Here is a 129,855-nt window from a genome sequence, read left to right as displayed (position 1 = left end):
GTGATAAGTGTAAAGTGCAGAGAATTATAACATTATTTCCATGTTGTACCTCGAGGATCGAGTTTTGGGTGGCGGAGGATAATGCAGGAACAGTAACATTTTGATAATATGCAAAAAGGAAATCTAATTGCATATTACATTGTTTACTAATTTACGTAAGAAAATATTGAAACATCTCTAAGGCGGACACCTCTCTATAGCGGATAATTTTTGTTTCCCCACGGTTGTTCGCTTTAGAGAGGTTTCACTGTAATTTATATTATTATTATTATTATTATTATTATTATTATTATTATTATTATTATTATTATTATTATTATTATTATGAATAATAATATTAATAATAATAATAAAATATAAAATAAGTGTGTCGCGATGTCCTGGGCTTTCATTAAAGTGTGCCGTCAGTTAAAAAAGGTTGAGAACCACTGGATTAGATAATACAATTTGCTGATGATATGGCTTTTGTTGCGGAATCTGAAGAAAATATTAACAGAATGTTAAGGATGACAATGAGTAAATAATCTACCAATGAAGAGATATCTGTTTACATTTACAATTTACTGACTATCCCTGAATGAGACTAGCAAACTGAAGAAAAAAAGTAGTGTGAAACTCTTGAGTTTCTATTAAAAAATAAAATAAACAAATGTTAAAGAAATACATTTTTTTAAAAAAATATATAAATTGCCAAAAATGTGTAATCACTATTGCAGATACAAACCTTTTTTATTAAGTACACAAGATATAAAAAAGAAAATTTCAAAAGTACGAATAAAATATAAGCAAAAGAAAGTTCCAACCGGGATCCGAACTCTAGGTCCTTAGAGCTGTGAAGCTGCTCTAATTAGGGATGCGCACGAGACGAGTCGAGGCAGGATTTTCCTGACAAAATTCGAGTCGAGACACGGCTCTTCCAATAGAAAAATGTACATTTTTCGAGTCGAGACATCACTTTTACAGCACATTTTCGAGACGAGACAGTCACAAATCTTGTCTCTTGCGCATCCCTAGTTCTAATCCTAAACACTAACAGTACACAAAACGTAGATATTGCATTTACTTTAAGATACAAAAAAAGGCATACAACACACACAGTAATTTCTTTGCTTTCAAATGACTCGCCTGGTTGAAAACATGGAACGTTAACCCAATAATAAAAAAATAAATAAATAAATATCGAAATAATAACGAAATATTAATATTTCCTTCATTGTTTGAATATCTATCTAAAGAATTTTACATTTCGGTTAACACAAGGTTTCTCAATTGATTTATTTTTTTTTAAAAAGGTGAGGACAAAAGGAAATAATCTTGTCACGATTTTACCAACTATAATAAAACGATCGGTTGTTTAGTTCGCAGCGAACTGTCTCACCTTGTCAGAACAATAAGGTCTATTTTATACTTCAGTTCGTTCATAATTTAATTGAACCTTATGAAACTTTACTTCTTTTCTTCTGTAACCAAGAGTCGTATTTCACAAGAAATTTATTTTAATGAACGTTGTTATAACCACCTTGCCATAAAGGTCTTTGAATCTTTGCATAAACATTTTAAATAAATAAAAATACAGGAAACAAAATATATCCCAGTTTCCCAAACACCAACTCGCTGTACCATAAAGGTACTGGGATGCCGAAACTAATTATCTTCCAAGATACCATTTAAGGATGAAGAATATTCAGTGTATTATTTCTGTTCGTTACATTTACATAACAAATTACACATGAAACAAAATACACTTTAAATCAAAGCAAATTAATCATAGTCTCCTTTAGCGACAATAACTCTTACACAAGCATAAAGCTCTAGCATTACAAATATAAAATCACACAACATGGATCTGGAGTACTCAAAGATGCTATATAATACACTAAACTATGACACTAAAAGATGCACCGAAAATGAAATATTTTATACGGACAACAAAATATGCTCAAATACATTTAGCATACTAAACAAAATTAAACATATGAGACAGGTAATCATTCAACTTGCTTATAGACCATCACTATAGGAATTTAGTAAATGAGTTTAAACTTAAGATCATTGCAAAATTCCATAAAATGAGGATTTTATCATATATATGCAAATAGATAGTGTTATTATAAGAGTTACAACAAAATGGAAGAGGAAAAGCCGTATCCAAATATGATGTTTCCAGTCTAAAATGAAGGAATTTTGTAAATCGGACAAGCCGTTTGAGCTGTACACTCTTAAATGCGCTCAATGTTAAATGAATATGCGACGTTGCCATTTACCTGGGCCCACAACATGAGTTAATGACGTTACTGTCTTTTACACTAACATGTAGATGGCCAGCCGCCATTTCAAACATGCCTCCATTCACCATACTCTTACAAAATTTCGCGGTGGCTCAGTGGTAGAGCGTTCACCTCTGGTGTATGGGGTCCCGGTTCAAACCCTGCTTCCGTCAAGCGAACTTTATAGTGGACAAACACCGCGTGCGTGGGTTTCCTTGGGGTTCTCCCGTTTCCTCCCACTTTCTTCATTCCATCATTTCATTCATTTCTTATAATCACCGTCTCCTTTAGCCTAACCGGCATTAACGTGGGATGTAAAACTCAAAAATTTCATTTCATTTTTTCTTACAAAATGTATCCACCTCCCTCCACACCCTCCCCTCTTCCTCTCCCTCTACTAATGGTAACGTTGCATTTTCATTTAACATTGGGCGCATAAAGAGTGTACAGCCCAAACGGATCGTCCGATTTCAAAAAATTCCTTCACTTTAAATTGAAAACATCATATTCGGAGACGGTTTGAGACTTTTTAGACACCTTGTATTATATATATATATATATATATATATATATATATATATATATATATATATATACACTACAGGGTGTCTCAAAAGTCTCTAACCATCTCCGAATATGATGTTTTCAATTTAAAGTGAAGGAATTTTTTATATATTAAATATATAAATATATTTAATATATAAATATATTAATTAAATATATATTAAATCATGGTAACTGGTATTCTTTAGAGTAATCACATAATATCTAACGGTTATGGGGAAATGTATGTGTGCCTAGGTTTTGCGTAGTCATACGCGGTGGGAAGAATTGTGGGTAATGCAAAGCCAATCCGTGCCCGCCACACGACCGTAAGCAGGAACAACCGCCAGGATCAGCGTATGGTCCGAAGGCTACATCCGTCGCAGTACCGCGTTCGCGGATACCCTGACAAAACTGTCATCGGTCCGCCAGTGGTTGCAGTTACTCAACCGACTCGATGTCCCGCCTCGTTCCCGCTCGAAAAATCCGCTTATATACCGGCATAGTAGCGACCGGCCCGACGATGTGCGGCGGACAATTGCTTATGGGGGACCTAACACACCACCACCAGCGGTCCGGCGCTGCGTTCGCCACGACACCACTGCCAACCCATACATCTGATGTGTTGCCAACTACAGGTGTTTCCATTTTTCTGATCACCATATGTATATGTCGATTACTGGAAATCGCTTCTCGCTATTTATTACCATATTTACTATATAATGATTAACGTTAAAACCGGAAATGGTTGATTTGTACCGCTTCCGGTTTGAATATTACATTCATCAGGGAACTCGATTCTTAACTATTGACTCTGTACATCATGGCCAAAATTGATGGTAATCCATCAGATAGTTCTTGAGACTGTTTCTTTCACTGACGGACAGAATGAATATATGGCTGTAGAGTTTTGATAAACTAAATTCGTTAATGAGTGATGATGGAACAAATATAAGAAAGGGAACCAAGAATACCACCGGGAAAATTTTCGAACATAAAATTAGCCATCGAAAACCCACATGTCCTGGGTTAGAATACCATAGATGAAAACTCTACCACTGAGTCATCAATCACCCGTTTATTAGTTTTATTATTATATTAATATAAATTAATGAATGCCTGCTTATGTTAATTATTGAACAATTACATTGTATACTTCGTAAAGTTAAAAATTATAAATTTGTATTTACTGTACATAGGTGAGATTTCTTTTCCTTCACTGCCTTTCGCCTGGTTAAGAAGTAGTTTGCAGTGCTTTGGAGCAGCTGCAGGTGGGAACGCGATAATGTTTGAGACATACCGACGACTTTTTTGTGTGTGAAAATAAGACCTTCCTCATAAAGCAGTAAATAACTGCAGTAGCAATTGTCTACGTAAGTGATAAAGACATATCAAACTACAAGAAACATACAGTATATATATTCATTATTGTGTTTTTCTTTTAACAGCTACTAGCTAGGGATGGCCAATTCCAGAATTTATACTTTCCAGAATCCGGAAAGTAAAATCGGAAAAATTCCGGATTTCGGAAAAATCCCGAATTTTTTCTAAATTCCGGATTTTTCCGGGTCGGAATTTTTCCGAATTCCGGATTTTTTCTGAATTCCGGATTTTTTCTGAATTCCGGAATTTTTCCGAAATCTGGAATTTTTCCGAATTCCGGAATTTTTCGAAATCCGGAATTTTTTCGAAATCCGGATTTGTCCGAATTCCGGAAAGTAAATTTTCCGATTCTGGAAAACAAAATTTCCGGAATCCGGATTCCGGAAAATTTTGGTCATCCCTAATATATATATATATCGACCTGATGTACAGATGTAAAATGCTTATTATGACAATATCTTGAACTTGTTTTCTTGGCACTCAAGAACAGATTACTTTAGCCTGCTAGACCTCTTGGTGGGTCTTCTAAGTTAAATGTCAGGAAAATAAAGTAGCATTACTCCGTCTTCCCAAGTGACCAAAACTTCTTCGAAGAAAGAGGAGCAGATACACTCTTCGTTAAAAATATGCAATGCTCTCTCTCTCTCTTTCTCTCTCAATCTCTGAGTTGCTTATATGAAATCCCTACAAACACGTGACTTGGGTCAAGTGCACAATTGAAAATAAATATTTGAATTCAGCGGGCGGATTCCTCTATAAATCGAACAAAGGCGTTGTTTGTGTCTTCCCAGGAGAGCAAGAACATGCACGCAAAACGGAACATATTTAAAAATAAAGGGGAGACATGAGTTCGCTGGCTTGGGGATGGCTCGCTCTCTTTTTTTCTTTGTTGAAACAAGGAAAGAGACGGTATTTATTGCCTTCGTCTCTCCTCCCCCTTAACCGTATTCAAAACCAACACCCATAAAGCTATGTCCTGCTACTTGTCACCAGTAATGACTATTCGCTAATCAATATTTCAAGGTTGGGTAAATGACCTGCCTACCAAACTTCCTTTGTATGGAATGTTATTTTCGGCTAATAAAGAAGGGATGCTAATAAAATACACCATATGTTGCCAGTTAGGCGTTATAAATTTCTATTTGTGGTAGCTAGTCAATGTTTCAAGTAAAAGAGGTCAAACTAGAATATAAGTTGCTTTAGGATCTTGCAGGGCATGATCCCTTTGTCTGATGAAGGCAATGATACCTTGCTGAATCTGTAACAAGAGAGCACAGTATGTCAGGGGCAGAGCGCTTGTCTCTGTTGTGTAGAGTCCCTGATTCGATCCTGGCTAAGTAAATTTTTGGTGAATAACATCGTGTCTGTGGGTTTTCTCGGAATACTCCCGTTTTGTTCTACATTTTCGTTCTCCAACTCTTCCATCATCATTCACTTGCCTTCGTCTCTATTAGCCTAAAGGGCATAATCGTGGAACATTTAACTGAAATATTTCATTTCTCAATCTGTAACACTGTTATTTACCAAGAGTGAATTGATTCTGTCATATTTTATTCACTATGTTATAGGGGAAAAGGTTTATTGTATCTCTCATGATGATGTGAAGGATTTTGTTGATATGTTCTCTGAACACCGTTCAAACTGCTTTCCCTTCATTAAAATATAAAACCTGACAGAAGCAATTTTCTTTTCATAAAAACGTTTTCGAATTATTTCAACAAGGAGTTTATATACCTTGAACTTAAACGCATACTCACATTGTTTGTGTGTGTGTGTGTGTGTAAAATCGGAAATTTGAATATTCTAAATATGACATATCCCTTTCCCGTACTAGAGACAGAATTGTCAGAAAGACCGAAACATGTATTCTCTTATATTTTTAATTAAGAGTTTAAATACTGAATTCCACACATCTTACCTAAGTGAATCAATATATTTGGCAGTTTCACAATAAAGAGTCGAAATTTTTAATATAAGAATTTCCCCATTAAATGATGGAATTTTCGAAAAGTCCTGAAACAAATATTCAGTATTTTTTTTTTTAAATCGGAAACTCTTATCGTCCTGACCGAGTTTCATCTTCCTAATGAAATACTTTATTCTTGAAAAAAAAAAAAAAAAACTTGACACCTTAAGCTCCCTCATGGTACATATTTCAAGAAATCTTTTCTTACCTCTTGGTTTGATGCAAAAGGAATTTCTTATTAAAATTTTATATCTCTAGCTATAGTTGTATGACCTTGATGAGTAAGTCACTTTTACCCTTTTAAATAATAGTGTAGATATGCAATAAAAAATCTAAACCACGTTAAAATATTATAATAATTACAAACTTTCGAAATGCAATACTGTAGCATAGTCAGAAACACATCGTGGAGAACGCTAATTATCATTACGAAGAAGCGCGCTTGCACACGTACATATACGTATACCAATCATTGTGTGGCGTCAAATATAGTCCATATGTTCGGCCAGAATACTTCATGGGCTCTTGCGACACAAAGTTTAGTACTTTCTTTTCAGTACAGACAGGTGATGTGAATTCCAGGAAAGATAGATAAGAAAGAGATTAGTTTTAATTTTCTTTAGTGACACAGCATTGAAATACTGACGAATTCTGCTAAGTAGTACGAAATTAAACTTCCTGACCCTACAGCTCTTGAAAGTCTATGGCCCGATCACGTTCAACTGGGTGATATATGGCCATCGCATTCGCTTCCAGGTGCCATTATTTCTTGCTTTCTGGATTTGAGCTCTCTCCCTCTTAATTCAGGGAGATCTTCAATTGCCTCATAATGCTGAGTCAATACCGGAAAATAGAACCAGTAATCATGCACACTGAGGTCGTGCACGCTAACAGTTAGGCTAAGCCTTAGTTAAATAATAATGAGAATAAGAAAATTTAAATGTCCACCTTCTTAATGATCTTTATTAACATCCGCAGATGGTAAATGTTAATGCATCTGGTAAAAAAAAAAAAAAAAAAAAAAAAAAAAGTTGAAAAGGTACAACTTAATCTTTCCCTAAACTTTTTCACAATTAACTGGGTTTGAGTTTTTGCTGAAATCTTGTGTATTATTGAAGGTAAAGCTTACAGAAAATATATATATATTTTAAAACGTGTCAGTATAATGCATGTTTGTCGTGGTAAATTATATACAAGTTGTAACATCGGGAATCACAAATGATAACATACTACCTGAAAGCAGAATCCATTTCGGTATCACTGTACCAACGTGCAGAGAGCTTATTGCCGGATCAGCTGTCTGCCTATACCACTTGTTGATTAATCAATCAACTTATTTAGACTCTAACATTTATTTAACTGGATGCACACACTATTGCATAACAGTGTCCGACTGTAATCTTATTTTTTCTTCATTTTTTCATTTTTAAACTAACATAAAGGCGAAATCAAGCAAATGAACTCCCTAAAATAATTTTTCTTTTCTTATGAATACTTTATTAGCACATTTCCTACAATCTATGGTCATTTGGGGCAATACTGACACCATAAGGACATTAACGCTACTACAAGATTGTAATGAATTATTAAAGAAACGAATTATAGCTCATGATTAAGTATATTATTTCAGCTAATTGACAGATATAATACATGTTACACAAAAGCAATGTGTGGAGGCACAATTGAAACGAACGATGAAGAAGTGTCGGTCTTCACCAACTCTGTGGGAAAGACGGACAGGTTGTTGGGGTAATACCGACATCAACATTAAAACCTTAGGTATTATGATAGTTTCATTGATAATTCCACAACGCACATTACTGTTCGTAAAGTAGTTCATGGACTTTAAACAAACACGGGAATCTATAAGTTTAGGAATGTAGAATACCTTTATTTATAGGTCCGGAAAATATTTTAAAATGTCACTGAGTTACAAATGAGGGAAAGAATAATCACAAAATTTGTTCAGTAATAAGAAATATATGAAACAAGAATTTCTTTTAAAAAATAATGTACTAAATGTGAGCTAGTGTAGAAAGCAGAAAAATTCTGTACTTAATGATAAAGTATTTGTTAATTTATGTTAATCATATGATACCAAAAGTATGGTTATAGATTAAAATATTAGTGTTAGCTTCATATACAGGAAAGAGCAAACATTGTACTCATATTTCAGATTTCACATTGTTGACACACAAAGAAGGGATCGTCTGGATGAAGAACACAGTCCTTGTTAAACCGATGAAAATATTTTGTACATTGAACTCAATTAGCAGAATTGTTTCTGCTGTAAACTAACATCGGCAGATAGCACAATAATTTTCTTTCTGAGTTTTCTCATTTTTGTTACTGTATTTTGCAACATTTTTATGTCTGTACATTCATTTATATGTCAGGACTTTTTGAATTTTCCATCTTACTATTTTTCTGTGCAGATGTTACAGTTTGGCACTATCGTCTTTCGTTTTACCGTACCACATCTCATTTTCTTGGAAGAACCCATACCCGTCTAATACAATTCACTTTTCTTCTAGTGCGTGTTCATCTTCTTCAGTAAATGTATGTTCACCAAAAATTTCTTGCAGTTAACTTTCAATAACTTGTCACGTAATGTATCTGGGAGACTTGAAAAGTTCTTGAAGCAGTAGCAAGTAGCATTGCATTCTTAACGGCCTCTATGGCTACTGACATTTTGTTCAAATTTCAGGAGCATCTCATGCAATGGAAAAAGGATGCAGATATTTTATTTTCTACATGTTAATACTAATGTAGTATTTTTGATATATAGTTATTAAAAATCACAACGAAAGGAAGGAAAAAAAGCATCTGTCGAAAGTGCTCCAAATGAGAGTGTCGAAAGTACCCCGAATGTAGTTGCACTTAACTATATTTTTTTGCAAGTTAGAAACACTGCACACTGATGAACCAACTACCTGTGATTGCACAACTTTCAGCTGTATGTTGTCCACCATGAATGCTGAACAATACAACTTTTACTTCTAAACAAGAGCTTAACAAAACATACGCAAATTTTACAGTGACCCTCCACTCCTCACACATCTCTCATACTTTACCTCATAACCTTAGACCTTCCTCGTCAAATTATTCTATTCATTTTTAAACTTTTACAGATATACATTCCACACACCCCACAGTTTCACTTAGTACTGATTACGCCAACTCCTTCACTTCCGTATAGAATTGAGAGCGTTTTAAGCTTAGAAGTGTCGGTATTTCCCAACTGTCGGTCATCCGCTGAATAACTATATGGTTCTACGTTTTCTTTTTTTCTTTCACAATGTTAAAACCCATTATCAACTGCATATAATAATAATAATAATAATATGAATGCAATCTATCTACGGCTATTTATAAAAACCTTTTACACCCTGAAACAAGACTTTCGGTTCGCTTTTAGTATGTTAGTGATGAGCTACATGGATATGGCCTTGGCTCCTTTGCCTTCCAGCATCCGTTAGAAATTTTTAATGTGAGCTCAAAAATTAATATCGAAATAACAATTTCATGATATTGACAAAAACTTAGTGTATGTGACCGCAAGTTTGATTTCATGGGCGGGTGCTTGTCCGTTGAATAACTGTGTATCAATATAACTTTTAGCCTCCTCAGGTATATGGCACCCGAGGATTGAGCGATATAACATACAACAATAAAATAAATAATCCATATTCACAAGTGAGCGTGATTTTGTACCGATATTTCAAATAACTTCGAGTTTGATACTGTGTTTTTGTATTTCTAATTTAGGTAAAAAGTATTTGTATAAATTGAGTTTACACAAAAGGCATGGGCAGTTGAGTCGTTTTCAATTTTCATTCATATTATTCTAAAATATTAAGAGGTTTGATTATAATCGTTATTATTTTGATTTTTCTCTCTCTTTTTTGGCCAATATTGCTAACATATCATCATCATCATAGCTGGTCTGTCATTATTGGCAGGTGACTTGTCGCAACTCAGAAGCTTCAATATACGGTGGTCCTCGCGGTAGTAGCAATTTTCTGTTTTAATACCTGCCTTCAACTACAGTCTCCTTTGCCTCTCATTTTCTTTCCTTCCACCATACCCTATAGGACGTCCCACATAATAAAGTTCCTCCTCAGCCAATGTCCCAATCAGTTTCTTTTCATCCTCTTAGTTACATCTAAAAGTCTTCTTTTTCCCCTACTGCTACTAACACCTTGTCATTCGTTTTCCGTTCAACACAGCTAATTCTCTCTTTTTCTTTTTTCCGAAAGCCTCCAATATATTTTTCATTGCTTTTGCGTAATGTCCATGTTTGTGTTCCATAGAGTGCTTACTGCAATCAGTAAAACAAAATCTGAATATTTAAATGGAAGATAGTTCAATATAAAGATTAACTAATTTTGGTTGGAAATAAAAAATAACTGACGCCTTTAGCGTGTAAAAATAATTTAGCAATTCATGATATTCCAGTAATCTGTACCTCTTGATTTTTTTCATGCGTCTCAGGGGTAGCCTCCCCAATGTTTGGGAACCAGGGGAGTAACGGATCTGTTAAAAGATATAAAAATATATTTCGAAACGTTGTAATTTATCTTATTAGTGAAGCGCGGGCACCCATTGAAAAAGATTATCGCCTATGTTGTACACTTTCATCATACTTAAACGAAGGTAAACTATCAGTGGTCGAAGTGGGACGGTATGCGGTGGTATGCCATACCACCTCCGGTTTTTTCAGTAATGAAGACATGCCGTCTCTAGTTTTTCAGTGATCAAGACAATATTTAAATAGCCCGTATGTTGAGTCAAAATCATAATAAAATATACTGCCTCTGCTTTTTTCCACTTCGAACACTGTATACTATATTACATTTAGAAACATACATTGTATTTCCGTTACTATTGGAGTATTGTAGAATTTATCCAGAGAAAATTTACCCAAGAATAGCATAAGATTTTGTTAAAAGCAAGACTTGCAAGACTCTTGGTCTTGCGTTTGCTCATCACTAAGTATGTAAAAGAGTCCGCCCCAATGAAAACCAGGGCCCGCCAAGGAGAGCAACCACAAGGGGTCCACTTTGTACGGAGCCCCCAAAACTTCTAACTCAACATATATTTGTACACTTTCTTAATAAAACTATACCGGTATTTGTTTAATATGGAAATAGTTGATGCAGCATGAACATTTGATTTTACACTTCATCTGTAGCCCACTCTTTCTCTTATAAAAACAATCTAGTTCTATCACTTTTTTCTGAAAATATATGTGGAAGTATTTTAAAATTACTTATCGTCTTTCGGGTGCAGAATAATACCCGTTCAATATTACATAGACATAGTGTCTTGTAGTATTTGATCCCCCAACAAAAATTTCTGGATGCGCGCCTATGCCCATCTAAAAAATAATTGCTGGCTGTATATATATATATTTATATATATATATATATATATATATATATATATATATATATATATATATATATATATATGTATATATATATATATATATATATATATATATATATATATATATATATATATATATATATATATATATATATATATATACCGTAAATTGGTTATACTTTGGCCCAAAGGCAGAGAAAGATTCGATTTCTTTCTACATAGTTATTATGGTTTCTATCAGTAAGAAAAGTTGTGGATCGAAGTAGTGCAACATTGAGAACACATGGATATTAGAGGTAGTGATTTGTTTCCAGAACGTAGGAAGCAAAATGCTAGCAGTTGTTAGCAAGTAAACATTTATCATATTTGAAGTTCCACAACTTTTGTTCATTGCATTAAAGTGACGTATCCTGAATGCATAAGTAAGTAGAATATAAAAGCATGCTCATTATCGAATATTGTTAAGCTAAATCCTTAAATGTTTGTTCAATTACGCAGTGGTGCCCACCCCCTCATGTCCATGACGCACCCCCCTCAATTGTCTATCCGTAGGTGTTCTTCCATGAAAAAAAATCTTTTCGATTAATTTTTGCACCCCCTCAAACATATTTATATAGATTTTTAACCCCCTAAATATTTTAATGACGCAGTCTGCGTCATAACCCCCTTGTGGGCACCCCTGAATTACGCACAAACTATTAAGCGTTTAATTGCGTGGGGTAACATTGGCCCATATTTTCTGCGTTGGTAATGGCCCAGTATTGAAGATGAAATGGTGTACAAATGGTATGATGTAAGGAAGATTAACCCCCACTAGCTTCTAAAAGAGGATATTATACAGTGCCTGACTTGCAAGAATTTTCTTCCTAAAACTGAGCAGTAATGTACCGGTAAAGTACTCTACCGCGATGAAGAATATGGTTCCTGGCTCTTATTTTCGGATGTTAAGTATTCATCCACTTAAGGAGATTTTCATTGATCGATATTTTTGTTTGCCTCTAAATTGAACAAAGTGATTTATCCTCTATGTTTGTAATGTAGGTAGGCCTATAAGTTAACTATTCACAAATTTGTAGCGTTCTTTTGTACATGTACAAATATTTTCGGCATTTATTCCAAAGTTGGGCGTCCTCTTTCGCCACGTTTTTTTTTTCTGTTATCTCCTTTGCACACTTTCTGCAATTTGTTATTAGATTCATTAATCCGTGCTCTTCACAAACTTTTAAAAGATTTTGCTCGTTATCAACGTATTGCTTCACAAATGTTAAAATTGTTAGTTCATTGCCCTTGTACATTCGCCATGTTGATGACATAAATGCTCGTTTCTTTCCCACAATGCAACTGTTCGGTTACCGTGCGCCAAGTAGTTCCCTCCGCTCGTCGCATAGTCCCATGTTTATAACCGCTTATATATAACAAATACACATATTTTTCGATACTCTTATAGGGATATATTATCGAGCACACAAACGATCAAATTATCCATATCTTTCCTGTAAATTTTAAAAATTTTGCTGGAAACGGATGCCCAACTTTGGAACTTAACCCATATTTTCATGAGGCGATATTTCTCGTTCGATTGAAATTAAGTAAAAGCATTGATAATTTCACCAATGTGTTTATAATATCCTGTTCTTCTCTTCTGCTTCTTCAATACAGTGCTACAATAATACTTTCGTGTATTAATTAGTGATTTTGACAAATGGGCTAAATTTACCCCAATCATGAAAAGTCTTGCATGGCATCAAAAAAATTGGAACTATGTATAATCATCATTCTTGGTCACAATGAGTGTTCACTGCTTTCAAAAGAAAGTCAAAGGATTGCATTTTAACAACGAGAAATGTCATTAAATTACCTCCTTAATCTTAGGAGATATCAGAACGGGAATTTTGAAAATTAAAAAATGGGCCAAAGTATACCCAGTTTACGATATATATATAAAATATTAAGTAGAGTCAGACTGAGTTTACTGCCTTGAAGAAAACCAATTGAAGTTGTTAGCAAAATATTATGTGCTTTTAATTTTGATGAACACTTATCTGTTAATTTATACATTGTGATTACTCGAATCATTTTACTGGAATGTTGAGCTTGAATCATAATTTTATAACTCTATGGTTTGAATATTTTTTGCATCATCAATTTTAAGTTAACATTAACAGAGTCGTATGCTCTTTTAAGTTTTAATATCAATGTTGGTTCCTCTATGTAAATGAAAGTTTTGGCACTAAAAAAAATATAATCAATACAGTGTTGCCAGTTATAAAAGAAAGACAAATGAAGTGCGGCCGAATTATAGGTGAGTAGTTATCATACAAAATCAATTCTTAGGTTTACAAAAAAAAGTTTTTCCTCGATTTTCTGGAAACTTTCGTATGAGGATTGGCTTAGACCATTTTGTTTACATCAATGAGATCTACCCATTCGTACATACCTCATTCTTGGACATTTTTTTCCACTTAAACACAAATAATGTCGTTGATTTTTTATTTTCTTCTGGGAAATCATTAACAATTTGTGATGCAGCCATGACAGGAAATCCCTGCTCTAAAATATTAAATTATTGGATTATCTGTTATAGAAAACAGTAATACTTTCCTGCACTGATGGTCAAATTACTTTTTAAAAAGGTTGGAGTAATTTACATTTTCATCATTCTTATCTTGCATTTTCCGGAAACTGATCCTGAAGATATCAAAATTTCCCTACTGCTCCACAATTTTGAAAATGAAGTATGAAGGAAGAAAAGGTGATTGTGTGCTATGAAATAAATAAGAGACTATTAGATGTCTGCTAACTAAATAATTTTCAACTTCCAATTTTTCACCAAACTGTAATTTTTCTCACCAAAAACATTGCCTCGACACTTTATACAAATAATATATATCAGACCAATAGTCCTAAGGGCTATATGGGTACTCTCACCTGTAACTGTTTAGTAATGGGGGGCCAACAGTAACGAAGACAGAAAATATCGTGCCCTACGGGACTTTAACCCGCCTTCACTCTCTAACGCTCGCTCAGCAATGCTGTCTGTATTAAATGTTACTAAATTAACCTAACCGAATGTGAACATAATATCTAAAAAAAAAGTCGATCAAAAAACCTGCCCTCCCCCCAAAGCTAAATAATAGCCCTCTCTCCTTACGACTAAAAATTTTCGAGGCACATCATGTCCAAAATAAATGTCTTACTATTAAACTTCCATAATTTTCTCGTTCAATGAATTAATGGGTTAAATGGTTATATTATGGGTTCATCGAATTCTTTCCATTTTGGATGTTTGTCAGTGGTTATAAAATGTGTTTAAAATTATTAAATAGAACATTCAGTTCAGATGTGGTGATACCAGACACATTTTCATTCTATATCAGTACGTTTTTAATATTATTGTCTACAATCTTTTAACTGGATATGTCCTGTATTGCAGGGCCTACAAAATGGTTCGGAACAGATTTAAGGGAAGCGGGAAAACTTTTTTCTTTCTTTTGGATGGGGGTTAGGGGGTACAGACAACTGCTTTAATTTTAAGATTCGTAATATTACATGTATTTATACATAATTGTTAATTTTAATATTATCGTCATGTACAGTAGTGTCATTTTAGTTTTTGTTAGGGAGGCTAAGAAGCCCATTGTCATAAGAGTTTAACCTTTTTATTACTATATTAGCATACAATCAATTACTTCTCAAGCTCAGGGGGGAATTGCCTCTGCCCTCCCCAAACGACGCTTCTGCAAATATATCCAGGTATAAGCTTGAAGGAAAGAAAGAAAATATTTCATAACCAATATTGTAGAAGTTTAGTTATTAAATTAAATGACATATTCTCGTTGTGTTAGTAAAGACTTGTTGAGTAGTAAAAATATTTTGTGAAATAATAATAAAAAAAGAACCCCTTTTAAAGACAGTCATATTGTAACTCTAGGCTTGGTATACATACACTCAGAAAAACTACACATAAAAAGTTGCAACTTTATTTCGCATGTAACAGAAAGTAAACATTTATTGTCTTCATAATTCTTTCATAGTTATGTGTATAGTAATAACAAGAATGAACTAATCAAAAAAATAGTAAACGATACAATGCAACAATTAGTTTCATGGCAGAATATAAAATATATTGTATTTTACATAAGCAAATACCTGAGATGTCCTTCTTCCCCTCGTGTTTTCATTTTCAAATGATGTAACCAGGGGTAAAAGTGGATCTGAAAATGACGTCAAATCGTCCCCTGTGCCTATCTTTGCCCATTGAAATCTTTTAGGAAATGGGGGACACCATAGATATTTTTTGGAAGTGGGGTAACGGCGTCATCCCACGTTCCCCTCACTTTCTCCCCTGGATATCATTATTTCTCGTTAAAGTAAATGTAAAGTCTCAACTATTATTAATACATGGCACCATGTGCCCAGTAATTGTCCAATGTATTTTGTAAGGAACAACAATATTCAAAATAAATCAAATTCAAGAGGTGAATATTCAAACTTTGTACAAAGAGAAGTTGAAGAAATAATTTATGCAATTTGTTTTCTTTAATACTTAGGTTCTTTCATTGTTGAAACTAATTAATTTTACTCATCCGAACCACTCCCAATAAAGAAACTGTCAGGTTTTAGCTTTTAGCTGTTGGAAGTTTCATTATTGGAAGTGGTTCGGATGAATAAAATTAATTGATTTCAACAATGAAAGAAGCAAAGTATTAAAAAAAATCACACAGATTTTTTCTTTATCTTCTCTTTGTACAAAGTTTGAATTGAGTTGATTTTGAGTTTTACGTCCCGTTCAGCAGCGAGGCTATATGAGACGTGGACCTACTGATTAACGTGGAATCCGAACCACATGAGCTCCCGCCGGGAATCGAACCCGTGTACAAAGTTTGAATATTCACCTCTTGAATTTGATTGATTTATTTTGAATGTTGTTGCTCCTTACAAGATACATTAGAAAGGCATGTGGTGCCATCTGTTGATTATGAGCGATCCTTTAAAGTCACCTTACAATTAAAATGAAAGATACACATACATGTTACACAGGAGCACATATGATTCATATATTGAGGTATTTTTCAACTAAAAGTTAAAAATATGGGTAATAATACATTTTATCAGCATATATTGTAGGTATGATATATATATATATATATTACATATCAGCAATTCTTCTAGTTTAAGGCATCTCGAGTAATATAAGAAAATGAAAGGACCAAACTATTTAGTTACTTTACGGTTCAGTATGTCTAAACCAGGAGTCGGAAACACTTGAAATAGCCTATTTGACGTGATAGCCCTTTCTGTTTAGTGGTAGGAGTGGTGTGGTCCAGCAGTGTGAAGTGTTAGACTGACGACCCTGAGGTGAAATCAATTGGTGATTCAAGTTCCTCTGAAAATTGCGAGCATTTTTTGACTGTCCTCAAAATCCTTTGCGTTCGTGCCCATGTCGTATTGCATAAGATTACGTAGAAGACAATGGAGACAAGTATTCCAGTTAACGCATAATTTAAAAAATGGTTAACGCTTCCGCTTCTCGTGAACGAGTTTCCTGATTTGATTTCCAGTGAAAGTCCATTGAATGCATTACGGTGATTCGGATTTCATAGTAAACTCGAGATGCATAATCTTGCTTTACGTAACTTCGGTTTTGAAAAGAGGCATTAAACTTCGATAAACAAGCAAACTTTATCGTGCTAAAGTCGCCCTACACTCTGATCTTGCGTATACCCCTAAACATAAACCAATCTTTTTAAATAATAATAATAAATACTATCCATACAAATTAACGAGGTTCAATATTCCATCTTGAATCACTGCTGATCTTCAAATAAATATTACTACTAATTACTATTGGAAAAATAAGATATTTTTTTTTCTAGATATTACTTGTAAATTACACCGCAAATTGAAAAATTGGTTTGAGTGCAAGGTACGGGAAAAGTGAGGTAGATTCCGATCCCTGTTCTAAACCCTATTTCTTTCGTTCTTTCGTACATGCGTTGTTTCTGCCGTGCTTCGGAAGTATGTATTTTTTCCACTATTAAAGCTGCTGTACATACAGATTCCATCAATGTAAACGTTAACTTTCAGAGTTAGTTCAATCTTAAATGTTGCATGAAACTGGATAGGAAAGATGCGCCTTTAGGATTCATATCATCGTCGTCATCATAAGGTTCTGGCTTAAAGTCAGGAACAGTGAAGGCGATTTTTACTCCTTCGCATTTGTTTTTCATGTTTTGGCAGAAGAGTTTCTCCAGTGTGGCGGTTTTGATGATTTCAAATCCTTTGTTGCCGCCAAATGTAGAGGGTTTCCAATATTCAGGACTGTTGATAGGATTGGACATTAAGCCATTTATGGAAAATGGTCCGGCGATTGTAAGTCCTGACTCAGTCAACACATTTCTTCCAGTTTTCTCCAACATCACACCTAGAAAGGAAATTTTTAAACTTAATTTGACATGTAAGCACGGTATCCAATAATTTAAATGTGCATGAATATATATATGACACTTTTCACTATGCATATTTTCAGAATACATAAGCTCATATACTATATGTAAAAATTAATATTTCAATTTTACGTCCCATTCTTATGTGGTGTAAGGTAAAGGATATAGCAATGATGTGAATGGATGAAAAAAATATTGTAATGAAGAAAGTGGAAGGAAACAGAAGAACCCCGAGAAAACTTACGCACATGGCGTTTGTCCACCACAAAACCCACTTTGCGCGAGCTGGAAATACTTTACCACTGAGCCACTTTTGCCCCTATGTGATTTATATATATATGTATATGTATGTATGTATATATAGGGGAAACCGGGGTACTCGCGAATACTGGGGTTATGCCGAACACCCAAGTTTACGCTCAAGGAAGCTCGTTAGAAAACAGACGTTTTTGCTGACGCTAGCGGAGAGGCCTGGAAAAGTGTAGCATAAATTTGGTGACAATTAGTTGAATGGATTGCCAGGAAGAAGACGTTTTGTTGTTTTTGTCGATTCACTTATAACGTTGAATCAACAATCTGAGGATGGTAACTTGGCTCTTATCTTATCTATATTATTACAGATAAGACTTTTTATTCCTCTATATTTGAGCATTAGTTTGTAATCTTACTAACCTTTATGCAGTCAAAAATTAGTTTCAAATTTAACAATAAAATGGCGTCTCATGGGGAAATACCAGACAGAATGTTTGTCATTACTCCGGAGTGTTCGGAACTGCCCCATAATGTGAAATAAATTATCAAGATTTTTAATATTTTTTAAAATTGAAAATTAATTAATAAGTTAATGAAATCGGTTTGGGAAATAGATCATGTCTTGGTAATAAGCGTTATTAGCTATATTAATTAGAATAGTTTGCTATAGGCCCTATTTATTTTAGGCCATTAGTAGCCTACTTCATTATTCTATAGTCAGTAACCCTATTTTAGATATCTGATCCTTCATCATAGGCTGCAATTCTTTTGTGTGTGATTCACAAAGTGTTTTACAAATATACTTACCCTAGTAGCGTCCATTAGCAGTTAGTAAATTTTGTTCAGCCTATAGACCGCATTGGAACAGTGAACTAATAAAGAATACTGTCCTTACAATTCCAAATAATATTTTCATTTTAATGAATATTTTACTTAATGCATCGTTATTTCTGAATTTGTTTCATAAGAGTACATCTTGTTTAGCCTATTACCTATTAGCTTTCATTTGTAATGGTTTCAAAGATGATGAGGTCTGATCATGTTTCTCATTAACTTGAGTTACGTTTGTAATTATAATTCTTATTAAATATTTAAATACTAAATTACGGTATATTTTTAATATATTTTAATGTATTTCAATTTTCGTAAAGGAAAGTTTAAAGTAAACAGGATGTTCGGAATTACCCCGACCACTGGGGCAATCCCGAACACAGGTACATTTTTATAACATCTCACTTATTTGTTCAAAAATGTTACTTTCCTCTAGCAAACGGGGAAACTACAACCTTTCTATACACAAGAAATCTTAATTTTATAATCAAAGCATACCCCTGTCTCCCTTGTATATATATATATATATATATATATATATATATATATATATATATATATATATATATATATATAATACAGGGTGTCCAATATACAATGCAACCTGGGATAGTAGAACTTTTGAACCTGAAGCGATACACAAATAATGGTTATATCAAAATGAAGCCTTGTTCATCCATATATTTTTAAACTAGGAAGCAACGATTGAAGTACACTAGGAACCACACAGTGTTGCTAGATGTAACCGAAGGTGTAAATATTTTTTTTTTTTGCAAAACATGTAAATTGACTCATAACTCATACGTATGGATGTTCTGTCGTTAATTTTCAGTTTTTTTAGTTGGAGTAGCTTAGAAACCATGGCGCAGAAGAAATTTTTTTCCATTTCCACCGATAACTAATCGGATTAGGTCTCTGCAAGGAGTAACTAGGAAAATCGTAGTTTTCATAAATTAACACTCTGAATTGGCAACCCTGCTGATGTTTCAGTGCATCAAAAGGTGTGTTAAGGATCTGTCTACATTATGCAATTCCTGAAAACAATGAAAAACAAACTTTGAAATTATCATGATAAAAATTTTACTTACATGCATTTCATGAAGAAAATTATAAATCAGAAGTAAAATGCTTCTATTGATTACTGAATTTATGTACAAAGCTCAATCTTCTGAGACATTTTCTCAGGTGGATGGATCCTCTTATGGGTGTCCATAAAAGTAATTAAAGTCCACTCACCCCCTCATTATAACATTCTCATGTGCTCATTTTATTAGGATCACGCTAGTGGGTCTTATAAGATTGTAATGTTAATAGGATCACGCTAGCGGGCTTTATAAGACTGTAATGTTATTTGGATCACGCTAGTGAGTCTTATAAGATTGTAATGTTATGAGGATTACGCTAGTGGGCTTTATAAGATTATAATGTTATTAAGATCACGGTAGTAGGTCTTATAAGATAGTAATGTCGTTAGGATCATGCTAGTGGGTCTTATAAGATTGTAATGTTATTATAATCACGCTAGCAGGTTTTATAAGATTGTAATGTTATTTGGATCACGCTAGTAGGTCTTATAAGATTGTTATATTATTAAGATCACGGTAGTGGGCTTTATAAGATTGTAATGTTACTAGAATCACTCTAGTAGGTCTTATAAGATTGTAATGTTATTTGGATCACGCTAGTGGATCTTATAAGATTGTAATGTTAATAGGATCACGCTAGTGGGCCTTATAAGATTGTAGTGTTATTAGGATTACGGTAGTAGGTCTTATAAGATTGTAATAAGATTGTAAGATTGTAATATATATATTTACCTGGAGTAAATTCCAAAGCATCAATATCTCCGTAAAACTCTTCTAACGCACGCGCCACATCTGGGTCGTCGGTAAGTTGGCTAAAACTGGTAAGCGGCGAGAGTCCCACGAATTTACGGTAGTTATTATATGGTTGAAACCTTAAATCTCTGCCCCACTGAATCAAGAGTTTCTCCGTTTCAAACAGATATGGATGAAGGTTGTTACTAGTCATCTGAAATGATAATATACAAGATACAATAGAGTATTATTTCTTTGTTTTGAATCTTAACTCTTTCCTCTTCAAGTGCTGATATATCAGCATAAAAAGGTAAAGCAAAGAATACTGGATTAAAACAAAGCAACTGCTATTTATGAAAACCAACAAACGGAAAACAGCAACCATAACATTACAAAACTAAGTTTATTCTTAGAATTAAGTTACACATATATGATATTAACAAGGCAAATGAATAAACGGAATTCAGATAGGGCTACAGGAAACTATTTTAATGAAAAGCAATTTATTACTGTTGTGTGGTTTATAATGCTGATAATGAAGAAGGAGGAAGAAATAGGAATGTAGCAATGTAGCAGGTTCTCAAAACTATACAATAGAGGTAAAAGTGAGGGGGAACGTGGGGGTACGCCGTCCCCCTGCTTGCAGAAAATGGGCAAAGATAGACACGGGGGACGGCGTTACGTCATGCGTCTCCCTACCTTTTCAAATCCACTTTTACCCTTGTCTACAATGAAGGTAAGGTTGCAATTATGATTATCAATACCCTACATACGTACAAGAACTAAGTAAATATAACTTCCTTTGCATACTGATAATAGCTTGCATACGTCAATAAAAGGAAAATCCTCAGAAATTAGTCACTATCGACTTTCTAGAGGAATATCAAGAAGATCGATCTTTCACAGATAGTGTCAACTTAACCGTATTAATTGTTTCATCAGTGGTATGTAAATGTTATGAGAAATATGTGTGTCACAGGAGCTTGTGTGTCGCTGGCGACAGGATGTGAATCATCACTACTTTTTTTTTAATAGAAGGAGACAAAGAAACACAACCATATAGCGTTTCTTTTTACATAGTGTATATGCTACGCAGGGTTCAATAAAGACCAATCTTTCCCCATCAGGAAGTCGCGGTCGGAAAGAGGGATTGCCACTGTCGACGGTGCCGGGCCGTCGGAGGCAGCCGGCAACTGGCCGCGGTGGCACGATGATCTACTTGTTCAAAGTTGCCGACTCTTTGCCGACTGTTGCCGACCGTCAGAGTCGGCAAAACAGTCGGAAAGGCCTCTTTCCGACCCTCTGCCGACTCCTTATGCCGGCCTCTTTTCGACGGCGGCGCCGGCGCATTTACTGCGCCTTTACGGCAGTTTGCCGACTGCTCTTTAAGAACACTTTCCGACGGTGGCGCCGGCGCATTTAATGCTCATTGCCGGCTGTTTGCTGACTGCTCGGCGAGGCAACTATTCATCGCGGTCGAAAATCGCGCTGAAAGACGCCAGCGTCCGACGCCGGCAATCTGACCGCGGCATCTGGTCGCCATGGACAAATTGTCCGACTGTAGGCGGCAGAATCCTGATGGGTTTGCAGCAAAATAAACTATTGACAACAAATTATATACTTTTTGATTGTGTTGCCTACAAGAAAAAATTTAGGGCTGTCTCGTCTCGGAAAGGTGTCTTAAAAGTGCTATCTCAGTCTCGTCTCGTCACGAAAACTTTATTTCGTATCTTCGAGTGCCGTAAACATTCATTTTCTCGATTCTTGTTGAAAAAGAAACACAGAGATGAGAATTTACTCTCAAAAGCTTCTTATCTTGTTCAGTTCTATGTTATATGTACAGGGTGTCTCAAAAGTCCCCTGACAGGGTAACTCTGTTATTATCAGAGTTACAATAAAATGTAAGAGGAGGAAACCGTCTCCAAATATGGCGTTTTCAATCTAAAGTGAAAGATTTTTTTTTTAATCGGACGCACCGTTTGGGCTGTACACTATGCGCCCAGTGTTAAATGAAAATGCAACGTTGCCATTTACCTGGACACACAAGATAAGTGAATGAAGTTACTGTCTTTTACGCTAACGTGTCGATGAACAGCTCCCATTTCAAACAGTAACCTCATTCACTTATGTTGTGTGTCCAGGTAAATGGCAACATTGCATTTTCATTTAACATTCTGTACATAAAGAGTGTACAGCCCAAACGGCTCATCCGATTTAAAAAAATTCCTTCACTTTAGATTGAAGACATCATATTTGAAGACTGTTTTCCCTCTTACATTTTGTTGTAATTCTGATAATAAAAGGAACCACCGAGTTACCCTTTTGAGACATCCTGTATATATATATATCCTCACTTCGTAAGGTACTATTTTAGGTGTATTCTGTTAGTTATTAATATGAATAATCGAAAGGGAGGTGGCTGTAGACCTATTACTTATTAGAAATAGCACTTCTTCTTTTACTTTTTAAATTTTTATTAAATCACATCCTTTTACCCTTTTATCTACAGATCAAGGTGCCAAAAACGTGAATAAATTTTAACATACCCTCGTACATTAAAATATCAACTGTTTTTAATGTATCGAATGCCTCTGTAATCCTTTGCTTTTGGCTCATTTATTTATATACGGTGTAATACAAAAATATTTTCTGTTTTCTTTGAAATTAGTTCTAATTTTAACTGCTTGGTCTTGCTTGTTTCTTTCTTCAAATCTAGTTAAATGTCCCTTACTTCGTAAAAACTAAATTGTTTTATACTTTACATAATTGCAATATTTCATATTCAAATTTAATTTAAGTAATATTAAATGTATATGTAAAATGCACATTTATTTAAAAAAAAAAAACAAATGAACATTTAATTAGATTTGAGAAGATATCAGTAACATGACATCACAAAAAAATTCTCTCCAATTCAAAGAAAAAAAAATTGTCCCTATGTATCAATATGTTACAAATCAAATATAATATCAGAATTATGTATATGATGCTTGACTGACTGTAGTATTTGTAATCCTGAACAAAAAGTTTCGATATGGCAACACTATGTACCGTTAGAATGGGGATCTGTGATGGCAGCAAGATTTAGCACCGCCACACGATGGCATATCAGTGCGCGAGTGGCTGAACGAAACCGATGGATCGGTCGACGTGGGTCTGTGGAGTGACCAGCTCGATTTTCCGATTTGAATCACCTGACTTTTTCTTAGGGGTTGTTTTACAGGACAAAGTGTATCAACATCATATATGCAATTTAGCCGAACTACTTGAAGCTATCACAGAAGAGTTCCACAGGATAATAGTACAGATCTGTCAAACTGCTTGTGACAATGTTCCTCTTCGTCCCCAGGCATGTATCGATTTGCGTAGTGCGTTAACGGACTATGTCATGGAGAACAGAAGTTAAAATTCTTGTAAGGAAAGGTATGAGAATAATATGTTTATGTTCAAAGTTTTTTTTATTTTTTTACCGCAGTCTTTAAAACATCACATACGTAATTATGGGTCACCCTGTAGATATTCAATTACCGTTAAAATATAGGATTAATTTCAAAATTAGTCTTATCATAATGAATCAGCGTTAAGTTTACTTACAGCGCCTGCTCTTTCCTTTGTCATAGCATCAATAAATTTATCGAGACTATGATTGAAAATTGGGTCCGTGGAGAATACTGTTTCATTGGTACTATATCTGTAACCATCAACAGTTATTCCGTCAGGTATAAAGTGATGCCAATGATATAGATGATCAAACTCTACTGTAATCCTGTATTGATACTGGTAAGGTTGCTTATGCAAAATTTCGGGTTCGTAAGTCAATTGAAAATGATATTGCGTCAAATGTTGAATATACTCTTCTATTGATATCTTAAGGGTTTCACCTGAAATGAAAAAATGGATAATTGTTAATTTTATTGTAAGATTAATTTTTTAAATAATTATAATGAACTATTAAAGATCAGTAATATTGCAAGTAGAACTGATAGAAGTACTATAAGCGTGTCAATGTTAGATGTGTGAGTGTAATCCTTAGAAGAACACAGACAATAATAGATGCAAATATATTATAGTTGTCTCGCTGTATGAACCTTCAATAATGTTATAGTCTTGTAGCTGTTTAAACCTTCCTCTAATTACGTAATACTAACGCCTATAGCAGAAGATAATGCTGCTGAAGACTATGTCATTGAAAACATTTCGGCTGTTGCCACGTATAGTAAACACTAGTCAATAAGTAAAAGCCGTACAGCCGTGACTGATTAGGAAAATTCAGAGATGTACGCTAAATTGCAACACAGCATTAACTCCACCTGCTTTTAAGTCAGTGTGGATAAGCAAGTGGGTGGAACCAAGCTGGGGTAACAGCGTTGGAACTTATGTATAATTATGCATCCGAATTTATCCTCAAACATGTCATTTCAATTAACTTGATGTCATCAATAGATTCATATATATATATCAACTTTGGACATTACTTTTGTTAAACGGAAATTAAAGTTTTAATAGTTAATTATAATTTTGGGCTATATATCATTAAAAATACTATACACTCTCATTTCACAGAAGTGGATTTGAATGATCTTTCAATTGTATTATGCTTATTTTGGCCTTTTTCTCCTATTTCTATAGCTATCTCGTCCACACAATATGATTTTGATTACCTCTTATATGTGGTTTCGTTGAGGCATAGTTATTAACCATGTCATTCGAAAATCTTCGTGGCCAGGAAACACATATATCGTAGACCATAATACCAATGTGGATGTGGTCTGTTAGCCAAGAATGCACACATTGAAATACTATGATTAACGCACCTCAAATCTGAACTATTTTTTCCTGTATTTGTGCTTAATTTCTACAATTTAAACTCTTTTACAGACAGTGTAATGTAGTACTAAGGTATTGTGTACTGTAAAGCTAAATATCAAAACACCATATCGAAGAGGGCAGAAACACAGGTAATAAGGAATTTATCAAAAATGAAAGAAAGAAAGAAAACAAATTAACATTTAGGATCATCTCTGTATGAAAAAGACTAAAGATAATTTTCACTTTCTTTTCCTTGAGTAACTAAATATTTTTCTAGAAGTTATAGTTTCCTTATGCAAATAGAGTCATAAAAAAATCACTTAATATTTACTTGGATATGCTCTTACCAACCAAAATCAGCCTGGTAGTTTCATAAAGTTGATCATCTGTCCAATCAGGGTGTTCCTCCTTGAGTACGTCACAAACACGATTGTGTTCTCTTAGCCAAATAGTAGCAAACGCTAATAAATGCGGAAGAATAGCAAAAAATGGATGACCCAAGGCAAACTTCTTTCCATTGTAACCTGGTGGATACCACATTTCTACTTGAGTGTTCTCATCAAGATATGGAGGAAATTCTTCGTCGTTTATTATCTGCGTCTTCATTTTTCCGTCTTTAAAGCTTCTTAAGGCTCTGCGAGTTGCCTCATCTTTGCCATGGATTTGTGAAACATCTACCTGTAAGTAGTATTCGATAATAAATTAAGTGCTAGGAATAAAGTAATTTACTTTTTATTATATTTTTATTATTTTATTGTATAACAATATTACCATTCTATCACTGGTGTGTACATTACAGCATTCGGCTCGTTTCTTTTTAAACGCTCCTTATACAGTAATCAGAGACGATACCTGAGTTAAGCATTGGTGTTCCTATCTCACGTTCTCACCTACTGACCATTCTTACAAAGTTAAAAATTTGACGGTATCATTAAGGAATATTCCATTGAACTGTAATAATCACAGATGTTCTTATTGTATCCAATATAACATTATGTGAAATTATGCATAATTACATATGGTCATCAAAATAATGAAAACACCTCTAGTTTGCAATACTAAGATGAACTAGGTGAAAATACTGAGGATGCTCATGAAACGTCTTGTAAATATAGACAGACATATTTGTTGTTTGTTACAAGTTGAATAAAAATTTTAAATGTAGATATTTTACATATGAGACGTAAACTTATCACTTAACGAGAGATCTGAATCACACAGGTTCCTATCATGAACGAATTAATGATCACGTTCTGTCACTTACATGAGTATGTAGGATCCTCATAAACCAAGCAATGAAATAATAGGAAATTATCTTGTTTCAAAAGAGGAGTTAAAATAAAAGTTATTTCAATTTCAAAATTTGACTCACATTCGCATACGAACCTCATAATATTCGTGGCGTGGTAATTCTAGTAGATTATGTTACCTTTCATTCAATAGTCATTAATGTGCGTGGTCATCTTTGACTCAGTAGTCACTATTAGGCGTATTTGCCTTTGACTCAATAATCACTAAAGTCCGGCTCAAACCTCTTGACGTCTATCGAAAGCCAATGGTATGCAGGTGCGACGTTGTCGGATTTGACTTCCTTTCGTGTACAAGCATAACGTGAAACATTAACGCGAGAAATTAGCTAAGATATTGAAAAACAAATTCGTTCTCACAAATTTATTCATTCTGTAGTGACATATATCATAATGACGCACCTTTGAAATTGCTTTCTAATCCAGGAACAAAGCTATTAGACACGTCGCCCAATTTGCATGGGATATTGTGAAAAGGAGGACACGCCTTAAACGTCAAGAGATTTGAGCCGGACTGTAGTAGGCGCTACCTGGTAAAACTTAAAAATATGATCTACATGTGGCTTTTTTTTGGCAGGAGAGGGGGAGAATAAAGATGTCATATATGCTTAGAATGGACGAAAAAGACTAGTACCGTTTTTTTTTTTTGTTTTGTTTTTTTGTTTTTTTGAGGACATGGAAATAAGAATGAGAGTTCAACATGGGATGGTTCACATTTTAAAGTCGGTTTTACACTTAGTTGACTTGCACCAAATGACATCACAGTAATTGAGATCTCATACTATAAGCAATGATTTCCGTTTAGAAAACAACTTATTTTGATTGTACCTGGACTTGGACTTGTGCTTGGACTATTAAACAAATTTATTCGTGTTCTGATCGGAATCTCGAAGTTACCAATACTTACTGCATGATTGCCCCATTGAAATCCTGGTAAAAATTTATTATCAGCTCTTGCAGTTTTAAAGAATTGATGAGTGAAGTGTTGAGCATATGTTGCCAGCAATACATTAGTACCATGTGGATCAGGTTTAAATTTCTTCCTCAAGAAGACTGTTTTTAGAAGTTCTTCCGGTTCCGGAAAGTTCTTATTTCCTTTAAAGAAACGTAGGAAGATCACTTTAAAAATCTAGAGAAATTTAGACATGAAGCTACATCTGTAATTTATTATGGGTTTCAAAAGTTAACAAGAAATAAAGGATAGAGAGCTTATAAAGTTCACAAATTTATAATGTTAAGCTACAATTGTATAAAATATAATTTTACAGGCACAAATTATTGACATTTTGCAAAACAAAACAAGAAGTTGCACAGTTTTAGACTAACTGTATTAATCAGCAAGCAATGCAAATTTATATTATTAGTAGAGGCAGTAAGGTCGTAGAAAATATGTTTCAGGGGATACAACCGACTGCCTTACAAATTGGACGCTAATCATACGTCAAAACGACTCTGCATAAGGCGGATAAACTCTCAAATTGGTTTGAGTTAGTAGTCGAATACTAATATTACTTGTCTAGTAGCTTTGTTAAATATAAACTATTACAGAATTCAATCGTTAGAGAATAATTTAAAATAAAATTTATTAAACTTATTACTGGCAAAAATTGTAATTTTTCAGAAATAAATAACTAGTGTTAGGATTTTTAAGAGTACACTTTCTTCTTTGTTTTAGAGGGGAAAAAATAGCAATCCGAAAGTATCAACGGTGTTAAATGTTGTTTCCAGCTCAGAACAGAGAAAATTTTTCAGCATCTTTTCTTCCTTTAGGAACCCTTGTCTCTGATCTCTTTATCTGCCTCAAGCACGAATCCGACCCTTCTTGTTCTTCTTTTACTGCTACTTTTTCAAACTTTTAACCAAATTTTCAGGTGTCTCATTATGTATCCCGTAGGGAGTTGCATTTCGTAGAACTTCGTGTTATTCTCAGCCTGGGGCACAACGAGAATATTTCTATAAACATTAAAAAAAAAAAAAACTTGGAAGATCTAATAAACGGCAAAAACTAGATCCAACAGCACTCCACCGTACTCTCACCCCCTTGGGGTGTATTTCATAAATTTCTCTTTTTAGTGGAAACATGTGTACAAAATGTCAATCATCTATTTCCAGTTGTTTGAGAAATGTGGTGAATAACAAAAAAATATTTTCAAAATTCCTTTCGATCCCTAGGTGTCGCATTTCGTTTTCACTGTCAGCCTTTGATCCATGGAGAATGTTTCTACAAAATTACAAGGTACTATGCTTAATAGTTTCGGATAGCTGATGAATACCATTAAACCATTAAAGCCTCAAATCTAATAAACACATATTATGTAGAGTCTAGGAAGCAAGAATAATAATTATGCTAAATCTTAGGGATCTACGCATAGTTTCGGAGAAATGATGAGAAAAAATCTACCTTCCTCCTCATTTTAGGAGGTTCATGTCACAAGATTTCGTCTCATCAAAACCCTAGGATCCAAGAATACTTATATAAAATTTCAAATTCTACACATACTTTTAATCTAATGCATGCCAAGAAAAGAAAAAAATCACTCTCCTGTCCCTTTAGGCATGTCTCCCTGCATGTCGCAAAATCCTGTCTTATACAGCCTAGGACCCAAGGAAAATATTTATACAGAATTTCAAGGTTTTACACCTACTAGTTTCGAAGATCTGTGAATGAGTGAGTTGTGGTCAAGGAGATTAACACATCTACAAGATTTCAAAGTTCTACTAACAGTGTCGGAGATCTTGGAAATTATCCGCCATCCCAAAGAAAAAAATATCATTCGATGCTCGCATCCTTTCTTAATTACCCATTCTGCCCAGATATGCCTAGAGCATAAAGAGAGTATTTCTACAAAGAACGTGCTGCTGGTTAAAAAAAAAAAGCTCTCTTTTAATAAATTTTCAATTGTGCTTTTAATGCTAATTTGAGGACGCTGAAACCAATGGATTTTTAAAAAATATTGTATATTCATCTATTGATGAGTGGATTGATAGCTTAGGGGAGAGGGTGGGACATTGGTACAAGGGGCACATAGGTACGAGGTAGATATTTTTCCACTATGAACGAACATCATGAGGCACAGTTGAAAGATGGACGCAGCGTTCTTTTGTCTGTGGAGAAAAAAGTTTGATTTCTTAGAGCAAAAGTAAGTTTTCACTTATGTCTTTGTAAGCTAATATTTGTAATAAGCACTGGATTTTTGAAAACTTATGTAAGTTGCATGAAAGTGTCATTCTTTACAAATAATTTCGTTTATGTTCAATTGCCCTGCGTGGAGTAATTTTTCAGTTATAGGAATTAATGATCCTAAGTTCAATTGGGGCACATTAGTACACATACATGTGGGGTGGATTGGTACGGGCCACTGTGCCCCCACTTCTCTGTACCAATCTACTCCCTCCATTTATAATTATACGGGTAGACTACTCTTTGTGCATTTCCTATGTATCACAGTTTTCGTTGTGATTAACATAAAGTAGAAAAAGTTACTCGTAATATAGGCTATTTCATGTGTGATCGCTTGATTTCCGTAATCAAAGCATAAAAATAAATTAACCAAAATAATATGGAAAACTTTCCTATTATTATATTTCCGAATTTCCGGAACTATAGGTATAGCCGATAGGAACACGAACTTTCGAATGGAAAATTGTTTAATCATTTAGGAGCCTTGATAGCAAAAACATGAAGATTCTTTCCCCCAGGTCATAATATGCAAGTGATTTTAATGGGCACATGTCTATCAAAATCAACCTCAAGTATATATTTGTACATGGACGCTAAAAGTCAGCGTGTAGTAAGCGTCATATTTATTCGACTTTCAGCAACCTATTTGAAAGTTATTCGGCGAAGTTCTTGAAACTTTAATATTATAAAGGTAACCAAGAAAGTTCTGTCGCTTTTTGTGGAGGTCTGTGTTTAATTGGCCCTCACACCGTGAGTTGAATGCGAATATAGATAAGGCGAAAGTCAGTTGTTGGTGTGGATATACCCAACACACTTCCTGATTGTGGCAGTTCAGTTACACAGTCAACTTGCTTAAGGACAGAGTAAACATGGAACCTCCACAGAGACCCCTAAGGGCGAGCATGATGTACGAGTTCAAACTGGGGTCAAACGCCGCTGTAGCAAGGGAGAAGATATGCCAAGTCTTTTGTGAGAGTGTCGTGACTACGCAGACAGTGCAACGGCGGTTTAACAAGTTTAAAAACGGTGACGAACACTGGAAGACGCAACACGTGCCCGAAAACCAACACATGTACAAAATGAACATCTTCAGATAGCAATTAAGGCGAACAGTGGCCAGATATGTGAGGAACTCAGACTACAATTCAGTGTGAGTGAAGAAACCGTTCGGCAGCACCTCCATCAACCTTGGAAGCACTACAAGTTGGGTCGATGAGTTCCACATGATTGGATCCGAGCCAGAATGCTTTCAGAACCTGTGTTTCTTTACTGTCTTGTGTGAGGAAGGGGAGACATTTCTGGAAGGGTGTTGACATATGATGAGAAGTGAGTTCTGTACGAAGCTCCACGGCGCCGTCATCATTGGTTAGCATCCCACGAACCGGTTCAAAAACAGCCAAAACCAGCACTGCACCAAAAGAAGGTCCTTCTGTGTGTTTGGTGGAATGATTGTGGGATCGTGAGTCGCGAACTGCTACCAGCTTGTCAAAGCATCAATTCAACTGTGTATTTTACGTCTCATATAGCCTCGCTGCTGAACAGAACGTTAAACTAAAATCAACTCAACTGTGTATTGTGAGCAATTGGTTTGTATTCAAGAACAACTCAAAACTCTAGAGCCAGCACATCTGAATCGCAAAGGGGTCCTCCTGTTACAGGACAACGCTAAGCCCCACGTGGCTAGGATGACCCGGGGCACCATTCTGTGCCTTTTATGGGAAGTACTACTGCATCCGCCATACTCCCCCGACATTGCACCATCCGATTATCACCTGTTCTACCGCGATGGAATCCATGGCCTTCCAGAGCGTTGGCAGAAGGTCGTCGATACTGATGAGACTCTTTTTGATCTTCCAGATATGTCTTAGGTGACATATCGATGTTCGAAGGTTGTGGGTGAAAAAGCGACAAAACTTTCTTGGTTATCTTTATAATAACAAAGCTCCGCCTCCTTTGGAGACAAGGGGGCGTTCGAACTAATATTAAAACATCTTTTCCAGTTAGTAGTTGATGTTGGGAGTCAGGTGGTGCAGTTCGTTTTTAGGTGGTACCGAGGAAGATGTTGGGAGTGAAAAGTGTTAAAAGTTAGTATATAAATAGTGTAAACAAAAGAAGAACGTAATTAGGTTTAGAAAAGGAAGAGCACAACTATGTAATTGTTTATATGTGTAATCGAGTTGATGTCTGAAATGAGCCAGAAGTGGCCGAAGTGGTAATTAGTTTGTTACGAGCTGTAAGTGGTTGAGATTATGAATAGATTTGATATGAGCCAAAAGTGGCTGAGTTGATTAGTTTTCGATGTTAGTTGCTCAAGTCTATTTCTGAACCTTAGTGGTTGGATTAGGATATGTTAATGTAGCCAGTGATATACAGATACAGTAAATGGTTGAAGTGGTTTGGAAGTTGTTTTGACATCATTGGTGATTATTAGTAAGAGTATAAAAAGTTAATACCTTTGTCTGTTTAATTAATTTACAACCTAACAGTTGAGGTATGAAAGATTTCAAAATTTTGTAAACTGTAGGTAGCCCTTGGATTATTTACTTCTATTTTTCCTTATAGAGACAGAGCCTTATGTATAGTACGTTTTTATCTTTGTAAATAGCTTGCGGAACTTGTAAATTTTCATGAGAACACAAGCAAGCATTGGACTTTTTATTTTATTTTTTTATTTTTATATAACAGGTTGAACTCGATCTATTGAATCACTAAAGATTCGGGTTAAGTTTAGAGTTACCCCTCCGCTTTTTATAAAAATCAGGAAACTTTACAGGAGAAATAAGGTAAGAAATGATAATTTGAAGTTTTTATTTGTTGTTTAGGAATGTAAGTTCGGCAGGAGAGTTATGTTTAATACGAGAAAAGATATGTGGAAGTTAGTACTATTTGCCGGATGTGGAAGCATTGCGGAAGGTTTCAACAGCATGGTAGTTGTAAAATATGGCGAATATGGTAAACAGGTGTAACGGATGCCCAAAAATAATGAGAACCTTTTAAATTTTTGTGAAGTACATGGAGTACTGAAGTTAAGTGAAATGTAACAGTTTTTAATACTTTAAGCGCTGTTTTTTGTATGTTGCAAAGTCCAAGGGCAAATTCAGACTGGAGGGGCAACTCTAAACTTAAGCCAATTCTTTTTATGAAACATGTTTTTATTTTGCATTTTTGCTGCTGTAGGTCCCTAAATCTATTGTTAAAATACTTGAGTTTGTGAAAGTTTAATAGAATATTATATTTCAAAATATTTGATGGAAAAATAAAACAAAAAAAAAATTACGTTATATCTATTATGAAAACGTCTATGTGATATTTCATTTTGCTCGTACCAATCTGCCTCCACATGGGGAAGATTGGTACAGATTGCAGACCTTTCGTAAAATGTAATGTACTCCAGGTAGGAAATTAATAGAAACAATATTGTACATTGTAAATGTAGTTAAAGAATCATAGTTTAAGTAGGAACAAAATCATGTTTCTCAAGCTGACGATATATTCGAAAAACTCGGGTAAGTAAAAATCATACCAATGTCCCCCCTCTCCCCTATATGAGCCATACATATTTCATATTTTAATTATTAATATACAAAACACTTAATTTAAAAGACATTCAGTTATGGTGGTGATTTTAAGGAAATTACTTAAAATTTCCTGGTTGGAGTTCAAAACTGTCAAAGAAGTGACATATGTTACTTACCTTTTGCACCCGTAGGAGTTGGACAATTGGCGGGAACATTTGGTAGAGCTCGTGCAAAATACGAACGATTGAAATATGATTCCAATGTGATATAGTCGTATCCCGAGTTATATCTCACAGGATTATCTATCATTTTTGCTCTACCTGTAGAAAAAGAAAGAAAAGTCAAATGAGTTTTATGTTTACATCTACGGTTTAAATCCCTCACGCATTTTTCTCTGATGCTGTGTGTAAACTTCTCTTTTTTAAATCTCATTATACACTTATCGACACCATTTAAATGCGTCATGAAATTTCTCCCACTAAGCAGATAGAAAATATCATTAACATACTTTCACATAATATCCCTAGATTTTATTAGGTGCTTAAATTAATTCTCGCAGTTTTTTTTTTTTTTTTCAAGAAAAAACTCATATTTATTTCAAAAGAACGGTACATTATATTTTTATTGAAAGCACTGCCCATCGGAAGCTACAACTTTCTTCACTTTTTGGGTAACACATGGATTCCATTATGAAAAGAAAAATCAGGTTCTTTTGAGACGATCTACTCATCGATCCGTTTTTCAATATGTTCAAAAGATCTGAAACGTTCAAAAAGCAGGCCATGGTTCTACATCAATCGAAACAAATAGTAATCTGAAGTAGACGTCTGGTGAATAGGACAGATGGAACAGACACCCCATAAATTCCTTGTAGGGTTGCCACCTCTGGAAAATAAAATAACCGGCTACGCCTCAAAATTCCCTATATCTCTAAGTGTCTAAGAAATACCGGAGTCTAAGTGTGAAATGTATCTGTTCATACCCATTCATGGGAAGGAAATGTACTATTGTAGACAAAAGTGCATTAGTACCTGTATTCTGCATATCTTTAGTACATTCACTAATGAGCTTAATAGATACATTGTGCTATAAGTGAGAAACTGAAGTCGGTATTGAAGATTTTATTGTATTTACCAGTAACTGCCACTTCTTTAAAGTTATCAAAACACATGAACAAAAGTATATTAATCCTTACGTGACAATTTTGGATTTACAAAATGAACTTTACACTTAAGGAGGACTTCCTTTACACCAATATCCTATTTTTGTTATGGAGTTTTTGGCAGTCGCTACTACTATTGTTATGTTCGAGGACTTTCTTTACACACTTCCTCGTAAAGGAAATCCTCGTCAAATTGAAGATTATTTGCAATCTGTTTAATTTCTTCTAGACTTGGCAATGACTTGTTTAGATTCAAGTACAAAAAGTACTTAAAAGATTCCGTGCTTTATTCTGGATTACAAATTAAAAAAAAAAAACAGTCATAAAAGGGCTGGTAAGAAGTTTGTACCGGTCACCGGCCTTAATCAAAATAACAGCAATATTTCCGTCCAAGCTGGTCAAAAACCGGTCAGTTGGCAACCCTATTTCCTTGACTAGTTTTGCAATACGTGGTCTAGCACTATCATGGAGAACAATATAGGTGTGTCATGTCTTTGGCATAATGTGAGCTTTATTATTATTATTATTATTATTATTATTATTATTATTATTATTATTATTATTATTATTATTATTATTATTGTGTTCTATTCAAAATGAGTAATTGTAATTGATAGCGTTGAGAATGAACTACTTGACCCAGCTGCAGCAAGGCTACACCACTTCATCTCATTAAATGCACAGCATGGCACTTTCAAAAATATCCTATTGTGGCGTTGATGTTGATTTGCCGGGACGTGTTCATGCTTTCCTGCAGCGTAATGAATCAGGTGTTAATTCAGAACCTGAATTGAAACAGATCTCAAGTCCACTGTTTTCGTATGCTTGCCTGTTGGTAATATTTTTACCTACTGTATGTCTAGTGTCACTTTTCTGCTATGCTGAAATACCACAACTAACTGGCCTTTATCAGTCAATAGCGAGAATTAATTCAAGCACATAATGTATTTTGTCATTTCGGTTGATTTTGGTGAAGAAATAAGCAAAAGCTTCAAAACACATTAATATTAAATTTTGAATAAATATTACCTGAACCTGCGCTCTTTACACAGCGCATCACCTACATATGAGCATGAATCTCCTTGTCATTATTCACAAGATCTGTACATGCCCCTTTACAGATAGAAGACGTCTTGATAAAAATCGGCAAGAGGTACCATAAAGGGAAGATTTTTTTGATCATTTTTTTCAATATCTCGCACCGCTTGCAAGATTGAGCCTACTTCCGGTTGGAGTTCGTAATTCCTGTATAATTAGTATTTTCTTTCTCCTTACATTTAGTATGTTATGAGCAAATACATTACATACACAATTAATTATAATGTCTGTGATATATGGTTTTCATTGGGCAAAACACTCCAAACAATAAAGGTACTCTTTAGCCTGGAGAAATGGTTATCCTTCGTTTTTTATTATCACTTGGCCATGAAAAAACGCGAGAGATATACAACCCTTGTATACAACTGTTATGTTGGAATGCATAACTCATAGGATATAATGCTTTACTTTTTTTAAAATTTCAACACTTCCAATGTACCCCTAAAAATGTAATAAAGAAATAACGGTCTTTTTTTAAAATATTCAATTAGAACTGGACAATCTACACAAAATTTGAAATCGACCAGCGAAAACGGTACGTTTCTAGCACTTGCGGTTTTCGAGATCTTATTATCGAAAGGATTGGAGACAAACATATAAACTTAGCATTTTAATATATAGGTAAAACAGGATTTTCAGCTGATCACATTTACATTTGTTGCACAGCTTTTTAAATTTATTTATGTTGTTATTTTTTTAAAGTATACACAGCGATGTAGTGCACAGTAAGTGAATCATGATATTTTTAAAGGTTGGGTTAGTTTATTCTTTTATCCCTGACAGATTTCACTTTCAAGTAATAAAGGTGATACTCAATTATCAAAGAAAGGACACGTCATGTTTTGTGAAAAACATATTTTTTAAAGAAAGTTATTGTTGAACATAACATAACACAACATATTGTTGAACATAATGCTTTTAATCCAACATGAATTAATTATTTTGTTTCTTTGGGTTACAACGTCAATCAATAATGATGATTAAAAAGCAAAAAAAGGGTTCTGAAGAAAGTGTCTCCGAAGAAAATGATCCTCGATTTTGCTAACAAGCGGAAAGACGACAAAAAAGAAAAAAAGAAAAGAAAAGAAAGAAAATGGCACTGAAGTAATAACCCTGAATTTTATATACAATTTCGTGTAAATACTAATATATTGAAGGGAAAAGAACGGAGAAAATTATAATGTATTATCGAAAGAACAAAGCAAATTATAACATACAGTGAAACCTCTGAAATACGGGCACCGATGAGATATGATGATTTGTTCACAAATGAAAGATGTCCATTACAGGGAGGTTACACAAATTTAGATTTCTCACAGCTCATATGCTAAATGTATGCAATACACAGTAAATATATTAGTTATAAATGCAAATACAGGCTAATATCAGAATACTAAAACTCTGTGTTCAAATTACTTATGAAATGAGGTGAAACCCCCTCTCCCTCTGTAAAGAAACAAAAGCATCATTGACAGATGTGTTTATATCTGCGTGTGCTGTGAAATTCTTGTCTGATCATTTTGTTTTTAAGTACAAGCGACACCTCTCTAGAAATTTTTTAATACATTTACTGACTTTTCTAAAAGTAATAGAAACCCAGTAGGTACACTACATGCAATATTATTATTAAATACTGAAAATGTAGATGGAACTAATCAATCATGACGGTTTATGATTTTCATAGGAAAAAGACTGTCTACTTTAAAAATTCTGAGGGCACTAGCAACTGATCGAAATTTGCTTGTAACTCCTGGACCAATTGAAGGGATTAATTGAAAATCTACATTCAAACTGTAGTAAGTATATCCTGTACTAAATATGTAAGAACTGAGAATAATTCCCGCCTGTTATGAAGAGGTTACTAAAAGGTTGCGGGTAGAAGAATATTGTCCGTGTCCGCACCGAAGGGTAGGCGTAAAAAGAAGGCTATCTCCACATATTTTTGCCGGGACAGAAATTTTGTCCATATTATGAAAATGTTCGCTATTAAAAAGTGTCCGCTAAGAGAGGTTTCACTGTATTAAGAAAATAGGAAAGCAAATGATATTAAAAAAAAAAAGAACAGAGAAGCAATCCTTCTCAATTTTATGTTTCTTTCGTACTTCGCAATCTCTGGTAGACTCATTAATAAAAGCAAAATCAAAATAGTCCAGGAACTCAGCTCCTTCTGGGGGAACAATTTCACGTTGATATAACATCACATCTTTCACATCTTCTATAGGAAGAAATGGTAGAGGATCAATTTAGTAGCAAAATTGTTTGAAATAGTCATATGTGAGATGACATTGTGAGAGTCCAAGGGATTGGAGCTTACGTCATGTGCTAGAAATATCCCTGCTTGATAACATTCTCCCTCAAAACTGTCTTTATTGTCTGCATTACAGAAAGTTCAAAATCCAACACCACTCAGGCCACATTAGGGAGAGATCCAAGGTGGACTTCCTAACGAAAACAGGAAAGCTTCTCATGACTTTTCAACAACGTATAACATTTCTAACGGAACACGAATCACATATACAGTAACTGCAAGAGCCTCCGGAGAGCTAACAAAAGGTTATCATTCAGCAAGCTTGGTACGGGGTTATCTTCTCCTCTGCATATCAGGGCATAGGGGTTATTCTTCTCGGTGTCATTTTTCCGAGATTATTTTCTCCCCGAGGTAATTTTTTCAGGACATTCCTTTTTTTCCTACACTCAGTACAGAAAGAATATACTGTACGTGTCACGTTCAGCAGTCGAATTAAGAATAAATTACTTTTGAGATATCCTTGTAGACATAAACCCGTTTTCAGTGTAATACAGTGGAACTTATTTATTTTTAAATTTTCACAGCTGGTATATTATATGGTTTTAGGTATCTTAATTTACTACCGATATCTTATACTGGCCCCTACCGTCCCAATAGAATTATTGTCACATTAATCAAAATTGGATAAATTTTATAAAGCTATTGTAGGAAATGTGTTGATTATCCTATTACAAAAATCCGTGATACTGTTAGGAAACAACAAACAGCAATAGATACATAATTTGTTAGTTGACAGTGAAATTTGCTACATACATAGTCGATAAATATGAACTTCTTCCTGTAAAATTCATAAAATCTGTCAATTATTAAGTTACGGTTAACAAACCTCATCATTAAGAATATGGTGGATGTCCTGGGGATCCAGACCCTCTACGAAATCTTGACTTTTCTGTATATTTAGTATAGTTTTAGTGGTGATTTTTCCAAACTTTAATATAATTTATATTCATGTTAAACTTGGAAGAGTCCAGTTTAATATGAAACTTGGAATCCACCTCCCGCAATAAATTCCTGCGTACTTGCCTGTCCATTATATTTGGTGAAGTTCATCTTCCAAGCGATGAAATTAAATAATTAATTCAGGTTTAATCATTACACACACACACACACACACACACACACACTATGGTTGGCAGTGTAAAAATTGCGGGGACCCTCACTACATTACTGCTTTCGGGTAACCGAGTGTATCGAGTTTTCGCACCATTTGCAAGCCGCGGAAAGAGAAAAAAACGAGCTACAAACCTGACATTGGCGTGAAAAGCTCAATAATTAGGAGATATATTGATTAAAGATCACGTGTGTAAAACCATGTATCTGGGGTACTAACATGTTGAGAACGTACTTATCGGGGACGGGAAGTGAGTGATGTAACTTCCGCAAAATAATATTATGCTAGTGAGGGAACATGTAAACACACCAACATATATGTACTACATTGGGGTACAATGTGTAATTATAGTTGTTTTCTCTGTCGTCTTGTGGGGAAAAGTACGATTCCATCATTCTTGTACATTGCAGTTACATCATACACACTGGGGAACTTCCGGTCTATCAATACGTCATGACAACTGTTGCAAACTTTTCGTATATCTCGCCTAAAATTTTAGTTATCAGTACTCCACGCTTGGACTTAGAGCCTCAGGGTCTTATGCAGAGTCATTCTGATGCTTGATTAGGGCCATACTAAGGAGTTTGACTATGTTTGCTGCAGTAGTCAGGGCTTTAGTAATACGCTAATCATATGTAAAAATGAGTCTGCTTGAGACCCGAAGCGTGTATCATATGGCCTAAAAATGTCATAAGCAAATATTGAAAGAGGGCCTCTTTCCGTACTGGTTTGCGTTGAAACAATGAAAATTTTGTATTTTAAATTGCGATTATCGGCATAGCGATTATAATTGCTTGTTGCAGTATTTGCGCTGTGTTTCCATTCTAAAATTTTGCAAAAACCTATAAGGAATGAGCACCAGAGTTTGCCTATAGCAAATATTTGCAGTTAAACCCACCAGACAAAAAAGTTAAAAATCGAACTCAAATCATCTTCGAAAATCTGAGCCATACGAAATAACGTGTCAAACCGCATCAGTCATCTCCAGTGTGAAATCAACTTGCAGAAAGGGCCGATGATTCAGAAAGCCGTTGCATAATATTGTGGCCTATACAGCGTGTAAGGAAAATCTGTGTGTTTTTCACATGTGAGGTACAACAACTGTTACAAGAAGTATAGCATCAATAATAATAATAATAATAATAATAATAATAATAATAATAATAATAATAATAATAATAATAATAATAATAAATAACCTTCCATCGAGACTTTGGTACTAAAAGACAATATATGTAGTCGATATCAGTAATTCCTCAGACCAAGGATCAACGACAAAGAACTAATTATTAAGCATCTTGAATACCTCCACCATTTTTATTCTTCAGCCCATTGATTTATATGCCGAAGTATTCTTCTGTTTCTTTGAAATAAGCGGAGTTTTCAACGGTTTTATTTTACTCATGTTTTCTTCAGATCTATTTATATATACCCTGCTTTGTAAAAATGATCTTTTATTATATACCAATATAATATTACTTTAATTAATTTCATTTATAAATATTAAAAATATACAACTCAGAATTTAATTTCCAGAAGAGTAAGAGACATTTAAATAGACCTAAAGAAACAATCAGTAATATACTTCGACATATAAATCAATGGGTTGAAAAAGAAAAATGGCTGAGGTATTCACGACTCTTAATGTGCATCATTCACTGTTCACACATTATATCTGAACATTTTTGTATATCGTTCGTACGTGTGAGGGTCCTTCACGCTGGTCTAGTGGCTAGCACGTGCGCCTTTGGTGTACAGGGTCCTGGGATCGATTCTCAGTGGCAGAGTTCTTGTGATTTTTAACTGCCCTCGATATTTCTGTGTTCGTGTCCCTGTCGGGGGCGCTAAGTAGAAAAATAAGAAAGAAGCCAGGAAGTGGAATAGCGCGTACGTCTGGTGCGTGAAGTCACTGGTTCGATACTAGCTCACGCTAAGTAAGCTTTATGGTGAACAAATACCGCAGGTGTGCATGGTTTTTCTCATTACCTCACATTTTCTTCAGGTCATTCATTATTATCAGTGTCTCTTATAAAACTCAAAGATTTCATCTTACGTGTGTGTAGTACTAATACATTGAATGTTAAAGAATTTTTTAAGTTAAACAATTTCTGAAAACGAAGTAAAGCAAATAATGTCATATGAGGAAATTCTTACAACTTTTTTCAATTTGGAACAAAATGGATGGAGAATAAAAGTCTAAAAAGGAAGAAGCGCACAGGTTATCACGTATCAGGATGAATAAAAACCTGGTGATTTCACTATTAATACTATCTAACTTCTAGTTACAACCTTCGGGAAAGCACCTAGGGAGTAGGATACGAAGACAAAACTATATTGTGTCTTACATTCACATAGGAGGATCCGCATCTTACATTAACAGTGTAGTTAAGTAATAATTTGCAGCAACTTTAGATCATCGGAGAAACCTTTCATCACCACTATCCCCAACCGCCCCTCTGAGGAGTATGCTCCCGTACACTCACCAGAAATGTCTGTTTCTTCAGATATTTCAACGTCTATACAAGCGCCAACTGAAACTTAAGACAGAATCTTTGTGTGTATTGCACATGTCACACGGATGTGATTTAAGTTTTTGCAATCTACAAATTTCGCACAAAGAATTTCTGCCAAGAATCAAACATTTGGTTTGAATTTTTTCTGACTTGTAGGGCTAATTTCTAGATTTAAGAATCAATGTACATATTTTTTATAGTTCATATAGAATTGAGGGTGTATCCGAGAAAAAAGTAGAAACATTTGCGCTACGTTAGTATTAATATACAGAGTATAAAGAAAAATAAACTAACGTTTACGTCAAAATCTTTAATAAGCAAATAAAAAAGAAAAATAAATTGTAAGGGATCCCAAGATAAGGTTCTAAATACTGTGAAAATATGGGATTAGGATGGGAAGAAGTTTCTGGGTGACAAATTATATATTGAAAATATCTCGTAAAACCCATATCTGGCAGGATACTGACACCAGTGTGCATCATAAATATGTATACTTAACAAAAAATGGTTAGCAATTTGGATTGCGTGAATATAATTTGTGCATACATTATAAACAAAACTGCATTATCTAGAACAATTACAAAAGTAATTTAATTCCGCTCTGCCATCCAAAGTAAAATCGTACTGAAATTTTGTGGAACTTTTTTCTTCTTCTTTTGACTGTAAGACAACTTACGTATTCCATGTTCCGATTTACTAGGTGAACTTACTGTATCTACTAACGTATACGAAACTAAAAGAATACACTTCACGCATAACACAGAGCTTGTCAGTTGCCTGACACTGTCCCACAACAAAATTTCCAACTTTCATAGAATGAAATAAAATTTAAAAATTAAAAAAATTAAAACTCACTTCTAAGCATAAACATATTTTTATAATTCCCTTTACGAACTCAACAAAAGCTTGTTTTCTGAAAATGTACTATGAATGGCGATGATAATCGTCCATTTATTTTGAAACTAGTTTCAAAGGGAAGATGCATGACTTCAAGAGACTAAACATATAAGGTAGAGTCGTTTTGGCGCATCATTAGCGTCATACTAAAGGCCTGACTACGGCAGGAAACATGTTAGTCGAACTCTTTAGTATGGCACTAATCACGCGTCAGAACGACTCTGCATAAGGCCCATAGACAGCAGAACTGAATGTCAGAATATCTTTAGTCTAACGTTCAGATTGATCGTAACGTTTGAGTTCGCCTTACTACTAAGAAGGGCATATAGGCTATATACAGTGCGATTCACAAGCAGCCAAACTCTGAGTTTAAAATATTATACTTGGTAAACACGAAAATACTTATGACTATTGCTCTTTGCGTTATTTGTTAGGGATCTACGGAAATGTCTTGGTATCACAGATAATCATCAAGCGACAGCGGAAGACTAGTTTGCAAGAAGTCAAGGACCAAGGAAAGCGAATCCATTATCTCACTCAAGAACTTAGTTGCTTTTGTAGAAGTGCATTTTGCAACAAATCTAGGTCCATGTTCCGTTAAGGGGGTCCAAAACTACACTGGATCCCCTTAAGCTAACCTAACCTTACCTGACCTAACCTAACCTAATAGAACTTAATATAACATTATATTATGTAATCAAACGAAAATCAATAGAAAGAAGTGGTGTCAAAGACACTGGACCCCCTTAACGGAACATTGACCCAAATCTATGAACTTTTCCTCTATATATTTTAGCAGCAGTTCCTTGTTATTCCCTTACTCAGAAGAAACAAGAATATATGATCCAGTGTAACGTTATCTCAAGCAAGTGCTATTGCAGACAGTGCTGGAAGCAGGAGACAATCAGTCGTTTCTAGGTGGCCTATTGTGAAGCCATTTTTTCTCAACAAAACTATAAATTCAGATATGATATGCACCCTGATATTATAACTCACATCGTTGCTATGTTTCGAATGCTATTCCTGGTTGCAACGGGACGAGGCGAAGACCCATAAATTCAACACAAGCATGAAGACGTTCCGCGAATTTTTCAGAGAACGACTGGTATCAAAAGATTTGTGCACCACTCACCTACATGATTTGAGGCTGTCAGGTTTTTATCAGTGCAACTATCATAAGAATACCACATACAGCAAAATCAGTTTGTTTCTTCAATATTTGCAGTAAGTCAGAATCGAAACCATTAATGGCACTCCAGCTATACATAGACCAACTTATGTCGCCAGGTCAGTTGTGCCTTGAGGTTAATGGAAGTTACTTTGAACAACTTTGAAAAAGTACTGTAAGGCATTTGTAGTTTAAATTAAACTAAAATTTATTTCTTGGAAAAGAAAAGAACGTAGAAAATGTTATGCATCGCTACTTCCTTTGTCTATAACCGAATAATTTCAGTTCAGAGTTTAGGGATTTTAAATTGAACTATATATATATACATCATATTTCAACCCACTATCTTTTATAAAACTGGATATAGGGGGTACGTAATAATACTGTATATTTTCTTTGTTGTGTAACCTCATATTATTTTAATGGTATATTTTGACATTTTTAGTGTAAACCTTCGTAGCAATGAAACATCAAAATATACAAACATGAACTAGTAACTGCGAATGGAATTCTGAAACGAATACGAGGAGGAATTACAGTACGGGTTCATGTAGAAACATTGGGTTACTTTTTTTTTTTTTTTTTTTTTTTTCAGCTTCGGATTTATCATCTCAAAACCTATAAATATGCCGAGACGCTTAGGAACTTTAACAATCATTTTACTTACTTGTATTTGCGATTTCTGTATTAATGTATTAACGTTTCGAATAATAAAAATATAAACATAATAAAAAGGAACTGACTCATTGTGGTAGGGCTGTGCGAAGTACACCTTCAAGTACAATTCAAATGTTGGTGCATCATATTGTGAAATGATGGGCTAAATCTGTGTTCTTTGCTCTGTTAAGGAAGGTTGCAAGCTCGCTTTAATGTTTTTATTTTTGTGCCAATGCTGTATGTACTTTCTAGTAATTGTCCTCTATTATAGTTTCTTTAACCACCCCTTATCTATGTAAAGTTTTTTTTAAAATATACTAGTCCTTATTGCTCGAAATAAAATTTTTGAATCAACATTATTATTATTAACGTTTCGAATGGATTCAAGTTAGATGTTCAGCTTTAGCATCTCTGTGATGTTCCTTGACCTCTACTTTCAGCATTCATTTTGTCTTTACTATCAAGGCAATTGCACTTAATCTTGTAGACGCCTGAATTTCCATTACAGTCGGTGTAATTGCTCTTGAATTGTTTAATATTTCTTTTTTCAAAGGTTTGGAGATTTTAGAACAAAAATAAAAGCATTAATGTGAGCTGGCGACGTTCTCCGCCCCCCAAAAAAGTCTTTTTACAGTTTGCTCCACCATCATATGACGTATGACTGACAACTATCGGCAAGGTACAGTTCGCACTGCTCTACCCTAGTGAATTACGTTTCTTTTATTTTCCTGGTGTTTTTATTATCTTTCCTCCAGCTTTTATTCTCTGTGAACAAGGCTCTAGTGGAGAGCCAAAACCTCGGAACTACAACATATATTCAAGTACCACAAATACAAGTAAGTGAAATAAAATCTGTAAATAGCAAGATTCACCCTCGAATCGCATACATATAGATGGTTTAGAGTGAAAACCGTTATATACAAAAACGCAAACTTTACAGTATGAGCAAGAAACTTATGTATGACCTTCACACTTAGTCTTGTGCAAAACCGATCCACATATTTTTTTGTAAGGAGCAACACGATGTTTTAATATTTATTTTATACCAGCTGTAATATGTAGAATACGGTTTTTACATTCCAGCGAAATTACCCAAAAAGTCATTTTCGATAAAACCTTAACTTAGGAGGTTTTGACTCTAAGACACCGAAATATCAAATCTCAAAACTGGAAAACGTATTTGAAATTATTTCGAACTATTCATGGAAGTTTCAATAATAATAATAATAATAATAATAATGTAAACTATCATAAGGAATTAGGTGGAAAGATATACGGAAAATTGCATCAACACAGGCAAAACTACTATATTACGAATTGAATTATAAAGAGGGTTGCGAAATGGATCCACATCAACACAATTAGGAGTATTCCCATCATAACCTTCACACCACAACTCCTTGCCTATTACTTCTACGTACTACGTAACTATTCCACATCCAATTTATTCCAGACATAGTGATAATCCCTTCTTGTTGCAAAGGAAATAAATAAACGGTCATTTGGATTTGTAATACAGTAGAAACCCGCTAGTCCGGCCCAAATGAGATCGGAAGCCCAGTCGGAACGCAAAGTAGGTTGGATTGTTAGAGGAACACTTCTATTTACTTACAAGCACGATACAAAGACGGTGGTTTAATTGGAAATATTGTCTCAGTATTATTATGAAATAATCATACTATAAAAATGTTAATACCGTACAGTACACTTCAGTACACACACTAAAACTGTATTATCTTAAAACAATACAAAAACATGCAAAGATAGCAGAGGATATTCAACAACAGACTTACAGCACAGGAAATGAGTCACCGACAAGTATGTACAGACATGAAGGATTGTTGGAGTGAAACGTACACAATGCCTGATGATAGCATGATCGGACTAAGCGAGGTTCTACTGTAATAATAATAATAATAATAATAATAATAATAATAATAATAACCAATCGTAGTTTGCTCCTATCGTCAATTCACAAAGTCTCAAAATAAAAAAGAAATCAATGATCGCACATTGAACTGAGCTGGAGCTAGTAGAATCGTTATCTTGTATCTCTTCATTCAATAAGTAACTTAAATGTATTGACAAGAACTTGAAGAAATAAAATACATATTTCCATAAGATTAGATTTTATTGGAGAAACGAAAACTAATAAAATGTATATTTTGTATTTCATAAAAATAGTTTAGTATAAAAGAAAGATTTTACTACATTTCGAAAGACTACTATTTTAGTATCTGAACAGACAGTTCGCATCATGAAAAGTCATATCAGTATTTAACCTATATAAGAAAAATTCAAAGAAGAAAATATATGATTATCTTTTTTATTTTTTATCTGCTATTACCGCAAATGCATTATAATTTCCTTAATATTTATCCATACCTTTTATTACATATTCATACAGTAAAACTATTGCTTCTAAGAACAGATCTTTTTCGTATGGTAGAAATTTACTTTTGCAACGTATCATCAATTCAAACACATATTATGTATTGAAGAAAACCTGCCAGGAGTAATGCATTTAAGAAAAAAAAAAGACATGAAACTATTATCTGATACTGATATTCAGAGTAAAAGTGTTCGAGATTAGGTTGGAAATTAGACGGGACACCTTCTCGCCGGGTACCGTGTTGGTGGGCTAACTACTAGACAATCCAACAAAGATGCAAACTTCTCTGGGTTCATGTCTACCTATTTTGCCTGGATTTATGTATGCCTTCAGACATTATTGTTTTATTTCTGCTAAAACCATATTTTAAGTAGGAATAAAGATGTGAATGTGCACTTTATTAATCTTTTTCACTTTTTTTTATTTAGTCATTTATTTCTCTTGAATATTGCTTTCGAGAAACTAAGCATTTCAATATTTCTAACTCATTGCATCTAATCGTGAATTTTATCGTTGTATATTGTATCTACCAAATATATCTTACATCTCGACAATTTCTTTTCTCAATAACTTCAAGACGTGTTGACCACTTTGGATTGATTAACCAGTTCAGAAATTATTGGCAGTAAAGCGTGAAGGGAGGTGAGCGACCTGTTGCTAACAATGTATCAATTATTGATCATCAGTGATTTCATCAATATTCAAACCTCCGAGCCTATCCGATATTATCCTAAAGGTAACGCCATTGCTACGTAATCCTTACGCAGACAAGTATAGTAATTAATACACCAACATGATAAGCCGGAAACAAGGGTTCAATCTAGAGCGCAGTCGCAAACTTTTATTATGTTTAAATTTAGCTCGTCTATAACAGAATACATATTTGAATACATAGTTTGTATTCTCACTTCTGAAAGTAATATTAGTCGAAACTCTACATCAAATAACTAAAGCACAAAACTGACGTTAGGTATAAAAAAGCTTCTATCCTGTATAATAGATTAAGAAATACGAAATATCATAAAGAATAAAAATGTTGCACAAAATATACACAGAACAGGCAAAAAGCTACAAAAAATCGTAGAATTTCTTTTACGTACAATCTGTCTAAACTAGATCAAACAAAAATACACATATAAAATAAAGCATTTTCCTTTGATACAACATTAACAACGGTTTAAAAGAAGTTAAAACTAGATCTCTAAGATTAGAAATCCAACTTCAGTTTCTAAACAATTCTTCCCACATTTTCGTGAAAAATACATTTTAACGTCACATACATGCCACGATTTATAATAGTAATTGAAAGCACAGAAACTCTTGTTAGGCCATTTCGATTACATTGCAGTTCAATAGAAATATTCATCTGTTATTCTTTCGCTAGTTACATAATTTGAAAAAGAAATAGCTACTCAGGGAAATCAATACAAAATTACACCGATTATTCATATATATATATATATATATATATATATATATATATATATATATATATATATATATATATATTGCTGAGGTCATTTTCATTTTATACAGGGTACACATAACGTATTGTGCTGATTCCAAAGTTAAGGAATTTACTTCTCACCTTAAGGGAGTACACCAATGTATTTTTAAATTAACTGCCCTGCATATGTTACCTGAAACCTGAATATCAATATACCACCGTCTGTTTTAGGTAATAGAATTCTTTGCTTTCTTTAGTTCATTGTAAACAAAATACTTAACATGTTTCCAAGACCTTTTATCAAGAATGCCACCTGCTAAAGATATACATTTTACACAATCAGCTTTTCCAGGGATCTTTTTCAGCAGAAAAAATTTAGACATATGTTCCTTAACAGCATCCTTTTCTTCTTCAGACCATGGGTCTTTCTGATGCAAAGTGTTATGAGCCCTACTATTTTTACCACGTTTCTTCTTCCTTTGTACCTTCTCTTTCTCATTCAGGTCTTCATCTTCTTTGTGGTCAAATCCATTATCACAAAGTATATTATCTGTACCATTTTCAGAAACAGGATAAGTAGTTCGTGATTCAGACTCTTCTTTATCACATTCCATTGAATCTTCTGCATTACTATCATTGCCACTATCCTCTTCTATGGAAAGATTGTCAATGTCGTCCAGTGTTTTCCCATAGTAATTATTCAGATTGCCTTTATCAGCAGCCATAAATAATTTGCTTGTTTTAGCAACTGTTAGAGTGCTATCTGGAAGTCTATAGAATTCTTTATGGACGTCAAGATCATGTCCGAGAAATGATGCAATATTTTGCATTTCACACTTCTTTAAGTTTAAAATTTGTGCTATCGTGGCAATATGTTTACGAAGCTTTGTGGACGTAATAAATTCTGGATGTGCAGCTCCACATTCCTTTGCATACCGATGAAGAACATCCCATCCTCGGTAGCATTCTTCTGAATTATATTGAACTTTCGCAAAAATGTATTTATTACTAGAACACACTCCAACCTTTTCCCTCATTTGCACCAGTAAGTCGATTGCCTCCTTCATTTCTGAGGTCAGTAATATTGGAACTTTTCTCCCTTTCTTTCCTCTTGTGTAAACAAGCGTCAGAGAGTGAAGTAACTGTTTCTCAAAACTTGACAAAAATGCAACCACTTCACTGTTAGTTGTACAGCCATTTTTCTCTTTGTATGTCTTAACTTCTATTCTCTGCGCTTCACCGCTTCTTCTTCTGTTGAAGAGAATAACTGCTGCCAGTGTAGCCTGACAAAGATCTTCCCATGACTTTTTGTCAGGTAGATGTTTTAGTCGTTCTGCTGCTTCTGCTATCTTCTTAGATAAGTGTGTTTTCAGTTTCTTTAGATCTTCTGCTAATGGTAATAATTCTGGTTTATTCCACTTTTGCCTAGCAATGGTTCTAAGTGCATGAGATGAAACTTCATTTGTCCATTCCAAGTTACATAGCTCGAAAAAGTCCTCTGCTTCTTTCCTTAATTCCATGTTCCTCATTTTCAGTGCTTCTCCTTTCAGTATCATCGCACAGCTTTTAAGTGCATGGCCAAGTTTCAAAGCTAGTGAAGGTATCTTGTAACACTCGTCAGTATTACTGTATCCACAAACGGTTTTCACAGCCTGCACAATTTTGGAGAAGTTCTCTACTTTTATGCAATCTTTAAAACTATTAACGTCCTGACTAATTTTTCTCATTTCTAAAAGTAGCCTGCCCAATTCCCTTAATTTCTGGCTTATATATGTATAGAGATGAGTGTCACTGGCATGTTTCTGGCATAACTTAGCTCCATATGTGAGAATAAGATCATCATTCTTCACAGCAAGGGAAATACTGTCACACTTCATTCGTGAAAGAACTTTCTCCTTCAGGTCAATTTTTCGTGGACAGCCAACCAAGAGATCTCCCAAGGCAGTTCTTTTAGAATATTTTTTTCTACTTCCGTTTTTATCCAAACAATTTTTTGAATGTTTCCACATATGGGATCTTTTGAAAAAGCCAAGACAATTTTCACATGCAACATACTGACTGGGAGAGCCTGACCTCTGAGATCGTTTGGTGGGAATAATAACACCAGCTTCTTTCTCTATTGAATTTTGATTGTGTTGAAAGTTGCCAGCATTTCTTAGTTTTATCAAAGCTGTTCTTCTTTCTTGGGAACCCTTCTTTAAAGACAAAACGTCAATTACTTCCCTTTCATTATAATGTTTCCTAAATAAGTGTTTGCTTAGTTTTGAAAACATTTTCGAACAATACAAACAAGAAGCTTTTCTGTCATATATTCTTTTACCTGCCGCATTATTAGATTCAGCTACGTGTACACGCTGTCGATCTTCTTTCAAAATATATTTAAGTGCCGTCTTTCGTAATTCAAAAATTTCAGAATGATTGGAATCGGAGCAACTAGAACATTCTACTATATCACTGTTACTAATAGCTTCACCTGTTCTATTTGTTACGTTATTAGAATTGCCCAATTCAATACGTTCCTTAACAGAGCTCTGAAAAGTTATCTCACTCCAGGGAATTATTGTCCTATCTGATATTGCAACATCTGTTGATTCACTGTTACACGAAACACTTTCTTCACCAGGGTCATAATCCGGATCATCAATATCACTTGCACCTGATATAGCATCGTCTTCAAAACTGCTAATATTCGTTAAAGCGTTGCTTTCTTCACTTTTACAGATGGTTACTTCACTTTCTTCAGAAGAACTATCTGAATATTCTACGAGACGTAAATTGTGTTTTTTGTTTTCGTTATTTTTTGTTGCTTTTCCTGCTTGTTTACACAAAGTAAGTTTTGAATACATATCTTTGTGGTTCGTTTCAGATTCAATATCTGGTAGTACGCTTCTTTTTATCTTCCTTCGAACTGTTTCTAAAGATCCTTCTTCGTTTGTTTCCGATTGAAGCAGTAACTTTTCTTCTGTCATGGAAACGGGAACTGAAAGGATTTCGTTGTGGTTCATTTCAGATTTAACATCTGTTACTAGACTTCTTTGTATTTTCCTTGAAATGCTTTCTGAAGATCCCTCTTCGTTTGTTTCAGGTTCAAGTGGTTCCTCGTTTTCTGTTATGAAAACCAGTTCTGAAGAGATTCCATTGTGGTTAATTTCAGATTGAGCATCTGGTAGAAGGCTTCCTTGTATCTTCCTAAGAGCGGTTTCTGAATATGCCTTTCCGTCTGTTTTAGGTTCGAGTGGTACCTCATCTTCTGTCATAAACAGTTCTGAAGACATTCTACTGTGGTTAATTTCAGATTTAAAGTTTTCTTGTATTTTCTTTGAAATGACTTCTGGAGATCTCTCTTCGCTTGTTTCAGGTTTAAGTGGTTCCACATTTTCTGTTATGAAAACCAGTTCTGAAGATATTCCATTATGGTTCATTTCAGATAGAGCATCTTGTAGAAGGCTTCCTTGTATCTTCCTAAGATCGGTTACTGAAGATCCTTTTCCGTCTGTTTTAGGTTCAAGCGGTACGTCATTTTCTGTCATAACCAATTCTGAAGAGATTCCACTGTGGCTCATTTCAGATTTAATACCTGATAGTAAGTTTTCTTGAATTTTACTTGGAATGGTTTCTGGACATCCCTCTCCGTTTGTTTCAGGTTCAAGTGGTTCCTCATTCTCTGTTATGAAAACCAGTTCTGAAGAGATACCACGGGGGCTCATTTCAGATTTAACACCTGGTAATAAGATTTCTTGTATTTTCGTTGGAATGGTTTCTGAAGATCCCTCTCCGTTTGTTTGAAGTTCAAGTGGTAACTGTTTTCCCGTCACGAAAACCAGTTCTGAAGAGATTCCACTATGGTTCATTTCAGATTCAACGCCTGGTAGCAGGTTTTCTTGTATTTTCCTTGGAGTGGTTTCTGAAGATCCCTCTTGGTTTGTTTCAGGTTCAGGTGGTACCTCATCTTCTGTCATAACCAGTTCTGAGGAGATTTCACTGTGGTTCATTTCAGGTTGACCATCCGTTAGAAGGCTTCCTTGAATTTTCCTAAGAGCAGTATCTGAAGATCCCTTTCCGTCTGTTTCAGGTTCAAGTGGTATTTCATTTTCTGGCAGAGTAGAGAATGTTTCCATAGCCTTTGAAACGTCGCATTTGCCTAGAAAATAATTTATTGTCTTATTATGAATTCATATATGTTTATAGACATTTTGCAAAACCTAAAATATCTTACCTTGAATTCAATAAATCGAGTTAGATATCTGACAAGGGAAGGATCACTCAGATCACCCCGAAAACCTACTTCAAATTTCGTTCACGTGTAGGTCAGCCACAAAGAAAGTGCCATTCAAAAATAGCTGCCATTATGAAGTGCAAGGCCTTTGAATAGAAGGCTAAAATTTTGATGGATGCGATCTCTTATACAGAGTTTGGCGAAGTTCCAAAACTGCTAAATATCTCGGTTAGAATGAGTTTTTTTTTTTTTTTTTTTTTTTTTTAACTTAAAGGTGACAGAAGTTTCAGAATATCAACAGAGCTATTGGGTGGGCTTGCCTATAAAATGTAGGGTCCTATTTGGGCCCCAACTTTCATTCTTGAAATTGAAACCCCCATTTTTATTGCAATTTTATATTTACAAAAAAATAAATAAATAAATAAATAAATAAAAATTAAAAAAATAAATAAATAAATGAGAATGTTCTGCTCAAAATTATACGATGTGTCCTGGTCTCTCCAGGGCCGGAAAGTACATTAATAGTGAGAAATGTAAAAGGTTCGGAATGGCTAAAGATTTTACTAAGAATGTGTGTAAAAAACTGAAAGAGCCAGAAGTTGTTTAAAAAAAAGCACTAAACTACCAGGCGGGGGAGGGGGGATCAATTTAAATATACGGAATTCAATCTTGCATTTTTGAAACTGAAACATTAAATATTTTACTGCAGATTCCTCCGTAGCCTTTTCACACTTCTGACCATTAATCTATTTTCCGGTCCTTTACGGTCCAGAACTTACATCCTACAGTTCTAAACAGAAAATATTCTGATTTAGTTTTTTCAGTAAATATAAAATCTGCAATAAAAGGAGGGGATCTAATTTCAAAAGTTGAAGTTGGATCCCATGGGACTCAAACAGGGCCCCACACCTTTTGATCGACTAGTCCGTCCGATAGTTTATTTGATACTCAGCAACTTCTGTCGCTTAGAGATATTTAACAGTTCTGGCACTTTGACAAGAACTGTATAAGAGACGGCGTCAAAATTTTGCCTTTTTATTCAAACGCCTTGCACTTCATAATGGCAGGTAATTTTTTGGTGATACTCTCTTTGTGGCTGACCTACATGTGTACGAATTTGAAGTAAGAATTCGGTGTGATCAGAGTGACCCTTGGGAGATTACATCAGACTCAATTTATACAAAAAGTAAAGAAACATTTTAATTACGCAAATGTTTCTAAAAGTACAATGTGTTTCTTAACCTACTAGTGTCAACTCCCTCCCACCAAAGAAGTGATAAGCACAATTTTCATTGTGGGTCAAGTCACGAAATGGGGTTGCATTAACATTTTTAATTTACCTAACTTTTTCCACATTGAAAGTTGCATACTTCCTGGGTTCAGAATCACTCTTTATGTTATTATTATTATTTGAATCTGGGAGATTAGATTTTAATATGTTGTGTGTGTAATTTTTTGCGTTGTTTGACATTTGTGTTCTTTTAAACAATATTTCACAAACTACTTGACTTTAGAGATCTGAAACAACAATCAGTGTATTCTATACAAAAAACACTACATTTTATGTTCTGCACATATTTTCCCATCTTGTACATTAACAACCCTAAAATTAGTTCCAAGTAAGCATGGTTTTAATTTTCACACCAGTATTTCACTGTGAAGGAACATCAGTTCTAATATTAAGACTCGTGCTTTACTTGGTTCTAAAGAGCTTATGTTTCATTTTTGAAGCCTGATATCCTTTTAATTTATTTTTAAGGGAGGAGACCAGTATAATACCTTCAAAAAATCGATTTTTTTAGTTGTTTGTTGAAAATCCGATGTAAAAATTAGAAAACCGCCGCCGCTAGAGCTGTTTCCGTTTCCCCAGGCGCGCGCGTGTGCTGCGTTGTTGCGCGTAAAGTATTTTTATTACATACGAGATAGGGATAGTAAAACCCATAAAGTTGTGGTGGAGGACAAACCATATGGAGAAGATTTTCCAGTCAAAAAGAAAGAGTGTGTTGGCCATGTGGGGAAGAGAGTTGGGAGGAGATTGAAAGAGCTAAAAGATAAATAAATAAATAAATAAAAGTCTAGGTGGAAAAGGAAAATTGACTAGTGCAGAAATTGGTAAACTTAGTAGTTAATATAGTAAGGCTGTGAGGAAAAACAATAACTCAATGGATAAAATGAGAAATGCAATTTGGGCAACATGGCCCTCCCCAGCTAACTATCCTCAACACAATCTCTACCCAATAGGGCCTGGAAGTTGGTGCAGTTGTCAACATCTAAGAGTAACAAAGAACCTTATCAATTTAAAGCAGGATTTCCTCTCCAAGTATCACAGGCCATTAAACCTGTTTATGAAGACCTTACTAAGCTTGAACTTTTGAAGAGGTGTCCTGATGCACTCTCAAAATGCTAATTAAAGGTTTAATCAATTGGTATGGAAAGTGGCCCCCAAAACAAATATAGGAAGCACTTTAATAGTGGAAATTGCTACTAATGTAGCTGTATGTATTTTCAATGAAGGGCACACTACACTTACGTCAATTCTGAATGAATTTTGAGTCTAAGTTATGCAATAGTGCGATTTGGACTGTACTGAAAGAGATTCCGTCAGAATCCAAAAAGCCCCCCCCCCAAAAAAAAAATCTTTGCACGTGTCAAAAGAGTACAGAATTGCTGCCACAAGATCACGGCTGACTTTCCAAGGGGGGACTCTTCAAGAAGTAGACACATTGGCACATTGTTTGGTGCAGGAATGGATTCTGACTGGTGATTGAAAAAAAATGACACAAAAAACTTTAACCTCAAATTTCTCAGAACGCGTTTTTGGTTATGGCAACCAGCCCAAAGCCTAAACAGAGGTTCAGATGATTTTTTTTCTTTCTTTTTGAAATGTTTCACAATAGTGGCTATCGTCCAAACCTCCAACTTTCTTCAAATTAATTCTGACTTGAAAGGAAACAAATCTTTTGCAAGCAAAATTGTGTGGTTATGGGTTGTTCAAGTTGCGCATTTAATTTTATACCTTTCAGCTAAATATTAAAATCAGAATTGAGGTGAGGTCGAGAGGTACATTATTTTCCTTCACTTACCTATTTTTTTCATTCCTTTTAGATCACATGTCTGACCTGTGCCCTGGTTGCAGCAAAGAAGTGCACCCAGTTGCAAACTGTTTTTCTTTATTTTTTGATGATATTATACAGGGTGGTTTTTTTTTTTTTTTTTTTTTTTTTTTTTTTTTTTTTTTTTTTTTTTTTTACAAAATTCACGGATTTCATTTGGGTCTAGAATTTCTAACTAAAGTCCTATTTTTTACGCAGTTTGTAGTGAATGATATAGGAAGGATGGGAGATTTGTGGAACTATGTTTATTGGTTTAAATTCATCCGGGATAATATCGGCCAACCCTCAAGAAAAACAGCAAATATTCGCCAATGTACCTTACAATTGGAATGAAGTGCGGTGCGTTGTGGAGATTTGAGGTTTCTTCGTTAGATGGCAACCTCGCTAAGGTCAATAAGAAACAGGAAACCGGGCCATTGTATTGGGAATTGTGCTCTACAGTTCTGTGCTACTGTGTGAGTATGATCGAAACACAGTGAGAATAGTGTGCTCTTTGGTGCAACATGAGTTTATCCGTAGAAGCTTTGGAGAACGAAATCTGTTGTTGCTATGCAAAGGGCATTCAGAAACAAATTTGCCTCACGTTCTGCTCCAGACAGCAACATAATATGGTCACTAGTGAATAAATTGGTATAAACAGGATCGCTTCTGAGTGAGACAGGAAGCATCGGACCCCGCAGGCAGATGTTGCGGAAGATATCAGTTATTGACTCCTAAGGTAGCCTAAGAAAACTCTTCGTCGTTTGTCGCAAGAAACCGGCTATAGCTATTCAACATGTAATTTCTGGGAGTTACCACTAACACTTAATTTGGATTCGGCAATTTTGCTTTAAAAATCCAAAACCTCATTCCAATTGTAATATACACTGGCGAAAATTTGCTGTTTTTCTTGAGGCGTGGTCGATATTACTCCGAGTGAGTTTAAACCAGTAAACATAGTGCCATACATCTCCTATCCTTATTTGATCATTTGCCACAAATCACATGAAAATCGGACTTCAGTTAGAAATTCTAGACGCAAATAAAATCCGTGAGTTTTAAAAACTCACCCTGTATACATTTTCCAATGATTTCTTTATGCAAACAAGTAAATAAAGGTTCCTTTTTGATAAGTAAATAAAAAACATGTGATTGTCATTGATCAACAACACACTGGTGATTTTTTAAAAGAGATGCCACTTTGGGTTATGTCATTCTGGTCTCCTCTCTTAAATTCAAAATTAAAAGTCATGTTGTTTTTTCCGAACTTAGGACTTTTGACTTCATGTACCGCAGATCGGGATGATGATAAAAAATCGCAATTTTTTCTGTTTGAACATCCATAGGGGTAAAACAAGTAAGAAAATTACAACACTGATATTCAACCGGTAAGCAAAATATTCGAAATCGAAAGCCAAGTTTTCTCCTAAACTACGATTTTTTGCTAGTTATTTCTCGGATGGGGGCTGCAATAAAAATCAGAAATTTTGTTGTTCGAAGATCCATAAGCGTAGATTATCAGGAAAAATTAGAACACGTATATTCAACTGGTAAGCAAGTTATTCAGAATACTAAATGCCGAAACTCTTGTTCAATATTTTGATATAGAAGATGCAGACCACTGTATTGCCAGGATCATATAAATATATCACTGCCAGGAAGCAATATCTGGACCAAAGGATGCACGTGGTCCCCTAAAATGGCGACGTAATCACCGTCAGTAACGTACACGCATGTAAAAAATTATTGTCGCGTGTCTATAAATATGTTGTTGTAGGAATATAATTTGATTACGAATTCGCCCGGTATTTCTGATAATATTAATATGTGTATAATCGGCAAATACATGTATGTGGCAAATTTTATGTCAAAAGAGCAGTAAATAAGAACAATAAAACGAAAACAAAACTTTCTTGTGAATTTAGCAACATTTTGTTTTACTCATTCTAATTTTCGTATCTGTCATTCTTTTCCTATGAAATTTACCACAAATATACATTTCCCGATTATACATATAGTATCAGTATTAAAAGTACCCTGCACAATCATTATCAAATGATATTCTTACAAGAACACAGTTATAAATATGCGACAATCATTTTGGACATGAGTGTACCTGGTAAGCGTCAGTACAAGACCCACTGAATATAGGATATTGTTGCCCACAGCATCACAAAGCCGCTGTATGTTCCACGGTTGCGCGGAGATAATCCGGATCATACTCTTTTATGGACGTCCACCACACATAAACAGATCTCTTGTTATAAATAAGGTAAACGATGATTCATCTGACCATATTACACATTTCCAGTCATCACAAATCCATGTTGCATGTTCGCGGCTCAATTCCCATCATACTAAAACCTTATGGTCTCTTATCAGTGGTTGCTCGTACAACCCGAACCAGCACGTACACCTCATGTGACTTGCGGACTATGATTGCCAATACAGGCTGTAGGAAATGCCGACTGAGTTCGCAGTCACTTGCATCAGTTCATCTGTGTAATACTCTACATAAATTGTTGATAATGTGTGGTTCTACAAATTGAAATTAACAGGTCGGGCTCTGATTCCTTAGACTGGGCTTAGCCTGACCTGGCCATCCTTTGGCTACGGCTTTGATTTACACAGAAAATGTTTTTAGAGGGAGGAGCATGTGTCTAAAGGGAGAATAAATATTTTTAAAATAAGATTAAAAGATTTTGAATGCTATATTATGCAATAAAATTTTTACACGGAATTAAGTGGGCAATCATTTCCATATCCTCTTTGTTCACAGGCTTATAGATGGAAATTCATACACGACTAAATCGTGAACAGAGCTAATGTATTAACATATTCATGAATGAATTCTAGATACCGGTACGCTCATGCAAAAGAAAAGTCGTTAGGAAATATGTCTCTGTATAAAATCACATTCCAGTATGTGACACGAACTTCTCAAAAGTACATCCTGCCATTCAAAAAATAGCACAGCTGCCAAGAACATCCAAAAGCGTTTTCGCAAGTCCCTAGTGAAAATGTTAATGGCAAATCATTAAAAAAAAAAAAAAAAAAAAAAAAGATCTCACTTGTATGTAAACGCGAGGAAGAGTCCAGTCAAAATACTCAAATGATAAAGGCTAATAGATACAAAGGTGATATTTGCAATGCAGGTACAGAAGGTTGTTCACTTTATATCCGATCACTTTCGATTCCGTGCTGCCACCTGGCATCGTGCTGGAAATATGGGTCTGCTGGCGGAAGTAGTGTTGTCTTACCTGGTAGGAGTGTTATCAACTGACGACAAAAATTAACCGGTATTGGTAGGATTACGTAATGGCGCTTTTCCATGCTAAAGTTCCGTACGTATGCATTGTGAAACAGTGTCGGAAGAATGGGTTAATACCCGAGATAGCTGCTGCGAAAGCTATTTTGTCCCATTACATAAAACAGGCTCTCCCTTGCGAACATTCACCCACGAAAACCACCAGAAGAAGAGAAAATGAAATGAAATCTGTGAGTTTTACGTCCCACGGTTATGCCGGTTAGGCTAAAGGAGACGGTGATGATGAGTAATGAATGAAATGGTGGAATGAAGAAAGTGGGAGGAAACGGGAGAACCCCGAGAAAACCCACGCACACGGTGTTTGTCCACCACAAAGTTCACTTGGCGGGGGCACACCAGAAGAAGAGGTGCAAGCAAAGTGACATCCATAGTGCTAAGGGGAATCCGTCGATTGGCGTGCCGAAAAACATCCCCCAAATCAACATGATATGAGCCACAAATTTCACCTCGCGCCAACTGTGAACAAAACAATTCACAAGCGCCTTAGTTTGAAGTGTGTGTGGAAGGCCCGTATACACTACCTTCTACCGTGTCATATAGCCGAACGTAAGACGAACTGAGGAAACTATGAAAAATACCTGCTAGGAATGGAAGACTTGTCACAAGAGTGAATCATATGTCCGTATCACTGCTTGTGGTCACACTCGAGCGATCACATGCCGTGACATTGACGGCAAGGGGTGCAGCAACTTTGTTCGTGAGTGCAGGCAAAGTTTTCCTCGTTGCTTTATGATTGTTACGGGATTTGGATATAAGGGTAAGTTGATGATATGCAAGGTGGATTAAAAGTTGAAGGTACATATACTTCAAGAATCTATCGGAGACTGTCACAATTGTATAGAATGAACGCGAACCAGGTGGTGATCCATATGAACAAGGCTTCGAGTAATACCGCTAGAACATCATTACGTTTTCATCACGAAATGGCAGAGGAATTAGGAATCCATGCCACTCAGTTTGAAGACATTCCTGTGAAAAGCACAGATGCCAGTCCAATGGATTTTTGTGCATTTGAACTGTTGAAACCACATCTTCAACATCACCGCCCGCGCATCCTAGATTTTCTATGGAAAGCCCGCAGGGAGAAGTGGGACAGAATTTCCATGTCTGTCCTGCAAAAGAGCTTGCTGCAACAGAAACTACGATTGTCGGGTAGTAGTGCACAATACTAAGAATCCAGAAGAACATGATTGGTGGTGTCGGCGCGGTATCTCTTATGAATATCCGTCAAAAATGGTCGGATATAAAGCGAACAACCTTCTGTATTTTGGAGATGATCTATTGTGATTCCAACGTTATTAAGTAACATTTGACATGATCTTGTGAAAAGCTGTTTAATTTACTTACTTCCAACCAATAATATTGTTGCAGTGTATCTTCTTCCATCTTTCCATCTAACAGATTTTAATTCGCCGGGTATAAATGATTGTAGACATTCGTTTTCTTCATCTATGTGATGAATATGAAGAATTCCATCTTCTACATACCGAACCAACGCCCAACAATCTGGAATAGTAAAGTATCGTACAGAATGTTGTTGAAAGTAAGATTATAAAATAAAAAAACTCAGTCTAAAGATTTCGGAAATATGAGTAGAAAGGTAAATTGGCTTTGTTGCTGATAGATATTGCGAATCATGGTTGACTCGTTTAAACCGCGTTAATTGTAATTAAGTTTTGCCCTGCAATCAAGTGGTCGTAGCTTCGATTGTCGGTGGAGTCACAAAAGTTTTCACATAACCTTGCTGATACGTAAGAACATTAAGCCTAAAGTTTGTTTAAATGTACTGTTAAATGTTGGGAAAATTTATCGACAGATCTGTAGCTTATCAGTAAGACTTTTTAATTTTGTGGGATGATGTCTACATAATAACATTTTAATCTTAAAAATTACACATGATTATTGTAGTGTAGAGAGTACACTGAATTCAACAAAGAACTTTTTGCGATAACGTGTATTTCAAGTGCATTTCTTATTTTATGAATCCGTTGAGCATGTTCCTTTCCATCGATGTCTACTTTCGGGAAAAGGTTTACTTCCGTAACTCGGTTAAGACCAAACAACTTTACTTCTATCGATATGCAATCTAAATAAAGAAATTATTTAAACGAAAACCGGTTGAAACAAAAAAAAAAAAAAAAGTTTAAACCACAAGACTGCCGTTCCTTGTTTTTAAACATGGTTTCTGCGAAACCTGCTGCTAGAAAAGTATGTCTTTACTAATTACAGATTCGATGCAAATTGACTTTATAGACCTAAATGTGCTTGTTTGAAAACACATTATAAAGATAGGTCCACAAAGCATTCACGAAATACTTTCTTGAAAGGGGAATGCTGAGAAGAAGTGTCTGCATATTTCTTGTTGTTTACTCAAAAAGTGTTTTGCTATTGCCTTAAGATCTTATATAAAATTACCTGCTTTTCACTTTTAATAGTTAAAGATCTTAAAACCCGGAATTTTTCTCCGGGAAAGTAGTTTTCGTTATTATTTTTAAATGTGCAATATTTCGATTTTTTACATCATACTGAACAAGTCATGATGGGCACAATCTTCGGAAAGGCTTCTAATCGGGTGTAGATTTTCAATGATACCTATGTTTTTGCTTATTATTTTGTTAATATGAAGGGAAAACAGGTTAGAGAAGCACATAATCTTAGATATCTGATATTTTGAGAAAATGTTAAAAAATATAATCTTTGTTTTCTCGTAATTTTTATTTTTTAGTTCATCTACTTATTTTTTGAAGAGAAAATATAGTTAAGCTAGCGCAATACAATTTGGAATAGCTTATATTGATTGATCTAACAAATAAATAATTGAATAATACATAATTAATGTTCCTTATAATTCTTGAAAGTATTTTTATTAAACTTTATAACGTTAACTCGTGTGTAATGCAAGTCAGTTATAACACTACGATAAACTCTAAATACCAAACAATATTAAAAATACTTTCCACCTAATAGAGTATTGAACTCACAACCCTCTGGTTTACTATGCGCTATTTCTCAAATGCATTATTTAATTCAAACAAATACAAACGTTTACGAAGACACTTTATACACGGGTACGCGAGAGGAAGTCATCGATGCACAACGTGAGGCGTGTAGTTACTGCCGTTGAAAAAAAAAATCTGAACAGATTACGATAAAACAAAAAGATTATATTCTCTAACACTGTTTCAAAATATCAATATAACAAAAATATATAACTGATATTTTGAAACAATGTTGTTTTACCGTAATTTGTTTAGATTTTTTTGTTTTTTATCCACACTCGATATGCTTTAGGAGGGCTCTCTGGAGGTCGTACCAATCATGATCATTTTGCTCAGTATGATATGAAGAATCGAAACATCAGAGATTTAAAAAATAACGGACAAATATTTCAATAAAAAAGTGTGTGATTCTCTGCAACAACTTAATGATTATATATTAGGTAGTCTTGCTATTTAAAAAAAAAAAAAACTTGTCCAACCACCTCTCCGAAAAATCCTGCACTCTTATCCACTCAGAATTAAATTAAATATATGAAGATTTTCTCTGATCAATTGAGATCTTTAATTTGAGCCAAAGAAGTACACTTTCCTGAGTGGTTTTCATAATACCTTTCAATACAAGGTGGCTGGCAAAGTTTTTGAACAAAGACTACATGTCTACAAATTTAAAGCTCTCCAGTAATGAAACTAGTGCTGGTAAATTTCTGAAAACTTTAAACCGCATGGAAAACAGTTTTTCCTGTTTTACTTTTTCGATAAAGATCGGATTCTCAGAAAAAATAATGAGAGACAGGCAAAATACTTTTCAGTTGTTCAACGATGATGAATTTTGTATTCGTTCTCAATTGTCGAAGTATTTTCTTTTTGATATTTTATAGTGCTTTGTTGCAGGATTGCTTACAGGGGATTATATAAATAATTTGAATATTTATGTGGTTATATGGATATAAACTGTGCTTATATTTCAATTGTTCCTAAAGCAAGAAAGAATGATATTTGTACCAATAAAAATTTGTCATTACTGCAATGGACCGATTAAAGTAGCATATTTGACTAATTCATTATATTATTTTATTAATTGACTTACTTATTTTCTACTGCACGTGAATTGAAGAAATTTAGTTTTTAGTCACCAGCTAGTAGAAATGGACACAGTAGATTAAATTTGCTTCACGTTTAAGGTGATTATAAGATTCGAACTCACTGCAAGACCTCTCTTGAGGTCAATTATATTTTATGGCATGCACTGCTCCATTCGTTCATTTAACAAACCTACTGGCATTTTAAATATTTACAATTTTACTTTATTTGGGTTCAATATGCCCTTGTATATTAAATATTGCAGCAATAAGTGTGAAAAGAAAAATAATAAACCAACGAAGAAAACGGATCAGTTAACTTTGTATACCACAAACTAGAATTGCTCCTATCCTTACATTAAATTTGCTAGCATATTTGTAAGTCTTACAATAAAAACTATTGATTGCTGCTATCGTGCTTTTACCAGTAAGTCATGCAGTAACGACCGTAAGTAATAACTTGATGTATGTAGATTTTTTAAAAAAAATGTAAAAACAAATTTTAATTAGAATCGCCGATCCACATTTACTGTATGGATCCACAATTTTGTAAAATTTAGAGATGAAATTTGTAATAATATTTAAACAGACTATTGTGTTACTAATCGAAATATGCTGTTTTCTTATCAGCGAGATACGTAGGTACGTAAAAATACATCAATGAAAGTCGAACCTGTTATGTATGGATTCCCCTATAAGGTATGGGTCGCGGACATAAGCTCACTGCTAATAATATAATTGTATTATAAGATAATTAGTGCAATAAAGAATACAATAATGACTAATTAGAATACAATAACTAATTACATTTATAGGTTAACTAATTTAATTAGAAAGGAAAATAAATCTGAATAAAATAAATAAACAACGGAAAAATCACAAACGGAAAATATGATAAAAATGAAAAACTAGACTTTGAACATTAATATGAAGTAGATTTGAATATTAAAATATAAATTGAAAACAGATTTTTACAAACAAAAGTATACTACTTTCTTTTCCTGAAGAGAGCCCCCTCCCCCTCCCCTGTACTGAAACTTTCGGTGAAAAAAATTTTGCAGCACAGAAATATCGGTAAACAAAATTTTGGTGAAAGAGTATCTTCTTGTTATCTTTTTCACTATGACTGAAAGTATCTGAGATATATTTCATTTTACTTTAAAAAACGTATGATGGGTATGAAGAGGTATTAACATCTAGACTTTAACTAGTAGTAGGCCTAATTCAGTAGAAAATAGAGCTAATAATGCTATATATCAGTTGTAAGATATCAGAATAAAATAATAAGAATGTTGCAGGATTTAATGTGTTAAACGTAGGCAGGCTCTGAGGAATTTTGAGGAACTTTAAAAGAAAATGCTCCGGATATTTAAGTCTTGGCTTTGACTACTAGTAAGCTTAGTTCCTCAATAAAATATGGACAATATGACTAATGTCAAATATGAGTTATCAGATATCAGCATAAAATATTAAGAATGTTGCAGAGTTCAAGTCTTAAGGCTGTCATCATACTTGCAGACCAATATTCATCAAATGAATCTCTTTCTTGTTTACTGACAAGTGAGAACAAAACAACAACTTATGAACCAAGAAAAGCTTAGTGTTAATAAATAAGAAAGAGGTTTGTTTGAGCGTTGGTCTGCAAGCACGACGGCAGTACTAAGAAGCAAGGCTTAACCCTACATCTGAGTATGATGATTTCGTAAAAAAAAAAAAAAAAAAAAAAAGTCAAAGCAGAATTACCAATTTTGTTAGTAAGCAAATTCTGATAGGTAAGTATTTATTCCTAATCATGAAATTACTTTAATGCAGTGATGAATTGTCCGTCCTATAAGAAAAATTTGGTTCCAAAATTTCCAGGGCCAAAATTAGGCGTACTGCCACCCATGCTTCACACATTAAACATGCAACATCTGATATCTGATAACTGGTATACGACATTAGTAGCTCTACTTTCTAGTATTATTAGGCCTATTTGTAATTGTAATCAAGGCGATTTTAATATCCAGGGCATATATTGCAAGTTCCTCAAGGTCTGCCCACATTCAGGGTTGGGTAATTACGCGTAAAAAAAGGTACGTAAAAAATTAGAAACAAGTCTACAAATTAAAAGAAAACGTTCTACGCACTGAGCTTTAAATAATTCTTCCTAAAATTGTATGGAATCTAGCTGGATTTTGCAAAACTTAATCCGTAAGCATAAAGTGGGAATTTTGTATTGGCTTTGTAAAGTAGCATTGTATAATACGGTTTGCATGCGTGACTGTTCAAAACCCATTTCATCATGTTTCATGTTTTAAACCCTCTGTAATCGAGAAGTTTTATGCCAGAGAAGCCATGGAAGAAACTATTGTGCAATATAACAACAATGGTAAGCCTTCATGGTCTCCATTTGTGACGACTATCTGCAATGTCTGAGAAAAGAACCACGAACAAGTAGAGGAGTTTCTGTTGGAAAACCTCGACCCTTCAGGAATAACTAGCTACCAGCAATATCGGGGAAATGTGGAAATTTTGAAGAACTTATGAAGAAGGAAATTACAACACCACGCACATTCTGGTCTTTCGCTACTCGGCAACATAAGGAGTTGTCGGAATTTGCAATGAAGTTACTGAACATCCATGCATCTTCTGCGCAAATTGAAAGACTTTTTCTCAAATTGGTCCTTTGTCCATAACGTCACAAGAAACCGGCTCAGCTTCGAACGTTCGAAGAAACTACTTCAAATATACTACACCCTCAAATTACAAGACCACTCAAGTTATGAATATTAGTGTGATTAAGAGTATTGTGTTCGAATCGTACTAAACTATAATGGAAATGGCATGTAACTTTTTCTTAGAATTAAAATTATGGATAAGTTTTAAATGAAATGATATAAGCAGTTTTATTGGAACCAAGTGAAATATATTCAGTATTCGAACTAGGAAGAAAGACAAATGGTTTCTTTCCACACACACACACACACACACACACACAAAAACGAAGAAACAAGTAGTTCAATATTCTGTTGAGTATTTTCTTCAGTTTTGTCGACTTATTATAAGCATGAAAAATGTCTACATTAAATGTTCAAATAATAGTCAAGTGCTAAAGGAAGTAATATATTTAGTGTTGTTGGAATTGGAAGAAAAGAGCAAAATAAAGTAATTCATTCCGAAAAATTTAGTACAATGTTCTGTTGGGTGCTTTTATATTTTTTCAGTTGTGTGTGTTTAAAATGAGAATCTAATAACTTTTACATCGAAAATTCAATATGTCCCAGTGCTAAGTGAAGTGGTATATATAGTATCGTTGAGACGTGGAAGAAAAACAAATCAGTTTATTCTAAAATTTCATTATTTCAATATTCTGATCAGTATTTTTCGTATCAGTTATGTGTGTGTGTGTGTTAGTGTGTAATATGAAAGTGAAATGAGCCTAACAGTCAATCTCTTTTTCTTTTCTAATAGAAGTTTCAAAATATACTGAAATGTTTCGAGTTTTATATTAAAAGCTGCAAAGGTATTACAATGAATTGTTATAATCAAAAGGTTACTTGATACTTTCAAACATCCGACCCAACACATATTTTTAATGTGTGTGTTTATATGTTGGGTGGTTGTGCTTGGGTGTGCGCTAATAGGTGCAAAGTATTAATGGGCCGGCGAGGGGCTATTCAAAATTATCTTTTATTACTATGATTTGACATGAAATCATTACTTTTAAATATAATGTTTAGAAGATAATAATGTTTTAATATTTAAGTAAGAAAACTAAGCTTACAATATAACCGACTTTTCAAAATGATCTTAGTTTTAATGAAAGAAATATAGTTTTCTACGTCTGCGTAAAAAACTGTTTTTCTACATGACGTATATTACTAGTAAATTACGCGTAATTTACGTAAAATACGTAACAAGTAAATTACCTTGCCAACCCTGCCCACATTTAATGCAATACAACTCCGCAACGTCCTTATTATTTTTTATACCTGATAAGTAATATAAAATAGTAGCTCCATTTTCTGCTTAGGAAGTAGCCAAACTCCAAATTTCAATATTCGGTGAATTTTATTAGAAGTCCCTCAAGGGAGCTTATGTTTGCTATCGGTGAGCTTTTCACGCCCCTGTAATATAAGACTGCCGGTGAGCTTATGTCCGACACCCATATGGTAGCTAGTAACGGTATGTGAAGTGAAGACAAGTATCTGAAGTTAACGTGCTAACTCATAACGCGCAGCTATACAAATGTCTGAGAATTAAGAGATCCACATAATTGTGAAATTTACGTTAGTAATTTGTGATGTTACTTTGGACATTTGTGCTGAATTGCCGGTTCAAACGAAAATAAAAAAGTAACACGTGTCCTTAGATTATATTAGATAATATTATATTAGGTTAGTTTAGGTTGAGTTACAAATAAAGTACCTTGAAAACAGGCGTGTAAACTGTTACAACTTGGAATAACCTATGGCGTCCGGATATATGGCATAAAAACTATATTGCAAGAAACATACACCAACCGGTGCTACTAAAAAGCACAAATGCTATCTCAGCGAGTCAGGGCAAGGTGAAGCTGGTGAAGCCGCACAATAGCGTGGGGGTGCGCTCGAAGGGAGCAAGTACGTCAGCGACGGCAAGTACGCGCGTAAGCTAGGGTAGTAGAAACAGGAGGGTTTTAATAATGATACGAGTTTCAATAGCACTTGTCATAGTTTCATACTAGTAACCATCTACTTGTAAACATAAAATACACCTTCTGCACTGTGTGTATTGTAGTGGTTATAGATTAAGTTGGTTAAGTTACATTAGTTTAGGTTATAATTTGATAAAACTCAAACAAAAGTGTCAGAACTTTGACACATACGAGGTATTTCTACACTGCTTTTCCGCCACTAAATCATAACAGACAACAAGTGTAACTCTCCGCCAAATAGTCCCTTCCGCCTCCATATTCAACGCCGCTTAAATAAAAAATAACCAATAACTACAGACACTTTCTTAACTTCAACCATTCCCATCACCTGACTTTCACTCATTCTTCATCAGAAATCAAAACAAATCCATCCGGTAAATTTCCTAAAACTGTCCCGGCAGTACTGCACTTAACCCTTAATTTGGAACACAAATATAGAACCAATGAAAACATCGAGATATTACCTATAACGTCTTTAGTACCGTACAAATACATTATTCAACATGTAAGGCAAGTAATTCGATGCCATATATACTGTTTGCACTATCCTCGTTTATTGTATACCCATCTTTGCTGACGCACACCCTCGCTACCGAGCCTACCCTAACTCGGTTAGATACCATTCATGTTTTTTAGTGAGCATGTAGCACAAATTGGTTAGTGTCTTTTGCACAATAGATCTAACATACACTGAAGATCCCCAGAAATGAATGCACAAAGTCATGCAAGTCTGGATGTGAAGAACGATTATTAAGATACAAAAAGTCGACTTAGTTGAAAATGAAGTAGGCTACATATGCAAGGATTTCGTGAATGGATCCGAACATAAATCTGCATCTCAACGCCAATTTTTAACATTATAGAAATCCGACAGTGAATTACTAAAATAAATTTTGCTTAATTAAAAGGGTCATATATACATACACCAATTCTACTTTCTGGAATGAAGCATAAGCAACTGGCGACATAAATGTTCTTAAAATGTTGCTATTTTTCAGCGGATTTGGCGCGGTGATGCACAAACAGAGTCGTGGGGAGGTGGATTTCTTGATGAAGTAATAGTTAAATGAAGTGTCATGGTGAGATACTGCAACATGATGAGCTAACTTAACCTAACCTTACTCACTCTACCCTATATTTCAAAATAATGGCTAAATATTGGATGTAAGATAACCTGACGTAACAACCTAACTTACCCTACCCTACATTTGAAGCGCTTACCTCTGGTGTGTGGAGCCCCTGGTTCGATAGCTGGCCACGTAAATTTGTTTTGGACAAAATGGTGTACGTGGGTTTTCTCAGGGTAATATCGTTTCCTCCCACATTCTTATTCCACCAATTCTCCCATCATCATTCACTTGCCTCAATCATCGTCTCCCTTAACCTAAAATGCATAATAGTGAGAAGTTACACTTAAATATTTCATTTCATTTTTCTATCCTACATTTGAAAATAATGGTTATACATTTAGCTAATATAACCTAACTCACTCCACCCTACCCTACATTTGAAAATAATGGCAAAGCATTGAGCTAGCGTAATCGAACTTAACTTACACTACTGTATCCTACAGTACCCCAATATGCTCTCTACTCATCCCTATCCTACTCAAATACTTGATTCCAAAAACCGAACGTTGGATTTAAGAAAAGATGGTATTTGTGTGGAGCTAAGCGTAGTTTGTAGACAAATATTATTTAAGAAAAAGGGACTACCCACCTTTACTTGAAAACGTTGCTTAACAGGCGGATAAAGAAGTGTGATCTGTTAGAACAGAGCCATTTTTTTTATTTTTGCCCTTTAATATTTGGACCCCAGTTATCTATATTTGATTTGGTTTGGAGTTAAGTTTCCCTTTCAGCAGCGAGGCTATATGAGACGCTGTTCAACAGTTTAACGTAAGATCAGAACTACATGAGCTCCCGCCGTCGGATCTCCCACGCCATCCCACTAATACAAAAATCACTCCTATATAGTGATTCTTTTTTATAAGTAGGATGGGGTGGGAGATCATGTAATTAGGATCCTACGTTAAGCTGTATAAGAGCTTTTTCAGTCCTTGATATGGCTTTGTTTCTGTTAAAGGATAAGTTTGTTCACCAGCATTCAACTTCGCCTACTTTCTTCCCATATCAAGTATGAACAGTTACCATATGCTACGCAAATAAGTTTTCAGTTTGTTACTGCACTGTTTTAGCAAATCAAACATATGATATTGCATGACGTCATGTAAACGCCTTTATTTTATACAACTTCCGATTATTCTTAGATAAGTTAACTTCTACGAAACATAGTCCCTAAAGGAAGAAACGGGATTAAGCCTTTCTGTAAACCAAAATAATCGAAGTAGTTTCAACAACTAGTTTGAAACTGCAAAACTTGTGTAAGATTTTAAAAAAAAATTCCTTATTTTTCCCGTGTGAAGAACAGGCATTCTACAAGTTATTTTATAATTTGAATTAGATGCAGGGGTAAAAATAAGGGGAAGCGCAGTGGTTCAGTGGTAGAGCGTTCACCTCCGATGCTTGGGGTCCCTGATTCGATCCCAGCTCGCGCCGTGTGGACAAACACCGTGCTGATGGGTTTTCTAGGGGTTCTTCCGTTTCCTCCCACTTTCTTCATTCCACCATTTTCATTCACATCTCATCATCACCATCTCCTTTAGCCTAACTGGCATACTCGTGGGACGTAAAACTCAAAGATTTCATTTCATTTAAATAATAATCCAGAGTTATTTCGAACAGGAACGTAGGGATCGATTTGTACGTATTTTTGTGAATTGCTAACAATATCATGTAGTCATTAAATAAAAACTAGCCTCAGAGTTCTTTAAAATACTGTATTTTGACATATCAAGGCTTTTAAGAACATTTTAAATTGAAGTAAATATACAAGTACGAGCAGTTTGGTAAGGAGTAATTTCCTCACTCAGGCTCCTACACTTTCCCCTGAGTCACAGACGAAGCATATTCTCTTCCAAGCATAGGCCTACCAACTTGAAATGGAAAATTACTAATAGTACATGAGCTCTAAAGACACTAAATGACAGTCCTTGCAGATAAATTTTTATGGCAGTGATTGTGTTGGGCCCCAACAGCTTCATCTATACCACATTATGTACGTTTATAAGGCATTAACTGAAGTTTTTAGCCGTGTTTCTAACTGTACCCTCAACTCCACATATTACCTAATATTCATAATGCTATCCTGTGAAAATATTTTGCAAGGGAAGAAAGATATTTGATGTTTGATTTTCGAATGGTGTCTCAAAACGAAAAATGCATGCAAGAGCACCATATGTGTAACTAGAACTAGTAGGCTCTATTGTCGAAAGACTATATTTATCTGAATCGAAATGCATAATTTCAATGCAATTTCCCCTTATTAAAAAAAAAAAGAAAAAAAACTAACACGCTGTAACAGCTCATTTGGTGCTAAGGGAAGTAAATATTTCATGAATGTATTTGTGTGGTCCTAACATAGGACAACACGCACATTTCTTCCGTAAATTTTACAAATTTATGTTGTCCTAAAATAACTGTCATGGCTCCACTAAAACAAATAATGTTTATTAAAGTAATGCAAATGTCGTCTTATCATTATTATAGTGTGCACCGAAAATGGAAAGTTGCACTTATATATAATTAAAATACCTTAAAACAGTAATGTACTTACCTTCTTTAATACGAGATTTTTTTCTTGTGAATACCATCGTTAATCTTCAGATCACACAGATCACACAATGTTGTTTCAAACGAACAACCCTTGATACTCGAAGAGTTGGTAACATTGCACGAATATGCACCAACGCGAAAATCATCATACACACGTTCGAGAGCGGGAAGTGACTTACACACGGAATCGATTATGCTGCCACCTGTTGACGAAAATTAGAACTATTTTACACACATTGTGTAAAGTTTACGGGTATAGAACCCTCTACTTGGGGAACGTTGGGGAACTTTTTAGGAGTCGGTAAAAAAAAAATTAAAGCATATTTTGGCCCTCCTGAAACGGTTAAAGCTATTTTTCCTTCCGGGGAATCGGCCTTGTTCCCCGCATGAAAAAGCTGTTCCGCAGTCGCAAGGTGTGTATTCTTGAAAAGTACCTCGCTCACTCATTTTCGTCAACGCACACACACACATATATATATATATATATATATATATATATATATATATATATATATATATATATATATATATATATATATATATATTAAAAAGAAAGAATGGACAATACGTGTTCATGAGTCACGAATGAATGTACACAAATGCGTCTCGTGTTGATTTATAGGGAGGCACTTGCAGCGAGGCTACTATTTTCCCCCGTCATGGGTTTAAGTTTGAGTTTTTATGTCTTTTGCGACCATGTGAAATACCGACGTTGTAATGGAAGGGATATGTTAATATTGTAGTCTCCAAACCACACGACAGAGTCTTGAATCCGGTACAGTTGGCGAGATTATCATGAACGGTTAGCTCTCACAGTATAGGATCTTCTTCCCTACTTCTTCGTCATGACATCTCATGTAGAATAGCATACTATACACACTTTTCATCCCTTTGATAGTATAAGTGGAAAAGTTATAGCCACTATATTATAATTCATTTATTAAAGAAAAAGGCAATTTCATGACTACGAAAAGATGAAAATAAATTCACGTGGTGGGGGAAGCTCCTAGAAAAATATTGTCCCCCTAGAATATAATTGGACCATGGACTGAAACCCAGAAATACAGACAATTTTAAGTACCATACCCCACAGCAAAATATCTTGGTTTACGTCAATGGTCATAAGTACTTAATAGTCAAAGGTACACTGACTACGAGCTTGCTTAAATAAATATTTATTCAGCTTGGATACTTACTTCGATAAATGAACGTCATCATCATATCATGAAGGTAACCCACTTTGTTGAAGATTGCCCACAACCACGGCATTCGAGTGGCAGCCCATTGTAAAACTTCTTCGTTTGGTTCAAGCATACCTCCAATGAACTGACTCCAAGTACCTAAAAAAGAAATCGTCATTTGCTACTTAAGTGTATAATCAATATTTAAGATAAACTAGCTGTTTTCTTTTACTAACATATTTTTTCCCCAATAGACGAACCAGTTTTGCAAAATTGTAATCAAATCTTTTTCTCCCTCATGCTCAACGAAATTAGAAAAAATGAACGAATAATAATAATAATAATAATAATAATAATAATAATAATAATAATAATAATAATAATAATAATAATAATAATAATAATAATAATAATAATAACTTTATTTTAAGTGCTATAAACAGCTCATAGGTAAAAATACAGCACTATATTACTTATAATAATTTTAAACAGACCAGTAAATTTATAATATAGAATGAATATTAGAGCAGGTTAAGGCCCTTATCAGAAGGTTAATGTATTCAAATTATAAGGTTCAAACTAATTTACAAAAGAAGATTAAAATAAAAAAAATAGTCAATTTCATAATATAACAATAACAGAACTATACAAATTAAAATTTCGTTCAACTACCATTTAAAAGAATGAATCAACCTTGCTTAAAATTGCATATTTATTTATTTATTTACGAACACAATTCCAGATACAGCTGAACGCCAGTTTACATTGCGATATCCAACAAATCTAAGAGATGAAACATAATACAATAATAATAATGACAATAGCAATAAGAGGAATAATAACAAAATAACAATATGTAAGTGATAACCATAGGCGGAGGTATGGGGGGCATAGGGGGCATTTCCCCCCAACTTTTTGACAAAAAATAAAAATGCCATCTATAAGATCCTTCAATTCTCATTTGTATTTACCAGAGAGAGGAGAGAATCGCTCGTGTGTAGTGAGAGAAGCAGTAGTGAGCACAGAGAGAAGATTGCGGATGAAGATTTTGTCGTCGTAGAACTTCGAGATCAGATGACCTGCAATTTAATACTCCGGAAACCTAACGGTGCCAACTGAAGGAGTTGCTTTTAGAGAAGAGAGCCAGTGGCCAGTCTTTTCAGATAGGCTACTGAGAGAAGATTTACGAAATAAATAACTCAGTAACACAATATTGACTTTTACACACTGCTTTCTATAAGGAATAGTCATTGTTTTTCTGTCGGCTGGACCCCCTATCGCGGACCAAGATTCGCACTGGCCGTATAGGTTAAACAGGCTTTGCCGACAGTCGGCTGACAGGAACTCAGTACTATTCTTTTTAGTTCGCATAGAGATAGAACACACTAAAAGTAGAGCAAATAAGGCCCTTTTTAGGTCCACAATACCTATATAGATATTCGGCCTTTCTTAGAGCCACAATACAAACAAAGAATAACAGTCTGAGATGCCGAAGCAGAAGCGATCAGCTAAGAAAGAGGGACAGCAGAACCCCGCCGCAGAGGAGACAACAAACCAAGAGAAGACACAGCGCCCAGAACCAGATGAAACCGTAGTAGGCGAACCAGGGAAGGAACGGAGTACCCTTCTACCTGTGATGATGTACTCCGTTGGCCACAGATTTCAGACTTCAGAGGATGTCATCGGCGAGATAAAGAAGATGGATGCTTCCAGGATGGAAGTAACTCAAATCAGAAAAAGAAGGTTTATGATAAACTTCCCTACCCATGTTGTTCGAGAACTATTCCTACGTATCTTCAACCATGAAGATTTTGGTGCCCACTGCGTGATCGGCAATGGGGAGGAGATGCCGAACTCTGATGAAGAGCAAGAAGAAAGTGGCCCTTTCCAGAGCCACGGAAATACACTCACACAGGAGGAAACCTCACAGGTGAAAAGCCAACCAGCACACAAAGAGAAAGACCAAACACAGGTGAGAAACCAAGAAGAGGATCAACACCGACAGAAGGAAGACTTCCATGCCAGCCCGGCTTTTAAAGAGAAACTTGAAGCATTCAACAGAAAGTTCCCCCCAAAGACACCGTGGACAGAAAACCCTACTCCTACCGAGAGCAGAAACAGCGAAAGCGGCCCTAATTAGAGCCACAATGAAGAAGATGAAGAAACTGGGAGCTTCAAGGAAGTCAAATCCAGAAGAAGAAATACAATACAGCCAGAAATGCAGGAGAACCGGCCCTTTCCAGGCCCAGAAGAGAAAAGAACCACAGGTCCTAACCGCAAACAGAAGCAAAAAAACCCCAACCATTTACTTGTTACTGTTACCAGTATGGGCATCGTATGCAGCAGTGCAACCAGGAAAGAGTTTGCTTTCGTTGTGGGAAAGCACATAGGAATACCTGTAACAGGCCTATTTCAAACATGTTCTGCGCAACTTGTGCTACGGACGGACATCGGACCGGAAGTGGCAGCTGCCCCAAACGGCCTCGTCATCCAGAGCCTCCACAGCAAACAAGGACGATCTTCACAAAGAAGCAAACCAAGGAAACCAAACATCAGGATTATCAAAATGTGACGCATAGACCACAAGAAAAACAGAAGACAACACAACTAACCAAAGAACCACAACAGCAGATACCAGTACCAGATCATATCAAACAATATGTTAATGAAGCCATTAAAGAAGCCACTAATAGGATCATAGTGTGGGTGTCCAGCCTTCTAACCAATGCTACAAACCAAGAAAACAGCAAACTAGCCAGAGATATCAAAATTGCCTCACTGAAAATCCTCAATGCACATCTACAGCCAATAACCAGTTCAGACGGATACATGTACATCCCAGATCCAGAATACATTGATCCAAAGCAAAGGAGAGGGAGGAAAAAACCGACCATGACAAAACCAAGCCAGGCAGCAACGGGATGAAGGGGAAGAAGAAGAAACCCAAATTGCATGCTAAAAAATAACATCATGTCCCACTAACCAAACAAGCCCACCAAACTACAGACATCTAACATATTAAAATCACACCCAACCTTAAAAGTTGAAATAGTACAGACAGTAAAATATGCTTTTTACATGGATTTTCCCACCCCTTCTTTGTGTGGTTTACCATGTAAATAACTTGAGCATGTGCATGACCGATAAAGGGGGTTTTCCTGGACTACATGTGTTTCCGGGGTTTCTCCTCCTACTACCCAAGCCAATGGTGAGGTGAAAAATTCTTCACGCGCTTTCCTATCTTCTTTTTTACCCTTCTTTATTTCTCTAATACACACTGTCCGCTAAATGTCTTAGGATAAAAACCGCGGCGCGACACAACATTCGACATGCTGCTTTAGATCTCTAACTGCATGTAGGAGGTGCACGTAGATATAGGTTGGTGCATCACTCAAGGGGGCGAGCTTTCTTGCTAAGGGGCCCTATTTATGTCTAATTTATTTCCGTATTTCCATTTACCGTGCCCCCCAGCAGACAATTCCTATCTCCGCGCATGGTGATAACAAGAAGGTTGACGATGTCGTAGTGCAGAGTTAAATGCAGCTTCAAAGTTAAATAAATCTATGGGTGTATGGGACATTTCGTTGTATAGTTTAGGAAGTCTGTAGAACAAAGAACGTTGAGCTATTGAAAATCTAGGTCGTACTGTATGAAAAAGATACCATATGTGTTACGTGTTTGTCTGAAGGAAATTTGGAAATACAATTCTGAGAGTAGCGTTTCGGACCTGAGTTGACCATGTGTGAGTTTCGGCATGCAAAGAATCTTGGTCACTTGTTGTTATATTTCAACATAAAAGATTGGTTCTTTGAATAGAAGATTATAAACGTAAAGATGCACTGAAAATACATAATAGCCACAAAATCAAGATTGGCAGTTAGATCCCTTGCCATAAAATTAAAACAGTTTATTTTTTTGTAAAAATTGCTGTGTTATTTCTCCCAACATATATTTATTTTAAATTATTGCAAAACATTGTTACTCTTCTCAGTATTTCACGTTTAGAATTTGGTGCTGCCAATGTCGATCGATTCCTAACACTATAAATCGGCACTCTTATTCCTATATTTTCTAAGCAATAGAATATTTGGTACTATATTTGTTATCCAATACCATTTGAATAAAGAATTTATCAATAACTTTCCTCCTTTCCGATAGGAATTGAACTCTTCCAAGAATTAACCAATATTCATATTCACTCATATACATAATAATGCTTTTTCATTGTATAACATAGTAGCCTTTTGGAACATTTCTGTACAGCTTCGATTTTGTTAACAAGTGTGTTAGATAAACTGTTCCAGACAACTGAACCAAATTCAGATTTGCATCTAATAAGTGTCTTATATAAGTACACATAAGAGCAACCATGTATAAAATTAGGCCATTGATAAAATATAAAACCTACTGTTTTTCTTGTTGGCTGCATTATATCATTTATATGATTATCAAATTTCAGTTGTCTGTAATATATAATACCAAGATCTTTAATTTGTTCTATTTTGTTTATTGTTACTCCAGTAATTAGGGATGCGCACGAGACGAGTCGAGGTAGGATTTTCCTGACAAAATTCGAGTCGAGACACGGCTCTTCCAATAGTGAAATATACATTTTTCAAGTCGAGATATCACTTTTACAGCACATTTTCGAGACGAAACAGCCAAAAAATTTTCAAAATCTTTCAATCAAAATCTTTCTGCAGCAGATTATTATCATACTCATTATTAACTACTCTAAAGAGCTTTGCGTATAATAATATTATTGAGCAATTGATTTTTCCTGGTAGATCATTGATAAATAGAGAAAAATAAAATAATAATAATATTGTATTATCCTCTACATATGATGACAATCCACATGCTCAACTATGACAACACCCAGCAGATGACAAACGTCATTACTCAACTAGCGACCCCAAGAGGACTACATTATCACTCATGAGGATCATCGAGGATTCACGAAATTCAATATGAAAGAATCCCCACCACTTTCGTCGTCATCAGACGACAGATTGATCACTTATGACCTCTTTACTTGTCTGCATCTGGACCACAGCCTCCTCGATTCGCTCACTAGTGGGAGCGGAGCAGATGTAGGAGGCAGTGGTCTGTACCTTGAGAGCAACCCAATTCTTTTTTTTACTGCGTCTGGGTCCTGAAAGAAACAGTACACCAACCTCTTGACTGCGTCGGGTCCTTAGGTTCTACCTAACCTGTCCTTTGCCAGCGACTGGATCCTGGAAGAATCCTAATCACCTTTCATCAAATTCAGGATCTTCGGATTGCCTTTGTATTGTATTATACGTAGTGAAGTTTCATAATAAGCGGTTGTGGAAGAAAGTTTAAATCACGTGTACCATAATTTATTTTTCTTTACTAGCCTAATTCTAGCAGCATTTTACAATATGCTGATTATTATTAGAGCAACCTAAAAACATTAAAAATATAAAAAATATTTTAGACTAGTGGTTCCAAACCTTTTTAGACTGACGAGACACTTTACTGAATGACGACACTTTAGTACGTCGCGACATATTTGTTAATTTTTTTGTTGTAAGATTATACTACTGACTCTGCATATTCTGCCGCTGGAATTGATGACTGGTACAGTCTGTCTCATAATTAATTTTAACTAATTATTATTAAATGTCCCACTATTAGACTATAAAATTCTAATTCTTCACGACACACCCTATAGCACTGCACGACATCGATTGGAAATCACTACTTATAATTGGAAAATTAACTGCCTGTTTAATTTCTAATTTAGTAAATTATTGAAATTAAGAATTAAATCTATTATTTTAGTTGATTGGTTAATTGGAATGTTAGCGTGCCGTTCAGCAACGAGGCTATATGAGACGTGGACCTACATCTTAGTGTAGAAATCGAACTCGGTTCTTCACGCCCAAAGCGCGTGTGATGCTCCAGCTTTCGCTTTTACATCACAATTTTTCAGATCACTGATATTTAATGGGGCTTATATATATTATAGTTGTGTTTGTTACGTCGACTCTCTGGGGTAAGGTCAACTCATTCAACCAATCTGGATCTTTGTAGTACAATGCTTCTAGTGGCGACTCAAGGGCTTTAGTAAGTGTCACCTATCGCCTGTCATAATGATCACTCTCGTGGCATTACAAATTCTATCAAACCGTTGCGTGAAAAAAGGGAGCAATACAAAATGGCGACCCAGCCAGGATATGTGAAAGAGGAACACCGTAGCCCTGAGAGACGACAATAAGAAGAGAGACTTGCTACGAAGTGATAAACAACGCTGAAACAATGCTGAAGTGAACTATTGAGAGTATAAAGCTGTTAAGGAAATCCTAACGGGTTATTAATGTAATTGATATGTAAACAATGACGCTAAGAATTTAAGTGATTATTAAAGTGAATAGTGCCAACTACTATAAACTTTCTACGTGCGATAAGGACACTGTAACAGATACTGTTAATAATATTTGTAATACGAATCATGAGGGACTAAGTAAATCTAATTATGGTGAACAAGCCAAAAATGAGAAACAGTCCAATGAAAAGGTGCTTCTTGAATCAGGTAGTGAGGAAAAAAGAGAATGTGAGCAGAAGAGTAGAGATGTGGAGGAACTCAGAACTTCATCAAAACAGACTAAACAAATAATAGGGATTGAAGACAAATTTGACATAATATTGAGAGAATTGCGCCAATTAAGATGCATTGTGCAAACTTCTACTAAAGAGATGAAAAAGGATGCAAGTGAATTCAGGAGAGAAATGAGAAAGGAATTTAGGCAACTTTATACTTACCCGACAGAAACTATCGAAGGAATTCAAACCGAAATGAAAGAACCGAAATTCAAAGAAGACAAAATCGAAGTCTGTGGCAAAGATAATAACAAAGAAATGGAACCCAAAGAAGCCGAAATCGAAGAATGTGGCAAAGAAGATGAAATGGAAGATTGTCATCGAAACCAAATCTGTGACTGAAAACGAATATGTAATGAATGAAACATGCCAAATACCGAGAAAGGTATGTGTAACGGAGGAAACAGGCCAAGAAAACAACGCATCAAATAGTGAACTGAAATTGGGAGATCGCGATACTGAATCTACAAGAATGAAATATACAGATGTCCTTTCCAAGTTCCAGATAACGAGAATATCTAGGATTCTTTTTGCCTGGAAGAGAAGGAAAAAGAAATGTATAAGAAAGATGACTGATGGAAGAAAAAACACATGGAGACTACCAACTACGAATAAAACTTCGAGAATTCATGAATTTTGGAAGGAAGCGAAAAAGAAACATATGTATAAGCATATGAGGTTTTGGAATAGGTCCGAAATGCATATAATACAAGAGAAACTAAGAAAATTGAAAATAAAGAAGAAAGAAAGAATCAAGAAGAAATGTAGAAATTAAATGAAAAGAGAAAACAAGGATGGAACAAACTGGAGAAGCTTTGTATCACAGAGTATTGGAATAAATGGAAAATAGTAAGAAAGAAAAGAAAGTAGTTAAAGACATACGAAGAAGCAAAACAAAACTTCCGAAAAAAAGATTGAACCAAACATAACGGAGTTTTGGATTTGTGAACTTATTAAATTTCATGCATTCGATTACAATATTGTAAATAGAACTGTAAATAATGAATTTCCAATTTATCCTTGCAAAATCTTGGACTATATATAATAGTGGAACTAAGCAGAAATGGTGCTGTGATGAGATGTTGTGTGTTGGTTTATATTTATGGAGTTCAAATAACTTATTCACATAAAATTTTATTAGCAGATAATTTTTTTTGGTAGCGGCGGAAAACTGTGATACTCCAGCTTTTGCTTTTACATCACAATTTTTCAGATCACTGATGTTTAATAGGGCTTCTATATATTTAACCTGCACAGTTATGTTTGTTATTTGTGTTTCATTGTTATTTGGTAGTTTAAATATATTTTGTATTAGTTGAGGTAATCTGAATCTGCACCGAGATTACAGAATGGTGATTGTTAGTGCTAAATAATTTTGGTGTCAATGTACGTTAGCTAAAAGAAGAAGAAATTGTAATTATTACTATCATACGTTAGGCTATGTGATCTGTGCTATCATATATATAAAATGTTTTTACAAGTAAGAAGGTAATTTAGTAAGTGATTTCTAAATCCAATTTCCTGGATTTTGATTATGTTTCTGAAGTCACAAAACGGATACGAATCTGAATAAGTATTTAGAGTACGTTTTAAACGTTATAAAACAATTATAACAAATTACTTTAATATTTATTTGTTGGCATAAATGAGAGTAATAATGAAACAGGAATAACTAGCTAATTCCGGCAGGATTATCCTGCCACACCTTTCTCCAAAATGTTCTTCATAATGCATTAAGTTAAATCTTGAAGCCAAATCTAAATTTCTGTATACATAAACTAATACTAATAATTCTCAAATGTGGGACATTTTATTGTGTTTACTAGTAATAAAAATGTCTAAATTTTGATACCAGTATTTCGTAGAAAACATAGATGTTTGTCTAACGTTACTTATAATTTTAGTCATGAAATGACAATTAAGTTAATTGATTGGAGAATAAACGCCAAAACTTATGAATCGATGACATCTTTTTATTAATATGGATTTTATGAATTTTCATGAAAGGAAGTGCAAGTCTAATTTTGTAATTGTAATCTGTAGCGGTGAATAAAAATAAGTAATATGGAAAGTGAGGTTAACTAATAAATATGAAGAATAAGATAAGAAAATAATAAATAAATAATAAGTAATTTATAAATAAATAATGAAGCTACGTACGAAGAAATGAATGTATAAATAAGTGAAATGGTAAAATATATATATATATATTAAGCTGCAAGATAACAAACAATTCTAATTTATAATTCATGAAAGCTAACTAACTGAAGTCTATACATCTGAAAAGTCATGGAAGAAAGAAGTCTAACAAATTATTTATGATCATGACCAACATCTAAAGTTGAAGATTAGTGATGATGATGGAAAATAATAAAATTATGACATACATTGAAATACATTTGTCATACATTTGTCAGTTCGGGAAATGTTTTAGTTATTGTAATTGATCATTATTGGACCTTACTATTTTGGAAACAAAATATAAACCATAAAATTTGAAACTAGTTAGTTGCTTGTTTTCAGTAGTTAAGTATGTTTGCATATAGATAGTTCATGTTTCATGTCATAATCCTTTAAACCAACTACCCTCATACACAAAGGTCTGTACATTCTTAGCCTATGGCTGCTCTCTGGGATAAAGTCAACTCATTCAACGAATCTGGATCCATTGAAGTATATCTCTCTAGAACAATGTTTCTAGTGGCGACTCAAGGGCTTTAATAAGTGTCACCTATCGCCTGTCATAATGATCACTATCGATAGCGTGGCATTACAAATTCTATCAAACTGTTGCGTGAAAAAAAGGGAGCAATACACGCGTACACTAACCATGTAGTTGCGAGGGAGTTCATTTATTATTTTAATTATCAGGAACAATTATAATTTACGGCGCTTCTCTGTTTTGAAGAGTGAAAAAATGTTTTCCTAAATAAACTTACTTCTGCTGAAGTTTCATATTTGAGAAGTTAAATGTATAATATCAGTTGTGTGAGATAAAGGAGATCAGTTAACATCATATTACAGTGTTGAGAGAATTTTTTTTCTAAGATCAATTGAATTTTGGGTTCTAAAAGGTTATGTGTGACATGATAATTTTAAAACTCATCCAAAACTTGGACCTTTTCAGTGTCATTAAGCAAAAGCGCCGATTTCTCTGTATTTTTTTGGAAGCGGGGGGGTTGGGGGCACATTCAGATGCAGACGGCATATATATGAGAAATTTAAGACAAATTGCATTCAAATTATGCCAAATATATTGTATATTCACAAATACAATGAGGGGGCCTACATGATCTTTGGGGAGGCCCGGGTCCCCTGCCCACCTGCCTTGTCATTCAGGTTCGATTCCCGAAGGGAGCTCATTTAGTTCGGATTTCACATTAAGCTGTAGGTCCACGTCTCATATAGCCTTGCTGCTGAAAGGGATGCTAAACTGAAAATCAAATCAAATGCACTTAATTGGTTAGGAACCTACGGCATTAAGTTTCAGTAAAACGAGTAAGCCTACGAAATATGCGTGAAAAATATTTTCCTTTTCAAATCGTTCTACGCCTAAAAACTTATACATGATCATGCAAAGTATAATCAATTACGAATACTATCATCATATCCTAATGAAATCTACATGGGAATACGACGGTAGTACACACTTCTAAACAAAGATACAATCATCAAAATCGAAACACCTAAAGCTCGAAGTTATGCGTGAACCTACCTCCAAAGATTGTAATCAAATTCTTACGAAGTTCACATGGGACCAACGGTAAAGTGTACTCTTTCAAACAAGAATAAGAATGTTCGAAATCGATATATCGATAACAAATAATCAAAATCGATATCTAAATGAGTCGAATTTAGAATATTGTTTTTTCGAATTTAATAAAAAAAATAATATGGGTTGCTCTATTGATTATGATGGTTATATGATAGTATGCGTAAAATGTCTCCCTTAATAATCATTTCTTAACTCCTACATCTACTTACGTGTTTCGCAATTTCGTCCGTAATATCCTGTTCCAGTACAATCACATTCATATTTATTGCCCGGTAATGATACGCATACTCCTTTATTTTGACATGGATAAGAACAGCAGGGATTATAATCTCCTGAATCTATAAGAAAAATTACATAATTACAGGATTTATATATATATAATATGTATGCTCGTCAAAATATACAGTTATAAGTATGATACACTACAAAGATGTTAAAACTTGTATTCTGGTTTAGAATTACTGTATAAGTAGTGTGAAACTTGCATTTGGGGTAAGTATTTTATAGTGTACACTTCTGAGTCAGCTTCAATACGCCAGAAGTTGGGTGTATTGAGGAGACAAAACAAGAATTTTGAATGGAGTTGGAGATACTACTCTGTAGAATTGTTCGTTTAGCTTATCTTAGCAGGAAATCTAAATTGAAATGTAGGACAATTAACATAAGGATATAGGAAATGTAGGACAATTAACATAAGGATATAAAAGAATACACAGAGAATATGGATTAGAAGACAGACATATGGAAGGTGAAAACATACTACAAGTGAACGGAGCATACGATCTTACTATTCTGAATACCTTCTATAAAAAGAAGGAAGAACGTCTTATTACCTAGGTGCACTCATGTCAAAAATTATTGTCGCATGTCTATAAATATGTTCTTGTAGGAATATAATTTGATAGCGAATTCGCCCTGGTGTTTCTTATAATGTTAGTATGTGTATAATAGGCAAAGACATGTATGTGCCAAATTTCATGTCAAAAGAGCAGTAAATAAGAACAATAAAACGAACAATAAAAGTTTCTTGTCCATTTAGCCACATTTTGTTTTACTCACTCTAATTTTCGTATTTATAATTCATTTCCTGTGAAATTTACCTCAAATATACATTTCCCGATTATACACATAGTATCAGTATTAAAAGTACCCTGCAAAATCATTATCAGTTTATATTCTTACAAGAAGACAGATATAGATGTGCGACAATCATTTTGGACATGAGTGTACATATAAGATGGTACTTCAAGATTTCATATAAACTTCATCTCATAGAGCAAAGAAAACTTAGGTGGTGCAAAGGACTGCAAAGTAATACTACATAAGAGTCTAACGGAACACCACCAGTTGTAATAGTTGATATTTACATCAAGGAAAAAGTAAGAAGACGACGATAAAATGTTTCTGTTTGAACGAAGTAGTGAAAACTGGAGAAGAAAAGATTCGAAAGAAAATTCCACATCACAGTGGCGTATATTGAGGACTACTGGACCTACCGGCAATAGTCCTAAAACACTGGGAGAAGAAATTATTATAACACGTATAAACTAATTAAGATTAATAATTTTACAGTTTAGTCTGTTCTTTTAATGATGCAAGTTTCATGAGTACGTAATAAGATACAGCCGCTGAAAGATTTGTGTGTGTGTGCTCTGTCTTGCTTTGTATGCAGTCTCTGGACTAGACATGTGACAACATTGTAGAAACCACTGGCTGTTGGCAACGGGAATCATGGCTTATACATCTAGATGGAAAATAAAGAAGTACGAAAAATAAATATAGTTCGTAGGAGTGTGTTAATTTTTATTTTGCTGAGAAATTGTGTTGCTGGTTTTAGCTATTTCTTTCAGTGCTGCAAGTTGAAGAACGAAAAAAAAAAAGTGCGTGAAATTTCAACGTCGGTTTTTGAAGGGTGAGTTCTTTGTTCAAATTGACTGAATTTTGATATGGTTTATTTAAATGTAGAAAAAAGTAAACAACCTTATCAATTTTTGTGTCACAATATATTTATGTATATATCGATACGAAATCATTGTTTAACTTTGATATTCGTATTTCCACCTTACTCCTCATCACAATTTTCTTAATTCTTTCTGGTACACAGGGTGCAATTTTCTCTGTCTTCTTTTAAATCATATGCATATGATATGTATTTTATGTCAATTACAGATGTTCACAAAACAGAGTATACTATTTGAAAATTTCAGGCTTACGGCATTAGATATAAATTATATTATATATGATCACTACCTCCTGTAATTATAGTGCTTGTTGTAAAACCTTGCGTGCGTGTTTCCTATTAAGCAAATTCGATTGGGCTGTTCCAGTCAGTGTCGTTCCGTGGAAAATAAGCACCTGGGACGAGAGTATACCACTGCGCCCCCATACATATGAGTGAAGTTGACAGACCAGTTGCGAAGCGCCACCATGGTTAACGAGAATCGTAAGAAAATTTTCAAAAATATACCCTGCTTTTCCTTGATTTTGAGCACTTTTTATTACTTTTTTCCTTCCATTTTATTTATATCTTCTTTTCCTCCCGAATTTTGCACCCCCTTACTTCGGCGCCCAAGTCCGTCACCCCGCTCACCGCCCCCTCTTTCTCCATGGTATTGCATTGGTTCCAATGTAATCTTGGAAAATCTTTAAATTTTCAAAAAATGTACCAAATTAGCAAAATTCCCATATGAAACGATATTTTTTTTCTAAAGATATGTAAATATGGAATTATGAATTGCAAGTAAAAGCAAAATTATTTTATATCTTTGAATTCATAAGCATGTATGAGACCGGTGCTCACATGCCTCACTAAGATTCGCTCCTGCTACAGATACATTCTATTTATTTGAATGGTATTTGTTAAAACAACGTGTGAGCGTGTGGCCCCCCTCACTCCCATTTCATTTTAATTTTCCCAGTTACCCTTGGCTGAAGTGGAATAAGGCTCCATCAGGCACGTAGGCAAGGGGGGGGGGTCCGGGGGGTCCGGACCCCCCCTTCGAGACCAGAAATGAAAAAATTAAGGAAGGATAAAACAAAATGAAATGACAAAAAGAAGGATCAGCGTTAAAAATAGGGATGGTATCGAGACGAGACGAGACGAGACTTTGCACAGTCTCGGTCTCGTCTCGGTTTAAAAATAGCTGTCTCGGTCTCGGTCTCGTCTCGAGTCAAAAATTGCCGTCTCGGTCTCGGTCTCGTCTCGGTCAACAAGTGCTTGTCTCGATCTCGGTCTCGGTCTCGAGGCCCAAATCTCGGTCTCGTCTCGGTCTCGTCTCGAAAGTCTCGAAATAAATAGATGAAATTAAAATTGTAAAAGTATTATTATTGTAAAGTCTGTCGTTTCTGCTTCTTATTTTTGGCCTTATTCTTGACTTAGAATTATAGTATGGTGTGCTTCTTCAGAGCTAATTTGCTAGCGCTGATGCCTTCCATGTGTGTGTTCCAGTTTCAATCATCAGTGGGTATATCATATCTGGGATAAAATTCTAATAGTAACCCATATTTCATATTCAGCAAAAGACTTTCTCATATGGCCTCAATACTGCCCATACAATTAAACTCTATTAAATTAACTTCAGTATTATACAGTAGTTTATTTCCTTCCTTAGAATAAGAATTGTTCAATACATTCTAACGGATAACGCAACACATAGCAGCATAAATGTATTTAATCGTACCGAAATTGAAATTTTACAATTTCTCATTTATTATCCAATACATTCTGTTTTGACTGTCATTTTAAAAACATAATATAACGTTCATTATCTGAACAAATGGGGTAATTTATTACTACAATATATTTTGTTTAAAATTGATCAAATGCTTTATTACCGTTTCACATCTCCGTGTTTAATTGACACCTTATAACACGAAATTCCTGAACTTTGTGGTGGAAGCTACGGCACTCATCTTTGTTATGTGTGGCCTCGGGTTGCAATCACGAAACAAGTTAGATTCAAAGTCAGATGTTTCGCATAGTTTTTAAGTACATTCTGTCTAAATTTAAGTACATTCTGTTTCTTATACAAGTTCCTAAAGTTGTAATGCATTACATACGCATACGTATATCCACTGCCGTAACATAGATTAAGCTTATTCCTGAGCTCTTAGCGGTGCATGTGATCTTTATTCGAGAAAACCAATCGTGCGTTCATTACGTTGAAATTTTATATTGATTGAAAATTACTTGCGAAACATGAACATGCATATTATATAAGTATATAGGTAATTCGAGCTAGCTGTATCTATTTTCTCTCTCTCGCCAAAACAAGTGATTCTTAACTTTCTAGTTTTCTTTTTATTCATTTTCGTAGTTTTGCTGCAACATGAAGTATAAAATAGTCAAAAATATTTTTTTTTTCGCTGTATGACTTTCGTTAAATTTTGGATTCAATTTTACCCGACCTTACCTAGTAAATTTATACAGTATATATATATATATATATATATATATATATATATATATATATATATATATATATATATATATGAACATTAGCGGTAAACTATTTTAAGTCACTTTTTGGTCAAATTGAGTTAGAATACTTTTTTTTAAATAGACTATGTTCTTTCTAGTGGTGTAATGTAAGTCTAAAGCCATCTTACTACTTTGTAACTACTTAGTATAGTTTGAAAAACAGTATTATAGATCTTAGTTAAGGAACCGGTTTTTCGCTTCTCCTGTAAAATTACGAAATTATGACTTGGTTTAGTCTACCTCTGAGGTCTCGATATAAAATCATCACCATCATCATAATCGAGCATTATCAATCCACTGCTGGATGAAGTCTTCCGAAGTTTTCTCTACAACTATCTATCTTGGGTAATTCTTTTCCAGGTTACTCCCCAGTGGTTCCTGATTTTGTCACAATTTCTTGTATGCGGACATTTCCTAGGCTGTTTTTGTTACGTGGTATCCAATCTAAAATTGTTTTCGTCTATCGATCATAATTTCGTCTTCTAATATGTCCATCACATTTTCCGGTCTATTTTAAACATTATTTCATTAGTACCAGTCATTAGTTGCCAAATAATTCATTTCTATATATTTGGGCCACAAATAGTTCATATCCTCTACTTTTGGAGGACAGACACGTTATTTTTTGATCTTCGGATCTGACATCACTGACTCAATTATTTAAATCAACACAATGTAAGAACCCCCATTTGCTGTAATGGCTAGTACGCTTGATTTTGGTTCGCATGGCCCGGAGTTCGATTCCCGGTGGCGGTAATGTTCAACGACCGAAGGTTTTCGAATTCCACTATGATCAGTAACTCCACGTCTTCTTTAGCCGCCCCAGCATAATCGTGAGACGTTAAACTAAAACAAAACAAACCAAAAATCAACACAATGTGTATTACTAACTGTAAGTCTTTGAATAATTGCATATAGCTATATGGTATGGATGGATCGACTTTGAGGTGGTCCGTGGTCAAACTATAACAAATGAAATGCAGTTGGGGTGTAACTAAAATTTTAATAAAGCAGTGTGCAGTGTTTTAATCTAAAAAATACACCAGGCCCAAGGCTTAGGGAGAACAACTAGTGTTACTGAAAAGTTATCAGTTACATTTAATTTAAGTTACAATTTGCTTTTACATGTATTGCTGGAACGAAAACTTTGACATTAACATTATAAGTAGCCCAAAGACTAAGAAAAACATCGTGTTCTGAAAACATTTTTGCACCATAAAACAAATTACGAGTAATTTTAAAATATTTTGCACTTTAGCTACGTTATTTGCACTATATTCATAAGAATATTTAGCAATTTATTTAAGTTCGCAACACTGCTTAAAATAATGTAACTGTGACTTGTTGTAATTAAAACTACTGAACACTAATGTTATAATGTTCCTGCCATTTGAGTTATTAGAGATCTCCAAAATGTTGATGTTAGTGATAGGCTATGTATTGTCCTTTGTTACACTATGTGCTTTTGTGGTTTAATTTAATATCTAAATTAGAAAAATGTAGAGCTCTTTCGTGGCTAAGCAGTTAGCCTATGGCGTGAGAGACCCGGGTTAGATTCCCGGCGGGAGCTCATGTGGTTTAGATTCAACGTTAATCAGTGGGTTCAGTCTCATATAACCTCGCTGCTGAAAGAGGCGTTAAACTCAATTAAAAAATGAAATGAAATTTTTGAGTTTTACGTCCCACGGTTATGCCGGTTAGGCTAAAGGAGACTGTGATGATGAGAGATGAATGAAATGGTGGAATGAAGAAAGTGTGAGGAAACGGGAGAACCCCGAGAAAACCCACGCACTAAACTAAATTAACTGAACAGAAATATGTAATATCAAACGTAGTGCAATTTGAGAAATTACAACTTTATGTTGCGTTGGCAACATTGCTTGTTTATCTAGTGGAATTGCAGAGTATCTAGAAGAATTTCCCCTTCAATATTTCAACAACATGTTAAAAAAATTCAGCATTTTTAATATATATGACTATTATATATAACTAGATGAAATACCCATTTTTCGCATGGGACCAGTATTTTGAAGTCAAGGCCTGTGGGAGTATCACAATCTCAGCAACCGCGAAAACTATGTATTTGACACTAATATCGGTCATTTTGTATTATTTTTACGTCTCGGTACTCCCCTCCCCCGCAAGTGAACCACGGCCCGCATGCACTGGTAGCTGACTTTGAAAGTCATCGCTAATGCAAGTATCATCATTGATCTCAGCGATTGCGAAAACTATGTATTCGACACTAATATCGGTCATTTTCTACTACTTTTACATGTCCCGGTAAACGCCCCTCCTGATTCAAAATTTAAAAAAAAAAAACCTTCTTCTTGGTCTCAGGCTAGGACATGATACTTGTCACCCAAATTTCGTAACTCTTGGACTCTCGTCTGGTCCCCAGGCCGCACACAGGCAATCAGAAAGACAGGCACACAGACACATAGACAAATAAACTTTTCCTTTTACTTATATTAGATATGATATACAGGCGAGGATCCAAGGGGAGTGTTAAAGGGGTTATATCTCCCCTTGACGCACAGCTATACACTGTATAAAATGGGCTTCAATCCTACTTCTTTCTTTACACTGGATACAATGTCAAACTATGGTTTAGCCCCTCCCTCGATCATATCCTGGATCCGCTGGTATATACATACATACATACATACATATATATATATACCGAGGGTTGATAAATTCGTGTGTCAATTTCATTTGTTCACTTTGTAAAAGTGGGATGAGGTAAAGCCGTGCAATTTGGTGTAACTTTAGACTTAGGACAAAAGTTTTGTTTTGCTATAGAAGCATGTCACTTGTACTAAAGATTGCAGAGGTGTAGGGTCAAAGATCAAAATTCGATTTTTTCCTTATGGGACTACAATGGTAAATTATGAAAGAGCCTGAAAAATCGTAAATCGAAGTGATAACAAAGAAAAAGCTGTATGCTATGATTTTACGTTGCAAGACAACCAAATATGCGTCAATCAAGTGTCAAGGTCGGAATTCGCTGTCAGATCAAGGTCACAGGTCACCTTGAGAACCCATTTGACATAATGAGATATGGACATTACGTTGTTTTCAGCGTATACAAATGGGTTCTCAAGGTGACCTGTGACCTTGATCTGACCGTGAAATCTGACATTAACCTCTGACCTTAACCTCTGACCTTGGCGATTGACGCACATTTGGTCGGCTTGCGACAAAGAATCATACCATACAGCTTTTTCTTTGTTATCACTTCGATTTACGTTTATTCAGGTTCTTTCAGAATTTACCATTGTAGTCCCATAAGGAAAAAATCGAAATTTGACTTTTGACCCCATATCTCTTCAATCTCTAGTGCAAGTGACATGCTTCTATGGCGAAACAAAACTTATGTCCTTCGTCTAAAGTTACATCAAACTGCACGGCTTTACCTCCTACCACTTTTGCACAGTGCACAAATGAAATTGACACACGAATTAATCAACCCTCTGTATATATATATATATATATATATATATATATATATATATATATATATATATATGTTGAGAGAGGGAGAGAGAGACAGAGATGATATACATCAGCAGTGGATTTTGTTTCGGGAGTGGCTTGAGAACGAGTAAGAAATATTTGTGTTGTACGTGCAATGCGAAAAAAATGATGACAAATCTATTTCGGGAGGGGCTTCAGTCCGATAGCTATCCCCTAAATACGCCACTGAACATTAGTCAACTGTTCCCATATTACCTAATACAGCAACAAAAGAAATTTTGAGTAAAGGTCAACCTTAATAGTTGTCTATATCAATATTCGAGACGAGACCGAGACTTTCGAGACTGACCTAAGTCTCGTCTCGGTCTCGTCTCGATTTATAGAGCTCCGTCTCGGTCTCGGTCTCGTCTCGGTAGATAAAAGGCCGTCTCGGTCTCGGTCTCGTCTCGGTATATAAAAGGCCGTCTCGGTCTCGGTCTCGTCTCGATAATTCGAGACGATACCGAGACGAGACCGAGACTAGTCTCGGTCTCGGTACCATCCCTAGTTAAAAATTAAAAAGAAAACTACAGGAAGCTGTAGCTTACTCTTTCTTATGAGGAGAATTTAATTACTTGCGATATGGTGGAGAGGTAAGCGAGGTATTCTGGAAGTCAGGAAATTTGAAATTTCAAGAAAAGTTATGGGATTCTCAGAATTCCTGCTACTAGTCAGGGAGATTTCAAGCTTTCGAAAGCATAAGTGCTGTTGTGTAACAGCGTGGACATTTTTAATCATAACTTTTCTTCATCGCATCCTTGCAGTATCAAACATGTTATTTCAAGGACAATTTTCTGTTGCTCATTTAACCTGTCATTTGGAACCGACAGTAGTTGACGGAATAATAAAAACAAAAAAAATATGTTGAAATAAAGTTCTGTTAGCATTTGATTCAACAGAGAAAGGAACGCATATATTGTAAAACTAGTTGAATATACACATGCTTCGCACAGGGGCTGTATTTGGAAATCAACGCCTGTGGGAGTATCACCATTGATCTCAGCGACCGCGGAACTTATGGATTTGATACTAATATCGGTCATTTTGGGCTATTTTTTACATTTCTCGGTATCCACCCCCCGCTGACTCCCGGCCCGCATACTTGCAAGTCATCGCTAATGGAAGTGTCACCATTGATTTCAGCGACCGCGAAAACTATGGATTTGACACTAATATCGGTCATTTTTGATTACTTTTATATGTCTTGGTATCTCACCTCCCTCCGGTGACCCCCGGCCCGGAGCCGAATAGCGTAAATTTGGAAGTTAATGCGACTGGAGTTTCACCATTGATTTCAGCGTCCGCGAAAATATGAATTCGACACTAATAGCTTAAGTGGTAGAACGTTGGCTTCGCATTCGGGAGGTCGTGGCTTCGAATCCCGCTTCCTACCATCCTGACTGAGGTTTTCCAGGGTTTCCCTCAGTCCTACCAAGCAAATGCCGGGATGGCACCTAATAAACAGGCCCTGGCCGATATCTTCCCAAATCCTTTCCATTGTTAATTTTGTTGGATATCCAATGTAAAATGGGCTCTGAGCTGTATCTGGTGATTGTTAAATCAATAAATAAATAAATATCGGTCATTTTCTACTACTTTTACATGTCCCGGTAAACGCGACAACTCTGGTCTGGAGCCTGGACCAAGGTATTCGTGACTAAAATTTGGTAACTCTCGGTCAATTTGTCTGGTTTCCAAGCCGGTTCCGGTAAACGCCCCCCTGAGACCCCACTGTTTCGAAATTTGAAAAAAAAAAACGCTTCGTCTTGATCTGGGGCCTGAGCCAGGTAGGCCTACCCCTGACCAAAATTTGGTAACTCTCGGTCCACTCGTCTGGTTCCCAGGCCGCACACAGACAGACAGACAAACACACAAACAAACTCTTTATTTTATTTATATTAGGAGATAGTTTAGAAGACGTTATTAAGTATGTACTTTTTATAATAGTTGAAGTCATAATGAAAGGAAAATTGTTATATTTGAATAAACAGAGGAAGGATGTAAAATCTTTTTAATATTTTTTTATTATTATACTCGAGATTTCTTGATAGTTTGTTATTTAAATACTTACCAACATATCCTCATTTTATTGTCCTAACAAACCAATATATGTTGATAATAAAGTAGTTTAAATTGATCGAGCTCCTGGGCCTTCAGAATTTCATGTCACTACCCCCCCCCCCGTTGCGAAATCCTGGCTAAACGAACCAATGTATGTTCCAGTAAAATAGTTTAGAGTGATCGAGCCCCTTTGTGATGACCACAGTATTTCATGTCACGGACCCCCCCCCTCACGAAATCCTGGCTACGTGCCTGGCTCCACAGATTATACGTCGACGCAAACTTTGTTAGTTTTATCTTTTTCTATGAGTTGGCAGTACTGTGAATGGTGACTTGTATCTTTTGTTCATCATACAAAGGAATGAGACGTGGTTGTGATTTTATAAAAAATAACCCTTAAAATCTGGTCTAATCGAAGAATATGTTTACTCTTTTTAATACTTTAAATATATAATTCTAATGGTGAATACATTTAACACTTTTCGATATATATATTCCTTGTAGAGAACGTTTCGTATAGATATTATTAAAATTTCACTCTGTCATCACAAGCGTAAGCATACAGACGCTAGAAAGGAAGGCGCGAGAACTATTGTGCGAACGGACGCCATCAAAAAGAGATGATGTGAACAACTTACAAAAGAAATCCGTCGATAATTTGGTCATCATTTATGTTATTGTGTTAAAATATACATCAATGAATAGTGAAACTTATGTTGTTTTGTGACCTACGTAAGTTAAAGTGAATTTCAACGAAAATGTATAAAAGAACTTAACATATCTAAAATTAAGGAACACCACGCCGTCTGGGTTCCTTGCAAATGTTGCTATTCAAGAACATATGCCAAATTCATTATTGAATTTTACTTATATTCATGATAAAGTTATGTAGGTAAGACAAAGGATAAATTTACTTCTAAGATTGTTAATCAGTGGCACCATAAGTAAACTCACGGTCGACTACCCAGACGGACAATGGAAATTGGAGCTAGTCAAGAAAGCCTAACATCCTTCCAAAAAGGGGAAGAAGAATCTAAAAGGATTGCTCTCCAAAAAAATCCACTGACCCCCCCCCCTTCTTCTGAAATCTCCAAAATCGAAGTGTTGTGTGAATTAGTGTTCAGTGAGCAATATATGAAAAGTAATCATGTCTCTTGTTACGCAATGAGCCGGCTTCGTCGACAAAGCATATAATTCTGAAATCATTTTTCGAAATTATTTTTTTTATCCTCCAATAAAAATTCATGGGCTTAAATCTAATATGTTAAAATGATAAAAGGAAAAATCTAAAATACAAAACTAAAAAAGGTATCAACAATATTCATATTAATCAAAATACAGAAGTAAGTATGTATGTAACATGTATAATGTTTGTGCTTAATTAAATCAATTTCATACATGTATTTTATTTCAGTTGTTTCATACCAGTTTCCTACGCAAATCACTACTGGAACGGTACGATTATTTTACTTGGTGTTGTAGACGTTGTGTGGATGCGAAATGGGCGTGTCACCAAGGGTGGGTACGCGCATATATCACCTTGGATCGAACCCGCCTTGACTTGTGATCTGGTGCAATTCGTCCCACAATCTCTAACCACTAGTATACAGAAAAGAGTTTCACATTCCGTTTCACCCGTCAGACCCACTACAAATGAAAATTTTTAGTGTCCGAATGAAAGAATCATACCCAGTTGGGTCACCAGATAGGCGTACCAGACAAGACACGAACCCTACCGGTAATAAGAATGGCGCTCCAAACAGACACAGAACTCCTGCACCGTTAAAGTAAAAGTAGTGATTCATGTGTAGAAACATAAGGGTACAAGGTAAGTTTCTGACTCGTGTTTAAAATTTTTACATAATTGTGCAAAATGGATGAAAGTAACGTTAAGTTATTGCTGGATGCAATTAAAGCAAACAATGACGAAATGCAAAATTTACGCGAATCTTTAGAAAACAAAATAGAAAAAATCAATGAATCTTTGGAAGGAAAAATACTTGAAGTGAATGAACAAACCAATAAAGTGCGCGAGTCTTTAGAAAATAAAATTGTTGAGATCAATGAATCTTTAGAAAATAAAATGTCAGAAATATCAGAGGCAACAAAAAAGCAGATCGACGATAAACTTGAGGTGCAATTAGAAATAATCAGAAAAGAATGCTTAGGTAGATATGAACAAATATCCAAAGAAATAGACGAAAAATGTGTGCAGGTAAATAACAAATGTGAGAAAATATGGGGGGAAAACAGTACAGAATTATGAAGAACTTGAGAACTACGGTCGATTTGGGTAAATGTGAAGAAAAGGCGGACCGAGCATTCGAGAAAATTGAAGCAATCGAGGAGTCAGTAAATAAAATTGAAGGTAATTTAGAAAACAAAGAAAAAATGTTAGTGGGATTAAAGGATACGACTCATAAGTTAGAAAAAAACGTCGCAATATTGCACAGTAGGGTCGATACTCTGTCACAGAACACTATCCCTCCCGGTATTGATGTAATCAATATGAATCAGAACATTGCTTTAATAAGCGATAGGTTGTCAGGTTTAGAAATAAAGGTAGATGAAACCCAAACGAAGTTAACCTCATTAACTGAGCAAGCTAGCAGAGAGGGGAGTGAACGTAATTGGCATAGATTAAGTATACCCGGTGATGATAGGAGTAGCCATAAGTCAAAATACAGCAGTAAGGAAGAAACTAGTAGTTCCAACCAAACAGATTGTAGTTCTTCGACAGCAAGTGAAACAAAATTAAAGAAGCGAATTAAAGTAAGAAAATCGGACAGGGGTGACGTAAAAAGGGCTAAACGACGAATATTGCGTCATGGTGACATTGAAATGTTCCCAAAGTTTTCAGGTTTAGAAGATGATGAGTCACCAACTTCGTTTCTAAAGCAGTTTAAGATTGCAGCGCACGCTGTAGATGTACCTGAATCGTAATATTTAGATGTACTAGGGTTTGTTTTTACCGGTAACGCTCGCGAATGGTACCAGTCAAAATTAGGCACATTTCGTTCATTTGAAGATTTCAGTAAAGAATTTAAAGCCCAATTTGCTTCGGAACAAGTTATTGCAAGTAAACTATCGGTGTTGCAATCGCAAGCGTTTAACCCAAAAACTGATGGTACCGTCACCGATTTTGTCCACAAAAGATTCAATAAGATACGTGGTTTGTCACCTGATATACCGGATACTTTTATTGTGAACACGATCAAACAGCTGATACCTATTTCTTACCGACGACAGTTAACATTGTTCCCAAATTTAGATTACAATGCATTTTTAACTGCTATACAAAATCTTGAAGCACTGTATTATGATAGCCGAAATATTAACGATAGGAACAATTTTCATGGTAGAACTGTACGTGTCAATCAGGTAGATGAAGTGGAAGGGAATTATGAGAAGTTCAATAAAAAGGGAAATTATGGTAATGAAAACCGTAAAAATTCAGGTAAAGGTAAGTTTGACGGACCCAAAAGGAAGGGAAGTCCGAATGAGAAAAAGTTCCATTGGAACAAAGGTAAGAATAGTTATGCAAGAAATAATGATCGCAATGAGGGCCAAGGTAATAATCGTAGTAATTACGAAGATGATCACGAGTATGAAAATTCAAATCAAAACGAAAGAGTGAACTTTGTAAATAGTAACCATGATGAAGGTATGAACCGAGCACAGCCAATGCCCACATATACTCAATCTGCACCACAATTTCCATATTATAGTCCAAGGGTTATGTTTCCACAAAACAAAGATCAAAATTTAAACAGAATACTCTCCAACGCGAGTGCGGTTGGGAGAGTTGGTAATGTAAATGGTAATTTTGGTACTGAAAGTCAAAATGCACTCAAAAATGATTCGCAATGCGAGCTTGTTGTAATTGGAAAGAACGTAGTTAATGTCGTAAGCTGGGACACCGATTCATCTGAAAGCAGTGATGAAGAACAAAAATTTAATAGTCAATCTAGGTCAGCTGAAATAAAGGTACAGATTTTAAATCAACCAATAGTAGCCTTGTGTGACTCTGGAGCATCAGTTAGCCTTTTGTCTTTAGAGACATGGAAACGAGCAGCATCTATCATTTCCCACCCTCACTTGCGACCAGCTCCACATATTTTGTTGGTGGACTTTTCAGGTAAGAAAAAGAAACAGGTGCAAGGTGAAACAATATTGTGTATTGAAATAGGGAAAGTTAGTTTTGACGTACGTGTGTTAGTTGTCTCTGACTTAAATACTGAGTGCTTGTTGGGTAGAAATTTCCTTACTCAATCCAAGGCAAAGATAGATTTTGGTGATAATTCTATTACGGTTGAAAATGATGGAGAAATCGTTAACGTACCTATGCTAGGTGGTCAAGTTGACAATACTAAAGTTACAAAAATTCTGACTAAAGGTGATGTACAAAAAAAGGTAAATTTTGTGTCTCAGGTTGGTAATAAAACTAATATAAATGTTATAAGCGACAGTGATGATGAATCGGAAATTTTATATGAGATTGGAAAGGTGAATGTAGAGTGTCCCATAGTAAATAATTTGGTAAGCGAAAAGCAAAAATTAGAAAAAGAATGGGTTAATCATGTTGTTCTTTCTGATCAAGCTTATAATAAAATTCGTAATTCTTGTAGTAATAAAAAGGAAATAAAAGTGCTAAATTTAGAAATTGCCAATGAAGATAAATTTTTGTTTGATTACTATTCACAATAAATTTCAGAGATAGATTGTGAGATCGAAAAATCGCATTGTAAGTCGTTAGATAGAGTTGCAGTTTGTAACACATTTGATAGTAAAACAGAAAGTGAATTTGTGTCAATTTCAGAAATACGGAAAAAGGTTAAGGAAGCTTAATTGTCTGATTTTGAGAAAGAAAAATTGTTCAAATTGTTGTTGAAACATAGGAAAATCTTTAAATATATTCCCGGACGTTGTACCAAATTTGAGTATGAAATTGAGGTAGACACTGACCAACCTTTAGTTAAAAGGTAATATACGTTACCATATAAATTCAAAGAACATATTGATTCACAAATTGATGAGTGGTTACAATGTGGTGTAATAGAACCTTGTGTATCGATCCATTCACACCCAATTTTCTGCGTGCAAAAGAAAAATACTAGTAAAATGCGTGTAGTAGTGGATTTGACAGTTTTGAACAATCATGTAAAAATAAAACAATTAAAGGTAGACAAAATTGATGAACTGTTGTTAAAGTTTCAGGGTGCAAAGTACGTATCAAACATTGATTTAGTAGGAAGTTATACACGAGTACCAATTTCTGAAAGTTGCAGAGATTACACAGCATTCTCGTGGAATGGTAAAATGCATAGATTTACATCCATCCCTTTTAGATACGCAAATGGAGGCGTAGGATTAATGGCTTGTCTTTTGGTTGTGTTAGGTCATGCATTATTTGATAAATTAGTTACGTATATTGATGATATTTCTGTACCAACTTTTTTCTTTTGATGAACAGTTAAAAATTTTGAATTTGTTGTTTACAAAATTAGAAGAAGCTAATATGACTGTAAATTTAAAGAAATCCTCATTTTGTAATACGAGTTTTCAATTTCTTGGTTTCGTAGTCACACCTGAAGGCGTGAAAAAGGATCCGTCGTATGTAGAAACAATTCGAACATTGCCTCGTCCCAAAAATGTAAAGAAACTTAAGCGAGCGTTAGGTTTGTTTGAGTGGTGTTCTAAATTTGTATATCATTTCGCTCATCTAGCCAATCCATTGTTTGAACTTCTGAAAAAGAATAAAAGGTGGATCTGGACTGACGAATGTGAGCAAAGTTTTGTTAAGTTGAAAGAATCTTTAGCTGAAGAAGTACTGTTAAATCATCCGCTGTCAGATCACGATTTTTGTTTAGTGACAGATAGTTCGTTGGTAGCAGTTGGAAATATAATATTCCAAGAAGTCGATGGTGAAGAACACATACTTGGTTTTTATAGTAAAACTCTGAATAGTGCACAACGAAATTTCACTATCACAGAATTAGAGGCGTATGCAATCGTTACAGCCATACGTAAATGGGGACATTTATTATATGGCCATCACGTGAAAGTTTATACAGACCATAACTCACTAGTGTTTTTGAACAAAATTCGCCATTGGAACTCTCGTTTGGCTCGGTGGAGTCTCGAACTACAGGGATTTAATCTAGAAATAAAGCACATTTCAGGGAGTGAAAATGTTGCCAGTGATGCATTGTCCAGGATAGTTTTAGCCCCTCCTAGCGAAATTTTAGACAAACAATTTAGAAATCCTCCCATCATTTTTTAGAAACCTCACACCAGGAGAGTTAACCGAAAAACAAAAAGAGCATCCCGAGTACAGTAAAATTATTAAATTTTTGGAGAAACCGAACGATCGTTATAGTAAGATGCAAAATAGAAATGTAGAGAAATTTTACAAATTGGAAAACGGTATTTTGTTGTATAAGAACTTTCATTTCCCTAACAGTTGGAGAATTTGCATTGCACCATCTTTAGTAAACCTAGTAATTGAAGAAACGCATAATAACCGAGGACATTTCGGATGTGAAAGAACTGTAAGTTTTATCAGCGAAATCTGTTATTGGAAATCTATGCGGCGAGACGTGATGAACTATATTAACGATTGTCTCGAGTGTAAACGAACTATAGTTGATACTCGACCCCCAGCTAGACCTCTAGAAACCATACCGGTGAAAGGCCCTAGGAGATTGATTTCAATTGATATCATCGGACCTCTTGTGCCATCTCCTTCAAAATGTAAATTTATACTTTCAGTCTTGGACGTTTTTACTCGCTACCTTGTTCTTTATCCAATCCGGAACGCTACTACGAAGTGTGTAGTTAAATGTTTGGAATCATTGTATTTTGTGCATTTAGGAATACCTTCAGCTATATTAGCGGACAATGGTAGTTGTTTTATTTCTAAAAACTTCAAACAAAAAATGGAAGAATATGGTGTTAAAATATTTTATTCCACGCCATACCATCCAGCCTCGAACGCAGTCGAGAGATTCCATCGGGAGACGAACAGGTTGTTCAGACTATTTTGTAAAGATGATCATGGTTCATGGGAGAAATTTATACCGCAAGTTGTTGTGTTATTGAACTATTCTATATCAAGTAGTCTTGGTGCGAGTCCAGCTAGTTTACATTTGAACATTCAGGTTTAAAAACCGATTTTCGAACATTTTGGTATCTTTACGAATGATACAAGTGAAAATGATAATGAAAGTTGGGACAATAAGTTGGTAATGGCAGATTTTAAAAGAAAAGAAGTGATCCGAAAGCGAAATGAGAGGTACAATTCACAACAGGAGAGTAAACACAAAACACAGGTGAATGATCTAGTTTTCTTGAAACAGACAAACTTAAGTTCCGCAACAGACAAGAAAATCTCAAAATTCTTTAATGTGTTCAAAGGACCTTATCTTTGTGTTAATAAACCATCAAATTCAGAAAAGGTGTTCGAATTGTTAGATCCTTTAACTGGTAAATCAATTGGATCACATTCCGTAGATCGACTTAAGGTGTGGAAACCTACGAAACAAACTCGAAAGATTTGGTTAGATTTAGCTGTAAAACATAGTTCTCAAAGGTACCATGACATGATTTCAAGCGAATTTTAAAATTCAGATCTAGAAAGTAGTGTTGAAACTGTTCTTTGCAACGCATTAACCACAATACCAGTATGTTTATCTCAAAAGGTTCAATCAAGAAGTAATAACCAACGAATACACAAAATTTTGGAAAAATTATTGGAAGTTGACAAATATTTGAATTTTCTGTACTGTAAAAATCTGTGTTCATCCGATGTGTTGGAATTAGCGTTGGTAAACTTACAAAATCCTTATGTGTTATTGAATAAGAGAGTTCAAGGAATGTAAAAAATTGATATATATGCAGGCATCTGTGATCAGCTATGCGACTTCCAGATGGCCGTTGATGTTTTCTTTTCCAAAGTAATGGAAAAAACCAGCAAAGACGTATACCAAGTCGTTGAGATGAGGTTCCCCCCTATATATGTTGGGTAATGTAATATTTCTTTAACGCTCGAAGTAAGCAATTTTGGTAAATCCCATTCTTTATTATTTTGAATTTTTAACCTTGTGTTCTATACTTCGGCCTCATCTCGGGGTGGAAAACAAATAATTCATTGTGGGTAGGTATCTACAAAATTTAGCCAGGCAGATCCTGTCGAGTGATCAGAGAGAATCATAACTGAATTATTACGTTGTAAAAATTTAGCTGTGAATCTTAAAGGCGCCGATAAATTTTATTAAATCTCGACAAAAACGTATATTATTCAATATTGTGTGAAAATAAATTTTTTAATGTGTAATATGTTTTGAAAAATTATTTACTAATGAGAGAATTCATTTCATATATTCGTGTTACTGTATTATTGCATTACGTTTGAAGTTAACTCATAAGTTGATAGTGTTGTTTAAATGTCGTATTTTAAACGTTTGAATAACGAATATAATACATTATTAAAAGTTATTTTGAAAATTAGTTATACAGTGTAAGTAAGTATATACGTATAAAAAGAGTTATTTTTGCATTTTATGTGTAATCCTTTTCAAAATAGTGAAAATTTGGTATATCTAGTGTAGTATAATAAGGATATTTAGTGTAAGATGTAACAACACGAGTCAGATACTTACAAAAAAAGGTTGAAATTTTACGATTTATGTAATGGTGTAAGAAATATATTAGTTATTTGATGCGAATAAATAGAATATGAAAACTACATATATATGATATAAAATGAAAATATAATGGATAATCAACATGCTATTCAATTTGCATTAAAACATTGTGTTATGAGCAAATATATAATCTTATACAAAAAAAGCCCATTTAAAGTAAATAGCCCATCCACGTTTGTGTGAAGTGTTAGTGAACCATCGTAAATCAAATATTAATAGTGGAAGACAGAAGAGGAGTAATAACCGAAAACATAAACTTTTGGGGAAGAGGATAATTTCAAGATTCCAGGATTCTGATAATCTTCCAAGAAGATCATCGTCCCATGCGCACGCCGTATGTGAGCGTGTGGCCCCCCTCACTCCCATTTCATTTTAATTTTCCCAGTTACCCTTGGCTGAAGTGGAATAAGGCTCCATGGATTATACGTCGACGCAAACTTTGTTAGTTTTATCTTTTTCTATGAGTTGGCAGTACTGTGAATGGTGACTTGTATCTTTTGTTCATCATACAAAGGAATAAGACGTGGTTGTGATTTTATAAAAAATAACCCTTAAAATCTGGTCTAATCGAAGAATATGTTTACTCTTTTTAATACTTTAAATATATAATTCTAATGGTGAATACATTTAACACTTTTCGATATATATATTCCTTGTAGAGAACGTTTCGTATAGATATTATTAAAATTTCACTCTGTCATCACATGCGTAAGCATACAGACGCTAGAAAGGAAGGCGCGAGAACTATTGTGCGAACGGACGCCATCAAAAAGAGATGATGTGAACAACTTACAAAAGAAATCCGTCGATAATTTGGTCATCATTTATGTTATTGTGTTAAAATATACATCAATGAATAGTGAAACTTATGTTGTTTTGTGACCTACGTAAGTTAAAGTGAATTTCAACGAAAATGTATAAAAGAACTTAACATATCTAAAATTAAGGAACACCACGCCGTCTGGGTTCCTTGCAAATGTTGCTATTCAAGAACATATGCCAAATTCATTATTGGATTTTACTTATATTCATGATAAAGTTATGTAGGTAAGACAAAGGATAAATTTACTTCTAAGATTGTTAATCAGTGGCACCATAAGTAAACTCACGGTCGACTATCCAGCCGGACAATGGAAATTGGAGCTAGTCAAGAAAGCCTAACATCCTTCCAAAAAGGGGAAGAAGAATCTAAAAGGATTGCTCTCCAAAAAAATCCACTGACCCCCCCCCCCTTCTTCTGAAATCTCCAAAATCGAAGTGTTGTGTGAATTAGTGTTCAGTGAGCAATATATGAAAAGTAATCATGTCTCTTGTTACGCAATGAGCCGGCTTCGTCGACAAAGCATATAATTCTGAAATCATTTTTCGAAATTATTTTTTTTATCCTCCAATAAAAATTCATGGGCTTAAATCTAATATGTTAAAATGATAAAAGGAAAAATCTAAAATACAAAACTAAAAATGGTATCAACAATATTCATATTAATCAAAATACAGAAGTAAGTATGTATGTAACATGTATAATGTTTGTGCTTAATTAAATCAATTTCATACATGTATTTTATTTCAGTTGTTTCATACCAGTTTCCTACGCAAATCACTACTGAAACGGTACGATTATTTTACTTGGTGTTGTAGACGTTGTGTGGATGCGAAATGGGCGTGTCACCAAGGGTGGGTACGCGCATATATCACCTTGGATCGAACCCGCCTTGACTTGTGATCTGGTGCAATTCGTCCCACAATCTCTAACCACTAGTATACAGAAAAGAGTTTCACATTCCGTTTCACCCGTCAGACCCACTACAAATGAAAATTTTTAGTGTCCGAATGAAAGAATCATACCCAGTTGGGTCACCAGATAGGCGTACCAGACAAGACACGAACCCTACCGGTCATAAACGTAAGTAAATATTTTAAACACTTTCATTTTCATTTCTTCTTTCTGGAGTCTGTATAAATAAAGTATTATTCAGAGTTGAAGTAACATTGAGAGTCAACTTTTCGACTAGAAACAACTTGTTTTATCAGTAAGTGATAACCTTATCCATAGATTCTTTAAAAGCGGTAATATATATATAGTTGTAAAAATAGTAACTCCTTTTTTTTTAACAAATATCATCAAAATAATGACCCTCACATTAAAAGTGAGCCTTCTAGCAATGTGCAGTGTTTTCCCCTCACCCACCTCACCCACCCCCTCACTACACACTACGGGTCCTGAGGATTCGGATTTCTGTCCCCGAAATCCGGACTTTTCAGTAAATTTAGTATAATGTTAAGAGTCATTTTATAAATTTTAATGTAATTGATCCTCATATTAATTTTGGACATTACCCTGGAAAGCCTTGGATCCATCCCGAAATAAACCCCTGCGTACTTGCCTCGTACGATGTGTTTCTTACGTTTGATAAGTAAGGTGATCAGAAGTTGTACTGCTCCCACTGCTAATATTATCAGAGATGGAGTGGGTCAGTGAGTCGTGGATCAAATAGGTAGGTCACGATTTGTGAGTGGGTCAATAGGTCACGGGTTAACAGGATGTGACCCTCTGTGACCCATCACCCACCATAACCCACTCTGACCCACCGACCACCATGACCCACTGACTCACAGACACACTATGACCTATCGACCCACTCTGCTCAGTGCATTGTAGACACCATCTTTTGAATACTAGTGAATTTGTCTACGTTTTACTTTCATGGCCTCTATTTTTCTTCCTTTTTCATTTGTTTCTGTTTGCTTACCTAAGATCTGAGATGAACATATCTAACAAGGGACATCACCCAATTGTCCTGCTCCGATTTCAATGATTTTTTCTTTTTGGCTAATAGAGGACATTTAGTCATTATTTGTGATGACAGAAATTTTTGCCATGGTGCATGTTTTCTATTTTTCTATATTTTTTAAGAGTTGTGATGTGGTTATTAGAGATTACTGCAGAAGTCCCTTACTACCCTTTGTAAACGGAGTGTTAGTGAAAGAACAACCATGTAGATACATATAAGCAGTGTTGGGTAAGTTACTTGTAAAAATGTAACGCGTTACAAGTTACTTTACTTTCTCTTAAAACGTAACGCGTTAGTAACGCGTTACTTGCCCCCAAAAAGTAACTGTTACTTTACTTCGAAAGTAACGCGTTACTAACGCGTTACTTTTAGGTTCGAAACTTTAAATAGGTGGAAAAAATATTACTTCAATTTTTCGTACTATTATTACCATGGCTATTATTATTATTATTATTATTATTACTATTATTACTATTATTATTATTATTATTATTATTATTATTATTATTATTATTATTATTATTATTATTATTATTGCACGTTCTGAATCGCTTTATGTAAATGCAGGGACAAATTTTTACTTGATATATGAACATTTTCATATAATGTAACATTGATAAAATGCCATACTGCATTACTCGTAGGGATGGGCACGAGCGAGTTCGAGCGAGTTTCCTTTGACACTTGGTTCGACTAGAAACATGAGCTCGACCCGAGAACTCGCCTCGAAAAATTTCCTCCAACTCGACTCGAATTGGGATCGAGTTTCGAGTCGAGTCGAGCCAAATCCGTTGTGTAGTTTCGAGTACTCTCTTCAAGTATATTACATAGACAATATAGCTAATATTATCAATGCCACTATTACTACTACAACTTATATTATTATTATTATTATTATTAGTAGTAGTAGTAGTAGTAATTATAACAGCTTTTTATATACACATGAAAGATAGGCGGTTTGTATTTGAATACTAAAAAACTAGTTGATTGCCAATCTCGGTAGTCATGAAGTATAAGAGTCAAGGACATTGTTCACGAGCTTCAGAATTTGGGTTGAGGGTTTGGTTTGAGTATTCGGGCTCCAGCCAAACACTGTTAAAAGTTATAGGGCACTGGCCAAATATCTTCAAAACTGCTCGGCCCTGGTTTAGAATTGCCAACAACTCGAGCAGCTCGGCTCACAGCTCATTCACGATCAACCCGAGAAGTGAGCCGAGCCAACATCTCACCCAACCGACTCGGCTAGAGCCCTCGGCTCAGTTGAGCCGAACCGAGCAGATGGCACATCCCAACCAAGCTAGCTAGAGTCGATGGTTCACCCCAAGCGAGCCGACTCGAGCCATCTTTTCAGTTGAGCCGAGCCGAGCTGAGCTGAGCTTGTTATAAAAAATTTCGTGTGGTCTTGCTATTGAGATGAGACGAGATGCGAGCAGTGTCTCCTCTCGTAAACAACACTAAAAGTATTCTATATTACTGCTTAGCTTACATTTCTCATGGCTTTCGCTTTACAGTGTAATCAGGTCATGATTTCAAGACGAGTTAAAACGAACGAGCCATTTTAACAAACTCGACTGGACTCGAAACATGACGCGAAAAACTGAATCGGCTCGGAACTCGACTCGAGAATATTACCTTTGACTCGACTTGAATTCGAGTCGAGTCGAGTTTTAGCTTGACTCGTGCTCATCCCTATGCGTCAGGAAAATGGTTGCTTATTATTATTTTGCTAAACTAATTATATAATGATAACAATGTTGTTATGTAAAATTAAAAATACAGAATATAGAGGAGCATTACACTACAACTAATAAAATGAGAAAACATGAACTGGGGGTGAATCAAAACTCGCCATTAAAATCGATACATGCTTTTTTTTAAAGCTAGTTTCAAACTCTATAATCAACGTTACTCTAGAATAAGCAAACTGATCTGAAAGAACTCCAATATTGCATACCATCAGCAAATTATTTTCTAGTAATAAAGTAGGCCTGCTCATCAGAACACAGTTTATTCATATTAACTCCTTACTGTAGAAATATATATCGTTAATTATGGTACCCTAGTTGTTGATAATATTTCCCGCCGGGGCAGTTCAGACACTTTACTTTTAAATTCTGTCCACCATCATCTTCAGCTCTTAAGAAAAAAAGTATTCTTTCAAATGTTCGAACAGTAAAATATTTTAGTTCTCCATCTTTATAAAAACAACACCAATCTAAGTAAAATAGACTACCGGTACCATTGCACTCCTAGTTCACTCACTTACTGTATTGATTTGGAGCTGTCAAAATCTACAACAAAATCTTCCAGGTGCTTGCAATCAGTACACGTGATTTCCCTGAGGTTGTCCTCATCTTCCAAAAACAAATGGCATTACGATCTTAACTCTTTCTCTGTGTGTCGGTACTGTCGGTCACTGACCTGCGTAGTTCATGCTCCATTGTTTCATTCTGAGAAATTCACTTATAGGAAAGAGACATTTGTTTCCGAAAAAATACATATATTGTAGTTACTCATCCAAAATTTAACGCGAAAAAAGTAACGCAAACCAGGAACGTTACTTAAAAATTTGTAACGCGTTACCTTACAGTTACTTTGGAAAATATGTAACGCGTTACTAGGAAACGTTACTTAAAAAGTAACGCGTTACTTGCGTTACGTTACTTCCCAAGACTGCATATAAGGCCTAGGGAGAAGTCGTATGGTAGATATGACCTTGATGTCAGCCATCTTGAAATCCGCCATTTTTAATTAAGGCCAAGTTTTTAAAATGGGAATATGGTAATATGATACATAATTTCGGGCTAGAATTTAATCAGGAAGACAATGGTGAAGTTAGTTTTAAGATACTTATCCCAACACTATCCCAACTGGATGCTTATCCCAACACTATTCACGAACTGACAAATCGCAACTCTTAAAAAATGTAATAAATTTAGAAAACATGAGCCATGGTAACAATTGCAAAGTGCCAATTGGGAATCTTACAACATGCGGTGAAAATAAGGAGTGTAGCCAATTTGAAAGATCGAATAATGGATGTTTGGTGCATATTAGAAGCAGTCCTAAATTCATACTGGTTAACTATAGAACAAAAATAAGCATACCGTTGGCTTTTTTTTGGGAAAATTTGCTATTAAAATGAGGTGTCAGGTGCTATAGTTTTCATTTGTCAAACTTCACTTTAATTCAAAATGGCGGATTTTAAGATGGCTGCCGTCAAGGATATCCTTACCGTATCACTTCCCTCTAGGCATAATATGTATTACCGAAGCTTTTATCCACTTATTATCATTAATACGCGGGTTAGAAGCGAAGGTAAGGGACTTATGCACGTAGTAAGTATAAACAATTAATATGCCTGTAACTCTTCCCCAAATGGTGTGAATGGCCCTATGGCAGTAAATGGCCAAACTGTATGTGAAGAGCCCCTAAAGAGGATTCACTTGAGTAGAGCATGCACCTAGCCTACTGCTTTATTGTGTTAGTGGGATGTACTTCAGAGCCACCACTACACAATGCTAAATTAATTAATACACTGTTTATATTTCCTTCATTGAGTACAGGGCTGAGTATTGACCTTTGAGAATCAAATAAAAGGATAGAATGCAGGAGCTATGAAGCTGATATTCGATCATCAGAAGCAAGAGAGTAGCGTTAATGGTCACATAATAATTTTAAAAACAATTTAAAATAAAAGAATATACTGTACTGCCAATGATACCGAAATGGTACACACTCTCTATTTTTTTAATATCTCTGTTACTATATTGCTCCTGTGTCAATACTTGGGTTCTAATTTTTTCTTCCTGTGCACCGTTAGGAAGTGACAATACATACGGGAAACATTGAGAAGTCCTTCATACAAATTCAGCTGAAAAAAAAACATGATATGGTACATCTAAAAATCAGTGTACTCACCAGTTCCAGAACCATGGACAATTCAGGTATGAACCAGCCATTTGTGTTTTGATATTATTTAATAGCAATATTTGAAGATAAAAAAAATGGTATAATTCTTTCTGAATCACTTTAACATATTTCATTTTACACTTTTCTACTGTGCACAGGGATAATTACCAACCTTGTGTATGTCTATGCATATATTTATATATATATGCATATATATATATATATATATATATATATATATATATATATATATATATATATATATAGCTAGAGAAGTTTTACTTAATAAAATGTTTATCCAGTTGATGTTGATATTAGTTTTTAAGCGATTTTTAGTACAGGGTTCGATTAACTAGGATTTGCACACAATCTTAATATTTTTATGTCACTGTTTCTCAAAAGGAAAAGTCAAAGTTCACTAAAACCACATATATTTTAAAGTCAGGATTATAGTCCGTTCTTAGTCCTCTCCAAACACTGTCTATTTGGTACAAGATGCTCTTAGAACTTTTAATTGTTTATGATCAACTAACAGCCTCGTTCTCCTTGACGTTAACGTCTTTTTTTACACTGTGTGTGATCCGCCAAAGATGTGTTATGTGAAGCAACACATTATTCTCCTCAAAACCAAGAGAGCTACATTGCCCTGACAATGTCTAGTAGGCGTTAGTCTTCCAACTGCCAGCAAGGTTGAGCACTTTTTTTTTAAAAAAAAGAAAAATTTTCAATAATACTCCGATAATACACACTAAACTTGTAAAAATATAGCACTGGTTCACTGTATTTAGTTTATGTTTATCGTTCTTATCTTGCAGAAGCGGCGATTTAATATTTCAGAACACATATTGTTTTTTTTCACGAATTATCTTACTTTACGTGTTAACTATTCTCTGGCTTAAGCACCTCTCATCTTCCAAGCTCCCCTTCTCTCGATCTCACCCTATTTTTTTTTCAGTTCAAAACCGAAAAAGTGCTCCGCCTCTCATGTCCACTCCAACCGTTTTTTTCTCCCCTTCCAAAGAATTTGTCCAGAGCCGCTCCACAGGCAGATTCCACCCTCGCTTCCGATGGTCACTGTCCTTGAGGCGTTGTTAACGAATTTAGTTTCTGATGTGGTATTTAAAAAAAAAAAAAAACCAAACACTTTCAAGTTCGTATGGATATATACCATACTTCAATTTATGTTCCAATTCTCTTTTCCTTGACCATAATAATATCAAACACTCATTTAAGTTTTACTATATAAATTAAAACAATATTAAAAATAATAATTACAGAAAAGAAAAAACGTCTGGTTCGTTTAACTCCCTTCTGTCTCTCCTCCTACATGGATCAAACAAAAACTTCGCTCTCTCAGCTATATATGTGTGTGTGTGTCTGCTCTGTTAGCAGTCTGTTAAAACAGAACCAAGAAAGTTTCCAAATATTATCTGGACACATATTAATAGCATAAAAAAATGAAGAATAGAATGATATACTAACTATAAGGTATGGTATCCCTATAAGGTAAATTACCTGACGTCAATATTTATTGTTCAAAAATGTGAAAATTTTCCAACGTGCGGTAAGCACATGATTTTCTTCTGCACCAAAATCTGCTCCCCCTTCCGCCGAATTCGCATGAAGGGCTCTATATAGAGATTTTGAAGAAATAGCGAGATAAACCGCTCTTGTCGTAGGGAGTCGCTTTCAAAGTCAAATTTAATTTCATTCGGAATAATTCCCAAGAATAATGTTTTATATTTACTTCATACAAAATTAAAATATTACCTTAAACTTGTTCTGTGATTACATAATAAACAAAAATACAAATTTAAATACAGATATGCAAATAGGATAATTTAATCAAAATATAAAAAACTACTGAGCACAAACTGCCCTTCACAATGGGTGTATCTTAAAACTAACTTCGCCATTGCCTTCTTGATTAAATTCTAGCCCGAAATTATGTATCATATTATCCTATTTCCATTTTTTTAAAAAAAAGCTTGGCCTTAATTCAAAATGGCAGAATTCAAGATGGCTGCCGTCAAGATCATACCTAGCATACGACTTTCCCTAGGGCTTATATGTATCTACATGGTTGTTTTTTCATTAACACTCCGTTTAGAAAGGGTAGTAAGGGACTTCTGCAGTAATCTCTAATAACCACATCACAACTCTTAAAAATTATAGAAAAATGGAAAACATGCACCATGGCATAAATTTCTGTCATCACAAATAATGAACAGATGTCCTCTATCAGCAAAAAAAAAAAAAAAAAATCATTGAAATCAGGAAAGTGAATTGGATGATATTCCTTGTAAGTAAAAAAAAAAAAAAAAAAAAAAAAAAAAAAAAAAAAAAAAAACCAGGCACTTTTGGATATTGTTATTTGTAATTGTAATAGTAGCAATAGGACTTACTAGGCTTTCGAGACAGTCGAATTTTACAGTTTCCTTACGTTGGCCTACTTTATCTGCATTTGAGGCTTTCAACTTTCATTCTGTTTTCAACTGAAAATAATCTGTAATTTAACAAGGAAATAAACATAGTCTATACAATTAAGTTGAAATTCATCCTAATGTGGCTCATGACAAACACTTTATCATTTTGTATCGTAAAGGTCAGATTCACAGATATTGTAACAGAGCGATTGACGCTGATATTGTGCTTGAGCGATTGACCGTAGAAATTCAAACTTCGATTAGTGATAATTTCAGAGTCTTGTTTTATTATAAGTGTAAACTCTTTAATCAGTGAGGAAGATGACGTGTATCATAGGTAAGAGTTGATGACGATGGGTTTAAGTGGGTAGTGGTCAGTGGTTCATGGGTCAAGTTTTCATTGACCACCCCATCTTTGATTGCTACTACTAACAACAACAACTACTATTATTATTAGTATTACTATTATTACTAAAAGAAGAAAAACTTTCAAACTTACCGTCTGTGTTGTCTGGAAATGAAACTGTGAATAATAGCATAAAAATTTGAACACACAACGTTGAGCGCAACGCTGAAACGAGAAAGGAGATGCATTTTCTTTAAATCTATTCTTACGACAAAACAAAATGTAAAGAAAACGAAAACAGTATTTTTAAAACAACGTCCAATGAGAGATCAAAATACTGTTTCAGTAGATAAATTGCTCCTTGCATTGTTCACATCTTTGTTCAAATTGCACCTTGTGTTATCATTGTATTAAAGTTTTAGGGAGAAGAAATGATGAAGAATTAATGTTGTTAATTAATTGACTGGATTTAACATTTCATTAGGCATATACATTAGAAGAACAATTTTAGATATTATTGAGAACAAGAAGAGAAATTAGTTGGGACATTGGGACATCCTGACAGATTTCACTTCCAAGCAGTGCCGGACTGACCACGTTGGCTAAGTTTGTCTTTCCGAAAGGTCTCCACCGACCCCCTTGTTCATATCAGTACTAGGGATGGCCTTTTTCAAAAAATCTGCTTTTCGATTTTCGGAAATTTCATTTTTCGTTTTTCAAAAAAAAATCGTTTTCGTGTTTACGAAAAAAATTTCGTTTTCGTTTTTACGAAAAAAATTCGTTTTTCGTTTTTTGAAAAATTTTTCGTTTTTCGAAAAAATCGTTTCCCGTTTTTCGATGATTTTTCGTTTCTCGAAAAGTTTTCGGAATTCGTGGAATGATAATGTGGGAGTACCCCGGGAAAACACATGGACACGATGTTGTCTGCCACGAACTTACTTGACCTGAGATCAAATGTACAAGAGGTAAGCGTTCTAACACTGAGGTACCGTGCCCTCTTGGATTTGGATTTAATGAAAGGATAGTGTATAATGCCTACTATTGACGAAACTCATCCAATCATGACCAAAATTAGTATGGTTATGGACTGCGATGTATTTAGTACACACGTTAAATATTGTGGTGTTTGGGACTTTATTTCCAGAGTTATTGCTAATCAAATTTGTGTCTTAAGTTAGTGATATCAAGAAATTTCGCTAAGACGCATTTGATTAAACTCAAATGATCTTGACGAAAGTTGGTAGGATCGTAAATATTGACAAGCTTGGTATACATGGAAGCTCAGTATAAAATATTATGGTGTACAGACTTTTTGTTCCTGAGTTATTAGCTATCAATCTTAGGTTTGGAATCAGTGAAATCAAGAAATTTCATTAAAGCACGAAAGATGGAACTCATCCAATTTTTACCAAACTTGGTAAGGTGGTAGATCTTGACGAGCTTAATAACTATAAAGGTAACCAAGAAAGATCTGTCGCTTTTTCACCCAACACCTTCAAACATCGATATGTAACCTGACATACCTGGAAGATCAAAAATAGTCTCCATAAGCATCGACGACCTTCTGCCAACGTTTTGGAAGGCCATGCATTGGTCTACCACGTTTTGGAGGTAGAACTTGGTGGGCCGTGAAACGAAGAAGGTATCAAGTGCATTTTGTACCTCTACTAGAGATTTGAACTGGCGTCCTCTAAGCTGATTGTCCAAGGAATGGAACAGGTGATAATCGGACAGTGCAATGTCCGGGGAGTATGGCGGATGCAATAGTGTTTCCCATCCAAAGTGTAGAATAGTGTCCCGCGTCATCCTAGCCACGTGGGGCTTAGCGTTGTCCTGTAACAGGAAGACCCCTTTGCGATTCAGAAGACCCCTTGGCTCCAGAGTCTTGACTTTTTTCTTGAACACGGCTCAACTGCTGACAGTACACAGTTGCATTGATGCTCTGACTAGCTGGTAGCAGTATTTTTTTTTCTCAAAATACTGTCCAAAAAAATTTGGACTTGAACATAGTAAAATCAAGCAAGTTCATTAAAATGCGTTAAACTCATCCGATATTGGCCAAAGTTGATATGGTCATAGACTTTAACGAGTCTGGTACACGTGCGGGCTCAGCACGAAATATTGTGATGCACAGACCTTTGTTCTCGGTTCTTGAGGGATATAAATTAGAAATAATAACTCACAAAGTTAAACAGTGTAAAATTTATATTTTACAGAATATTAAAAAATAATTATTTACTAATAGTGATTATTAATGTGTTATCGACAATATGGCATTACTGCTGTATCGCCGGACCAATTTGAAAATAAAAAAATGGAGCATAATGTATTGCATTCGGTTATATTTGGTTGGATCACATTAAGTTACGCAGTTTTACCTATAGGTGCGCACGCGCAGTTTTACTATACGGATCCATAGTATAAGTAGGAGTAGGAGTAGGAGTAGCCGTAGTAGTAGTAGGAGCAGTAGGAGTAGGGGTAGTAGTAGTAGGAATGGGTTAGAAGCCCCACAGGGGTTGGTTGGGTACTGTTCTCGACAGAAATGGGCAAATTAAAGATTTGCCCAAATTTTTCTGTACATTTTACAACCTATGGATCCGTATAGTAAAACAAGTGTACCTCTCCGCGAAATAGTCCATCCGCCTCCACATACAGTGCCGCTTACAACATCAAAAAAAAAAAAAAAAAACAAAACAAACAACAAATACAGTGAAACTTCTACTAACGGACGTATTTTGTAATCCTTAAACACTGTAATAGGAAAAAATATATTGGCAAACCTCTCTAAAGCAGACACTCTCTAGTACGGACACAGACAGTCTTTCTTGTCTGTTATAAGCATTATTTACCTCCTTTTTACGGACACTTTATATAGAAACAAGTTGAAAAGTACAGTAAAAATACACAGAACATGAGGATATGACAACATTTTGCCTCCTCAACTGTCTGTTCAGTAACCGTGAGGAAGGGTCTCTGTTCCACAACACCCTTATGTCCTTTGCTTGCATTCTACTTCCACCTAACCTGTTTCAGAAGCAAAAGTGATTGACAGTTGCCCAATGTTTGGGATGACACATCATTCTTCTGTCCCACTGGGTGGAATCTCTATCCAAGCAGAAGACAAGTTTGGTATTTTTGACCACAGGTACGCATATTGTCTTTTAAAAAAAGTCATTACTGGACTGCAATTAACTCACGAATTAAAGCAACACACCGAAAATGAAGTAAGTAGCGATAACTGTAAAGTGAAGAGAACTGTAACATCTTATTCCCATGTTGTGCTTCGAACATAGGGAATTGGATGACGCAAGATAATGCAGGTACAGTAACATTTTGGTGATATTCATAAATACGTGATTCATGCAAAAATATTTTTTCTAATTACAAATTACATTGTTTATTAATTTGCGTAAGAAAATATTGAAATCTTTCTAAGGCGGACACCTCTGTATAGCGGACAATTTTTGATTCCCCACGACTGTCCGCTTTAGAGAGGTTTCACTGTACAATCATTTTCTGAGCTTTTACTATTCCCTTTACCTGACTTTCAATCACTCTTCCGCATAAACTTAAATAAATTCTCCAATTGACCAGATAAATTTCCTAAAATTGGTCCGGCGATACAGCAGTTAACCCGACAATATATTTTATAATGTAAAAAAAGACTAACAAATTACCAAATAGAAGGATCCTGTATAAACTGATCGTGATAGTATCAGGCAACTCTGTAATAAATTGACTTTTAACAATTGATTTTAACAAAATATGAAACATGAAGTGATTATATGTACTGATACTAAAGACTTCTCACTAAGATCCCCCATTCATTTATCTTATTTTCTATAACTAATTAAGTCAGTATCAAAAACAATTTGATTGCTTTCAAAAATAGGCAATTTAATACTAACAAAATACTATTGAATGGTTTATTTGTTCTAAAGATGTTTTATATACGGTAAGACAAAGAACTAAGTATCTGACTATAATAATCTCATCAAACGAGAATTCAAATTTTAAATAGGTGGGTCTTCGTTTTCGTATTAGTTTTTACTGCTACTAACTTCAGTAGAAGAATACTATTAAGATGAAATATTTTTTATTTGGTTGTTTGTTGAAGTTCAGCGTCCCTTTTCAGAATCGAGCAAGACTATACAAGACTTGGACCTACATTATAAAGTGGAATCCGAACCACCATAACACGTTCAATGTTTTCCCACTCGGGACCCTGTGCATCAAAGGAATAAGCGCTAGCCAGTAAACCAGTGGGCAGGGCTTGAAATCTTTTCTTGGAATTATGAAATTATATGTTTAAAAGAAACGTTTGTCGCTTCCTAGTACCTCTCTCGTTCTATGAGAAAAAAATATTGTAACCAGAGATATACGAGGGTAAGTCAACTGAAAACCATAACAGTAGAAATAAAAATCCGCATATGGCGCCAGTGAGCTGTAAGTTGGTATGCCTGTGTACGATAGTATGCCGGATGTCTCCTAGGTGGCAGCAGCCGGCAGATTCACAAACACCGGCGCAACAACAGTTCCCAAATGGCAGCCCCACTAGCCACATGCACCAGCGAGGAGCAGCGTTCTATGATTCGGTTTTTGCGAAGTGAAGGTGTGAAACCGATTGACATTTTTAGGCGAATGAAGGTTCAGTATGGAGATGCGTGTTTGTCACAGCCACAAATCTATGAATGGTGCCGGAAATTTGCAAATGGTGTTACGTCTGTGGCCGATGCTCCACGCCCCGGCCAGGTTCGGCGCGTAGTGACTCCAGAGACCATTGCAGCCGTTGAAGCCATCGTTTTGGAAAACCGCCGTGTGACAATAGACGAAATTGCAGCATGTGTACACATAAGTCTTGGATCGGCACATCATATTGTGAATGATGTTCTCCAGTTTCATAAGGTGTCTGCAAGATGGGTGCCCCGACAACTGATGCCTGAACTGAAACAGCGACGTGTTGATGCGTGCGAAGACCTTTTGTGGCGTGCTGAACGTGACGGTAATGCCTTCCTGTCACGAATCGTCACTGGTGACGAAACATGGGTGCATTATCATCAGCCTGAAACAAAGCGAGCGAGCAAGGAGTGGTCCGCTGTTTGGTCCGCTCAAAGAAGCAATGGGTGGCAGGAAGTTCAACTCCGATGAAGATGTACGCAACGCGGTGCACGAGGGGTTGCGCCGTCGGCCAAAAGACTTTTTTTCTGCAGGTATTCCGGCTCTTCCGAAGCGCTGGCGGACTTGCATTGAACGAGGAGGTGACTATGTAGAAAAGTGATTTACTTCTGTACCCTGTGTGACCAATAAATAATATTTAAAAAATAATTATGGTTTTCATTTGACCCCCCCTCGTAGTAAGTATTTATCACTTTCGGTTGCATTAAACTTAGAGATGGAAACTACCATTGTGGCACAGAATCCATATCAAAAACTGCTTCCGGGTATCGTTTTTTCTTTACTATGAAACCGGATGCGAAGCATGCCGCGGACGTTATGAGGGTAAAGTGAGGCATCCTTTGGGGAATCCCTTGCGCTCGCCTTGTACACATCTTATCTTAGTATCTTTCGATAGTCCATGTTAAGAACCTGTGTGGGCCGCCTAACATCGCCCTTCTATCTCTTGTTTTGACAGAATTAACCTTCAAAGTTAATTTTCCCACCCTTTTGGACGTCCGTAACTCGGTTAGGAGGCCGAGATGGACATTATGTTACATAGACACTTTTACTTGTTTTCATCTGTAGAATCACCTCCCAAGCGTTGTAAACAAACTTTCTTTCCACCCTTAACCCAATATATGTTTCAATATAGTTAAATTATACAAAACCTCTCATGACAAGCCACCCCCATCCCTTTGTCATACAGGTGGAAACATTGCGAATTCTGACGCTAGGGTTCTCCACCGGATGGACACTCTAACGACGAGTGAGAGAGGAACAAGTTAACAGTAACTTTTGTTTGTGCAGTGACACCCTGTATAAACGTATCTCGTTATCTCATTATTTTTGCTCTATGGTGATCAATACTGAAACCGGAAGTTGTGATTAGGGGCGGATCCAGGACGGACTTCTGAGGGTGACGGTGGGTTGTAATACTGCTACTTAGAGCTACTTTTAAGAGCTCAAACTCTGAGATGGGTTTTATTTATATTTAAAATAAGAAAGTGTCCTCCCCTGGATCCGCTAATGGTTGTGATACATTTTTCCTACTTCCTGTTTTTGTAGAGAAACAAGTGAGTTTCGTTTAACAGTGTAAAACTACTGTAGACTTCCAATCTATGCGAATTGAATACTCAAACTTCAGTACAACAAGAAGCACGACTAAAACTCCTGGTTGAAATAGATTAATAAGATCAAAGATAGAATTTGTTCGTCGGATGCTGAATCCGTATCAAAAAGCTATTATTAGCTATCACTTATCGTTTTTGTTCTATGGTGATAAAGATGGAAAGCAGGAATGGTTAATTTGAACCACTTATGGCTTGAATAGAGGGTTAAGGGAGGAAATGGAATCTATTCTTAGGACGCTAAGTCGATTTCAGAAAAACCTCTTCTCGATATCTTTTATAGGTTTTGCTCTATGAATATAAGTATTTGAACCGAAAGTAGTAGTAAATTTCAAGCATTTCCGGTTACAAAAGAGTGAAGCAGGTTATGACGATATGTTCTCTTAAAACCCTGAATTGATTCCAGAAAATTGCTTGTAGCTATCTATTACAATTTTTGTTTTATCGTGGCAAGTGTTAAAACCGGAAATGGTTACTTTGAACACTTTCGGTTCAAATAAAGTGTTAATGAAGAAGGTGGAATCTATCCTTGGGATGCTGGATTGGTTTTAAAAAATGCATCTCAATATCTATCACCGATTTGCTCTATGGAAATTAGTATTACCTAAAATATAAAATCAAAACTAGTAATAACCTTCAACTATTTCTGCCCTTGTGGAGTGTTGCGGATTGTAATGGTATTTCCTCCTGAGACCCTGAATCCACGGTAGGTGAACCACTTGTCGCTATCTATTACCAATTTTGTTCTGTGGCGATAAATGTTGAAACTTGTAATCGTTAACTTGAACCACTTCTGGTGTGAATTGAGATCAAGGGAGAAGGTAGAGCCTATTCTTAGAACGCTTAATCGGTCGCGAAAAACCTCATCACGACTTCTCCAAGTTTCTGCTTTCTAAAAATCAGTATTGAAACCAATATACTAGTAAATTCAGCCACGGTTTCGATAGTATTGTGGGTTGAGATGATACATAGCATATACACTCTTGAGACGCTGTATCGATTCGGTTAAAAAAACACTTGTGGCTATCTATTACTATTTTTGTTCTATATCAATCAGTGTTGAAACCGAAAATCGTTATTTTAAACAACTTCCGATCTGAATAGAGGATTAATGGAAAAAATAGACCTATTTCTTGGTAGCTGAATCGATTACAAAAATCTACATCTCGATATCTCATAATTCAGTATTGAAACCGGAAATAATAGTAAATATAAACAATTTCTGGTTTTGATTGAATGTTGTGGATAGTTATATGTTGTCTTAAGACGCTAAATTGTTTGCAATAAATCGCTTCTCGCTATCTATTACTCTTCTCGTTCTATGGCGATAAAAATTGAAACCAAAAAGGGTATTTGAACCACTTACGGTTTGAATGGAGAGTTAATGGAGGAGATCGAACCTATTTTAGGGGCTTTAAATCGACCGCAAGAAACGACTTCTCAATATCTGTTACTGTTTTTGCTCTGACACTTGTCGACAGACAGACGGACAAAGCCATTCTAAAGGCTTCCGACACTTATGCATAGCTTAATCTGCAAGTGTAATAAGTCCGAACATTGAATATATACTTGGGACACTGAATTGGTTCTGGAAAACCGCGTCTTTCTATATATTACCGTTTGTGTTCTGTGGTGATCAACAATGTAGCAGAAAGCGATACATCTCTACCAATTCTGGATTAAATAAAAGTCAATTGTATTAGATGAATCTATTCGTGTTGCAAACCTCTGCTTCTCGCTATTTCTTACCACTCTTGCTATGGTGCCAATCGACAGACGAACGGATGGATAACAGACTGATGAACATAGCAGTTCTATAAGACTTCCTATACGTATGCATAGTATACTATAGTTTGGGAATTCAGCTTGTTTTACGAAAATTATCCGTTTTCCGTTTCTCGGCAGTTTTCGTATTCCGTTTCTCGAAAAAATTTCGTTTTTCGAAAAAAAATTCGTTTTTGTTTTTCGTTTTTTTATTTTTGGTTTTCGAAAAATTCATTTTTCGAAAAAGTATTTTTCGAAAAAATGTGGCCATCCCTAATCAGTACGGCTCCGTGAGCCAGTAAAACTGTAAATATATATACAGGATTTTTTAAAACAACAACGACAACGTTTCGGAGGTGATTCCCGACACCAAAATAAGACAAAGTATAGACCAATCTGGGTGAATAAATGCTTCCTTTCGGAGTTATAGGCTGTCGAACACATGGAACACATGTCGAACACATGGAGTTATAGGCTGTCGAACACATGGAAAAAATGAACTTTAAAGGTCCATAGCTAAAATACTATGGGACGTACCGTATATCATGTGCCAATCTATCATTAAACGAGTACGTTGTCACTATTCGTTCCTCGAGATCCTGTCACACTGCTACGCATCTGCAGCTACGTTGCAGTAGGGCAAGGCATCGGTTCGAAGGCACAGATAAGGAAATGTTACAGAAGTGATAGACTTTATGTACAAGAAGAGAGATGTTGAAACAACTGACCGTAATCGATGTCATTCTTTTGCATTTGAATCCTTAAATAAAACCCAGATTTCAAAATCTTTAGTTCATTTATTATGCTACGCATGCCTATTATATAAACTTTTCAGTTTACTGTTCCACACAATTTATCAGTTTAAATATCCATCACTTGAACATGATTTGTTAAAGGAGTTTACAATTTCTAGCTCATCAAAGAGAATGAGCCCAAGGAACTTAGCTGAAGCTGATCATTTCACTAGATATGTCAACTAAAATAAACTTAGTTCCAAGATATTTTAAACAAATAATGATCTAAGCACATTTAATTATTATTTTCCAATGTTATGTGCACTAAATAATCAAAATAGACAGTGATAATTATGCCAAAACAAAATATTTTAGGAAAAATCTTATTATTTGATGATAATTGAGTACACTTATACAAATCATCGTTAAAAAGAACAAAATTGGCATTAAATTCATAGTCTATAGAGTCCAATTCTTATTATGTGGTGCAGATAGAGAAAATAACAGCACACTAGAAATATTATGAAAATTAACTATTTAACGTTGGAAAATTATAACATCATTTGACTATCAAACAAAAGAAAATGAAATCAACGAAAAGAAACTGTAACGAAATCAGGTCGTTACAGGTTACCCCGACTTCGAAAAAATATATCTGTATATATTTTTATGAATATCTACCTAGTAACTCAAATCTACGTTGCGCTGAACAATTGAATGGTTTTAAGTTGCGAAAGTTGAGTTCCAATGGATTTTTCCGTTAATGTACTCTAAACCGCACAATTGCTCAACAGTTTTGTAATAAGATAGGGACCTGTATATGTTAACATATATTTATGAATTTTGTCTTTAGCAGCTATGGACATCGGGGGTGTTTTTAACATTACAAGCTCATCTTCCTTTAGTAGCGGTTGCGATGAGGAACTGGACACTTCTTTTCGACTGTTTGGTCGGAGTTGATTCAATTAGTAACTGTCGATCGTGTATTTCTATGGATAATAGCTCATGTGGCCAAGGATAACGGCGTTTTAAACTATTAGTCGCAGAGAAAGATATAAACAGTTCTGCACGACATTTACTCGTGGCACTGCTAATAGAATTATTTAAGAGATCCTGTATTTCTTTTATGGATTCGCTCCATCGGGTATGATCTTGATTGCATTTCAGTCTTAGGATCCTATTAAGCTCTCGGTGTTGTCGCTCAATTATTCCGTTTGCTTGCGGAATATATGGAGAACTCATATGATGAGAGATTTGATTATGTTCAGAAAAGTTTTTCCATACCTTAGATAAAAATTGCGGGCCTTGGTCTGTGATAATGTGGCTTGGCAGTGGAAAATTGTAGAAATACAAACACTGAAGCACTCTTACAATTTCTTTGGTGTGTGCCGTTCGAAGAGGATAAAAACTAACGAACCTAGTAAAAACATCAATTACTGATAATACATATCTACATCCTTTATTCTTCGGCAACTTTCCCACAAGATCTAAACATAACTTCTCGTGTGGATAACTAGCTTCGATGTGATAACACTCTCCACTGACAGCTTGACTTCTAAATTTTGTGCGTGCACATTCCAGACATTCCCGGATGTATTGGGTAAAATCTTTCTTTTGTCCACGCCAATAAAACAAAGACCGAGTAAATGCCATGCACTTTTTGACACCGAAATGCTCCTTTTGATGGATCTTTGCTACAATTTCAGGGACGAGAGATCTAGGAATTACCAACAGCCATCCATCTGTTATTAGACTTGTCTTTGACAAATATTAAAGCTTCCACTATAGTTACTTCATCTGAACGATGTCCCGAATCCATCAAATTTATTATCTTCTGACAATAGCTGTCCAACCGCTGTTCCTTCTTTAGTACTTCAGGTGTAAAAAGATCTGGATCTTCAGTGAAAATAAAATTAGAGTACACTATCGTATCTTCATTTGGAATCAAATTAATGTAGACTTGCTTGATTTCTTCATCTAACTCCGGAGGATAACGACTTAACTATCAGCAACGAAATTTTCTTTCCCAGATATATGTTCGAAGTATAAATTATAGCGCTGTAATTTAAGTACAAGTTTTGTGGTTCGTGCATCTAAATTCTTTAAGGTAAAAGCATGAGTAGCCGCGCTATTATCACAGTGGACAATAGTTTTTCTACCTAAGATATAACTAGAGAAATAGTCACAGAGATATAGGATAGAAGGTAATTGAATAGGTAGAAGGTATGTCTCCCCATTGTTAAATTCTTGATTCGCCGTTTCTGTACGACTCAAGGTTTCTTTACAGATGTCACAATACCATTCCACTTCTGAACTACTCAATTCATCATACAGTTAATCATCCAGATTAACACAGCGAAAATGATACCAGCGATTTCATGATCCACACATAACCGAGTTCAATATTTCATTATTAGTTTCGTCAAGTTCTGTTACGCCCATACAACAAGCGTAACTCTCGCTCTCACTCTGTCCACTAACTTCTTGTTGAACTTTCATTATCTCATTTACATAGGCCTCATTCCCAATGATTCACTAGTAATTGTTTTCCTTTCGTATCTTCTGCTTCTCACTTGTCCTCTATCACTTCATTCTCTACGTAACTACGCTGATGTTCTATGTAGTCTACGTTGTCCTGGAAATACGGTCGCCAAATTTATCATGTGCCAATCTACCATTAAACGAGTACGTTGTCACTATTCGTTCCTCGAGATCCTGTCACACTTCTACGCATCTGCAGCTACGTTGCAGTAGGGCTAGGCATCGGTTCGAAGGCACAGATAAGGAGATGTTACAGAAGTGATAGACTTTATGTACAATCCGCGGCAAAAAACCTGCAACATGAGCATATAAGTTTATTGTGAAATGATGAAGTCTTTTGCTCCAAAATAAGTGTGCACGGAAGGAGGCAAAGGTTTATCCTGGCGTGATTCTTTCCACTTAGACGTTATGTTCATTCCCTGTGCTGTTAGGCGTAGTTTCACAATAAACTTACATCCTCATGTTGCAAGTTTTTTGCCGCGGATTGTACAAGAAGAGAGATGTTGAAACAACTGACCGTAATCGATGTCATTCTTTTGCATTTGAATCCTTAAATAAAACCCAGATTTCAAAATCTTTAGTTCATTTATTATGCTACGCATGCCCATTATATAAACTTTTCAGTTTACTGTTGCACATAATTTATCAGTTTAAATATCCATCACTTTAATTCGAACGGTCAGTTGAACATGATTTGTTAAAGGAGTTTACAATTTCTAGCTCATCAAAGAGAATGAGCCCAAGGAACTTAGCTGAAGCTGATCATTTCACTAGATATGTCAACTAAAATAAACTTAGTTCCAAGATATTTTAAACAAATAATGATCTAAGCACAATTAATTATTATTTTCCAATGTTATGTGCACTAAATAATCAAAATAGACAGTGATAATTATGCCAAAACAAAATATTTTAGGAAAAATCTTATTATTTGATGATAATTGAGTACACTTATACAAATCATCGTTAAAAAGAACAAAATTGGCATTAAATTCATAGTCCAATTCTTATTATGTGGTGCAGATAGAGAAAATAACAGCACACTAGAAATATTATGAAAATTAATTATTTAACGTTGGAAAATTATAACATCATTTGAATATCAAACAAAAGAAAATGAAATCAACGAAAAGAAACTGTAACGAAATCAGGTCGTTACACGTAGGCGGGTCAAGACTTCGCTTAAAAACTAATATGTGCGCTATCCAAAAATACATGTTTCAGAATCCTGCGGTACTCACGTAGCAATTTTAATAGAGGGAGTTTGGCTACGGGCATATAATTTCAAGTAGTAGCCAACTACCTCTATAAAAATTGTTCCGGAAGTACGACAGGATTTTGAAACATGGGTATTTGGATAGAGCATATACTATCCCAAGTATTGACCCGACTACGGTAGATCCCATAGTATTTTAGCTAAGGACCTTTAAAGTTCATTTTTTCCATGTGTTCGACAGCCTATAACTCCGAAAGGAAGCATTTATGCACCCAGATTGGTCTATACTTTTTGTCTTATGTTGGTTCAGGAAGCATCTCTCAAACCCCCAAACGTTGTTGCTATTCTGAAACACTATACACTATAATTCTTGGTGTCACAGAAATAATCAATGTTTCTCATACTGTAAACCTGATCCAGATATGAAGCACATGCTTTTCATTAGTTTGCTTTCTCTACAAAGTAACCAGACATTGCAAAATATATTTTATACTTAGTTAAGAATAGCTATACTCTATCAAATTTAAAAACTCTCAAAGGTGAAAAAATGTTCAGATCTTGGGTGACCTGCTTACCTCAACTTCAACTATCCAAAGCCTACCATATATACGATCAATTAGGCAGGGTACACTATTATTCAGAATCCTAATGACTTGTAGCTTTGCAACATTTTGTTTTCCAATCTTACCTATATGCCACATCTTCTATTGTAGACAAAAACGTTCGATCTTCTTTTTCTTAGTCTTTACCAACCTCCACCTCAAATCACTTTAAATTCACAAATGCTTTTTCGCTAAGAGGAAGAATTGTGGTTAGGAACGGAAGTCTGATCATCCTGTGTGCCAAAAAGAAAGAGAAACAAAACTTTTAGTTCTTAATCTGAATTATTTTCTAACCTTTCATATTTTTTTAAAAAATAAATAAATAAATACATGTTCCTAAAGAATACAAATATACTTTTGGATCTCTTAAATGTTGCAATTAAATTATGAGAAGGACATTCAGTGTGTAAAAAAAAAAAAGATAAATTTGAAGAATATGACTCAAATAGACCTTACGTTCATAGTTTTTTGCATATAAATATTATTATTAATGTTATGAAATGTGATTTTCCTTAATAAGCTATGTGAAAAGAAAAGCATTTGAAATTCATTGAATAATTAGTACAGTTTAATATGATTTTAACAGCTTAGGAATATTTAACATACAATATTAACACGTAATTTCTTACAAAAGAATATAAAGCACGCCAGCATGCAGAAGGAAAACAAAATCATCTGGAACTTTTAGGAAAAGGAAAAAGGAAATGCCGGTTGATAAGGAAACATTTATGTAAAAAAAAGTAAAGGATATGCAAAAGATATGAAAAGGATATGCAAACTATTGTTATTCTCGAGAAAATTATCTGAACAAAACTCAAATCAATTAAGAAACTAGCTTTCCAGAAGTTTTTGAAGACAAATTGCTCACACCGTATTATAGGTTTTAATAATGAACTATTCGTGTATTAAGTGTGAACAAAATCACCCGAAAGATTTACGAGAAAATCACCTTAAAACACTACCACCATTCCCATCTCATTTTGTTTTTTAAAAAGAGAAATGGCTAATGCCATATTGCGAGTTTTTAATAAAAAATGTTCATTTACACAATAAGAACAACACTGTTAAAGCAGTTTTGAAAAAAATAAACTGAACAAATCTCGTTCCTACAAGTGAACTACCGTTTCTGGGAATTTGTAACAAAGTTACAAATGAACTATCTTATATTGTACGACTGATAATCGTACCGATTATAGGCAAAAATGGTACAGTAATTTTAAAGAATATTATCCGAACGAAATTTGTCCTACTTTTTTCGGCTTTTTCTAACAGAAGAACTTAACAATGTAAAGTTGTTGATTAAATACAGCAATTATAGATTATGTGCAAAATTTCCTGAATAATTTTTGACAAAATTGTCCGAATAAAACTCCCCAACAGTGTACTAATACTATATTTTTTTTTCTGAGAAACCAATAGAAGTACAATACTATTGAGTTACTAATGAAATACTTACATGTAAAGAAACTCGTAATTTTCGATTTTCACTTTTCAGTAAATTACATTTGTTTTTGAGTGAGGAAATATTTTTAAAATTGGAAATTATGCATAGTCAGTACGTTAGATAGTGTAACCTCTGATTTTTGCACACAAGGACGAACAGCGAAAAATTACTCTTTTAACGTCTAGGAGTCATGAAGCATTTAAATCCATGAAAGTCTTAAAATTTGAGTTTTTTTCTATCGTTTTCTTCGATCACAAAGCTCCAAGATTCTGCAGAAAATGACGGAAAGGGAAGTCTGTAAACAGGATGAAACCGACAGAGAATACAGAAAATACGAATGTTAAATAGCAAATTATAAAGAAAAATAGAGCAAAGAATGTTCCAAAAAATATATGAGGCTATAGAAGAATTAGAAAGAGTAGTACAATGCACAGGGAGAAAACTTTAGGAAATTTGGGAGGAAAGAAAGACTCGTAATGATGATAGTAGAAGAGAATACAGTCACCAAGTAGAACAAATTTTATGAAAATGGAAAGAATATAGTGACAACTTGAGTAAGGAAAGATATAGTATTTTACAGTAGGTGTTGAAGAGGAAAACAGTAATCGAGGACGAGAAAGGTTTTACATAATTCGTCGTTTAAGATAATGATGTCTGAGATAAGAAATGGAAAGCTAACTGGGATAGATAATATACTAATTGAGTTCATTTAGAACATGGAGAAAAGGAAATAAACAATCATTCCGATTCAGTAATGAAACGAAAAACCAATCAAGAAACTCCTTTTTAAAAAATGTGATGGCCATCCTCATATCACATGGTGCAAAAACTATGCTTCGAAATCAGCTACACAGAAGTTTGTATGGAGAAACAAATATGAAAGTTGACGAGAAACACTTTTAATGTAGGAGGAGTAAGGATATAAGAAATGCTATTGGCTTAGTAACAGTAATCGGTGAAAAGTTAATAGAATAGTGCAACAAAGTTCTGTATGTAATGTTTATTGATCTAGAAACTTCTTTTAAAGAATAAACTGAGAACTGTTGATGGAAGTGATAAAAAGAGTCAAGATTTCAAAGAAGATCCGAAGAGTTACAAAAACCTTATGAGTCAATAACTAAGAATTAGAATAGGAGATAAGCTAACAGAGGTGCATGCAATTGGAAGAAAGGTTGACAGAAATGTTGTCTTATGCCAGTGTTACTGTATTTAATATATAGAATATCTAGAAGAGACAGTGAATAATGGTTGCCCGGTTGGATTAGAGTGTAGCGTCCCTTTCAGTACCGATGTTAGATGAGACGTGAGATCCGAAACACATGGCCTCCCGTCGGGAATCAAACCCGGGATCTCCCGTGTTGAAGACGCGTATGCTAACCATGTAACAACAACGTAACTCAAGAGTGAAGAATGGTTTACATAGAAAGATTGTATTTCAGTAGATTAGGGCAGCGGTTCTCAATCATTGTGTCACGACACATTGGTGTGTCACGCAGTCTCCTATGGTAAATCGCGAAATTTTAGAATTTAAAAACCATGAAGAATTCAATAATAATTAGTTAAAATCGCGAGAGACTGTACCAGTCAACGCCTTCAGAGGCAGCAATAATGTCAGTACTACATGGAGTCATTACATTATAAAAAAAAAATATACGATTACACTATTATACAGTGAAACCTCTACTAACGGACACCTCCTGTAACGGACACATTTTGTAATCCCCACACACTGTAATAGGAAAAAACATATTGGCGAACCTCTCTAAAGCGGACACTCTCTAGTACTGACACGGACACTCTTTTCTGTCTTTTATAGGTATTATTTTCCTCTGTATTACGAACACTTTCTCTAGAAACAAGTTGAAAAGTACTGTAAAAATAAATTTTTAGTAATTTATACACGTGTCACCATCTTGCCTCCTCAACTGTGTGCTCAGCAACCCAGACGAAGTTTCTCTGTTTAACACTTTCATGTCCTTTGCTTGCATTAATCTCCCACCTAACCTGTTTCAGACACAAAAGTGATTGACAGTTGCCCACCGTTTGGGATGACACTTTATTCTATTGTCCCGCTGGAATCTCTAACTAAGCAGAAGACAAATTTGATATGTTTTTGCCCGTGGGTGCGCATATTATCTCAAAAAGTAGTAAATAGTGATAAGTGTAAAGTGCAGAGAATTATAACATTATTTCCATATTGTACCTCGAGGCATAGAGTTTTGGATGGCGGAGGATAATGCAGGTACAGTAACATTTTGGTAATATGCAAATTATTTTTTTTCTAATTGCATATAAATGGATGGCCCCTTGTATGGTATGAAACGAAGAGAAAGTCATTACATGAAGTCTACGTCTTGTAATTGAATCCAGATGTCATTCAAGGACTTGAAACATGTTCATAAATTGCACCAGTTCTTCTAAAAAAAAATTACTGGCATGCTCATGAATTAAAGAGTCTTCAAATTTTGAGAATTGTTTAAGATAACTAAGCTTAATTGTGAAATACATTTTTAAACTAGATAAAGTATCAATGCAAGACCTTTGCCCCGAAGTCGAAATTGGCGCAAGCGAATTATAAACCAAATCCCGTGTTTCACACGGACTCAAATTTTGAACTTTTGTCGGTTCTTTGGTATCATTTGTATTGTGAAAAATAGGGATATCGGCGTTATCTAAGACAATAAAAGTGGCGATTCAAGGGGCTGAACCAGAAAAAGTCTCTCTTACTAAAACAACTAATGGTTGTGACTGAAAGTGAATGCACCTGAACTGACACTCGACGTCACAAACGAAAAATTGTTTTCATCGTCGTTAGTATCAGATTCAGCTTTACCAAAAATATGAACGTCTTTGTCCCTATAATTGTGCACGTGAGTTTTATGGTCGGACCAGTAGGCGAGGGCGCACGTTCATCGGTTTGCAATTCTTCAATAATCTCATCAGGCCTACTAGAAATACTTTTCTCAATGAAAGAATTCATACTTTCTATAGTTTTGAAACTATTAAGCGTGTCAGATTCAATTCTTTTAAAACCATTAGCATTGCGTTGTAATTTACCACACCTAACTGCCATTTCCGGTAATAATTTATTTACATTACCTGATAAACTCTGTACAGTAGCTTCCAATGTTCGCAATTTTTCAGTGTATTGTAACGTGTCATTCTCAACACTTTAACAACAAGAAGCTCAGAAGCTAATTTTGTTGTTTCTTCAGTAATATCAACATTCAAACTCAATATTTTTCTGTCTACATGAACTCTTAAATCTACAATTTCCCCACTTATACTGTCAACCTTAGTTGAAAGATCCTTACATTGTGCTTCAAATTATTTACAGTAATAGTAGATTTTTTTTTTTTTTTTTTACTTTGATTCTCAAATCTATTCTCGAAATTATTTCAACACGAAGCTGAAAAGAAGACAATCGGAAACCAATATCACTCGTTTTAGATTAAAGATTTATACTTACAGATTTGATTTGAAATCCTACAACATCTATTCTTTTGTTTAAATTTTCAGTAATGCTCTGTATTTCTTGATATAATTTGCCATCAAAATTATTCATTTGCTGAGACAAATGAACTTTCAAACTTGCATTATCGTTTTTCAATTGAGCTACATCACATTTCAAACTAGCATTATCGTTTTCAATTCGGCTTTCAAATTATTGTTGATTTTTAGCCATCTGCTGAAATAAATCAACCTTCAGGCTAGCAAATTGTGCAATTAACAAAGACATTGTCCATAACTGGCAACATTGCTGAAGCAGTGGCAACATTTCGACGTGACATTCGAAGTTCGAACACAGTCATCAGATTCGATTCCAACCAAAGGCGCCCATGTTGTAGTTTCCAAGGGGGGGGGGCAAGTATAAGCGACGTTTAAAATATAGTTTCAAATTTTGCTGTAACTAATGTAA

General features: G+C 35.1%; 2 protein-coding genes across 6 annotated transcripts; both read right to left on the bottom strand.

Annotated features, from left to right (window-relative positions):
* Positions 1-15,211: 15,211 nt before the first annotated feature.
* LOC145690140 (prostaglandin G/H synthase 2-like) lies at positions 15,212-124,719 on the bottom strand. 5 transcript variants are annotated; one of them, XM_081764737.1, is made up of 10 exons: positions 124,579-124,719; positions 111,505-111,576; positions 83,323-83,451; positions 72,727-72,870; positions 33,888-34,031; positions 27,920-28,107; positions 26,053-26,383; positions 24,491-24,777; positions 20,897-21,110; positions 15,212-17,974 (listed from the first exon to the last, which is right to left on the bottom strand). In XM_081764737.1, exons 1-10 carry the CDS (start codon positions 124,589-124,591, stop codon positions 17,640-17,642), a joined length of 1,857 nt encoding a protein of 618 aa, XP_081620863.1. In that variant the 5' UTR covers positions 124,592-124,719; the 3' UTR covers positions 15,212-17,639. The 5 variants fall into 5 exon arrangements, with proteins under 5 accessions (XP_081620863.1, XP_081620864.1, XP_081620865.1 ...); XM_081764740.1 differs by lacking the exons at positions 72,727-72,870; positions 83,323-83,451; positions 111,505-111,576; positions 124,579-124,719 and adding exons at positions 60,448-60,606; positions 69,078-69,240; positions 71,532-71,651 and having other exon boundaries at positions 15,221-17,974; XM_081764738.1 differs by lacking the exons at positions 72,727-72,870; positions 83,323-83,451; positions 111,505-111,576; positions 124,579-124,719 and adding exons at positions 60,448-60,606; positions 71,532-71,699 and having other exon boundaries at positions 15,217-17,974.
* LOC145690141 (uncharacterized) lies at positions 46,745-50,464 on the bottom strand. Its single transcript, XM_081764742.1, has one exon. It carries the CDS (start codon positions 50,339-50,341, stop codon positions 48,692-48,694), a length of 1,650 nt encoding a protein of 549 aa, XP_081620868.1. The 5' UTR covers positions 50,342-50,464; the 3' UTR covers positions 46,745-48,691.
* Positions 124,720-129,855: the final 5,136 nt, after the last annotated feature.

Source organism: Thermobia domestica, chromosome 7 (genome assembly GCF_964235325.1).
Source record: "Thermobia domestica chromosome 7, izTheDome1.hap1.1, whole genome shotgun sequence".
Taxonomy (NCBI): domain Eukaryota; kingdom Metazoa; phylum Arthropoda; class Insecta; order Zygentoma; family Lepismatidae; genus Thermobia; species Thermobia domestica.
This window is presented reverse-complemented; position numbering and strand designations above follow the sequence as displayed.

Bases quoted from the DNA above. Each gene is read 5' to 3' on its own strand.
- LOC145690141 (XM_081764742.1), bottom strand. From the start codon at position 50,341: ATGAAGTGTGACAGTATTTCCCTTGCTGTGAAGAATGATGATCTTATT.
- LOC145690140 (XM_081764737.1), bottom strand. The intron at 83,452-111,504 runs GTAAGTTTGAAA...TTTTTCTTATAG, and splicing joins ATTTCCAGACAACACAGACG to ATTCAGGAGATTATAATCCC. The intron at 34,032-72,726 runs GTAAGTATCCAA...CTTTTTCTACAG, and splicing joins GATGACGTTCATTTATCGAA to GTAGAGCAAAAATGATAGAT.